Here is a 117,595-nt window from a genome sequence, read left to right on the forward strand (position 1 = left end):
ATATTCGCATCTTTTTGGCAGAGGAAATGTCTCGCTGCTGACAGGAGGATTTTAGAAACACTGAGGTCAAGAGTCTAAAGTCCACTAAGGCAACCCCACCCTTCCTAAGGAATTCTATAAAATTCTTCAAAATACTATTTTTCACATTTAACATCTATGTTTTTAGCTTTTAAAAATATATTTTTGGCAAATCTGTCCCTATGATTAGGCCACATAAATTCTGTTTCAAAGCCTTCCTCTCAGGAATATAATTACAGAACACCAAATCCTGTTATTGTAATGGATTGAAGTCAAATTTTACGGATTTTCTCTGTTTAAAAAACTCACTGTGTGACATTTAAACCCCCAAATTCCCTGAAATAATAGCAATGACATGCCCTCGGTGTCCCCAGTAGTAGCAATACAGGCCCTGGGGACACATTAACAAGCAAGTCTATCCAGAGTGTGTGATTTTTCGAAATATTGTTAATGCATAAAAACATTAGTAGTCATGCCTGCTTGAATTTAAAACATCCTTCAGCATGTGGAGTCACAAAAACACAGCATCAAATTATCTCAAAGTGAAGACAAAGGAATTCATTTTTCAAAAAGAAACCATTGATTACATTTTTAAAAGGATACTCCAGTCATATTATTACTGGATTTCCATAATATTGGGGGACTCTCGAGAGACATTTTGTACAACTTGATAAGTATCACTTTCTAAAGGCTTTCTAAGTTGTTGGCAATTAATTAAAATAACTTTGTGTTTGCCAAGTTGTGAAAAATCCCTTTTGCATGACGCTTTTTAGCTCTCAGCTGTCTTCTTTTTACAATTTAATTCATCAGTAAAATGGATTATTGTAAAACCCTTTTTAATGACTTATTAACAATTAAAACTCGATGGCTTATATTAGAGAATTTGAAGCCCTTATCAGCATTTATTAATGGATTTTCAGCATTTCTAACTGCATTATTGCTAAATAGAAAGCCAAAGCCAAAGGGATTTTTATCAACCCGGCAACCAAAACCCAAAACATGGGTTATTAGTGTATTATAAATGATCCATAAAACTAAATTATTAATTAACCATTATTTATTACTTATACAGTAAGTCCTATATAAAGGGTGCCTTATAACACAATGGTTATGACCGACATTAAAAAAAAGAATGAAGGTCAAGGTCAAAATTTGTGCTGCAACGGCCGAGATATCCTGACTTTTAGTCTTGAGTATGGATCAGGCTCCAGAGAGGCTTAATACTACATTTCCCACAATGCAACCAATATTAATTTCACCCTCTCTGTCATCCTTGCAGTCTTTCAAACCCCAAGTCCTCAGCATCTAACAAACTTTATGTTATACACCTATAATCTCCAAACCCAAGATTAGATAATGATAAGGGTTATTTCCTCACTTGACAAAGCTCCTCCAGAGCTCCAAGATGTTATACAAATATTTTCACAGGCTGAGAAGTATGAGTTAACCAACCTTTATGTGTAAAAAAAAAAAGTGGAGTGTCCCTTCAATCTACTGTCTACATCATGTAGCCTTTTCCCATACCTTGAACCACCTGTGAACCAGAGACCTACACACCTACAAGTGCACTGATAAACAAACATTATTCATGCTATTTCAGCTTCAGTGGATCGTATAATAACTACAAGGGAGATAAAGTGGTTTTCTGGTCCGTTGCCAGCAGTGACGTGTCTGAGTGTTCGCCCCCTCTTCATCTTCACTGTCACTTTAATGGAGCTGAGGCCCACACAGCCCTAAATGACCCCACCTGAGAGACAAGTGTAAGATGGCATATGGGCGGGAGGAAAACAGCAGTAAGTGCAGGCTGTCATCTGTTGATGCTGCTCACAATTAGTATGTAATCTCACAGCCGACACAGTGCTTTTAGTGTGGGTCAGTGCCTCTGTCCTGATATTTACAATAACATACAGACAGTTGACACTACAACACATGTCTGGTGTCTCTCTCTGAGCTACTTTGCACAATCACTATCTTTTCTCAGCACTTGACAGTCGGTCTCAGGTTACTGTGTCTGTCAAGACTGCACGGCCACCTGAAATCTGATGACACTGAGCCTGTGTTTAACCACAGCTCGGTTACTATACCTTGATAAGATCAATAATTCTATGAAAGAAATCAGGAAAGACATGAAGCAAAAATTGCAGTGTCAGAACCTGCTGATTACATGCACAAGGGAGCAATCAATCAACATATGTGCATTGCTAAAAGTTAAACTATTTTCATTATCGATTAACCTGCCAATTATATTCTCGATGAATTGTTTTGTCTATAAAATGTCAGAAAAGAGAAGAGAAAAATACCTGTTATAATTTCTGAGATCCTATCATGACGTCTTCAAATGCTGTGTTTTGTCTGATCAAAAGTCTAAAATCCAAAGAAATTCAGTTTTCTATCATATATGACACAGAAAAGCTTCAGATCTTCCCATTTTAGAAGCTGCGACCGGCAAATGTTTGGCATTGTTGCTGAAGAAAATGACTGAGAACGATTGTGAAACTAGTTGCTGATTAATTTTCTGTCGATTAACTTATCTATTAATCAACAGCTCTAGTTATTATTAATAATGATAATAACAATCAGACTGGTTAATAAATAATTTACAATACCTCATGAATCTGATGTAAGCCTTCCATAACATTTGGGTTGCCAGATTGTGGAAAATCCCTCTTTGTTTGGTGTTTATTGGTGTTTAGTCTTTCTATTTGGTTGTTATAAATGTTGGTAATCATCTTTTCTAATAGACCATCAAATCTGGTGTTAATATGAATGGTTTTTGGTCCACTTTCTCTGCAGCTTAGATGGTCCTCATGATTCATTTACAGAGCTAAAAACACAAGTGTCCAGCAGGGGGACAAACACTTGCCCGACGTTTTTTTTTTTTCTTTTCACAACCTGGCAACCCAAAAGATGCTCTTATTAATGCCATATAAGTGATTTATTAACCATTAATAAAGCGATTTTCAAACCCTTAATGAGGAGTGACTCATCAGATAGTGGTACCACGATGACTAGAATTACACTGTCTCTAATTATATGATTTTTTTTTAATACTGTAAGTATTTTTTTTTTGTTAATCATTGTGTAAATATTACATGACATTGCTAATGCTCTCAGTTGATCTCTTGCCTGCAAAATGTTACATCAAGGTTGGTTATATATTAAAAACATTCGGACTAATGAAACCCTGAAGGAGCAGCTAATAGCAAAGATGTCTAGTTACAGAATGAATGGTTGTCGTGTGGTTGTTAGACTGAGCGCAGCACTCAAGAGCCTATTTGAGGACACAGATAATCTCTCTTTGAAAAATTACAGCTGCAGGGCACAAACACTTGCTCGCCCTCTTGTTGGCAAAGGGAGTGGCAAGTGTCATAAGGATAAAGAAATATCCACACATACTGGACCAACAGCACCTTAAGACATGAGATCAAACAGCGGAGCATTCACATCTTGATCATCAACATGAAACATTGGACTCTGACATTTATGTCTGAGGGATCTGTGTGGCACAGGCCTGGAGCCATGCATTTCTGTTGATGAATAATTGAAATGAATATGGTTTTGATATTAACTTTGATAGGACACAGATGATCTTTCTCACTATCTTCAAGTACATCTGCTGGTGTGCTGTCAGACTGCGGGGTCCTTGAATGTTTTATGAATGTGGGTGTAGTTCAGTAAGGAATTGGAATCACATCATCTCTCTCTCTCTACATGAGCCCCTTTCACTTGTTTTTTTCCTCAAGCTTCAAGGTCCTCCCCACATAAACAATGACATAGTGAGGCTTGTAAAGGGTAGATAGTTTGATGTCCAGACATCCTGCAATGTGAGGCAGTAAATTTATAACAAAATGCTTTTTTTACTGTTTAAAGAAGTAAAAATGCTTTCCAAATGACATGCTGTTGTTGAGCTGTGCGCACTATATCCTTGGTATTAGGGAGTGTTCATGAACTAGGAGAAGTAGCGTGATAAACACCTTGAATCTCTGTTTCAAACACAAATTAAAGGACAGAAACATAAATTCATATAAAAGCAAAATGACATTAAAATATAGGGAATAAAGTAAAGACAATATGTGCTCACTTTTCCTCATACAGGCTGATATCTAGGTGGTACAAATACCCCATAATACATGCCAATGTATGCCAATCTTACAGTATCATACAGTACAAAAATGCAATCTTTTACAGCTTAAAATAATATAACTAAAAAATTCAACGAAAAATACCCTCATGTCACTATTTTTACAAAATGGTCAATACAACATTGTAATTAGGTATTTTCTGCTTATGTATCTGTAGAATGTGTTTCTATACAATCATTAGTTTGCCTTTGGTACCACCTTGTGGAGAAGATCCAAACTGGCCATAGGGGCTATTTTCAATCATGCTTTTTACAATGTGGACGTATTTAGAGATGTTATGTAACATACAGTATGTACGGGTATAATATCTCCCAAAGGACTTGCGGCAAGTCGTCTGCTGCTCATGTCAAAATCCTCACTCCACCCCCTCAAGGAAGCACATTTCGAGCCCGAGTTTTTATTGTGTGTTTGTCTCTAGAGTTTGGGTGTTGGGGTGGTGATCGGGGCTTGAAATGTACTTTTTTCAGTGTAGCAGAGAGAAAATTTTGATGGAAGCAGATGACAGAGTTGCAAGTCCTTGTGGGGACAGAATTGACAGTAACAGGTTTTTGGAATTGCACCTGAACAAGATAGATGTGACGAATGGATAATACTTCCTCTACCACTTGGGATGCTAATGATTTATTTTTAAGTCTCTTTTATTTTCCATTTTATTCCTCTCATTCTTTAGAAGTAAATGGGCTACACAGAACCCTTACATGCATCCATTCATTAAACACGGTTCTGTTTGTATATAAAAACAGCATTGCTAAATCTAAGACCATCAAACTTAGAGATCAAAAAATGCTCAGCAAAAAACATCAGTTCAGTTGAATTTGACACAGAATGAGTGAAACTGATCGGTCAACAATCCAACATGACCACTTGAGCTCAAGGCTGTTTACTGTCAAGCGGCACACAACAGACTCCAGCATGCTGGTTTTGACAGAGCAGGAACTGACTGAAACGACCTTGAGAAAACAGCCTTCATCAATCAAATGTCAGGAGATCTTTCTATCAATGAAGGGGTATTAAAATGATTGAAACAGTAAAGGTCACATCTTGTCATTCCTCTGCACAATTAGTTTTAATAAGGCTGAGTTGATGAGATTTGAGCCCTGGGGATTCATGAAGTGTCTGGGATTTATCTTCTGGGAGGAATGATCGACTCCTTGTTTTTACAACAGCAAAGGAGGAATGTGACACAGAAGATATCACAGGATTTACCACTCTGGATTCAATGATATCCAAGGATTTATGTTTAGTCCGTATTAAATCTGTTTCCATACTTGCCTGTGTTCTCTCTAATTCAAACATCATAACACTCTGGAGGAACAAGGAGGATCTGCACAGATGCACATCGTCCTTTATTCCTTACCAGCGTTGAAGGAGCGACTTAAGAAGTATGTTTTTCAACACTAAAGCCATCTTGCGATCAATGACTAAAGGGACTTTTAAGCTCATCATCTATGGAAAAACTAACATTTGCATTAAAGACTTTGAAAAGATGTGGGCACCTTTTATTGATTTCCTGAAAATGAGCCCCATGGAGGATTTTCAGTTGTTGAGACTTAAAGGGAAACTTTGATATTTTTCATTTTTCAACCTGGACCCTATTTTCCCATCTTTTTGTGTCAAAGTGACTAATGGGGGACAACAACTTTTGAAATTGGTCCAGTATTGAGCGAGAGCGCTTTAGCTAGCAGCCGCAAAACGGGCTGCAATGTAATCCTTTGGGGCAATGTACGTCCACTAAAAGTGCTTATTTTTACCACTGACAGGCTCAGATTGTTTGACAACATTATAGAAGGGACCATACAGAGAAATAAAACGTTTTTCTTAACCCTTTCACTTGATCCGGTTTCAAGCTAAATATTTAACCATAACTTTGAAAATCTTTTAGATAACACTAAGCTACACTTCCTGTACTCCAACACAACAAAGTCCATCCGGGACTCCTCTCTCCAACTCTGTCATGGCTGAATATTTAGCTAATTTTGATAACAACTCAACTCTTGTGAGATTTCAGAACCAGACATCTGAGTGAGACTTGGTCAGGCACAATAACAAACAGACTGGATCAAGCGAAAGGTAAAAACAAAAATATTTTATTTATCAGTAGGGTCCTTTCCATAATGTTGTCAGACACTTATAATAACAATCTGAGCCTGTCAGCGGCAAAAATAAGAACATTTAGTGGGCGTACATTGATGGGGCACTTTTGCCCCAAAGGATTACATTGCAGCCCATTTTGCGGCTGCCGGCTGCAGCACTCTCATTCAATACTGGACCAATGTCAAAAATTGTTGTCCCCATTAGTCACTTAGACACAAAAAGATGGGTAGATAGGGTCCAGAAATACCAAAGTTTCCCTTTAAATTTGACCAAACTGTACACCATTAGTACTTTTCTAATTTTCCTTTGTTTTTTGTTTCTTTTCTTGCTTTTCTTTTCTTTTTGATTATTGCATTTTGTATGTTTGACATATATGTTTAAAGCAGAATACATGTTTTTTTAAACCATAGTATCACTGTAGTATAAGTATCTGACAGTAGTATGTCATAATTTTGAGTTACCGTGGATATTTTTATTTTTATATTTATTTATAATGTAAAATCTTTTTTTTTTTCTTTTTCAGGCAGCAATAGGCCTCCATACAAATATGGCTCATTGTGATGGATTACAGAAAAACCCACATGAAAATGGTATTTATCTTTTTAATTTTAATTTTAATTTTAATTTTAATTTTAATTTTAATTTTAATTTTTATTTTTAGCTTAGGTTACCATGTTTGACGAATCTGCCGACACATGCGCGTAGCGAAAGTGTCTTCCCGGAGCGTCAGCTGCGTTTACTTATTTCCAGAGATTTCATCATTCTCCTCTCCTCACATTACGGCGGTCCATGCTTCTTCGTAGCGCAGCATCGGCACTGCTGAGGACCAGCGCTGACGTTTCCTCCCTCTGTCCGGTGTCCACGGTCCGGTTTGTTCGGCAGTCGCTCCGCTCCCCGCCCCGACCCAGACCGTTTTCAACATCGGTCTGCTTGTGCAGGAAGAACAAGAAGAAAAGTCTGTGGCTGCAGCTGACGGCGGAAGGACAAACCATGGACGGCAACATTGAGGAGATTCTCGCCCCTTTGAGGCTTGCAGTCAAAGAACAGGTAGCGCTGAATTATCTCACAATCTCACTTGATACGACTTTAATCTGTGTGTTTAGGATTAGATATAATTTTATGGCCTCACACACCGTAACAATGGGTGTAGCTTGCCAAGCTAACCGGCTGCTAATGAAGCTGTCAATGAATGACGAGCTATAAGTTAGCTGCTAACGCTTTGCCACGTTTCAGTGTGCCGCTGCTACTGCTGCAGACGTCTGCGATCAGGGTGGGGTTAAAGAGAAGAAGCCAAGTTAATGCTGCTACTGATAAACAATCCAACAATCATCAGCTGATTGCTTAGTAAACATGCCCAGATTTAGTCGTTGTAGCCGGCTCATGGCTTTTCTCTCTGATTTAGGGGGACCTGGTGCGCCAAATGAAACAGGATGGCGCTCCTGATGTGGATGTCACAAAGGCTGTGGCTGAACTGAAAGCAAGGAAGAGAACTCTGGAGGCCAAGGTGAGTCAATGTATTCTTAGTTAATGTTAAGTCCAAATAACTGAGGCTGAATTCAGTCATTAAATCTGTTTTTAAATGCCCTGCCAAGCCTTTTATGTAACACAAACAAGAACAGAAGCTTTTCTCAACTGTGACACGTAGACCAGGCTGCTCTGCAGTTATTCTGGGTTTCCAATGAGCTGAAATAATTGGTAGATTATACGATCAGAATCAGATTTATTTACCAAGTAGCAAGTACAATGAGGTCCAGATGTCAACAGAAAAAGCAATAAACATAAACATGAACATTAAACAATGAATGTAAACACAAACATAACAGTGTAACACAGAGACAGTAATTTACATGTCTGTGTAGTGTGGGTGGACTATGTGTTTGCATACTGACATGATAAAAACTATGTGCACAAAAGCAATATAAATATGAATACCAATCTAGATATAAATATCAATCTGAGTGTAAATAAACTATATGTTTATTAACAATATATATGTACAGTTAACAATTAAAAATTAAATCTATATACATCTACACAGTGCAGGACAGACAAAGACATATTATACATAATATGAACAATATTGTATCACATTACAATATCAACTATTAAAATTAACTAATTGAGCAGTGAGTCAAGTCGAGCAAAAATCCCAAACACTGCCTAGTTCTGGCTTCTCATTAGTGAGGATTTACTGCTTATGTGATAATAAACTGAATATCTTTGGGTTTTGGATTTATTGTCAGACAAAATGACCAGTTTGAAGATGTTACACTGGGCTTTAGGGAATTGTTATATACATTCTGTTGTCTGACAATTTATTGACCAAACAACTAATCGATGAAGTAAACTGAAATAATAATCAGTTGCAGCCCTGGTTTCTCAATGTTTTATATCAGACCACATCTGTTATCCTCATAGAAAATATGCACTTTAACAGTATAAAACATTTAAACAAAAAGAGCAGAGGTGTTATTGCACACAGAAAGACTGATATATTTGAGTATCTCTTACAACCTCTGCTATTTAATTTCCTTGAGAGTCCCTGATATTTATGTATCATCGATTTTAATTTGGGGACTGTGCCCTGCTTTGGATCACTTCTATCAAACCGCTATGTTGACAAGCAGGCTGAGAGGTGGGTTCTGGCAGAAGATGTTGGTGTGAACATCATCGGGGGATTTGTTCAATTTAGACGCTACAAATGTATTATTTTGCAAAGTTGGAAGTAATTTCAAAATTGATCCTTAAATGGACCTCCGTGCCTTCTTCAATAGAGCTACATTGTACCTTGATAGCAGTATTAAAATGTCTTAAATATAATTCTCATCGCAGGAGCTGTCACTACAACCCAAAGATGACATCGTTGACAGAACTAAGATGGAGGATACCCTGAAGAGGCGATTCTTCTACGACCAGGCCTTTGCCATCTATGGAGGTGAGATTAAGATCATAAATAAGGGGAATTAAGGTTTTTCGGTTAGTGAATAAACCACCGTACACATAGTCTTTAAGCACTCTGTTACCATGCAGTAATGCTCCTCAGGGGTGAGCGGCCTGTATGACTTCGGCCCTGTGGGCTGTGCCCTGAAGAATAACATCCTGCAGGCCTGGAGGCAGCACTTCATCCAGGAGGAGCAGATCCTGGAGATTGACTGCACCATGCTGACCCCCGAGCCTGTCCTCAAGTAGGTGCACTGATGCTTTTTTTTCCAGCTGTGTCAGTCATGATATAAATGTCGTTACATGTCTTCTACAGGTGTTACACAGGTTGTAGTTATGTTTATCTATACTTAATTAAGAGCAATGTCAGTAGAGAGCGCCTGGTGGTTCCCAAAGTCAGCCCCAAAGTGCTGAACTGTGGGTTTTGATTGACAGGCGCACATTGATTCTGCGATTTTATGCATGGGAGCTGTCACTATAGCAGCCTTCCATAGCCCGGTTGCAGATACATTGTTGTTTTGTGTGGATGGAATTAAATATTTATAACTTTTTCCTTTAAGAAAACTTGACAAATTTGATGTATTGTTTCCTTATTTTTAATCAGGACGTCAGGACATGTGGAAAAATTTGCTGACTACATGGTGAAAGACGTCAAGAACGGCGAATGCTTCAGGGCGGACCACCTCCTCAAAGGTACATCGGCTTGTTTGTCTTGGAGACTTTGCTTCCCCTGCTGAGTAAACTAAAGATTAGTTATCCTAAACAAAGGTTTTTGTGAGTTTTTCATCTGTATCATTCATGGGTTTCTGCAGAGAGAGAGAGGGATGGATGGACACAGTCCAGACTTGTGTTGTCAGTGGCTGCTGCTGTTTGGCTAAGCTTGAAGTATCACTGTTGTGCCTGAGGGAGAATGGAAGTGGCCGGACCAGCAGAAATCACACAGGGCTTTCATAGCAATACAAGCTGCTTGGGTCAGAGGCTGGAGCTGTGCCAAAAGCTGGCAGAAAAATGTCAGGAGAAGATGTCATTCCCTGCAAGACTTACAGAGTAATGAGCCCAGAATGCCAAAAAGAAATGACATAACGAAACATGAAAGTGTTACGCAATAGCTGAAATATGTCAAGTAATGTTAAGTATGATCTGAGATATATCCAAAGGCTTTTTGACAGCACAGATCTGGTCAAAAACAACATGTATTTTGTCTAAAGTTCCCCCTGCAGGTAGAATACAATCAATGTGACATGATTACTGTGCTGTCTGTCAAGTATTATCACAACAGTTTGTAAAAGGATTCTTTTCATGTTTCTGTGTCTTATAGCTCATCTCCAGAAGTTGATGTCTGATAAGAAGTGTACAGCAGAGAAGAAAGCTGAGATGGAGGAAGTCATCACTCAGGTCAGTGCTGATTGACAGTAAATGCTCTTTGGAGGGATTATGTGGAAAAGCTGTTTCTGAAAAAAAAGCCTCTAAATGTTGTTGTTTTTTTTGTTTGTAATATTATTTTCAGATGGACAACTTCACCCAGCAAGAACTGACCGATCTCTTTGTGAAATACAATGTCAAGTCACCCACCACGGGAAATGACCTCACAGCACCCATCTCCTTCAACCTGATGTTTCAGACGTCCATTGGACCAGGGGGGAATATGCCAGGGTAAAAACTCAATAACGTTGTGTTCACGTTTTCCTCCATGCTGTCAAAGTTGTGTAATTGTTGGGTAATTGATTAAATCCATCTTAAATTTGCAGCTATCTGAGGCCTGAAACCGCTCAGGGAATCTTCCTCAACTTTAAGCGTCTATTGGAGTTTAACCAGGGAAAACTTCCCTTCGCTGCTGCTCAGATAGGAAACTCCTTCAGGAATGAAATCTCTCCTCGCTCTGGACTCATTCGCGTTAGGTGAGAGATCCTCTGGGTTACCTATTATTATTTTCCAAGCATTATGTATCTCTGCTTAAACAGGTATTTAACTGCACCACATTTCCCCGCAGAGAGTTCACCATGGCTGAGATCGAGCACTTTGTGGACCCAAATGAGAAGGTCCACCCTAAATTCTCCAGTGTAGCCGACGTGGATATCATGTTATACTCTTCTAAAGCCCAGACCAGTGGCCAGTCTGCACGGATCATGAGGCTGGGTGATGCTGTTGAGCAGGTAGGAATTATTTGTTTGACTTATTATTGTTTATTTTTCAGAGCATACAAAAACATCCTTTAATTTTGGATTATGTAGGACTGGGTTATATTGTTAAAATCTTGTATTACAAATGCACATTACATGACTGAAGCCTTGTAAAAATAACATCAATTGTTAACCTGAGTAAATGTGATCTCCACAATCGTTCTTTGTAAATAAAGAATGTAACTCTGAAACTCATTTCTTACTTGTTTCTTCTCATTTAGGGAGTGATCAATAACTCCGTCCTGGGATATTTTATCGGGAGGATCTACCTCTACCTTACTAAAGTCGGTATAGCCAAAGACAAGCTGCGTTTCCGTCAGCACATGGACAACGAGATGGCCCACTACGCCTGTGACTGCTGGGATGCTGAAACCAAAACTTCCTATGTATGTTCTACTGCAGTGTTTCTTCATGTTTTGCAAATGCGTCGCCATGTCAGTTAGGCTACATACAGTACTGTTTGCTTAATGTAGTGTTTGTCCCTTGCAGGGCTGGATCGAAATTGTGGGGTGTGCTGACCGGTCTTGCTTTGATCTGAAATGCCATGCACGAGCCACAAAGGTCCCTCTGGTTGCTGAGAAGCCTCTAAAAGAACCCATATCCTTAAACTGTAGTAGCTGCAGAATCCTTTGATCCATCAAACACCAAAAAAAAAAAAACGATGTGTAATCACACACCCATCAGTTTTAATCCTTAATTTCTTCACACAAAGTTGTGAATGTCGTCCAGTTTGAGCCCAACAAAGGAGCCATTGGGAAGGCGTATAAGAAGGATGCTAAGATAGTCATGGAGTATCTGTCTGTGTGTGATGAATGCTTCATTACAGAACAGGAGAAGCTGCTTAATGAGGCTGGGTGAGTGCTGTTAATGGGAGTCATGCAGAGCAGTTTGGACACCTGCTGAAAGGTTGGGGCTTCGTCATTTCCAGCACAGTCAGTATCTTTTTATTTTTACTCCACAGAGAGTTCACCGTTGAGACAGAAGGAAAGACGTTCAAACTCACAAAGGACATGGTCAGCGTGAAGCGATTCCAGAAGACTCTGCACGGTGAGATTCACTCACGAGAGGATGTGATGATGAAGATCGTGTTGGGATACTGAGAGCTGCATTGTTTTATCACAGTTAGAATTAAATCAAAAGTCATTACATGTCTTCTACAGGTGTTACACATGTTGTAGTTATGTTTATCTATATTTAATTGAGAGCAATGTTAGTAGAGAGCGCCTGGTGGTTCCCAAAGTCAGCCCCAAAGTGCTGAACTGTGGGTTTTGATTGACAGGCGCACATTGATTCTGCGATTTTATGCATGGAAGCTGTCACTATAGCAGCCTTCCATAGCCCGGTTGCAGATACATTGTTGTTGTTGTGTTGGGATACTGAGAGCTACAGCTCACCTGTCTGTGTTTGTCGTCCACAGTGGAGGAAGTTGTTCCAAACGTAATCGAGCCCTCCTTTGGCATTGGTAGGATCATGTACACCATCTTTGAGCACACATTCCATGTCAGAGAAGGTGATGAACAAAGAACGGTGAGTTGATTTTCGGAAGATGTGATATAATACACAGATTTAGATCATAACTCTGCAAAAATTTGCTTTAAGTTTGAGCGTAGTTGTGCTCCTACATTCTTACTGTTCATTTACTATCTATTTATGTTCTTACTATTAACTCTGCTCTGATTGGCTCCGGTCCGCAGCTGTTTCCCAGTAAATGCCCCACCGAGCTGCTAATAATTACCGCGCCACTAAACATAATTTAACGATTTTATCATTTTCAAGCAATTAGTGATAAGAGCTGTTTAAGGGTTTGTTTCCCTCATAACAGCAATATGAACGCTTTTTACTATCAAGCAGAATGCATTTAAATCCTCATTATCTCAGTGTTTGATTCATAGCCCAGCTAGCGGGTTCAACTTTGAGATGTCCTTGAGTACAGACATTTTAGAGTTTGAGTATGATGTGTGCTTTGTGTGTACGATTTGGCTTCATGATAACAAAACCTATTTGTGGCTGGTAACCATAATAGTATTTGTGCTGAAATTGAAGTAGCTCACAACTGGCACATAATCTTCAATGACTCAGATTACACAGTGTGTTACAGCAGCAAAAGATTAAAGGGGAAACTTTAGGATTTTTCAACCTGTGCCCTACTTTACCATCGCTTTCTGTGCAAGTGAATCATTGGGACAACAATTTTTGAAATTGGTCATGTATTGAGTGAGAGCGCTTCAGCCGGCAACCACGAAACACACGCCCCACCGGGTCAATAGCACCCCATCATCAACGTCCACTAAAAGTGCTGGTTTTTGCCACTGACAGGCTCAGATTGTTATAAGTGTCTGACAGCGTTTATGGAAAGGACCATACAGAGAAATAAAACGTTTCCCTTTACCTTTTGCTTGATCCAGGCTGTTTGTTGTTGTGTCTAACCAACAACTAACAAAGAGAGAAAATAGAGTCCAGGTTGAAAGAATATGAAGTTTCCCTTTAACACAAACAAAATTATGTCATTATTTGAAAGTATCAGCAAAATGCCTGCAGACAGTTTGCCTGTATTACTGGCTGCTTACTCCATACATATTTCAGTGATTTAAGTTTGCTGCTTCTCTGTAATGAGTGTTTCTGTTTTTTCCTTGCAGTACTTTAGCTTCCCTGCGACTGTAGCTCCATACAAATGCTCCGTCCTGCCTCTGAGTCAAAACCAGGAATTTGTGCCCTTCGTGAGGGAATTATGTAAGTGCCCACATAATGATAACCTATACTGTATGTCCTATTTTTGTCTGAAAATGAGAAACGCAATGCTTGTGCTGTTTTGACGAACACTGTGTCTTTCTCCTTTTCAGCTGAGGCGATGACCAAAAACGGCGTGTCTCACAAGGTGGACGACTCGTCAGGATCCATCGGGAGGCGCTACGCCAGGACAGATGAGATCGGGGTGGCCTTTGGCATCACCATCGACTTCGACACAGTGAACAAGACGCCTCACACGGCCACTCTGAGAGACCGTGACTCAATGAGGCAGATCAGGGCCGAGGTACAGCACAACTTCCCTTGTCTTTTTTCCCCCACATAAGGTTCAAGTTACGATTCCCCGAGTGGCTTTCTCCCTTCTAGCATTTCACTATGTAGTTTCATTTTGCATAATTGCTCTTGCAGCTGTAGAGGATGGTATAAATAAACTCCAACATAAGCAGTAAAAATCTATCGTCATGGTGATCCAACAGCTGTAGACTTACATTAATTTCTTGTTTCCCAGCAAATGCAAAACCAAAGCAATGGCATTGTGATACAAAATAGACGATATGCTCTCTTTAAATTGGTGCCTTACTGGTGACAATGAAATTTGTTCGCGTTACAAAGTACTCAACCGCTGATGTGTGCTGCTGGGTGACAGTAAGCATGGCGTTACAGCAGAACTTAAACCAGGTTAAACTTTTTTGCCAAACGATACTGCACCTATTTTCTATAACTTGGCTTACTGACATATTTTCTAGACACAGGCGAAGTAACGACTGGTGTTTCACTCATCCTATATGTGCGTAAATGTGACGCAATGCGTCGTATTATGCTTGAAGTCTATTTTCCTGTTTTTTGCATGTAACTACAGTGATTGTATGTGCTGCTGCTGTCACAGGTGTTGACATCAGAGCTTTGAAAACCTTATTTGTATTTAATACCCATTTTTTCACGCGATTGGATGATTATCCTGTTAAAAAATGAACACATACATTACTTCAAAACAAGAATTAAACACGACAGCATTTCAATTGTAATTGCACAATTTAACATGATCAATTAAACAATCTTTTCTCTCCATAGGTCAGTGAGTTGCCTGTTATTGTTCGGGATTTGGCCAACGGCACAATGACCTGGGCGGAAGTGGAGAGCAAGTACCCCATCTTTGAAGGACAGGAAACCAGCAAGAAGGACACAGTTGAAGAGTAAATCTCGCTCGTCTGCCTGTTACTCCATGAAAATCCACAGACTTGTTGCGTATGCATCACCAGGAAGAATATTGCAACTGTAATTGTGATAAGCTCTAGTGGTGCACTGAGCCCTCCTTGTGTTCTTCACCACTGCAATCACTTAAAATGTCATGTATTCATCATATCTAACAGTTGAGGAAAGCTTGCACAGGACTCTTGTTTCTTTGAGCAACACTTCATCCATGTTATGACCATGCCAATGTGTTTTAAAAGGGAGAAAAATGTAATCAGGTTGTTGAGTCTTCAGTGGAAGGAGGCTTCCACCATTCCGCTTTTCAGGCAGATTGGATTGAGATATTTAACAATTTCAATAAAAACAGCCAGCACTTACTGGACACTGCATATAACTGTAATGTTTTTTTATGATGTTTTTAAAGCTTCAGAGTGAGCCTGTGATCTCTGTTACAGTGGTCATCACTAAAATGAGAGTATCACATAACTTAATCAGCTAGAATATAGAACCAGTAGTCTCCGTATGAGCTCAAAAATCAACAACTGACACCAGCAAAAAATGGAGAGAATTAAGGGTTTTGAAATATGTCATGAAAGGGTTAAAAAATTTAATAATTTTAGTAGATTTTTCACCTGTTAATTGAGATAAATTTAAGAAATCTATGCGTAACTATGTGTAACTTGGTAAACCTGTCTGCATCTCATTATAGCTGCAGCTCTGTCATGGTGATTGTTAATTTTGGCCACTAGCTGGTGCCAAATGGTTCATCAATAATGGGAAGGCCTGATGGGAATCCCCTGGCACTTCAGCAAGACACTAAACCTTCACACGGCTGTAATAATACAAGAGAGGGTGTGTGTATGGATGAGGAAGAGAACATTTTGATTGTTGCTGGTGTGGGAAACATCCAGTATGATAGTTTTTTTTTTTTTGCAGTCAGTAGTTCTTAAAATCTCAAACATTATAAATAGACAAAAGATCTAATTCAATGTAGCTCATAGGCTGTATATAAATAGGGTAATAATTTATATACAGTCTATGTTGTAGCCAGGAAGTCTAATGACTGATATCATTGGCTAGACTGGATTGACTCTCTGAGTGATGAAGGTACACCATTGGTCGGCCGGCCCAGTGTTGGAGTTTTCCCATTGATTGTTGCTCCTTCAATTCAATGAACCGGTATGTACGTTTCAATCACGTCCTCAGTGGTCGTTTACAGTGGAGCCCTGAACACAGCCCCGAAATAAGTTTTAAAAACACACACTTACCAACTTAGGTGTCTCATACGGAGGCTCCAACACTGAGAAGAACACCAACCCACAGATACAAAGAGACTCTACAGATCCATTTTACCAGCCTGCACAGCGGCTAGAAGCTAGTTAGCATGGCTAGCATCAGAAGCATAGCCGTGCCGTGCTGTGTGTAGCCCATAGACTGTATAAAAATAAGGTGTAGCTGCGGTGTGTCCTGTTTAAAAGCATCGTGCTGGGCAGGTGACAGGTGTGTTTACTGTGTTTGTGTGAAAGACGTCATGGCCCGGATATAAAGCCACAGCTGATGGACTGTTAGCCTAGCATGCTAATCATACGTAAACATGGATGAGACCATATGTTTACAGACATCTGCAGATAGAAATAGATGAAAGAGCAGAGGGCATCAACATAATTAGAATAGTTATAATGAGTTCTCTTTAACATCAAACATCCCAATATATGAGTGGAAAGTATTGTTCTTGCATTGATTTATAACTTTTTTTTTTTTTTTTTTACTAAAACGTTGCTTAACCATGTGTGATATGGTACTTAAGTACATTTTAACAACAGATATTACTGGGACCACTACAGAAAATTGCAGATGAACATTTAATATTCAGGAATTCACATTATAGACACTACCACTGACTATCCTTGTAACAAACTGGCCACAATTTCGCATATTGACCATACATGGTACAGCCATACACAAGGTTTTGACCTAGTTTTGTTACAAAGTGAGAAGACAGGCTAAGTAACATGCAGCAGGCCACTGAATCAAATCAGTGCATCTGTAGGTGTACAACTGAATGCTAAACAGTCACAAACCACTGTTATCACCATTATCAACTGAAATCATAAGGGCATATGCCAAAATCTAATTTTATTACTTAAAAAATATATTGTTAACATTGTGCAAACATGGTGTAATTTCCTCCTAAATGGAATGGAAATGTTTAATCTAATAATGCTCCTGTATGTAGTGTGAACACACTGTGTAGTGTGGAAAATGCAAAACAGCTTGAAGTAGCCCAGGAGGCTCCCAGCAGGTTAATTTTCCCATGCCCAGGTCACTGTGGAGTTCATCTTTACTCTCCAGGTTGGAAAGGTATTTGGTATTTGTTCATTTTTATCATTATGGCAGAATGTGTGTAGTTTTTACTGAGCTTCCTGGATGATGCAACAGAGAGCCCTTGTTTCAGACCACACAACTTACAGGACTTTAGCCTACAGAAGCAAGTAGGCACCTCCCCCTTTCTTTTCCCTCAATTTGAAGAGAAGCTTGAAGAAAAAGTGAAAACAGTTTGGTCCAGAGCAGTTGGTTGCAAGTTGGTTTGTTGTGCAGGGAGCTGTTTTTACGTGTCAAGATGGAAGAAGTGCTGGCACCTTTGAGGGAGGCTGTGAGGAAGCAGGTGAGTTACTCTACCAGGTTACACACCTGCATAGAAAAGGTGGACACACACAAGCTTGTCCAGTTTATGGTGTTAAGCGTAATTTTTTTTTTGTCATAGTCTAAATGAAAAGAGCTGTTAAATGTTGATCTAAAGAAATGTTAATCTACTTTTAAAATGTAGATGTGTTAAAAATAGATTTATGTGTGTGGGTTCACATGTAGGATTTTTCTTTATATATATATGTATATAATACATATAAATTGACAAGAAATCATCAATCTGGCCCAGCCACATGGTGCAAAGTGAAACTAGAATTGGAGGCTACTATTTGACCCAAGGTACATAATGTACGCAAATTGGTCCATTTGTCACTTCAATGGCAAAGTGGATTTTTGGCACTTTATGTAAGTTTAAAACTGCTCTGTGCTCAATTTATTATTCTCTCTCTAGTTAATCTTAAGAATTCATCAATTCACACCAGCAGGTCATATCCCGCCAAAACCATCAAATCTCAGCATGTACAAACTACAGTTGCCGTCTTATAACAATATTCACTTTCATGAATTTACAGGTTTTGTGTGTGCATGTTTGAAATAATTTTTTTTTTTTTTTTTAAATTGTACTTTAATGACAGAAAGAATAAATGCAACTATAGAACGATTACATGGTAAAACTAGGTTGTTGTCTGAGGTTGTGTGTGAAAAGAAGGTAAAGCATGTAATTTTTCTGCAGGGTGACTTGGTGTATCAATTGAAAGAACAGGGCGCCTCAGAGCCGGAGCTGAGCAAAGCTGTCGCAGAGCTGAAAGCCAGGAAGAAGATTCTTGAAGCAAAGGTCAGACTCTCACAACTGCTGGTTTATCGTTTCCTGATTTCCTATCAGAATATTTACTTCAGAAAGAAGAATTTAATTCAAAGAATAATGGAACAATCAATCATGCACTCTCACTTGTAGGAGCTGGCCTTGCAGCCTAAAGATGACACAGTGGACAGAGCGAAGCTGGAGGATACCTTAAAGAGGAGATTCTTCTATGATCAGGCTTTTGCCATATATGGAGGTAAAAAAAAAACCCATAATGATTGTCACAATAGAAAGGAGAACCAAACCCAGTGTATGCACAGTTCCAGGAACTGAAACCATAAAATATACCACTGATCGGTTTCACTTTGTGTATCAGGGGTGAGCGGCCTATATGACTTCGGCCCCGTGGGCTGCGCCCTGAAAAACAACATCCTGCAGGTGTGGAGGCAGCACTTCATCCAGGAGGAGCAGATCCTGGAGATTGACTGCACCATGCTGACCCCCGAGCCTGTCCTCAAGTAGGTGCCCCTTTAAAGCATATTGTATTCAAACACAGGTGAACTCCTGACTGAGAAAATGTGGATTTAAGTGAGAAAATAATCTGTTCCTTCTTCCCAGGACGTCAGGTCATGTGGATAAATTTGCTGATTACATGGTGAAAGATGCCAAGACGGGAGAATGCTACCGTGCCGATCACCTCCTCAAAGGTGACTTACTTTCACCATCATTAAGTCATTTAGAGGATTAAAATAAGCTCCACCATGCCCAGTCGTCCCCTGAGCTTTCTCCCGCTTTGAACCTTATCACTCAACTGAACGGGCATTGTCAGTGGTTATCAGCTTCATATAGATATAGATAAGAAGGAGCCTACTGCACCTATAGAAATTTCAGAGGGGCGTTATCATCCATTGGTAAGGTGGAGGTCACCTTTGAGTTACAGATGCCGTCTAGCAACGGAAGTAATTATGACCCGGGAAAGTGACTCAGTTCAGATGACGTCAATAAAAGATGGCTAGTTGACTGATGCAATCTACAAGTTGCACTGACGACAGTTGGAGACCTCCGATGTTTAACCTGACACTTTTACCTCATTTTACTGCATTCATAACCAACAGTTGCCAAGTTTAACCACATTTCAAATGATCATTTTAACAGCAACCATTGTCATTTCCTAACCCTAACCAAATGGTTTTGTGCCTAAACCTAACCAGACCTTAAACATAAAACATCATTATTTTGTGTAACCTAACGTAGCAGCATGTTACCCACTGGTAGGTGCCACAGTCCTATTCCAGTGGGTTGATATGCTTCTACTAGTAGGTGTAGCAGGCCACTTCTAACCCATGTCTATGAGGCTGATAACCACTGATAACACCCATTCAATTGAGGAATAACATCCGAGACAGGTTCTTGCTACACGGTGTCAGATTTCACCCATAGAGAGACAAATGAGCTGTGAATGTCCAAATTACACTCACATGCAACGTGCATGTTTTAGATTTGAATGTCAGAATCTCAAAATATTACATCACAACAATCTGCAACTGCATTTACTAATATTTCCATTTTCTGGGTCGTTTTGTGCAGCGCAGGTTTTAACAGAGAATCTGTAAGGACAGGTTTTTACCTGCCTTACTGGACTATATAGTATCCTCAGGGGGGTTGTAGCTAGAGGTAGGCAGGGGTGGGGCTGGAGTTCGAGTGTCAAAGGCGACTGGTTTTTCAGGCATTTCTTAAAGGACTTAACATAAAGATAACAGGAAGCTTGTTTCTTGCAAAAAATGAAAATATTTATTAAAGGTTATTGTGTATATAATGCTAAAAACTATGATAAAATGTTTTAATTTTTTGCTTACAAGAGGTTATCTATGTCCAAGCTGCTGCACAGAAAAAAAATGTAATGATTATGTCTTCAGAGATTAAAAACGTGTGTTCATAGCACACTTGATGCAAAACAAACGCCTGCGATTTCTTTTAAAGCTAATGTTCAATGGACTCATAGTAACAGCTTCTAAATGAAATGTTTGTTCCCTCACAGCCCACTTGAAAAACCTGATGTCCGATGAGAAATGTTCAGCGGAGAAAGTGACCGAGATGGAGGATGTAATCACTCAGGTGTGTGCTCCAAAGACACATGCTCTGCAACACACTCTCATGCTCTCTTTCAAAGCAGATGTTGATGAAAATACTGACATCTGCTGGCCAGAGGGGAATAACTTTAACTCACTGCTGCTCTCACTCTGTTTCAGATGGACAACTACACTCAGCAGGAGTTGGCTGATCTGTTTGTGAAATACAACGTCAAGTCTCCCTCCACAGGGAATGACCTCACACCTCCCATCTCCTTCAACCTGATGTTTCAGACATCTATCGGGCCAGGAGGCAACACCCCCGGGTACAAATCAACAGGATGCAACATCTATGCACACTGCTGATACAAGTATCTTATGTGATTAAAATTTTCTTTATTAAATTTTGTCAATTTATTGCCACTTTGCAGCTATCTGAGGCCTGAAACAGCTCAGGGAATGTTCCTCAACTTCAAGCGTTTACTGGAGTTCAACCAGGGAAAACTTCCCTTTGGTGCTGCTCAGATTGGAAACTCTTTCAGGAATGAGATCTCTCCTCGCTCTGGACTCATTCGTGTGAGGTAGTATGAAAATCCTTAAAATGAATCATACGTAAATTATAATGAACATACACTGAGATCTAAACTTCTCCTGCTTGCAGGGAGTTCACCATGGCTGAGATTGAGCACTTCGTGGATCCAAACGACAAGGTCCATCCTAAATTCCACAATGTGGCCGACCTGGAGATCTTGTTGTTCTCCTCGAAGGCTCAGACCAGCGGCCAGTCTGCAAAGATCATGAGGCTGGGAGATGCTGTGGAGCAGGTGGGAAAAAGTTCATTAATTTAGAATCATGCTTGGTCTGATGTTGACATGCTTACTGATGGTCAAGAATTAGCTGCTAGATCATAAATTTGTCATTTTGATGTCTTTTTTTCCTGTCAGCATATTTTTATTGTATAAATAAAATCAATGCATCTTTCAAAAATGTATTAAATTAATGTTTAACAGCTGAACTTCAACATGCAACTACACTTTATTCACACATTTGCTTATAAACACTGGAAAAGTCGACCTTTTTGAATAGCTACTTGCCAATAAGACGGACTCAATGAAGTGATTTGCTAACTTAACACATAAATACATGCATAAATTGTAATGATGATAATGTGTTATTACATTTTACATTACATTGAGGGGAAATTATTGCATCAACAAAATTGATAACAATGTCAGTCAGATCTTTTAATCCTTGTTGCGTCTGCTGCAGGGAGTCATCAACAATTCTGTGCTGGGCTACTTCATTGGAAGAATCTACTTGTATCTAATTAAAGTGGGGCTGTCCAAAGATAAAGTGCGCTTCCGTCAGCACATGGAGAACGAGATGGCTCACTACGCATGTGACTGCTGGGATGCCGAGTCCAAAACTTCCTATGTAAATCTTTTCTCTTGTATTCTCACTCATAGACTCAACAGTTAGAAATACACATACACCTTTCTCACCTCATGATTGCTTTTTTTCCCCTCAGGGATGGATCGAGATCGTTGGCTGTGCCGACCGTTCCTGCTACGACCTCTCGTGTCACTCCAGAGCCACCAGGGTCCCTCTAGTGGCAGAAAAACCCCTGAAAGAACCCATATCCTTCTATTCTCTTAGACCCCCAAACACGACTATATTGTTATCTCAATCCTAAAAATGATTAGAGTTCTACATGCTTTATTCTAATTTTTACCATGGTTTTGAGTATGTGTGCCCACACTGGACAGACTATAACAACTTGTGTCCCTCTGCTTTATTCCTTAACTTCTTCTCACAAAGTCGTAAATGTCATCCAGTTCGAGCCCAACAAGGGTGCCATAGGCACAGCATTCAAGAAAGATGCCAAGTTGGTTTTGGAATATCTGGCTGTCTGTGATGAATGCTACATCAGTGATCAGGAAAAGCTTCTTAATGAAAACGGGTAACTTCTGACTGCCATTGATTACTACTGAAGAAATGTTTGTGTGTATTTATATGCCAAGTTAATTTGGTGATGTTGCTGTTGTGTTTATTTCTGCAGGGAGTTCAGCTTTCAGGCAGAGGGCAAAACACTCAGACTGACCAAAGACATGGTCAGTGTGAAGCGGTTCCAGAAGACTTTGCACGGTAAGAGGCGACACCGAACCCGGCGTCAGAGCTGTACAGTAGAAGAGTCTGTTGTTCTTGTGGGAAAACATCCGTCTCTGTTTTCCCACAGTGGAGGAGATTGTTCCCAATGTAATCGAGCCATCCTTTGGCATTGGCAGAATCATGTACTCCATCTTTGAGCACTCATTCCACACCCGGCAGGGGGATGAACAGAGGACGGTAGGATGGTTTCAAAGCAGGAATCAGAATCATGTGCTTGTTTTGATTGTAGTACTGTTTCTTTTAATTGAAGATGATTTATTTCTTGTCCAGTATTTCAGTTTTCCTGCCATTGTCGCTCCATACAAATGTTCCATCCTTCCTTTGAGCCCAAACCAGGAGTTTAAGCCATTTGTCCAGCAACTATGTGAGTATGACGCTAACTTAGATGTCAGTATATTTATGTGAATATTTGATTTTATACTCAATTCAAATCCTAAACTCCTCTTTGTCCTCTTTCTCCTTTCAGCTGAGGCGATGACCAAAAACAGCGTGTCTCACAAGGTGGACGACTCCTCAGGATCCATCGGGAGGCGTTACGCCAGATCGGATGAGATCGGAGTGGCCTTTGGCATCACTGTCGACTTCGACACCGTGAACAAGACGCCTCACACGGCCACTCTGAGAGACCGTGACTCAATGAGGCAGATCAGGGCCGAGGTAGAACACGAATAATTGCTTTAATTAACAAAATGTAAGGCTCGTACACATCTGTTGTCTTTTTTTGTACTAATTAAAAAAATTACACTGCAGGTCACTGAGTTGCCAGGGATGGTTCGAGATCTGGCTAACGGCAGCTTGACGTGGGCTGAGGTGGAGAGCAAGTACCCCATCTTTGAAGGACAAGAGTCCAGCAAGAAGGAGTAGCCAAACTGGGACTCCTCTACACACACGGACCAAATTGTCAATAAAGATTTCACTGTATTATTAGTTAACATGTTAGTATTCTATATGTTTACATACAGGAAAAAACCTGCATCTTTCATTGGGATTTGTTAAGGAGGATAAACATAGGCCTAACCATACCATGTATGTATAATTATGAAGGATATATTAATTCCAGGGATTGTGTCTTTATCTGTAGATCTGTTTAGATATAATATACATGTAAACTGTGCAACAGCAGCTGGAGATTTTAATGTGTCATATACTGTAAATTGAAGCAACATTACTCACAAACATGCTGCAGGGCTAACGCAGTCCTCTGTGGCCTCCTACCTGAAACCATATTATCATCACCTGAGCAACTTTCTTAACAACTCCCCGTGGATGTGTTGCACTGATACTGTGAGAGCAGACATCATAGATATTACATAGACTTGTGTTTCATACATTTTTAAATACTGTATGTCTTGACTGACTTTTTTAAAATAAACCACATTTGGTCCTTTTCTTTGTATCCCACATTTCTGGGGAGGGCTGCAGCCATGATGTTACCAACAGACTTCTCTGTATTGTATTTTGTGATGTTGTCAGTAGAAGGCACTGCATGTTGTTTCACAGCTCAGTGCGCATTGTAGAATGTGAGGCATGGACGCTTGGCTGCAGCTCAAAATTGCAACAGGCTTAGACCCTCCCAAAACAGATCTGGCAACCAGGAATATGGAAAATAGTGACAAGAGAAAAGAAGATAGAAGAGGCCTTTTAGTTTAAAAATGTAAAATAAATTCACAAAATCTAGAAAAGAAAAACAGGCAAACCCAGTCAATCACAATGCACACATAAACACATGTAACAATTACTCTAGACTGTAGTGTTGTTTTGGGGGTTTTGCATATAATTACAGCTAAATACAGCTTGATGTTTTATGTGATTTGCCTCATGATGAGACTCAGCACATAATAAACCTGTACCTGCATTGTTTTGTTTAGGCACCCTCTGCTGCATCATTCAGGAAAGTTGGCGTGTTATAACATGCCAAGATAGGAGACTCTATAGACTCTCAGTGTATGAGGTTTACAGCCTATTATACTGGTTTAGCAGCCCTCTTGTGCCGCCCCCTCTGTGTCAGTGGTCAAAGTATAAATACATCAAGTCACCTTTAACCGGTGGCAGCTCCCTCTCAGGGAGCCAGAGGGACCCGCAGCCCGCCTGCGCCCTGCAGATGCACAACAGATATACTAGTTTACATTAACTTACACGTTTTTGTTTTTTTTGTTTTTTTTTTTTAAATATGACATTTTAATCCGTATTTGAGAATTGAAAGCTTTTGTTTAGCAACTTCTTCCGACTCGCAACTGCTGCGTTCAAGGTCAGTATCACAACAGGTGCTGCGGAGGACGAACTGAAGTGCATGACCGTGTGGCATTTCAACAGCAGGCATCTTAGTCAGACAGTGTGAATAGAAAACTTTTAATGCGACTAAAAATATTTCACTCACAAGTGCTTGAATGGTTTTGTTTTTTACATTTCAAAAACATATATAAATATTTTTTGGGGGGGAACTCAGCACAGGAGAACATAAGAGCTTCTGAACAAATGCATCGCAGAGAGGTTGTTGGGGTAAAAATAGCAGGCAGCTGCACTTTGTTGATGTCTTTACCTCTCTGGATTCTAATCAGTGGAAACTTGCACCTTTGCCCTCCGCTGTTCTTTCCTTGATAAATAGGAAATTTGTCAAGAAACTCTGGCAGATAAAATTCCTTAATGATAGTGCTTGAACACAACCATTCGCAAAAGATTTGCACATCACAAGATACTAAATTATTCTGGATGGATCTGATATCTAATGAATGTTATAGATAAAAGGTTCTTATGTTACAGAGCAGAAAATAAAGCCACACAGCTGCACTGTGTCACTATTTGGCTTAAGCAGTATGTAGAAGCAGCAAAACTGCTTAAGTACAGATTTGAGGTATTTAATTTGAGTATTTCCATTTAATGTTACTTTAATTTTCTTCTCCATTGCATTTCATAGTGTACTTTTTACTCCACTACATTTATTTGACAGCCATAGTAACTAAGTGCTTTGCATTTTTTAAATAGAAAAACATATGATGAGCCTATAAAATGTTACTGTATAGATTAAACGGTAATCGTACACGGTACAGTATCCAGCAGTATAAGTAATTTAAATGAGTACTTTTACTTCTGATGCTTTGATTAGAATGTACTAATTAATGTGTACCATCTTCTAATTTGGAAAGCAGCACTTTTACTTGTAAGTATTTTTACAGGGAGGTATTGGTACATGTATTCAGGTACAAGATATCAATATTTAAAATGCTGCAATGTGAAAATACTAGTAAAACAAGCAAAATCAAATATAAAGTCTCACAGAAAGGAAATTTTACTCAAAAGCACTAATACTGGTCCTCACGTAAAGTACTTACAATACCACAGGAACTTAATGTTGTTTGTTACTTTCCCCTTTTGATAATCTGTCACAGCAAATACAGTTTCGTTCACACGTGATGCTGACCTGAATCAAAAATGACTGAGGAGTCGAGAAGTCTATCTTTAGTTACAGTTGAAACAGATGTCTCTCATTCAAACGCTTAAATAGCAACGCTGCACCTTCCTTCTACTTTCCAGTGTTACAGCCACTGGTTCAAGACTGTACTGTATGTTAATCACTATTTTGTGCCCTTCCTCCTCATGTAGTGAGTGTGATTGAAGAGGTCAGAATCAAACATATGATGAGACAAAGTGAGGAGGTGATGACCACTGAGTGAACCATCAGGATATGTTTCTTATTTGTAGGCGACGATAAGGAAGCCCTGAGGTGTCATATCAGAGGTAGAACCTGTTGTACAGATAAAGTGTTAACTGCTCTGGGGTTGTGTGTTCAGGAGCCTCCAGAGCTCTTCCTGTCACTGTCATCATGGGGATCAAAGCTGCACTTCCCAAGTATGAGATCTATTTCTACCACATGGTGCTGTGTCTGGCCATGTTCTGGGCCACCAGCTGGATCTTTGAGGTGTCCAGTTGTGAGTATGAGGAGTCACACACACATATACACATACACAAATAGGTTACAGGTGAGTAGTAGAATATCACACTCAAGTAGAGATTGTTAACTCTCAAACCAGTCTGACTAGTAAAAGTCTAATCACGTGTGTTGAAAACTACTGAAGTAAAAGAGATAAATCAAACCATTTTAAGACTACTTTCATTAAAGAACATTTCTGGTCATATTCTATATTTTTCTTACTTACAACAAATCCCATGGAAAGACCAAATAATGAACATGGACACAGTAGTTTACTATGAGTCAATTCCATATACATTGTCCTGCTGCAGTAAATACAATAGAGCACTAAATGTGTATTAATTTGCAGATGAAAATACTGTAATGACTCTAATAAAAATGTACCTATGTTTAAATAGTGTTTGCTAAAAACTACAATGCCCAGTGGTTTAAGGACATTATCTGGACTTTTTTTCTTTTTTGAGAAATGAAAGCACATATTTGGATTTCTAAGGATATTTGTCTTCTGTAGACAACAATGGTCTTGGGGCTGAAAGCTACAGACAGTTTGGAGGAGTCAGAAAGTATTGGTTTTGGTCTTTTTATGGGATTAGTAGTAGCAAAAGCCTTTAAATAATCCTTTAAAGGCTGTTTATTTAGCATTAAAATCCAACTGATACTGGATTTCTGAGGCTAGCACCAATATTGATATTTGAGCGTCCAACAGTTATGTATTATTTAATGTCTTTTTTAACACTTTTGATTTGGGTCCCTTAAATTTGGTTTGTTTGCACACTGACACAGGTGTGTTCAATTATTCTGGCTGATTGCCTAAGACTGCCTAACTTCAACCTGAGCACAGGTCATTTAAATAACGTGATGTCACCAAACTCCATAAACAAATACACACAGTGCAGCAAAACACTTGTGAAGGAGATGCAAATCAAGTACAGTCTGCACAAGAAATCTAGTCAGGAAATAAAGTGGAAATCCTGTGTGGGTGGACCGTATATATGTAGTGGCTTTATAGTATTGTGGTATTGTAGTAATCAGCTGGTGAACATGGTGTAGTGGAGCATTCAGCAGCTTAAGAGCCAGATATTTCCCTCAGGAGTTTGCAGAGAGGAAAACAGAACTAAAAGGGAAATGAATATTGTACTTAAATTAATCTGGTAGCCACTTTGACTCCACATAATTTTAATGTTGCATCATGTCTGCTGGATGTGTAAAAAGGCAACTGAGTGCTATAAATCTCCCATATCAAAGGTTATAATATATACATAAGTATGTGTTAAAAGTGTGTTTCTCCTCTTTGTGGCAAAAAAAAAGATATTGCAGATTTTATGTGACACTGTTCCTAAATTATCAGCATATCTCTGGCATAGATGATGATCTTCATCAGTTAAATCCTGATTGCACCATAACAGTGCAACTGTAGACAGCTCTGTAATGCTTTCTTTTCCAAAGGTACACAAGAGCAAAACTTCATCAAATCAATTTGAGTGAAAGTAGAATTACACAAAACAAACACTGAAGCTCTACTGGGATCCAGACTCATAAGATAAGTTATATCTTACGCCTCCTGTAGTGTAGTCACATACAGACGACACAATGTGCAGTATACATGTAGGGACAGTGTCACTGTGTGAGGGTGAAGAGTTGCAGCTATGCAGACCACGCAGAGGAGATCAAGTGTCAGTATTAATACCACAGAGCAGAGGAAGAAAATAGGCCCTGCATTTATTGTGAGTTTCAGTGTCACTTGTAACAAACTCTTTCACATCTGCTCTCAAGGACAAAGAAACAAATAGAATATGAACTAAAAACATATATAAACTGAAACCTTTGCTATTATATTAAATGTAAATGTATGTATGCTTATACTGATGTTGAACTCAGTAGTTACATCCAGATCTTTCATCCACATCTCACAGTTGTTGTCCTGACGATAGCTCACTTGCCATCACACCACCTTAGTATGGACATGGTCACGTGATAACAGGTGGTCGAATGTTTATGTCTTGTAAAGCTTTATTTTGCAGATGAGTTCGTGAAATTCATTTTGATATTTAAATCCGAAATAGATTTTCTTTCTCATCTTCTTTTATCCTTTCTTATTCCAGCCAATGTAAACCGAAAGACATTCAAAACCAACGTGAAGCCAGGATGGTACTACTTTGGGAGAAAAATGGTGAGACAACATTCATAGTTCTTTAAAAATCATATTGTTGTTGCATACATTTTTCTAATTTTAGTTTTTTTTTTTGCTCATTGATTTACAGGATACGACTGATTTTGAGTGGATGATGTGGTTTTCCACATTCAGAGAGCACATCCTGTTTGCTCTCTCTGGACATGTGCTGTTCGCCAAGATCTGCACCATGCTGGCTCCACAGGTGCTTCCACTGACTGATTCATTGATTAATTGACTGATTGAGCTCGGAAGAGTAATGTAAGATAAGATGCAAAGAAATGATGTAATATCCATCTACGGCTGTTATGATCTGTTGTGTGTCTATAATATGAAACAAGGTGGAAGAAACAATGAGGTTGTCTGCTGTGATGGATTTCTCTCTCTGTTCTGCTGTGAACTATGAATACTTAGTCATCTATTTTTACAACATTGCACAGTAGCTTTTTATATCATTAACCAAACAGCAGATGATGAATGATGAACCACACCAAGTGGAAAAAAAAAAGTCACAGAAGAGAATCAGATGGAGGGATGACTGCGCAGACGAAGAATGAACGAGCAACAAACAGAAATGCAGTTCTATATTTAGTCAGATCAGTTATGCCAGTTTGGTTTGGATAACATCATTGGACCGCATGTCATGTGTCAGCAGAGTCTCAGGGCAAAAGTCAACCCTTTAACTAAATGTGTTGCTTTGTGTGAAGTGTTGGTTGATGCTAGAATGCAATCATAAAGTCTGATGATAGACATTTTCTATCAATATGGCAAATTGTAAAGGTGTTTCTTTATAGTTTTGTTATTGTCTGCAGTATTGTGGAGTAATTTACATTCACAATCTACAAATCCAAAGCCAGACACAAATCTGAACCCCTCAGCTGCATCATTACAGTTGACTGAATGTTTGTATAGTGACCCTGTTCTTCTCTCCCACAGTACAGGTCCTTGGTGTACTTGGTGTACGGGCTCCTGGCTGTATGGACCAGTATGGGTTGGACCTACGTCACCCTCATCCTGTCACACTGTATTCTGCTCTACAGCATCTCCTTAGTGAAAATCCGCTGGCTTTGCTTTGCCACTGGTCTTTGTACTCTCGCTACATTCAAGTGTGAACCTTTCGTGTCCTGGCAGGTAAACTGATGGCTACATATTAGAGGAAGTAATTACACAAGGCCGGAGATTTTGGTGAAAATATATTTGGTGTGGATACATTTCTACTGTCAGAAAGCGACGAATGAAACAGCAGAATAAGTGGGTTAAAAAAAAAAGCATAACACATTGACTAGATTTCTTGATTACGAAGCAAGAAGAGATTTGTTGTAACCGATTTGCATCTGTCTCTGTTATTGTTTTTTTCTCTGTCTCTGCTCCGTGTAGGCAGGTTTTGTGGAGGGGGACTTTGAGCTGCGTCATATTCTGTTCTATGGAGGTTGTGGTTTTACCATCATGCGCTGTATGAGCTTTGCTCTGGAGAATTGTGAACGAAAAGATGGAAACTACAACATCCTGGAGCTGCTCAAGTACAACTTCTACCTCCCGTTCTTCTATTTCGGGCCCATCATGACCTTTGATAAATTCTATGTTCAAGTGAGTTAAACCAAATTCTTGCTATTATTTCCTGTCATGCGGCAGCACGAGGCATTGCTGGTTCTAAATTTAATGCACTGTGGGAGGTATTGTATTGTTAGAGAAGTGGTTCCCTGCCAACCAAAGGCTATCCCATTACCCTGCTTTTTTTTAGAGCAGCTGGATGTTTTCTCGTGGTTATTCATTGAAATAAATGAAAGAAATTTGACAATTTAGAAATAATGTGGGAATAAATTAGTGGAAAAATGCAGTTGAAGTTATCCTGACTGCTGTGCTTATGCAAAGGAAAGATTCAGTAGACATCAATGCTCAGTTTATTTCAGAATCTATGACAATATCAGTCTGATACTCGAGATGTGTCCAGTATGTGAAGATGTGCAGCAGAGAGGCAGTGTGGAGGTTACAGAGCTCTGACTGGTCTTGGTCATGTGTGTCTGCTGCCCTCTGCAGGCCAACAAGTCAGACCTGACCAGGAAAGAGCGGGAGATGTGGAACATCAGTCTGCAGGGCCTGATCCACCTGGGGATCATCATTGTGGTGGAGGGCCTCTTCCATTTCATGTACATCCTCGCCATCCCCACTGACATGAAGCTGCTGAAGCACCTCTCTGACTGGGCTCTAGGTCTGTACCACCACTCTGAAATTCCCCCTTCAGTATTTTGACTGTTAAAATAGATTTTGAATTACTTTCAAATGGGCTTAAGGCCACTACTGTTTTTCTCCAGCTCAAATCTGGAGACAGTATTTAGACTTGAGAGGATTATTATATCCATCTTATTGAGAAAAAAAAAACTCACAAAGAAGACTTAACAGCCAATGCTTTGGCTGCAGGGTTGCATAGAGATTAGATTAAGAGCCAATATCAACACTGCTGGTTGGTAACGTTCTCTGAAAAAATTTGTGTGTCATGTAATGATTATTTTCATTAGCAATTAATCTGTCAATTATTTTCATGATTAACTGATTAGTCAATCGTCTATGAAATGTCAGTAAATGGTGAAAAATGTCGACTACTGATTCCTAAGGCCCAATATGATGCCCTCTAATTACTTGTTTTGTCCCGACCAACAGTCCACAACTCAAAGATATTCAGTTTACTGTCATAGAAGAGCAAAGAAAACAGAAAATATTCACATTTGAGAGGCTGGAACCAGAGGTTTTGGACTTTTTTTCTTAAAACATTACTAAAAATGATTAATCGATTATCAAAATAGTTGACGATTAATTGATTGTTGCAGCTCTGGTATCATGCGACTGTTATTATTGCAGTTGATGAGTTAATTCAAATGAAAATAATTTAACTTCAGAACTACTGCATTGTTTCCAGTGGGTCTGGCTTACTTTAACCTGGTGTATGACTGGGTAAAAGCAGCTGCCATGTTTGGAGTTATCAATACAGTGTCCAGACTGGATCATTTGGACCCGCCCAAGCCACCAAAATGCATCACAATGCTCTATGTGTTTGCCGAAACGTGAGTTAACCCCAATCTCATGTGATAACTACCAGATGCACTATACTGTAAAACTAAACCTGCTCTTGATGTTTTTCTCCTTGCAGCCACTTTGACAGAGGAATCAACGACTGGTTGTGCAAGTGAGTGTGTCAGAAAGATCACTGAATTAAAATAGTTTTGTCAATGCTGAAAAATGTAGAAGTTGTGATCCTGTGTCCTTATCCACAGGTACGTGTATGATCACCTGGGTGGAAAGCATGAGAATGTGGTTAAGGAGCTGGTGGCCACGCTCTGCACCTTCGGCGTCACCATGCTCTGGCTGGGACCCTGCGAGGTGGTGCTGATCTGGGCTTTCTTTAACTGTTTCGGCCTCAACTTTGAGCTTTGGGCCGCCAAGTTCTTCTCCATGGAGCCTTTTGCTTCTTTTGAGGTTAGTTAGTGGAGGTTGTCTTCATGCTTTGGTTAGGATTTTGACACAAAATGGCACTTTGATGATTAAAAAAATTGTTTGTTTACAGATGGCGATGTCAGAAGCGATGTCCCGCCGGATCAGAGGCATCTTCAATACTTTCAACTTCTGGTGCATTGTGCTGTTCAACATCCTGGCCTTGAACAGTTTAGACTTTGCCAAGTTGGTTGCCAAACGACTGCTCCTCAAAGGTGATTGGTTTTTCACTTTGAAAACATGTACATTTGTTTAATGATTGTATTAACAGCGAAGTTATTGGTCTCCTTACCTCCCCAGGCTTCCCCATAACCACCATCATCGTCATGTTCGTGACCTACTGCCTGATCCAAGTGATCAAGGAGAGAGAGAGGAGACAGGCCCTTATCGATGACCCTGATCCTCTCCCTCCTGCACCCCCTCCGACCGCCGCCAGCAGCACAACCACCTCTGCACCTGCACCCGCTGCCGCTCAGCCTGTCGCAGATCCCAGCAAGGAAAAAGCAGAGTAGATATCAGCTGTAGGATATATGCAGCCAAAGTAGCGTTATCACAGTGTTATCACCAGTCTAGATTTTATAATGTGACTTTTGAATGGATGCTCTGTTTCTGCTGATGTATAAAACAGCATTAACTGTAAATAAAGTTTACCAACTGTTTACCAACCAAGAGAAAAAATAGACCTTAATGAAACACATTTACTCAAAACTACATTTTTTCTGAAACCTCTGTCATTAATGCAAAAAAATAAACTGCAAAGATTTGTTCAAACTTGTTCTGTGTCTTTAGGGAGAGTTTTTGACCTTTCAGATGTTTGAATTAGAGAGGGGCTTTTTACACCGTGTGAGTCAGTCAGTGTTGAGTCTTGTCATGAGGGCTGCAAGGTATTTCTGTAGCGTTACATCAGCAGTTCGCAGCTTAATTCCTGGTCGATGCCTCCTCACTGGAAACACTTTTAACTCTGTCCAGTGAACGGCTGCAGTCACACCTATGGTGAATCACCGCATGGACCTGAGCAGTGCGATAAAAGGTGTTTATTGATGTCAAAGAAGAAGTATTTTTCTCTTTTTTTGACACACTGGTGTGACAACTGTATGTCTACAAAGGACACTAGGGACATTTGTTTCATCAGAAGTTGTTTGGTTTTACTTGAATTCAAACAAGCCTCCATTAGATACCATATTAAAAGACCAAATCTAGTTCTTAGGATTTTACACATGCAGATCAGTTTACTCATCACTCAAAAACAGGAGCTTTGTCAGGTCTGAGTAAATAATCCAGATCAGGAGTTATCTTGGCTCGGGCTAGAGATTTCAGTTTTTATGGGAATAGTAATACATTTTGGGAAATATGCTAATTTGTTTTCTTGCTGAGAGTTAGATGAGAAAAATACACCTCTCTCATGTTTGTCTGTTCAATATTAAACTAGTCATAGACTTGAAATGGGGAAACAGCTAGCCGGGCTCTGTCCAAAGGTTAAAAAAAAAGGCTAAGCTAGCTGTTTCCCACTGTTTCCAGTCTTTATGCTAAGCTAAGCTAACAGGCCTGGCTTCATAGCATATTTTCCATAATCTCTTCATAAATGTCTATGTCTTTCATAAAAACTTTGCCTCTGACAGAAAGGACATGTTACAAACTGGGAGTGTGAAGTTTGAAGGACATGTTGTTTACCTGGCAGGGAGGGTCTAATGAAAAACACTATCGAGTTGGATAATGGAAATTGTAAGATCCATTATTTTTACAGCTTGACCCACAGCAGGGACTCCCTGAGTTTTATGGAAGTGCAAATCTAAATCACTGAAGCACTCCTTGAACTCGGACCCACCCTGAATGAAAAAAGTTAGATTCTAAATATCAATCTTTTTTTTACAGTGGTGACATTGCACTGAAGGTTATTTTACAATCACTCTTTGCAATGCAAAGTCAACACATCAAAATAGTGACAAGTAATGATAAGTGTTATGCTTTAATTTACAGTAAAATCCACCCCAAAACAAGACAATCCTTATGTTCCACAATTCACCCATTTTACGATAACAATCTGAGCTCAATGAGAACACTAGTAGTGTGTGTGTAGGGACAAAATTACAATGAAGTTACAATATTTTTTATATAAGCTCTTACAGGGGTGTGAATATAATGTAAATGTGGTAATATAACAAAATGACACTGTGACATTGTAGCTATGACGACTCTAAGGGGGCAGTCTCTTAACCAGTCTACTCTAGATTGACTCTGACTCAGGACGGACATATTTCCCATGAAGCAATGTGTCAGCTGTCTGAGAGTGGGTGGATGTAGCTGGGGACTGGGCAAGGAGTATAGGGGGTGGGTTTAGAGGTGGGGAAAGGGGATTGAAGTGTGGATATTGCATTTCATGTTCCAGAATGAAGCCCATAGCTCCACAGCAAGCACCCAGACTATAAATAACCTACCAGTTGGAGCTCAGTTGAAGGGTCAGGACAGCTGAGGAAGTGGGCTGTCCCGTGGGTACAGCTGGTGTGGGCTAATAGCAGACTGACTGTGCCTCTGCCTCCTCTTTCCAGGCTAGGAACAAGTACAACTTTACTGTAGAAAGAAGATCCATAAAGGAACAACTTTTGTTTGATTTGCAGCCCCAGGAAGGCTCTTCAAACTCCCCCTCCGCCAGGAACAATGGCTCTACCTATAAACCCCATGGACGAGCCCAGGATGTACCAGCAGACGCTGCTCCAGGACGGCCTGTGTGACCTGCTGGAGAATGAGAAGCTGGTCGACTGTGTGCTGAAGATCAAAGACAAGGAGTTCCCCTGCCACCGGCTGGTCCTGTGTGCCTGCAGCTCTTACTTCCGCTCCATCTTTCTGTCTGACCTGGAAGAGAGCAAGAAGAGAGAGATTGTCTTGGAAGATGTGGAGCCTGGTGTCATGGGGCTGATCCTGAAGTACCTGTACACCTCCAAAATCAATGTGACGGAGCAGAACGTTCAGGACATCTTTGCTGTGGCCAACATTTACCAGATTCCCTCTATTTTCACTGTATGTGTGTCTTTCCTACAGAAGCGTCTGAGCCTCAGCAACTGTCTGGCTGTCTTCAGGCTTGGCCTGATGCTGGACTGTCCCAGGTTGGCTGTTTCTGCCCGAAACTATGCCTGCGAGCACTTCCATCTCATCTCCAGAGATGAGGAGTTCCTCCAGCTGCTGCCCAGTGAGCTGGCAGCCATTTTATCAAACGACAATCTCAACATAGACACAGAGGAGGCAGTGTTTGAGGTTTTGATGAACTGGGTGTCCAGAGATACAGAGAGCAGAGAGAAGGAACTGCCAGGTTTGCTGGATTGCGTTCGTTTTCGTCTGCTCCCTGAGGATTACATGAAAGAAAAAGTGGAGAAACACAAATTCATCTGCTCCAATCCTGAGTTACAGCAGAAACTCCAGATGGTTAAGGATGCTCAGGCTGGGAAAATGCCAGAGGTTAAAAAAACCAAAAGCAAGAAGGAGGACGGTGGAGCACAGAAAGATGGCGAGAACGAAGATAAAGAGGAAGAGGAGGAAGGTTTACTTCCAGGAATTCTGAACGATAACCTGCGATTCGGCATGTTTGTCAGGGACCTGATCCTGATGGTGAATGACAAAGGTGCAGTGGCCTACGACCCAAAAGGAAATGACTGCTTTGTAGCGGCGCTCTCCACACAGATTCCCAAGAATCACATCAGCCTCGTAACCAAGGAGAATCAGATCTTTGTGGCTGGAGGATTATTCTTTGATGAACAGAATAAGGAAAACCCACTGTGCTCTTACTTCCTACAGGTAGGAGAGGTGCAGGATAAAACATTCAGAAAAGAGAAAAATTAGATCACAAAATTTGCTATGACACAAACTGATCTCAGCTCAGCCCATTCTTAAATTCTTAATTATTAAAAATGTACAGTTGTTGTTCTAAGTTGTTGTAAGTGCTGCAGCATCTTTGTGCAGGATCACAGTAATAAATATTTGTTTTACCTACATTGCTAAAAATTACAAAGTGATACAACCGTAACCCAACAATATAACCCACCAACTGCTTGGAAATGCTCAATATTTGCATTTAATTCTTTAAACTCTTAAACCCAGTGTCCCACTGGTGGGTCAGTCAGCATAAACTCTGCTCAAATCCACGGAGCTTCATTTTAAATTCTAGTGGAAAAGTTTCCAAAGATGCAACTATAAAAAACGTGAATATTTCAATCAGTATAAACATGAATGAAGTTGGAACAAGATGAAACATGTGATACTGTCAGACAGTGTGGAATAAGATGATTTTTTTCAACTTTATAGCTACTTGAGGGGAAATAAGAAGAAGAAAACTGGATGTTAATAGGTTTAGGCAGCATGTTGTGTTTGCACATCTACATGCGTGCATTTGCGTCAGTCTGCATGTACTACAGTATAATTAAGGTGGTGCAGACTTCACCCCTTCACAAACATTTGACTCCTGTGACCTCAGTATGACCCGATTAGCTCCGACTGGCTGGGGATGCCTCCTCTCCCGTCTCCCCGCTTCCTGTTCGGGCTGGCCGAGGCTGAGAACTCCATCTTCGTGATGGGAGGGAGGGAACTGAAGGACCAGGAGCACACACTGGACTCGGTTCTGGTCTATGACAGACAGTGAGTACAGGTCTAAATTCAGATATCAAATAAGAAAGAGAAACCTTTGATTGTGAGTGAAAGAATTCATCTGTTTTCTCACTCATAGATCTTTCAAATGGGGTGAGTCAGAGCCACTTCTTTACCCAGTCTATGGACATGCAACGATATCCCACAATGATATTGTTTATGTGATTGGAGGAAAAGGAGAAAACAAGTGAGTATATGGGGTGATAAATATTTATATTTATTTGTGGCATGTTCAAACTTTGATCAAGCATCATGTAAAGTTGATGATGCAGTAATGTATCAGCGCACTGCACATTTTCACTATTTACTTGATTAAAGTAAAGAGGACCACTGGGGAACAGCAGACCTCAAAGGTGTTATGTTCTGTCTGTCTGTTTTGCGTGAAAAGGAACTGTCAGAGGAGGATGTGTGCGTATGACGCCAAGAGATTTGAATGGAAGGAGCTGGCTCCTATGAAGACTGCACGTTCTTTATTTGGAGCCACTGTTCATAAAGACAAAATATACGTGGGAACAGGAGTCACCGACACCGGCCTGACAGCCTCTGTGGAGGTGTACGACATTGCAACCAACAAGTGAGTTCCTCAAATTATCGAAGAGTTTGAACAACAAAAGGACTGTTTAGATCCCTCTGGCCACAAGTGGCCTTAAATATTAAAATTACAAATTTGATTGCTTGTGCTATTTTTGTACTGAAAAAGGAAATCACACTAAAGAGAAATTTAATTTACTGGATTATTTTCTTTCAGTGGGTTTATGCACATTTGCACAACAGTCAGTTTTCTTAGGAAAACACAACATTAAAGTTACTACCTTGCTTAAAAAATGTATCTTATGAAGGTTTGAGGCAGCCATGAAAACATTATTTCCCCATCAAGTTACCTGAGGCCTCCTGGAGTGTATTCCTCTTTACTGAGCTGTATCTCTATATGTATGCATTTTTCAGGTGGTCAGACTTTGTAGCGTTTCCTCAGGAGCGTAGCTCTCTCAACCTGGTGTCTTTGCTGGGCTCGCTCTACGCTGTGGGAGGTTTCGCCATGATGCCTCTGGAGGATAGCGATGAGATTGTTCCCAAAGAGATGAATGACATCTGGAGGTGGGTCATAATCACACACTGTTCTTTCATTCACACGCTTTTATTGATTAGGGCTGGGCAACGTGGAAATATTCAGATAAAATATCTGCTAAATTGTGTTTGTAATTTTCATTGCTGCTTGTTGATAGAAAGTCTGCTTTTTAAATACTAATCCAATATGCCATTTGCTCAAAATTGTACATTGTAATTTGTGTTTAAAAATAATTCCAGTGCATATTTAATCAATTAGTAGTCAACCAGTGGATGCCCCAGTTTTACCTTTCATAACTTTCTGTATGTCTGTTCCCCTTTTCAGATACAATGAGGCGGAGAAGAAGTGGATCGGAGTCCTCAGAGAGATCCAGTATGCCTCAGGAGCCACTATTCTGGGGGTCCGACTCAACACCCTGCGTCTCACCAAGATGTAAAAACCCCCTCTGGTCCCTGTTTGTCATCAGAAATCTGCGCTTGTTAACCACTTCCAACACTAGTTCATATGAGTCCAAGGACGTCATGAATCATCTTGTTTGGTGTTCAGTTTGTTTTCTTTTACACTGTTCTAATTATATGTCTAATGGTGATTCTGGCTTGATAAGGAAGACTATTCTTTTTTGATTGAAGACATTTTTATATATGTGTGTTTCAGTGATTTTAAAACTATAAGCAATCTATAGCCCACTGACATTTTTTTGCACTGTATGGAATAAAATTTAAGTATTTAACACCAACAAAAATCCTCAATAATCACTGAGTATGTTGGCAGGATGTTGTGCATTTCCCAACAGGTGGCAGCAAAGTCTTAATGTAGAAGCCTTTGGAGAACAAGACAGCAACATGAAACAGTTTGAAAAACTTTCACTTTGTCTGCACAGAAACAAAAACACAGCACACTTCTCCATTTGCAATAATATATCTATATTGTTTAATATTGAAATGATTTCATTACGCTCTGCTGTGTTACAGACAGTAAACACTAGTCAATAATACAATAAAAGACAGAAAATACAGTCTAATGTTATTAGCACCTCTAGACACTATTGTCCTTGTACTGTTTTAGTATTTTAATATAGCTGAACTTGACAACTACGGCCTACACATGGTCTTTGTACACCAGGGTTAACTAAGACATAGTGTTTACATTATAAAGTAGAGAATCAGCAAACAGTACACATTATGATTTCTTTAACACAGCTGCAATATGAGTAAGTATGGGAAATGTAGAGGGTATGTGGATAATACATCTTTGAATTGACTATGGCATTGGTGCCTATGGTTATCATCACATATATCTTTGCCCAAAAAGGGGAAATGTCACCATCGAACAAATTTATTTTATTAGAACAGCTAGCCAAACCTTCACATGCAAAATAACCAACAACATGTTTTCCAATTTCATATTCTAGTTTTTACCCAAAACGAGGGCAAATACAAAAACAAAATTGCTCCTCCATTCTTAAAAAAAACAAAAACATTTTTACTTCTTCAACAGAACAACACATTTCTTTAATTACAACTAAAATATTCCCAACACTTTTACTCCAGCTGAAGGCCACAGAATCAAATCCTTTTGGATACACAACTTCGGCTCTAGCAGCTAGTCAACCCAAAAACTTGCAGTCCAAGTAGAGACCTCAACCTGGCAATCCCAGTTTCCATTCTTTCCATTCTCAATGCTTCATTATGTGACAAACATTTGCCTCGGTTGCAATGCAGAATGCACAGTCACTATGGCACCCACTTAATCTCTGACAAACCCTCATTTAAGGACAAGGGCAGGTCCACCTTTGCCTAATCTAATACAAGACTTTGGCTGCTAGCCTCAGTAAAGGAGAATTTGGCTAATTAAAAGACATAAAGCCTACCTGCCCAGAATATAAGACTCCTTAACACTGTGCAAACTGCCCTTTCTCTGTCACTAGAATCTCAGATTTACTGCTATTTAACTTTACACTTACAATTACACTTAAACAAAGATGATTTGTTATCGTCTTTTTCAGAATTTGGGTGCTGCCAGGCTCTGTGAAGTGTTGCTTTGACGATGTCGTCTTTGCAGTTGTATTTAGGGAAGACTTGTTCACAAAATAATCCAAGACAAATACAAATTCTGCTTTCTAGAGAGGATTTAGTCTTCATAGAGATAACTTTTTATACCTCCTTTAAATGCAAATATATATTTAATATAGCCTATAAAGTCCTTTAAAACAGATAATTTTGCTTTACATTAATTACCTTGTTTTTTTTTTTTTTTTTACTGTTTATCAATTAACAATTTATTAGATAAGTTATGGTAAATGATTCATTTGTATAGCAGTTTGTTAAATTATTATCAATGTATTAGATAAATTACAGTCTTTAAAAAAAATAATCTGCTCAGTGTCATTCATCTCCAACAAGATACTGTAGATATTATGCAGTTTTGATCGATACTACATTGTTTCTGTATCTCCTTACCCTAAAATTTTAATCTGATTTAGCAGGTCCTTACAGTAGAAATTTGCTGTTTTTCAACCAACATTTCTGATGTCCCTTGTGGTCTAAATGTTGTTTTACATGACTGAACACCTGGCAAAGACACATTTCTGGCGAAGTCTGCATTTTTGTGGTTTCCTATCATCTTCAATGTTTAAATAAAAAGAAAATTAAATCATCTGCCATCAACAACTTCCAATTCAAACAACTTTATCAGCCTTTAAACCATACTAGCTGAACTGGAGTATAAAGTGCTCACAATAATTCATATTTTCAATTAATCGATTTGGCAACTGACACTTTCCTTTACAATGTCTCATCGCATGATATATAACAGTCACATATTAGGCCCCATATGGAGCAAACCTAAAACTAATTTTTCTTGATTAATGTAGTGATCGGAATACAAACCAATCAGAAACAGCCGTATAGCCGTATGCACCCTCAGGAAAGCTCACAAATACTTGTTAAAGAGCGGCACAGTGCAAAACAGGCAGACTGAAAACACAGAAAACACCAGTTGAGCTGCAGGGTGACACGTCCGCCTCCTCACAGCTGAGTTATCCTCGGTGTGCACGCTGCCACACTGCAGCTAATGATCCATAAAGTTATTCTAGGAAACAAAACGCAGGTCAAGCTCAGCTCTGCCACTTACCAACCACAACTTCTGATCAAACTTGAACAAATAACACACAGAAACTGACTGAAACCGAGGATCAACATCCGCATTTCAATATTAAATACATGCCTTTGGATTTAGACTTTTCTGGAAATGTTGGAACTTGTGGAAATCATTTTTTACCAGGAGACATCTCTGCTTTTTATTATCACCTTGTTTCTGAATTCATGTCCCAAATTATGGGCTAGTGTGGCAATCAAATTCAAAGTGCATAAATCAGTAGTATTAACTACTATCCCCCCTCCTTTACCATCATCTACTATCAATATCCATAACAAAAAACATTCAAATCCCTCCAAGTATAAGGCAAATACAATTACGCATCACAAACTATAACCACAGTATATCAGAATTGTCTCTTGGGCTAGTGCTTTTCAAAACAGTAAGGTGGGAAAATACAGAGTATGTACATTTTTAGCCTTTTCTTGTGATCCCAAAGTACAATGGGGCTTCTTCAATGATAACCAGAGACACTTCACCTGCATTATAAAGGTGCAGGATTTTTAACAGAGTGCAGTTTAACAAGTTGCCACAAGAGAGCAACAGTCGTTTGTGTGACATTGACACGTTGCCTTTGTTCCTCTTTGTGTCAACAATCAGTCCCACATTAACCAATGACCACATTAAATGATGAGCTGGGTATAAAATGTTGGCAGTTACCTCCAAAAAACTGCACCAAATGTCTGATTCGTTTATGTTTGTCACCTGTAGCTCATTTCTTACTTACTTACTGTCCAGTAAGGCTAAATTGGATTTTTATCACAGCTTGAATATATTCAACAATTCAACAGCTGTAGACTTTACGTCTAAAGGGCAGTCTCAAACTGGACCCTGTACAAAAGCAGCAAATCAAAGTACAAAACATGTGTTTGACACATGAAGAAAAAAAAAAACGAAAACGTACCTTTATCAAATAACAGTTAATGTGGCCAAAAACATTTAACCATGGCAGTTTAAGAAATGTAACTGGGGGTGAGCTAAGACATAAGACTACACTAAGGTGCTTAATTTCGTCTTTTAAATAAAACAATAAAAACAGCTTATTACATTTACAAAAGCTTGTCCACAAATTCCAACTTTCGGTAGTACCAGCCAAGACACACGTGGGGGCACATTCAAAAGACTTTCTGAATGTAAACATGAGGAATTAATCACGAGGAAGAAACACAATATTTACAGGTTAATGCTACACTACAAGTAGGCTATCTATAGATAAAATGAGCGGGAGTGCATTGATAGTGCACAGACTCTTTCTGGATAAGAAACTGATTGAAATGTCAGATTTAAAAGGAATAGTTTAAGATTTTGGGAAATACTCGCATTGACTTTCTTGCTGAAAATTAGATGAGCAGATCGATTCCATTGTCTCAGTAACAAAAATTCCCCTTCTAAAGTTCATCAATTAACACAAAAGTATAAAATGACAATTTGTGTTTTTTGTTTTTTACAGTGAGTTAAAAAACTTCAGTTTTTGTTTAATGAGCTTTAGAGATGCTGGTGGTTGCATTTTGTTACCTTTGAACAGAGCTAAGCTAGCTGTTTCCGGTCTTTAGCTCACTAAATAATAACTGAAGAACTACCTGTAAAACCACAAATTGTCATTTTTACACGTTATTTTTTGTACGGATATAACATGTTAAATAGTGAGCTTTAGGTGCTGGAAGGTGGATTTTTTTTTGTGGGCCAGGCTAGCTGTTTCTAAGCTAAGCTAACCAGCTGCTAGTTGTAGCTTCATCCTTAACAGACAGATATGAGAGTGGAATCAAATTTCTCATCTAACTCTCGGCAAGACAATGAATAAGCATAATTCCCAAAAGGCTGACTTATAACTTTAAGAGATTTTAACTGACAGATATTTCATTATGATTTTTTTAGTTCTACTCCAGTAGATTTATGACAAACTATTGTCAAAAGTGCACATAGAGCCACAAGTTTTTGATGGGTATTATATACTGCATTTCATTAGCTTTATTCAGCTTCTACTCACCGTTTCAGCAAAGGTCCACTATCTTATAATAGTGATGTAATCGAAAGGAGCCCTTTTAGTGATGAGCTCTATTGTGCCAAAAGTAATCACTGTCAGCACTCTTTTAGAGATTTAGGCATTGGACTATAATGTAGTGTTTATCATTTTACACTATGGATCACATCAAGATGAAATGTGCACACTTAATTCAGCTACACAAGCGGGTTGTTGTGAATTTTTCTATTCCTACACTCTTGGTATTCTGCACAAATGACACAGATTGGGTTTAGCTGGGAAATGAGCTGTAACATTAACATTAGATTTAAACCTATAAATATGCTGTAGGTTTGAGTACATTAGGTTTTGCTAACAAGTCACAGAAAAGTGCCATAGCTTCTCAAAGCCAGATCTACAGGAGAGAGGCGCACTTGCTTAATGTAAGCAAAAGATGAGAGTCAACAAATTATTCCATCTCCTGACTTAAGGAAGCTCAAGCGTTGGTTGGCTGAGTGTAGATTTCATCTCCGACAGCACTTTTACTTGTCTCTGCTTCACATCTCTCTCAACCACACACGCGCACACACACACACACACACACACACACACAAACCGTCACAAACACCACACACTGCATTGCACGGCCGACTCTCAACATGTCACAACTTCTCTTTTGTCCTCACAAATGACGTTAACGTGCCACAAATTACACACGATCACAATTATAAAAATGGAGACAGTTAGGAGTACATTTTAAATATCACTAGAGTTAAATGTAAGGTGCAGGATTGATTATAAATGCTGTATAACATTACCTAACTATAGCAGGTGAGCTAACAGGATTTGGTTATTGGCAATGCCATATACATGTATATGCTCAAAGACAAATCAGCATTTGGTTATTGCTGGGTCAGACCAGAACCACTTGCTACATCTTGGCAGAGAATAAAAATAAAACTTTTTTTTTTTCATCATCGTGTGGTTCTCACTTGACAGATGACCCCCGTATGAGCGAAGATCTAGGAAACTCTTCCTCCCACTTATGCTACAATCAACGCATTGTGCAAGGCTCTGGAGAGATGCATGTGGTGTCGGAAAATCCCAAATAAAACCAGAACAGGGTTGTGAAAATCATGAGGAGAAGCGTGGTGACGACACGTCCTACTGGACTCTGAGGTTATCTATTGTATTCGACAGAGTAAAAAATAACTATTTCTTATTGTGGTACTGTAGGTGTATGTGTTTTTTTTTCCAAAATGAGGCCTTCATGTAGCCGTCATTCAGTTTTTTCCCCCCTCGGTGTAAATATCACTGAGGTGCATCGCACTTCCTCTGCAGGAGTCCTCTGAAAAGCTCAAAGAAAAATAATAAAACAAAAGTAACAAAGTGCTTTTGATGCTACAGAGATTTGTTAGTTGTTGGAGTTCATCCTACCGGCAGAGAACAGGGGAGGTGGAGGGGGTAAATGTGGGGTGGGAGGCAGCCCCCCCATGGAGTGCAGCAGGGGGAGAGACAGCTGGGTGCCATGAAGGGGGTGGGGGCTAGAGGCAGCAGCGGGTGTGGTCACAGACGGGGCGGCGGGGAGTGCCGTCCCCAGCTGGACCTGACCGGAAGAGTCCACGGTGGGCGAGGCCAGAGGCTGATCGAGACCGAGGGGGTCGTTGCCGTCAGTAACCATGGGGTTGCTGACGCGGAAGCATTTCTCCCTGTGGGCCTTGAGCATGTTGGAGAAACGGAAGCGCTGGCCGCACACCTCGCAGGGGTACGGCTTCTCCCCGGTGTGCGTGCGGCGGTGGCGCTTCATGTTGGGCCGGCTTGTGAAGCTTTTCCCACAGATCTCACAGATGTACGGCTTCTCTCCTGTAGACAGAGGGACACCAAGAGCTGAAAAACACACCTCTCTGATCAACCAACAACTTTTATATAAAAGTAACTTAATTGGTCTGCTAGGGAAATATCATATTTATGAATCAAGAACAACAAATGTTCCCAATTTCAGACTTTTTTTGCATTGATGTGGAAATGTTTTATATATCCCACGAGCACAATAAATGCAAATTCTTCTAGAAGACAGAATGAAGAACATGTTTTGTCAGCTCTTTGTTATTTCTTATTATAACTAATTTAATCTATTTTTTTACACTGCTCCAGCCTTTTGTTATAATACTAGAACTGCTATGTTGGTCGTCTGTGATTTAACGCAGACGCACCCCTGAAAATCATCAGGAGTTCTTCAGAAAGTGACTCACCAGTGTGTGTTTTCATGTGTTCGTCGAAGTACTGTTTCATATTGAAGTCCTTTCCGCACCACTGGCACATGAACTGCTTGTGTCCGATGTGGATGCTCATGTGGGAACGCAGCTGGTATTTATACTGGAAGCGCTCGCTACAGTTCTGAAATGACACAGGGTGAACATTTTTACACGTGTATAACATGATATCTGCTTTCAATGGGTTCTATTCCAATCGTTATATCCGACAGATGATATTCAGAAACAGGAGTCTCTCTTGTGACAGATTTAATCCAAATCTAAGCTGTGAGAAGCTTCTTCTGTAAAACAAATTGTGACAGATGACAGTCGTAAAATAAAATGCATTACCAGAACATTACTACTTATTTTTTTGTGTTTGCTGTGACATATGAGCTGTTTTATGGTTATTACACATGTTAGGTTATGCAACTTAAAATATGAGAAAGACCCCAAATCTTACAAGCAGGAAACCTCTTCAGAAAAGTTGTGTTTTACCTATCATGGTTTGAAAACGCAAGAAAATTTAAAAATCTTTGCTTTAAAGGAATAGTTTGACATTTTGTTAAATACACTTCTTTGCTTTCTTGCTGAGAGACGAGACAATTGATACCACACATGTTTGTATGCTAAATATGAAGTTACAGCCAGTAGTTTAAAGCATAAAGACTTGAAACATGGGGAAACAGCTAGCAAGGTGGATTTTTTTAAACTTTGGATGGGGCCAAGCCAACTGTTCCCCCCTGTTTCCAGTTTTTATGCTAGGCTAAGCTAACTGCTGGTTGTAGCTTCATATTTAACATGCAGGCATGAAGCTCTCAGCTTGCAGGTGTAGGGGGAGAAAGATGTCAGAAAAAACACTATAGGATTTCCTCTGCATATAATTCAAAAATTTGTTAATGATATTAATCAGAATTTTTCTGTTTGATCTGGAACATCTGCCTTATCCGGACTCCTGGACACTTAATATGAGTATTTTACAAGCAAACGTCTTAAAGAGATTCATAACTGCACTATTATGCACATCACATTCCAGACTCCATTCATTTAAACATTGACAGGTTTTGAAACTGTGGATATCTCAATTTTGGAATTAAACTGTTAATATGGATGAAGTGGAGAGCAGCAGCAGCAGCAGCATATAAAAGGAGCTCAAACCTCACACTTGAAGGGTTTCTCTCCTGAGTGCTGCAGAGAATGAACCTTCAGGGACATGCTGCGCTTGAACGACTTCCCGCACGTCTCACAGGTGAACGGCATGTCTTTCGTATGGGCTACACACACACACACACACACACACACACACACACACAAACAGTATAAGATTACTTAATGCTGTTCAATATTGAGGACAACTGATGTGTTTCATCCAACAGATAAGATATTTTCTCTGAAGTTTACACATCAAACTCTAAAGTCAGTGCTGCAGTAAAAAGGATAACTGCAACTCAATGAAATACAGCACTTCATACAAACATTTCTTTAGCTGTTGAAAGGCGGATGTGCACAGGGAGTGAGGGTAACCCGCCTGGGAAAAAGATGCTTATCTTACCAAAAAGTGGAAAAGGAAAGCAACACCCAAAACAAATCCTCAACAACAATCGGGTGTGGGACGTAGAAAAGGAAGCCTAAAGTAACACATGGGAACAAAGTGCCTAACCAGGATCATTGATTTTACTGGCACTTACCGACCATGTGCTTCCTGACATGAGCCATGGTGTAGAACTTCTTCTCACAGATCTCGCAGGAGAACTTCTTCTCAGCGTAGCCATGGACGATCTTGTTATGCTCGTGTAACGACCACAGCTTCTTGAAGGCCTTGCCACATGTTACACACTTGGAAAATAAAAAGAGAGGAAGGATAAAATATAGCGACAACTGAAATATTAATAAGGTCATTACCTGTAGCACTCTTTACAAATACATGCACATACCCAGGTGTGTGCTTAGACAGACACTTGAGCATGCACTGTAGCAAAAAAACAATTAGAGTCAGCAGATTGAAGTAGCAAATGATCTTCAAAACTACAGCAGGAGTCCAGCTGCTCACTGCAGAGGAGTAATGGTGGAGGTACTGAGGGATATCAGAATTTATTGTTACTGACTGCCGGTTGACTGACTCAATTTTATCATAATTACATGATTGTGATGTGTATGCACTTATTAGTAACTAAATAATTAGAATATATTGATTGGCTTTGTATTCCAGGTGTTCAAAGCAAACTTTTTAAGATGAAACTGCTTTGCATAGGTTTGGTGTCAGAAGTGACATACTGTAATAAGGGGCATTTATAGGTATTTAATGGACCAATTATGATGAAATTAGTAATTGTTCCTTCCATGATAATGACAGTCTAGCAAAACATTTAGAAATTCTGTGTTAATTCTTGTATTATTGATGCATTAACCCTACTACTCTAACTAACCGTACCCTTGACCTATTAATTTAGAGACCTTGTGTCAAGAGCACCGTCCTTTACTGGTTTAGCTTGGATTAATGCTTAAAGGACATGTTCACAATGTTTCAAGTCTGTCTTAAAACAACAGTCAGGAGCCCAAATGAACACTGAATCAGGTTTTTATTGCTGTAATCGTTCCTCCTGTTCATACTGGCCATCAAAATATCATTTCCAATGTGCTTACAATGTAAATGATGGGGGACAAAAACCACTGTTCTTATTTTGAGTAAAAAATTTATTCATTTTTTTTTCTGCTTATATGAGGCTTCAGTAGTTAGTCAATCAAGAGAATATCTTTCAAAGTTAAAGTCTTTTTAGTACAAAATTCCCTCTTTTTGTTACTATTCCTCCACTGCAGCTAAACAAGGAAACACTGTCCAGGGAAACAAAAAGGGGGATTTTTGCACTAAAAAGACTTGAACTTTGGAAGATACCCACTTAGTTTAGTTTATCTGAAACTTTTTCAGATAAACATTTTTGCACAAAACAGGGATCTACATTGAAAGCACATTATGAAGGGATCTTCTAATGGTCAGCATGAACAGGAAGAATGATTATGACAAGAAAAACCTGTTTCAATGTTCAAATGGATACCTGACTTTTGTTTTAAGACAGACTTAAAAAATTGTGAGCCTATCCTTTAATTTTAGCATCTTTTGTAAGAGAGAATTACAAACACATATTGTGACCTATCCTGTAAATAAAAACAGAAATTCAATGATCTACAACATGCATGCAGTAATTATTTTAGCCCTGTCAGCAGAGCCTCCTGTCAAGTAGGGCTGAGCAGATTGATACCTTAAGTGTCAATACTACTGATCCCAACTCTTGTTTTGAGTCTGGCGTCAATAGGATTGATACAAAAAAAACTGGATCCATCTCACGCTAGATCACGTTCTGGTCACATGGAAACACTTCTTATTGAAGTGCTTCTCTGTTGCTATTGTGTGCATATGCATCACAATCACCTTGTTAGTTCAGAGAATTAACATTATAAACATTTGTTATTTTTTCCATGGTAATTATTAACCATTAAAAACTGTCCTGAATTTAAACATGCATGTGATTCAGTAATTAACAAGGAATAGTAAATCAAAACCTTTGTAATGGAAATGTAGAAGAAGTAGCCTATTGATGACATATTCACCACATAAATCATGACACATCTCTCTTTCCTATGACAGTACATCAGCAGCTTTTAATAATAAAAAGGTTTTGGTATTGATATTGGCAATTCTTGCTCAGGTATTACTTGGTGCTGGATCAGAACCTACTGACAGCTCCACCAATCAGAGGTTTTGCCTGAGAGGCAAAGCACAGGGCAGAAAAAGTCCCCAAGTCATTCTCTCGCTTCTCTCATTGGGATTATGACAGTATGACGCTGTTTAGACAGATTTTAGTCACTTGTAATTGTTAAACTGTAAAAGTGAGGGAGACATCATCATCATCATCGTCATCATGGCTGAATCATACCTGGATGCTCTTCTCACAGTCGGTCTGTTGGTGCAGCAGCAGCTCGCTTTCCAGCAGGAAGCGTTTCCCACAGTTATTGCAGATCTGCATGCGATTGTGAGTGACGTTCATGTGTTTTTCCAGGTACCAGCGGTTGTTAAAGACGCGAGGGCATTTCTTACACGGGAAATGTTGCTTTTCCTCCAGCCTCACTTTCTGGCCCAGGCCCTCTGCGTCCAGCGTCCTCTTCCCACCCTGCCGCTGGTTGGCCAGCGTGGCCTCCGTGAGCGTCTGCCGCATGGAGGCAGTTGTACCCGCCATGGCCAACGCTCTGGTGCCCCGGCGAGGTCGATCCATCATGGCCGGCTGCTCCAAACCTGGAATGTTGAGGGTGTTCTCCTCCTCTTCCTCATCCTCCTCCTCATCTTCCTCTTCGCTGCTCTGCCCCAGTATATCCGCCCTCTTTAGGTCATCAACATCCTCTTCTCCAACTGTGTCATCATTCTCTGCCTCATTCTCATCATCATCCTCTGAATCTCTCTTGTTGTCACAGCAATGACCAAACATTGTGGCCGTCTCTGTGGCGGTTGCTGATTTGCCCTCTGACCCCTTTGACACATTGAGAGTCTGGTTGTTGAGGTTGACTTCCACGATGATCTGATCTCTGTTGAAGGAAGCATGGCCCTCTGTGGTCTTTGACTCCTCCCCGTTGCCCTCAACTTTGCACAAAGTGGCCACACCTGTGCCGGCCGAACCTCCGGACCCCTCCTCCTTCTGGTAGTATTGCTTCGGCTGGGAAGCCGCTTTGCCCGCCTCCTCCACTCTAACAGAAAACGGGCTGCTGCCCTCCCGTGTGTACACCCTTCCCAGTTCTGACTCCTGTTTGATCTCCCGGTACAGCTGGCTGGGGGGCATCGCCACAGCAGCTGGGTCACCGCTGCTAAGCCCATCCTGATTGGCCATATCTACGCAGGTGGTTCTCAGCGAGTGGCTGCTGATGAGGTCACGACAGGAAGCTGCGATGTCGCTCATCTGAAGCAGCGTAGCAGCGTTCAGCACGTCACGGACAGTGCGGCTGCTCACCAGCAGTTTGGAGGTGTAGATGAAGTTGAGGATTTGCTGCAGGCCCTGTGATGTCAGGGCGTCCAGCGACAGGTCCACCCGTCGCAGCTGTTTGCTTTGGGCGAAAAGGGAGTGGAAGAAAGGGCTGTAGGCCGCCAGCACGCCCTTGTGAGCTGGGAAGGTGCTGTGCTGACGCACCAGAACGATGTCAACGTCACACAGGTCAGGCTGGAAGAGGCGCTGCTCATTCAGCCTGTCCATCAAACAGGTGAAGTGCAGAGCCACATCCTCCACCAGAGAGAACTCAGCAGAGGGGAAGTCTGTGGTCTTCTCCACTATGAGCTGGAGACAAGGGAGGAGAAAGACAGAAGTAAAGGTTGAGACAGAAAGGCCTTTATTATTATTTATAGCATAGCATTTAAAATGTGGATTAGAAGCAGATCAGATCTCACCACTGCCATGCTTTTAAGAAACTAAATATGCTGTCTCTGTGGTTAAAAGCTCATTCTCAACCTTGGAAACACCAGCTGAGAAAACATTTTCACCACAAGGTCCACTTAGTAGATCATATCACATGCTCTTTGTAGATTCATGCCAACATAGACGAGAAGTCTTAAAGTCATAAAGTGTTCAGAAAATATGGAAAGTTGAACATCAACAGTTCCATGACAACTTGGCAAACTTCACCTACTGATGAAAATCATGTGATATGATTGAAAGCTCCAAAACAGCTATTAAATGGACCTTGTGGTCAGATTGTTTTCCAAACTAAGCATGCTAAGTTTTGATAATTTCATGAAATTTGCTAATATAAACCATCCAGAAATACCTATATTATCAGGGCTTTCTACCACATTTTATGGTCTTCATATGTGGATGGAGCTCTGGAAAAAGCTAGTAAGTGGACTTTGAGTGGACTATGTATTGCCAAGGTCAAGAATGAACTTCCAAATAAAAAATAATTTAAGAATGACTGATTTTAATCACATTACATTGTCATTGTTCTGTGACACTCACATGTAATATTCAAGTAAAAGCATAAACGACGCTGAACTAAAGTCTATTTAAATATATCCAGCATAAGTTATTCATATTGTGTGCTTTATGATTTGCAGTCTGCACAAAGTCACAGGCTCTGCGCTTGCTGCACTATGCGAGTCAGAGAAAAATCAAAAGGTGTAACACTCAACGCTCTGTGCAAGGTCCTCGACTTCCCAAGGTGGGTTTATTTTAGCACAGGAAGGGCAGGGTTTCGATCCAGACGGGATGTGAGTGGGGACAGAGCAGCACACAGAGCAAACACACACAAGTATACACACGCATATGAGATGTGCAACGATGCACAAAAAACACACAACTTACAAATGCACAAACACACACATACACACACACACAACAAACACAAACACATTGTCTGGTCTCTGCAAGGACTGACTGGTCTGTGCATTGGTATTCAGCGCCATCTCCCCCCATTAGCCGGCTCTCTCAGCACACCCACTCACTACACTGTCCCTGAGGAATCGCGAATTATGCAGAAGACAAAACACGTCCGGAGAAATAATTAGGGAAACCATGCCAAATAAATACTAACTAACCCTCCAAACAATTAATGGAATTTATCATTCAAGGCGTCTCTTTAGCAGCAGAATAGGAAGACTATTGATACTTTTTGGCTAACATGTTGCATAATTACATCTCTATATCTCCTATTTTTTAGTATTTACAGTTGCATGTGCAAGACCAAAGATGGGACATGTACAACAAAGAAAATTAATAATTCATTTATCTTAAGAAAAAAAATGGAAAAGAAAGAAAAATATGGCATCTATGTTGTACAATGAGTATGAATCACACTACAGTTAATTTTGCCTTTAAAAAAACAGAAGGCAACTTCATTTCCCTTCTGCCTATATTTTCTCTTTAAGATCAATGAAAATGACTTTTCGTTGTTCAAGCTGGAAAATGGATTTGCATTTGGGCCTAACCTTGAAAATCTGGCCTGTTTGAAGAATTCAATTAGGGAGTGTTAGATTTATTCATAGTTTTGAGCTGCTAAATTGGACTCTGAGCCAGAGATGAGTGAAGATCGGGTTATCTCTCCCTGTGCGAGGCTATAGACATCGCCCAAGGGCAAAACGCTGAAGCGATCAAATCAGATCAGATCAGATCAGATCAAATATAAGTTGCAGACTGGAAGTTATGCTCCTTTAGTGATAACGATCATCTTCTTCTTCTGGGATTCAAATAGGACAACGCAATCAAAGCTTAAACTCTACAGGATGAATATCAACAAATTCAAAACCTCAACAGCTCAACAACAATAATTCGAAAAGGTCTAATGTGCCGTGTATTTCTACAACACTTTACTTCATGTTGTAGATTTAGTTCAAATTCCTTTAACCAAAACATATGTGAGTGATCACCTTTATCCCTGTGATGGAAAATCTTCAGATAGGCAAATAAATCTTCAGGTCTCCCACATTTAAAACTAAAAAAAACTTATACTCCACCTTGCTCTTAACCAAATTCAGAAGTTTTCTACCATTATTTCTAAATTAATGACATAATTTAGTGACCTTGACACTTTGATCAATGATCCAAGTATGATTCATCTAGGAACCAGCGGTGTCTCAAACTTCCCTAACATTAAAATTAAAAATAGATCCTGTGGCCTTTAATCAAACATCATAAGCAAATAATCAAACCTCGATTCTTTAATAATTAACCCTCCTGTGTACTGTCTCTGCAATGACTGCATACTGTCTCTTATAATTAACCCTCCTGTGTACTGTCTCTTGTGCTGACACTGCCATGACTATTTACACAAGGGAAATTTCTCTTTCACATCCCTTTATCCCTTCTTCTTCATGATCACAATGTCCAGTCCATTACTACTGGGTCAGAAGTTGTTAACCTGAGAATTTTAATATTGGGATTTGAAATGCAAAATAATGATGTCTGCCATGTGCACGTATAACACAGGACCTCAAATGAGAGCCCCATTGATTCCACCATTGTCAGCACAAATCTTCATACTGTATGGCATTATACTTGCACCTCAATGTTTTTTTTTAATTATTTGATAGTCAAAAGCACAGAGAGACAGGAAACAAGGGTAGAGAAGTTCAGCAGAATCAAACCAAGGACATTATTTCCCAGTATCCAGAAGGATACTGGGAAACCCATTGTTCCTTTTGAGCACAGAAAAATACTTTTTGCATACATATAAGCTACATTTTGTGGAGAAACTATTATCAAGCAAAGAATAATTGGCTGTTTTGTCACCAGTCTGATCAATAGTTGGATTATTGGTTACTACGGAATTAGGGAAGCACTGGGAGAATAGTATGATGGTTGGCTAAATTGATGAGTTCAATTTTTCAAAACTACTTTAAAGCAATAGCTTTCTTGCCAAGAGTTAGATGATAAGATCATATCTATAAGGTTAATATGATGCTAGTGTGAGCAACCAGTTAGCTTTAGCATACATTAGCATAAAGACTGGAAACAAGGGGAAACAGCTAACGTTAGCCTAGCTCAGTCCGAAAGTAACCTGCCTACCAGCACATTAAAGTTCACTAATTAACAAATTAAATACTGACTGTTTAATCTGTACAAAAAAAGTGCAAAAATAGAGCAAAAATGTGTTTTTCCCAACTTATTATTCCTTCAATGATTATAATGCATTGTAGGTGTGTACCTGGGAGTTATCAAATAAGCAACTAATGTTAGCTTGATTAACTTATCTGGCAGAAGTTAGCTAGCTAGTTGTAAGCTAATAAAAACAATACAAACTACTTTTTTCAAAAATGTTCATAAAACTGGACAGTATGTTACTTAAACAGTACAAACTACATGTGACTATCGTGTTCCCAGTTACCATTTTCTCCCAGTGCTTTCCTACTTCTCTAGCAAATGACTCATACTAGCGATAGCATTGGAGACAAAAAAGCTAATCACAAATGACCTTCTCCAATTCACTTATTGTATTGTGGCACATTTTAACACCCTCAAGTTCAGAATGCAGGAAAATAGAGAGCAAAAGAGTAAGACTGAGTGAAACACTTCAATATTGTGCATTTATATGGAAAAAAACAGCAAACAATGCAAACCAATACACACAGACACATTTGTTTCCTCAAATTATTGTTTGTGTGATATTTTTGCTGCAAAATATAAATGATGTGCCTGCAAAAATCTGTTTTCACTGTCCAATTGCAAGCTCAGAATTGAGGCACAAATATAATTCCATAATGTTAGAGTTTCTAACAACAGACTGAACATACTGTAATGTATCTATCTATCTGCAGAAATAACATGCATATGCTTTAAGACTTCAAGTGTACACTGCTGAATGACAGGATTTCTATCAGTGAGGGATTACATTTTTTTTCATCCAGACTGATGCTTTAAAACGATGTAATCCAATAGAAAACAGTCATGCCACTGCTTTGTCAATATACAATAAAGACGAAGCCATCTTGTCACATTTCATCACATACTGTAGCCAAACAAATTGAGAGAGTACACTGGTTTGAAAGACCGCATCTAACTCCCTCAATCTGTGTCTGTCATTATCTCCCACAGCCCTTTTCTCTCTGCCACCCCCTCCTCACCTCTCCATGGAAATGTCAGAGAGAGAGTTTGTTTGCTGTCATTAGAGGAACGCCACCTTTAACCAGCCTCTCAGTCAGATGTCTCCCAATACATTATTCATATCTGGCCTGACCCGTGACAAACACGCAGCGGGGGGATTACTGACGCACCCAACAAGAGGTGTCATTTAAACAGGCTTCAATCAAAGAGCTGTTGTACACCCTTTCCAGGCAGATCATTTCATCATCTGCCAAACACAACAAAGTGAGGAGATCCTCTTGCGTTGTAGAGGCCTGAGAGAGCCTGTTTCACAAGGCTCCTCTCAACGTCTATATGCTTCAGTCAAATAACAATGTTATCTATTTTACTGTAGAGAAATTTGAATTCATCCAGTACTTAAAACATTTGCAAAACTAATGACACTCCCATAAACCTGCTCTGTACTTTGTATTTAGTAGTAATTAGCAAATGTTAGCATGCTAGCACAGAGAACATTAAACATTAAACCTGCTAAACATCAGCATATTAAAGGACGGGTTCACAATTCTTCAAGTCTGTCTTAAAACAACAGTCAGATGCCCAAATAACAATTTTATATGCGCTTATAATGAAGCTAATATAAGGAAGCAGTCTGAATTAGTCTTTTTAGTATAAAATTCCCTGTTTATTTTTCCCTGTTGAGCCTCAGCAGAAGCATCGTAACAAAAAGAAGGAAATTGGCACAAAAAGACTAACTTTGAAAGAGATGTACTTGATTTCACTGATTTGGACACTTCATATTAGTTTGAAATAAACTTTTAAATACATTTTAGCACAAAATGAGGACTGTGGATTTTGTAAACCTATCCTTTAACAATGTTATTGTGAGCCTGTTAGCATGCTGATGTTAGCATTTAGCTCAAAGCACCACTATGTTTAAACAAGTTCAGCCTTTACAGAGCTGCTAACATGGCTGTAGTCTTGTTTCACTGTCTTTTCCATTCAAACATTACACTAATTGGCTTGACAGAGGCTCTGTAATTATATGTTAGAATTTCAAACTATGAAAGTTGACAACTCATACAAAACCAAATCTAGATATCAAGTGTTTAAGTGGTCTAAAGGGGTGCTGCAATAAAGGAAAAAACTTTTCACCCGATGTATGAGACATCAAATTTGCCCCAATTTGAAAGTATGACGCACTCTGGGAAGATAATCAGATGTTTAAAAATATTTCCCTGATCAGCCTGATGACAATACTTTTATTAAAATCCAAATCCAATCAAAGCATGTGATAAAAAAGTAGATTTTTTTGAGTCGTTGGTGAATCCTCACCCAGCTCAGGCATGCCAGGGCTGGTGGTATGCACTTGGCAGCAGCCCGCCTCGTGGACCTCAGCCAGACAGAGCCGAGTCTGAGAATTTAGCAAGAGTGAAATCCCTCTTTCTAATTTGACTTTCACTGGTGAGAATGCCCTTTCTCTCCGACACCTTTGCACTGGACGCTCCGTGTAGATTTACTACTCTGTAAAGTCTGCATCTCCGTCACTGTGCAGCTATGCTACAGGCCATGCGTGTGCAGCGACCTCCACAGAGCTGCCATTTTAAAAGTGCCCCTGTCTGTTCACTGTAATGTAGTGGGCGCTTTAAAAATGACTCTGAGGCCTCATGTAAGGGCAGCGCACATAAATCTTAGACAGTAGCTGGTGTAAAATTGAACAATGTCTTAAATGTTCAGCCTTTTCCTTGTTTGCTCTTGTGTATGAATAAAGGTGCCCAGATGTTATTTCTCTGAAACATTATTTTGTTACTATTTTGTGCACACACCTTGTAGCATGGCAGATTTATGAGCAGGGAACTAAAGATCATCTACCTTGACTCTGTTGTTTGCTTGCTGACCGGTGAACAGACTGAGCCATTAGCAGGGGCCAATGTCAGAGCACAGCACAGAGTCATGGACACATCAATAGTGCGAGGGAGGGCAGGTTGTATTCAGGCAGGAGGGAGTCTCACGGGGGAAAACACTGCGGGGGGTTTAAAGCTTTCTCCCTGTCCTCTCAGTGTCCTCTTTCACATCTTAAACTGTTATGTCTGATTAGAGCTTGGCAACATAAACAAAATTAATATCACTAAATATTTTTATGCTCTGTTGTGAGCAGCTGGAGCTCCAATAGGCCAGCTGCTGTGCGTTGGCAGGAGTTTGACCAATCAGAGCTCCTACTGCTACTCCGTGGCTTGAAATTTATGTAGTTTTTCTGTGGCAACGCTCAACACATCTCTAAATTTAAGAGAGACGTCTATAAATTAGAGCGAAATGGAGACTGTGTGTGTTAAAACAGGAAACAGGCAGAAACATAATTATATTGATTACAAATGCCTTCTCATTTTGTGATTCCATTTTAAAGATACTTATCAAGTCATCATTTAAAGACAGAGTAAGGAAATAAAATAGTAAATTTAATGATTGTTTTATTATGTTTTATGTGTCATTTAAATGCTAATTTAACGAGTCATGTTATAATAGCCTTTTTTAATTGATCAATGTATTAATTGATCATAATTAAGCATAGTAAAAGTCTTATAAATCTTATTACTCTAGCGGCACACGTGAGGCTCCATATACTGTATATTTGCTGGGTGATTCTTGCAATGATACAATCTTGCCTATCAAATTTCTATCAATAACCATCGGCCATCTATCAAATGTCAAAAAACATTGTGATGTCTTCTTCTTTGTTTTGAGATTGAGTTTATAATGATGTAAACAGTAGCAGTTTCATTTCATTCTAGCACTGCAAATAATTATTTTCATTTTTGATTATTCTGGTGGTTATTTTCTCAATTAATCAGACTTTATAACATCAGAATAAAGAAAATAGTGAAAAATGTCCATTACATTTCTCCAGCCCAGAGCCCCAGTTGATGTTTTGTTTGGCCAACAGTCTAAAATCCAAAAATACTGAATTTATCTGTCATATAAAACACAGAAAACTAAAGTAAATCCTCACATGTGAGGAGTTGAAACAAGTGAATGTTTTTGCTCTTTTGGTTAAAAGAAGATTTAACTATTTATCAAATAGCAAAATTGTAGCCGGTTAACGTTGATTTTCTGTTGTTTCAGAACACATTTCCATAGATAACAGTTGCTTTTATCGTTAATTAAGACTAGATCTGAAATGTTCAGTTGACTAATCGATTAGCCGCTTAACAGAAAATTAATCCAAATCTAATTTAATAACTGATCGATCTTTACGGCATTTTTCAAGCAAGAAGGCCAAACATTTGCTGGCTCTAGCTTCTTAAATGTGAGGATGTGCTTGTGTTTCCTCGTCTTACATTACAGTAAACTGAATATCTTTGGGATTTAGGAGTGTTGTTCAATTGAAGACATCTCCTTAAGCTCCGCAAAAATTACAAACAATCAATTCATGAATCAAGAAAATAATCAGCTGATTGATCAATGATGAAAATCAGCTGCAGCACTACTTTAGACAATAGACACCGAATTACTCAATAGCTCTACATCTTATAGATCTCAATACAAATCTCTACTGTATTGCAGAGTAGTCCTCTCAAGACAAACTGACTTTTTTTCCACTTCTAAAACTCTTCCATTCAGGCCACAAAAATGCCCATTTAATATCTTTTTAAAGGTGCAACTTGCTACCAGTCCAATGTCAGAATGTCCATATGCACAGTGATGTCTCTGCACTTGGAAAGACCATCAGGGAACAAAAAGAGAGCACCAAACCATCCACAGACATGATGACAGCAATCCCATGAACTCATGCCCTGGCCCTCTTGTCACCCAGCTGGGAGGAAGGTGGGGGGGGGGGTTCTGCCACTTCCACCCACGGAGCACACAAGCTCCAGTAAAGAGCACACTCAGCAGCCCTCTTCACAGCGAGGCCTCCTGCTGAGGGGCCTGGCGCAGGGCTCGGCGTGACTGACACCCCGAGGAAGGAGAGTGGGCACCATGTCAGGCCTCATCTCACTCACTGGCATGGAGATGGTAGGAGAGCAGCACCCGCCCTCACACTCATCCAATCACACACACACACACACACACACACACTCGCACATATCCCTGAGTCATCATCAGTGCAGACGAGAGCGGAGCATGACAGGCCTGAATACAAAATCTCTACAACGAGATCACCCAGTTACAAGCAGCAAGTTTGGCCTCGCAGTAACGTCAGAGTGCTTTTACGTGGTCTGGAAAGGGGATCAGCTCACGCTCAAAAACACAACCAAACGGATCAGGACAAGGGCATGTCATTTCTGGCGGAGTCCAATCAGACCGCCATTAAAAAGTCATCAGGGTAATGACTGACACTGTGTCCTCTGTGTGCTCAGCAGACCTTCCCTGCTGCTGACGCCAAACAACAGACAGGTTTAGTCGTGCCAGAGGAGTGAATTCTGATTCTTTGGGTGAGAATCGTGGCACGGCTTAATCCTCGGGGTGTTATGTGGTCTAGGCTACCGGCTGGGCAAGACTGGCATGGTCGGAAAGCAGTCTGCCAAATTCTCTCCCTGCTTTCAGTCTTTGTGTCTGGTGGAAGATTTCTCCTCTGTCTGCAGTCTGCACTCCCTCTCCTCTCCTCTAAATCCAATCAGCACGGAGACCCGGCACTGACCTTGAGATAGAAAAAGCATATACAGTAGCACATCCACACACACATGCCTGCGCAGGCATACCTGCATTATAATCACACACTTGTGCCCGCATCAGTAAACAGGAAATAAAGAAATTTTGGCGTACGTGATGACACTGCTGATGCAAAGAGATGAAAAAGAGGATGTGAATGTGACTGGACTCCGGTTATCAAATATGTTGCAAATGGACAGATCAGCCAGATTGGTAATAGCACAAGTGACACAGCCTTGCTTTTAACAAGCCCCGCGGTGATCATTACAGTGCTATGATAAAAAAATGCTAATAAAAATCAATATTCAATGACTAAAAAAGGGGGAGCCATAGCGACAGGCGGCTAAGGTCACACACGGCGCAGTCACGTGCTCCGCCACATTAAAGTGGAGTTAAATACTTGCCGGGATGGCACTGTTTATCGGATATAATGGTGTTAGGGCTGATAGTTACACCTTGTGATATTAGGCTGTGGGATTACATAATCCCATAGACCAGTCGCGCATGTGATGCAGATTGGTGGAGGATCAACCATCATAAATCAGTGAAAAGCTGTATTATGACAGACTGTGTGAAATCTGAATTTAAGACTAAACACTTTACTAATCTGTTAAATACCGACTATACCTATTTAAGACTGGTTAAGTGCAATATTTAAAGTGCAACAGTCATAATGTTGAAGGAACACATTGGGTACCACTTTATTTTAAGTCCCCTCATTTAGCATTTGTAAACAGTATACAAACAATTATGGTTTATAAAACACCATAATGTAGTTGTTAGAAGATTGTTGTGTTCATTACTGTACTTGTCAGCACTTGTACTGGTGTATAAACAGATAATGAACAACAATAGTTGTAATAATATAAAATATTTCTTCATGAGAGATGTTAAGATTTCTGACAAATACTGTACATTAATAAACACTTAAAATGTCATATCTGCTTATAACTACATTATAATGTGTTATAAACCATTTATTAAATGTTTATATAATGCTCATACATGCAAAATAGTGGGAACTTGAAGTGAAGTGTTATCTAATTGGTTTAATAGTTTTTAAATTAAAAAAACTCTCAAACATTCTGTGGTTCAAGCCTCTGAAATATCTGTTTTATATCATTATACTGTGCATAAATTTGGGTTTTGGACTGTTGTTTGGACATAAATATATAATAACTGTAGAGTCTACCAGGTCATATTTGTTTTCAAATGAAAAAATTGTTTTTTGTTTTTTTTTAAACAATTAGAAATTCTGTGCATAGATGGATCAATTCACTTCAATGTTCTGATGAACTTTGTAATTGCTTTGGATTATTCAAAAATGCAAAAAATGTGGAAACTATGTAAATATATATACTCTCTCTCTATTTACATATTATATGGTGATTTGCTGATCACATGAATAATTGGTGAAATATATATAAGAGAAATGGAAGCGGCCTCAGGCAGCACCCTGATGAGGGCGAGATAGAGGAAAATGTTTGGTGAATAAAACATGGTGAACTGGAGAAGAGTTGTGCTACATGTTTAATGGTTGATGGACTAAACTAGACATCTAAGGATGACACCCTGGCCTTGGAGAAACTTTGATGGACATTTTTCACTATTTTCTGACACATATTGACTAAATGATATATCAGCTAAAGGGGCGCTCCAGTAGTTTTACACATTAAGATGAGAGGTACTACTCAGCCTGTGAAAACAGTTGTAAAAATATCTCCTGTGGCTCTACAGGACTTTTGTGAAGTCTGAGAAAATAATTAGTGATGTCATTTGGAGACTTCTTGCTTTAGGCTTGGACTACAAATTTATAGTGGAAAGTTTGCATTACAAAACTGGGCACATGAAGTTTGAAAGAGTGTTTATGAATCAGGGATGATCTAATGAATGGCATTAATAAAACTACATTATAGGAAATGTAGGATCCAGTGCTTTTTGGGTTTGATTCATATGTTAAAGGGGACAATTCCCCAAGTGGGACAATTCTGGAAAACCTGAAAATTCTGTGTCTGTGCATGGCAACTACAGCATGGTTAAGGTTAGGGAAAGATTATAGTTATGATTGAGGAAACTAAAACAGATGGTTGAGGTTATGGGGAGATTTTGGTTATAATTAATAAAAAGACAAACTCTCCTGCATGAAAGTCAGACGAACTACACTTCCACCAACCACCCCGACCTTGACACCCTCACGTTCCAGCTTGGCACAAAAAAGACACACTACTTCCTGCTTTGGCACCGAATTGCAGAATCGTCCAATATTGTATGAACGTTTTTCCTGGGGATATTAGGATATCAGGATGTCCTGACCTCTGCTTATCTATGTTGGCCATCGTTTTTTGAATCTTTTTTTAACAAATCCCCCAACTTCATGGAAGTGCATTACTAAATCATTATCATTAATCTAGAAAATAACCTTCTTATTAATCAATAATTCAAATAATCATTAAATGCAGACCTGATCCAGATGAATGCAATTCTTAAAAGGACAAAAAGTCAAATGAACTCTATATGACTCAAAAGAACTGCCTCAGCACATGAAAAGTAAATGAGATTTCAGGTAAAATGTACAGTGGAATAACTTCAGATACAGCAAAAGGCAAATCATAAATGTGCTGCTGGTTATTTTCTCTTTCCATCACTTTAGCTAATTATTTTATTCCCCTCAGCCTATTAAAACATTTAACTTTCTTAACCACAGCATTCACTGCTGGCTGCAATTAATAAAGACAATATTATCAGCGTGAGCGCCGCTCTAATCCCAGACATCCAATCTCCCCTCCATGCTGCAAAGACGAGGCTTTTCCCCTGTCCTAATCTAGCAGTTTGGACGTGCCCAGCCTTGCCCTGGTGGAGCTACACCAGCTTTCACCATTAGATTTAAATACATTTCCATCTATATGTTAATGCAACCACAGGTGACAAGCCAATCTACAACTGATACGCGTTTACCCGAGCATGAAATTGGGATGCACAAACAAAAATAAGGAAGAGAACGCAGCATGAGCAGCATCTTGGCGACATACAGTAAATTAAAATTTGACAGCGTGAGCGGGATTGCCTCAGCTGCATGATTTGCAAAGTCCTTTACCGGCTTGTCCTTTGAACAAACTGGATGACAGTGTGTTTTATCAGTTTGGTAGAGCTGGGGACAGTGTGTGTGTGTGTGTGTGTGTGTGTGTGTGTGTGTGTGTGTGTGTGTGTGTGTGTGTGTGTGTGTGTGTTGCCCAATCAGAAAAGATGCTGAAAGAAGACATCAACCGGCGGTTGTCTGGAGCTGAGATGACTATGACGAGCAGTTGGATAATCAAAGGAGCTGCCTGGAGGCGGGTGGGGGGGATGCGCAGCGATGAGGTTAGAGCGTCCGCACTGAAGCTCTGCCAGGAAGTTTGTGTCTGGGCCAATGAGCTGCGAGAGGAAGTGCTGAGTCAGGAAGCCTGGCCAAGAGAGGGGCCCGTGGTGCTGGCATCTCCTCCTCACACACACACGTTACAACGCTTCACACAACACCGCTCTGCTGGAGTCATAACACACTGTTCCCAATGCCAGCGCCGTGCACGCATGTGCACAACGCGGGCGCCTGCTGTGCACGCATTCACCAGTAAACACTGGCATGTGACGCCAAATACCTGTGGCACCATAAATTGTGGATTGTTGTGCAAACAGATATTTCTATTTGTAAAAGCCAAACACCAGCAAAAATCCAGTCAGTGAAATGACACATATATGACACAAAAAGTGAAAGATGCACCTTTGAAGGGATCTATTAGAGACAAAAGATCATCTGAATGTCTTGTAGCGAGCAGGTGCAGACATACCCGAGGGCTATTACACAGGCTGAAACTGTGATATCTTCATTATCCCTTTCATAGCATGACACAAAGAGAGAAGAGGCTAACACAAGACTCTAAAAGAGCCCCTTATCAGAGGAATCTCTCTGGTGTGGCAATACTCTTTCTGTGTGTGTGTGTGTGTGTGTGTGTGTGTATGTGTGTGTGTGTGTGTGTGTGTGCGCGGAAGCAGTTGATATGTTTGATGAGAAGGTCAGAGAGGACAAAGAGGAAGAAGAGGTAAAGGAGGAGCATCAGCTTGCTATAGCTGCAACCAATCAATGGACAATAGAGAAATGGTGAATGTGAGCTTAAAGGAATAGTTTGACATTTTGGGACATTTGGTTTATTCACTTTCTGGTTGAGAGTTGAACGAGAAGATTTATACCCCTCACGTATTTGCCTGTTAAATATATTTGGCAACAGCCAGTTAGCTTAGCTTAGTACAAAGACTGAAAACAGGGAAACAATTAGCCTGGCTTTTTCTAAAGAATAACAAAATCTGCCATTTACGGTTATTTACTGGCCTATTTATTGGCTGGGAGCAGTAACTTCCTGGAATCTTTGCCGATTGCCTAGCAACTGCTTAGAGCCAAAAAATAGTCCAACAAATAACCATAAAACCTGAATTGTTGTTTTTATACTTTGATTTTTGTACAGTTTAAACAAATGATATACAATGTGTTGATTAGAGAGCTTTACAGGTGTTAGTAGTAGGATTTTTTTTTACTTTAGATCAGAGCAAGGCTAGCTGTTTCCCCCTGTTTCCAGTCTTTGTGCTAAGCTAAGCTAACCGGCTGCTGGCTGTAGCCTCATATTTAACAGACAGACAGGAGAGTGATTTCAATTTTTTCATCTAACTTACGCAAGAAATTGAATAAGTGTATTTCCAAAATGTTATACTCCTTTAAAGGGTAAAAAATTTGAACTGAATAAATCCTATTTTGATACTGTGATGGATAAGGAGTATGATTTTCTAACTGATCTGTGCATATTTGTTCTGTAACGTCCTGCACAGATAGGGAGCTAAAAATGGATAAATAGAAGGCTGTATAAAACCAAAACATTAATCTGTGTGTATGAGTAAATGTCAAACAAATATTTGTGATGACTATCAGATCAAGGATCCCTACTTTCCCTGCTTAACAATTCTCTGAAAACAGCATGAAAACTCATTCCCATCTGCTTTAAAGCTCCTCCTAAGTCTCTCTCGCTGGCCTGAATTCAGCTAAAAGCTATAAGTACACTTTAGACGGTCCCCTTAAAAAAAAAAAAAAAAAAAAACCTCTAATATCTTCAAATGCCTGACAATGAAAGGCTAATAGAAATCCTCATATCAAGCTGTATGAAAAGAAAGAGCTGTTTGGCCTCTTTGATAACGGAGTTCAAAGTCATTTGAAAAAAGTGCCACAGGGGTTAAATTAGAGTAACTGTTTTCCACTGATGAAAAGACACCAATGCTGGCTGGCACTGCGCAGAAACAATTAAATTGTGAATTTATTCCAAGAGTAAAAACTTAGAGGCTACTTCAAACAAACTTGCGCCATTTGAACCAACAAGAACAAAAGAATCCTTACATAAGCCCAGAGAGTTTGACCTTGCTTGTCCACCGTTCTTAATCTCAGGGGCATAAATTAGCAGCACCTATGGTCTTAGTTTCCAAGGAGAGTGGCCTCCTACTGGGGGAGCGAAGATGTCAGTTGGAGTTTGTTGCCCAGCTCTGGAATGGCTGCACTTGTCACAAGGACTAAAGACAGTTCCTCACTCTGCACCCAGAGACAGTGAAGCCTCAAAGTCAAGGGTGGGCAGGAATGCCCTGAATAGGCAGTTACGTAAAACTCACAGCACCCTGTGAGGATAGAGAAGGAGCTACTCAGGACCTGACAATGCTGACTGAAATTAAACTGCATCAGAGGGCCCAAAACATGAAGCCAAGTGTCCCTTTATAGACGGCAAATAAAAGGAACAACAAATACAGTCTTTTCATTTAGTTCTAGCTTGTGGGATATACTGCAAAAATTCGCAGGGACTAATCCTCTTTTGATGTCAACAAAGTAATTGCAGAAATTATCTGCAGCATGTTGGTGTTTACCAACGTTCATAGTCAGACACACTATCCTCTGCATTCGCCAAGCACACTTTGCACTTTATCGCAGCTTACTCTCATGCATGCATGCATGCAGAAACAAACAAACAAACAAACAAAAAGAAGCAAACAGAAAAAAAAACCACACACAGCAATAACCAAACGTCTCTCTCCCTCTTCGCTCCCACCAGTCCAGCGAGCACCAGGGCTAACCCTGCTGACCTGACCCAGATATTAACCCAAGCCTCCAGATGTGAACGCGCGCTGGGATTACTCCACCACTGCATCAAGCTCCACATGCTTTCCTAATGAGGCATCCTAAAACGACCCTGGAGACAGAGCTGACTGTCTGCCTCACTCACCTCCATTCCCACAACTCTGCCTGCCTGTCTGTGCAGAGGCACCATCTTCATGTCTTCTCATGAAAAACGGAGTTAAAAAAAACAAACTGCACGGAGTCTAGTTGGAAATGCAACTCAGTCAGTAAAAGTGAATAAAAGAGCACTGACTTCATGCAGCAGACAAACATTAGTCAGTACAACATTGCTGTGAAGTGTTTTCTGCGGGTGCTGTGCTTTGACTATCAAAGCCTGGAATTAAATTTGCATTTATTTCTACTAGGCAGCTTCTTTACCATACTGAAGTTATTGAGACGTTAACAGTGACATGCACTTCTCTATTAAACCACACAGAGGAGATTATCTTAATTTATGCATGAATGTCAAACTTGTCCTGCCCTGGCTGCCTTAGTTTCACTCACCCTTGTCTACATACACACCAGTCACGACCTGAGAGCCCTTTTTCTTTTTGCAGAAGCGCCCTGATATGAAAGAATTTAACTCCTTCTCTGCATCAATGTAGCTATTGTAGCCATTGCATTCTTTCAGCAGCTTCAATTTCCAACTTGTGCCATGTCGGCAAGTTGCAAACTTCACTGCAGCGGAGACGAGGCACAAAACACACGTATGACAGCCAGTGGCACACAAACACAACGCTTCAGAAGTGTGGTAAGTTTGATCTGATCGGCCTGCTAAGTAGCTGAAATTTGCAAGAGATCAAGAAGGGACACACACACACACACACACGCACACATACAAAAAAAATAAACAAAAATGCAGCGCTCCTCTGTAGCCTACCATTTTGATCCAGCGTTTCGAGGCTCAAAGGAGTCCCAGAATAACTCCTTTCGCACCAGTTTTTCCTTCGCCATGAAAATGACCGTTGAATTTCTCACATTTCTCCAGTTTTTGCCTTATCCTCAATCTTTTCTCTTTCCCCCCCCCCGTGCTACTGTAGCATTCAGACAGACAAAAATGCAGAGGCTGCTTTTGCAGAAGGAATTGGTGATTGGAGCTCGGGGATCATATGGGCTTTTTGTCAGACGTTTTTAAAGGGACACGGTACTGTTTAACGTGGAGTTGAGAGACAGGCGCATTTCTTTGTACTGTACTTGGATTTTCTTTTTTTCGTTTGGCGTGAGGAGGAAGACTGGGAAGGGCATTTATAGACATATGGCGCAAACCGGGGTGCGCTTCCTCTCACTGTGCGCTCCTGCGACCGTGTGACGTCACACGAGCAGACAGCTGCGAAGGTTAGGGAGTTCATTCATTTCGCACATTGCAGAAGTCAATATAACTTCATTTTTTAGTCAACAAATAGTGTCTACCTGGAAACAAAGTGTCCCGTATCATCTCCTCATAACTTTTTCATGTCAAAACTCAAAAAAACAAAACAAATTTAGTTCCGATTTAGGGAGTGGCTATTAGTAAGGATTCCAAGTGTCAATCGTCCCTATATTGTTTAATTATTACGCATGCGCATTGTATTGATTGGCCAAGATCACATGATCAAATTAAAATAGTTTCGAAATGAAGTAATGTTTTTACTTCCAGTTGATACGCCAACCCTTCCCATGGTTTGGGTTTAAATAGTTATACTGAGGTACAAAAACCAATTGGTTGGGGTTAGGGAAAGGTCATGGTTTGGGTCCAAACAGTAAAATGCGGTAAAAATGTTCCAGTTAACAGCACTAAAATGTTCAACGTGACTGTAAGAAATGTCCGGTCTGTCGTCTCAAGAGGTCCAGCAATAAATTCTGGAAACCCAGTTTCCCAATAGAACAACCTACTATCAGCATGGAAAACCAGTCTGGACCAACATCCTGTGGACAAATTAGGAATGAATTTATTAGGAATGAACCACAAAAAGAGTGCAAAATCTCAAATTATTCTTCCTTTTATTATCCTCTCACACTTTAATAAAGGAAAACTCCTTCTCCAGGGCCGGGTCCACCTACTATGGGGCCCCAGGGCCAAAATGAGATGTGGGCCCCAGTTGATGCCCCAGTTCTCTCATTCTTTGTCACAATAAAGTCATGCAATCAGCACAGACTGCGCAACTGACATATTGGAGTACTTAAACTGCTGAAGTCGCTGTGAGCTTCAAAGCTCAGTGAAAAATGAAACATCTTGCTGGAAATCTGTCAGCAGCTCAACCTACAAACAGCAGCAGCAGCAATCACACGCATTTTCTTCAGGAAATGCAGATATTCTAGGTTTTATTAATATTTAGAAGCAAAATAAGTGGGTTGACATGGACAATAACTAGTATTTTTATATAATATACATATTATAGTCTTACTGTAAAGGTCAGTTTCTCCATACAGTTTATTTAATTGACAATTGCAGTCAAGTCGTCATTTTTAAATTCACAGTCCACTGTGTATGTATTAGGTAGTAATTCTAAGTAGTCTTTATAACTATGAAACATCTGAAAATAATGAAAAAAAGGTCACAATTACCCATCACAAGAGCCCATGGCAACATCTTCAGATAACGTTTTATTCAACCAACAGTCCAAACACCAAAGATATTCAATTTGCAATGATATAAAACAGAGAAAAGCAGCAAATCCTCACATTTGGAACCATCAAATATTTGACATTTCTGCTTGAAAAAATGACTACAACAAGTAACAAATTATTTTCTGCTCTAATTGCCACACTAAACCTGAAGCCTCCGGGCCCCCAGAGGGTCATGGGGCCCTGGGACAGGTCTGTAATTCAGCCTTGTCTTGCTCTCCCCTGATGTCCCCTCTGGACCACGCTGCCATTGCTCACTCCTGAGCAGCTGATATGGGACAGAAGTCGATATGCTCATAACAAGGTGGGAAAAAAATTCATCACAACCTGGAGCAGGTCCCATTTATTACCTTGTGTCAAGGACTCAGCTGAGGCCACAACATCAGTGTGGATATAGTCAAAGAGGCTGCCAAGTCAAGCCCAGACTGAACATTTATTGTCACAAAAATCTTTAAAAAACATAAAGCATTTAGTGATTTGTAATTAAAGCTACAGTATATGGAATTGTAAACAAAGTCATCATGTTGTTTGGATTGCTGTAGCCGTCAACAAGAGTTCAATATTTCAGATCTGATGTGGTTAAACATTTCAGACAAGGAAAAATTGAAGAGGAGAAACTCCTTCAAGTGAATAGTGAATCATCTATTTTCCAAAAAAGTGACAACAGGCTAATGATTTTTATCATGAAACCTCAGGCACTCAAGTGAAGCTTCCACATGGAAAAAAAAAATCAATTTTGAGCCAGTTACAGCACCTGCTGGTTAACATGGAGGGTGCCATAGGACATATTTTATAATGGGAACATGATATAGTCTCTGTAATTTATGATTTTTTTACACTAGTTGTTGTGACCTCTTCAGATAATGTCCACTTATGACCCATATGACCTCAGTGTGGACATCAGTTGTGATTAATTTAACTAAAGAGTGTTTTTTTGGAGGCCTGAAGAGGTGTAAGTACCCAAGATTTCATTAAAATGGAGAAACATCATAATCTTTTAATATAATTTTAACAGAGATTTACATATTTTCTTATGTTTTTAAATCTTGTAATGCATTAGGAACCAGTGCTTTAGTCTTTCCTGTAATTTGACAGGTTAAATATACACCATGTGAAATACTTTTAACAATAAAAAAAGGACCTGCTTCTCATTACCTCCATGTCAGCCTCATATTCATATATTTAGTCCCTGTGTGCAGCATTTTTATTGTATTTTAGTATAAAACTGCATGCATTTTGCTGGAGTTTTGTAAATCCAGATTTGATTTGTACTGAAAGTCGTCCATACAAAACAGGCCTGAATTGAACAGAACATATAAACACAAACTGCACAAGTCTTGGTCTGCAGCATGCAGCTCACAAAAGCTCCACACAAGAGAGACAGGAGCTCACACACCAGCGTAGCTTTAAGTGTATGCAAATATTAGCAAGGAGGAAACCAAATTTTCAATTAGTTCTGAGTACGATTAATAATTTAATGGAGTCGTCTCTCTTTTTAAAAAAAAAAAATCTTATTCCAGTGAAGCGCCCGGCTCTGGGAATGGAATTTTTAAGTCGTGCATTAATCTGATTCTTCTAATTGCAAGACATCTAATAGAAAAAAGATGACAGTGGAGCCTTTTAATCAGGAAATTGAAATCACTGTTTGACCACTGTAGCCCTTTATAGTGTTTGACATAAAGATAATACATACACTTAGATCTGCCAGGATGAAGACAATACCCTGCCTGCAGTTCTGAATTGAAAGGTAGATGGCGCCATTGGAGAGGTTCAAATCCCCTGGTCCATTTGAGGACATAGTCTTTGGTTACTACTCAACAGTACTATGATCTGCATCATGAGGAAAAAACAGAAACACAGGCTTAAGATCTGTTGGTATTTATTAAGTGTAAATATTAATAACTGTTCAAATAAAATCTAAATCAGACATACTATACTTTGAGTACAGTTTGCACAGTCATAATACAGTAACAAAACGAATACAACAGACAAATTACAGCTTGAGACAGATACAGAAACCAACAAGTTATTTTTCATTCAATGAGGACTTTGCCAGATAACAATCTTGTCTTTCTGACCCTGAATTTAAGGCATAACTTCAACCCAAACTCACTAACTCTTCACAGCTGTGAGAAGAGGATTAGACATTTATAATAAATGTACATTTAGTTGTTTCAGTGTATAAAAAGACAAAAGTAAAAAAAAAAAAAAAAAGAATACCCAAATATATAATAATAAAAATATTTACAGCTTACTTCATATTATTTGTAAGAAGTATAAACTTCACATAGAAAATATCTGTTAAGAGTGGCCATGTTGACGAGATTGAACCCAGTTGTTCTCAGCTGTGGTAGTCCCTAAAAGGGATCTGCCTTTGCGTAAGGTTGTAAAAGTGGTTTATTTATTCACGTTCAATAACATTCATTTCCTCAAAGACAGTTACATCAGCTTGTATACTGGTATCACCATGGAGGACGACATACAGTACAGTTTTAAAACAGTATACAAGATGGAGCTTTAGTTGCTGATGTGTGACGATAAAAGTAATTTGCTATTTGTGTGTACAGTGTCCAGACTTTGTTGTTCTGTTCCCTCTCAGTGGAAGTGAACCTGACAGCCTGCCTGAGGTGCGGCTCAACTGTACCGACTGCTGCGACTGTGACTTCTGCGCCTGGAAGAACTGCGACTGGAGGAGCGGTAAGACCTGCAGAAGATGGAGATACCAATTTAATACTTTCAGCCATGAGAGAGATTATCATAGCTAGAATTCAAGCAGTTCAATTAAATTTATGGCAAAAAATGTTGAACTAACCGATAACTACAACAAGTAAAAAACAAAATGTATTGATGTTACATTCTTTGGTAAAAAAAAAAAAAAGGCATGGACATGTTGTATTCCTTTTGCATTATTGGCTGCATGGCGAGTATGTCATGGTGTCAAACCACATTTTAATGTTCGCCCACTGGAACGAAGTAAGGGAGGGTGAAAAGGTTGAACTGAGACCTGCCACCTTGTTGAAGTCTGTTGAGGTTCAGCAGGGATGTATGTGTCTTACCGGGATCGGCGGTCTGAGCTCCTGTAGCTGTCACTTCGCCTGCGCCCTCGTCTCCTGCTCGCACTCCGACTCCGACTGGAATAGCTGTCAGAGGAATCTGACCTGCATTAACATACAGCCATGTGACAGCGGCGATATTATTTTGGGAATATCTCCAGAGTGGTGTTTGATTCATGCTGATCTGCTTAGCAGAGGTATATGATATGATGATGATGATGTTTAAAATCCATTACTGGCTTATTTACTTTTATTTAATACAGCACAAAGTGATTTTTCTGATAATCAAAATCCTATTAATCTGTCTGCATCCGTAGTGAAAAAAAGTATTGGTTATTCCTCATACTATAATTAATGACTTCAGACATTAATGATTGCTTCATATGATGCTACTTTTAGCTTGATGTGTATCCAGTTTATCAAATTCCAAGCCAACTTAACCAAACATATCACATTTTATACAAACTAACAATCTGAATATAGTAAATGAATAATTGTGTTTATATCTGGGCTTGAGGGCGTTCAGTGACCCTTTGCATAAACAATTTGAGAACATTTTTATTTCAGACTTAGTAAATTAAGGAGGCTCACAGACCTGGATCTCCTACGGCGATTGTATGAGCGACTTCTGGAATGACTTCTACTGTAAGTCCGACTGATAAGAAAAAAGAAACAGGATGTGAGGATCATACACCTGTTATATTAAACTACACAAAGGGAAAACACAATGGAAAGTCTTTTAAAAACATTAAAACATTTTTCAACATGAGAGCTTTTTGACTGTTATGTCTCCCCAGCTGCAAAGTAGAGTAAGATACTGAAACCCCGAGAAGCTCCAGGGTTTCTTCTCTATGTGGTTGACTCTGACTGAAAACAATTTCCTACTGGGATCCATTCGGTGCTACAACAGATTATTAAACCAGTGTTTAGAGGGTGTACCTATGACTTCTGTAACTTCGGTATGTGCTGCTGCGGGAGTGTGACCGTCCTCTCCCACGTCTCCGTCGACTCCTGCTCCGGCTCCTAAAAGAATTAGCTGCGTTATAAATTACATTTTCCCCACGCTAAAACAACAAGTCTATGTCACAGACACAGATTTGGCTTCTAGACTGAACACTAAATGCCCATCTATCAAGTTTATCACTTCACAACAATCTTGATCAACGTCCAAGAAGCCTATCCGGCATTTAAAAAAGATTTACTCATGCTCCCTTGTGCTCTTCATTAATCAAATAGCTTTTATTCTGACCTGGAGGAGTAGCTGGAGCTGCGGGATCTACTTCTGGATCTGCTGTAGGAGTGGGACCACCCTCTGGTGCGGGACCGGTGACTGGAAACGGAGTGGGACTTTCTGGTGGACTTCTTCGGGGACCGTGTGCGTGACTTCCCACGGGTCTTTCCCACAGAGGGGGATCTTTCCTCGCTGGAGCTCTCCTGGTTCCTCGGCCTCTGGTTGAGCCGTGCGGTCTTACGGACCTCGTCAAACAGCGATCCGGGTCGGACGCGGCTTTTACTTTTTATCTCCATTTTCACTCCTTGCGTGTTCTGGGTCTGGCTCTGTTGAAGTTGTGTGTTTTTCACGGTAACAGGTGGCACGTTCACATTCTGTGGTGCAGACATTCCTTTTAAAGGCCTCCATTTGAAATTTATTACATTACCAGTAGGTTTGCCAGTAGCTACCTCATCTTTCAGTCCTTCAGCTGTTGTTGTGGAGGTAACAGACGGCTGCTCTTTGCTGTGAAGCTGAGGTAAATCTTTACTGGCCAGATCTGAAAACTTTGAGGTAGTTTTTAGGGTTAATTCAGTGGCATTATTAAGAGAATCATGTGTAACTGAAGGTTCAACAATTGTTTCGGTTTCATGCTCTGGAGTACAAATGTCCATATCATCTAATGACTCCTGCTCCTCTTTGACGCTGGACAAGTTAGTATTGTTGGCACCATTCCTGTTGGATGACTGAAGATGAGATTCAGCTTGTTTTGGGTTTTTGTTACATTCTTTTGCCCTCTGCTGCCCCCTTTCTTCTTCTCTTGTAGGATTTTTGTTTAAGGAGGTTAAATTTTGGTCCGTTTTATTCATACAATCCACACCAGGCCTTTCTTTGACAACGCTACTTGGACTATGTTTCTCTCGTTTGGATTCATCTTCTTCCTCCTCCTCTCCGAACTCTAAAGGTGGCTGCCAGTGAAAAGTCTCTTTCAGCTTCTGATGTTTCCTCTTAGATCTCTTTGTCTTGTCCTTACTGCGATGGGAACCACTTTTGCTCTCCCCTCTCCTCTTGTGCTTGTGTTTACGTTTGGCCTTCTTCTTGCTCTTGTGCTTCTCTGGCTCTGCCGCCTTCTCAGGACTTTCCCCAGACTGACCAGAAGCAGCAGCAGTCTTGTGTGCCACAGTGACTGCTGCCTCCAATGTCTTTCTGGAAGTTTCGCAATCAGATTCTGAACTTGCCTCTCCTTCCTCTTTTTCGGATATGGCCAATGTCTTACTTGTTATGTTTTCTGGATCACTTTCAGAATTCCATCCAGTAAGAGCAGACAGCTTCTTGTCAAGAAGTTCACTGGACTGAATTCCTTGTTTCTGTTTTTTTAGGGTGGCGCTGTTGCTTTGGCTCACTTTATCACTGTCACTATCCCATTCAGACCTGCTATTAAAGCTCTCTGCTGGCACTGAACTGTAGTGTTTTGTCTCTTGATCCTGTGAGCCGCCTTTCTCTTTCATTTTCTCCAAAGAGCCACTGATATCAGTCTCGCTGCCTACTCTGTTCTCTGATTCTGAGTGAGCATCCTGGCTACCGGTAATTGAAATGTACTTATCTAAATGTTTTATCCTCTTCAGAGAACTGTAAAACTCTTTCCATTCTTTGTCTAATGAATTCTTCTTGTTGCTACTTGATTTCTGGGACTTTTCAGAGTCTGATCTGCTGTAAGATGAAGACCTGCTTTCATGAGGGGATCTGGACCTGGATTTACTGTAACTTCTACTCCTTGAGCGGCTGTATGAGCGGCTGTATGAACGGCTGTAAGAGCGGCTGTAGGACTTGCTTCTGGAGGACCTGCTGTGTGAGCGCCGCGCAGGTTTGTGTGCTTTGTCGCTTTCGTGGTCACCTGGCAGACACTTTGGTGTAACTGAGGTCTGAGCTTTCTCTGTAACGCTGTCACCTGTGGAGGAAATGTTGCTGGGAGTTACTTTAGCTTTGATTTCCTGAATATGGATGTAGGAGGGTTTCCAGGGCTTTTGACCAGGCTTCCAGCGTGACGGTGGAGGACTGTCGCTCAATGGGATCACAGGGACGCTTTCTGGGGCGGGGACAGCAGGTAGTCTGGAGACAGATGCGACTTTGCTCTCTGAGAGCTTCTCAGGTACGTGGATCATGGCATCTGAATCGGGCTTACTGGCTTTTCGCTTTCTTGGAGATCTTGATAAACTTCTCTTTCTAGATGGAGACCTGGATCTGTACCTGGATCTTGATCTTGACCTGGATCGAGAATAGGACTGAGATCTGGACCGGGATCGACTTCTAGACCTAGACAAGCTCCTGGACCTTGAATAAGACCGGGACCTCCCTCGAGATCTGGATCGACTGGATGTGTAGGATCTGGAGTAAGATCGTGAGTCTCTGTAAGACGCTGAGGATGGTCGTCTCCTCAGAGGCGACGAATGTCGTTGACTTGAAGAGGAACGAGATGGAGAGCGGGACATTCTGGACTTAGACCTTCTTCCTGAAGAAACTGATCTTTCATCCTCTGACAGGACACGCTCTTGAGCTTTGTTCTTGGAGCTTTTCTTCTTGCTATGTTTACGTTTTTTGGCCTTCTTCTTGTGTTTCGCTTTTTTCTTCTCTTTCTTCTGCTGCCGGCGCAGGCTGGACCTCTCAGAGCTGCGGTCTGAAGAGTGCTCTGCAGACCGGGACCATGCAGAGTCACTTCTGTCGTCCCATCTGCTTGAGGAATGTTCATTCAATCTGTTAAGTCAAAAGATGTATGTAAAATACATCTTTACAAAGTATATACAAAGTAAAATATGAAGTCATACTTGTCTCCTTTGCTCCATCTCTCGATACTTGGTGGTTGATAAACTTTGGTTCTCTTCATCTCTTCTTTCCAGTGTGGCGGCGTTTCACTGCTTCCACGCTCTTCCACAGATGCAGAACGGGATTTAGACCTTGTGGGAGTGTGATATCTCTGCAGAAAAAGAAAAAAAAAAAAAAAGGTTTTACATTTATGACTCAGGTGTGATTATCTTGACAATAATTTCAGAGTGCAGATTAGTGGCAAAAGGTTATTCAGGCAGAGATGAACAAAAAAATAATTAGTTCGTCTCTGTGGTCAATGAAATAGATATGGAGGTCAATTCTTAACAGCTGAGGTCCACAACAGTTTCAGCTTGTGACCCCTTAAATGAAGCAATGTCTAATTGCGACCCGTTGTCATACTTGTCTATTAGCTGATTCAGCCAAAGAATGACTTTTCTTGCTGTTTGAATATTTTTAGGAGTCCTGAAGAAGTAAAACTAATGTGAAAAAAAGTAAGCATAACCTTGGGCTACAGAAGTATGTTTTTCTGTTTTGAACCCTTAATTTATCAGTATTCAATTCTGTGACCAGTTTGTTAAAAATCAAATTCTGGTTAAAAGCGTGTTGGCCCTTAGGATTGGACAAAGTGGATCAGACTTGGAGGAAGACTAGAAAATTTTAAATACTTCATCACCAAATCTGAATGAGGTGACAAATCTCTGATCTTAGTTGAGGTGAGCATACCATTGTTCCTCTGCCTTTGATCTTCCGTCCAGACTTGGACACTGCTGGTTTTTGGTCAGTTGAAAGAGACGATTCTTCTTTCTCAACTCTGAAAAAAAAATCATATTTCAAAGTAAACAACCCACTGAAATTACCTCGGTATGTAAGCCCAGAAAAAGATACTAAGAATGACTTCCAACTGAAAACTGACATCTCTGTTTTATCTTCCTGAGATGGCATGTCCCTTCGCAGCAGGAAACGGTTCTCTGGCACAGGCGGGATTTCCTCCGGTCGAACTACGGGCTTTTCTCTCTTCCCGCCCTGTTCCTTCTCTCCTTCCAATTCAATCTCTCCCTCCAGCATCTCTCTTTCCACAGGACTGTGACAACACGACACGATGCAAAACAATATTTTGTTATGCAAAGAATCAACCCGTCTCTTAGCTCTTACAGCTGACAGTGACTCATGTCAGTAATTGTATTTATACGTGGATGTACAGCTTAAACTGGATCAGAAGTGTGATTATGTACGTTTGAGATATATGTGAGTAATTCTTTAAGCATGTTAAAGTGTGAAAATAAACAAGGATAAAAATTTACCTTTGCCTGGAGGGCAGAACATCAATGTTCTTCTCCCTCTTTGATTCCCTCCTTTTCTTTTTTGACCGTTTACTCTTTGAGCGTCTCTTGTGTTTGTGATGTTTGAGCTTTTCATCAGATTCACTTTCAGACTCTGCTGAAGAGGAGAACTGAGAGGACGAGTCATGGGAATTGAGGGACGAGTCAGCAGAATGGGAGGCTCTTTTCCTCTTCCCTTCAAGAACTAAAGTAAGAAATATAACAGCATTTATGTAATTTCGATAGAAAATCTGCTTATTTTTAAGGATAAAATAGGTCAAATTGTGTAAAAGTATAGAAGCGTTAAAAACAAAAATCTGCTTTCAACCGCCAAAGTTCCCAAAATCAATCTGAGAACTTGAGACCTGATCTGTTGACTTGACTCAAGATTTGGGACCTTGACTTGAAGTTTGATGATTAAAACTACAACACTGATATATTCAGTACAAGTAAAAGGATGATGGAAAGTTCAAATGCCAGGAGTCATTTTCAGGGTGGTATGACACCGCAACAACAAAGGCTTTGTTTTATTCTTCTCGGTATGTTGGAGGCCGTGTAAGCAGACCTGGCAGAGTCAGGTGGGTAGATGCCAACCGAACTCCACAGAGAGCCCCCTGACTGATCCTCATTAAAAGGAAGATCAGGTTACACGCCCCGTCCTAATACCAGTGAGGGGAAAACGCTGGCATCAAAATGCAAACCTCTTACAGAACGAGCTCAAAATATGACCCATGTACAACCATAAGACTATTCCACACAGGAGTCAAAAACAAAAGAGAGAAAACAAGAGGTCTAAGTTTATGTACAGTTGTTGTTGAAAACTAACTGATAATATCAGAACTGTATAAAAGAGTACTACACCAATTTTACAAATCAGTGTCAATTTAGTGGTCACATGGAGTACTACTCCAGTGAAAACAGCTGTATGATGTTTTCTGTGAGTTGGAGAAAATAAGCTCTGATGATATAATCAGAGTAATCTCAGGCTGGGCAACAACAACAAACAAATTGAGTCAAATTATTTCCAGCTGCATTATGGTAAATGAAGGATTTGGCGCTTTTGGAACCTGACTCATACTAGAGACTGAAAGTCAGGATATCTCAGCCCCTGCTTTTTTCAGTTCTTTAAAAAAAAAAAAAAAAAATCAGCCTCTTGTGAGTCTAATTCATGGAAGTGCAAAAATAAATCACCAAAATACACAAATAATACACACGTAATGTACAACTGACTGTAGCCTAACTGTCACACAAAGCCAAACATCACACACACTCAAGCTTAAATTGAATTACAGTGGTTAGGTGGCAATATATCAATGACAGAACTTACCATCATTAGCGGACTTGGTGATCAGCTGTCCACAGTCCATCACTCTCACATCAGCGTACGGTCTGCTAGCTGAATCAGTCTTCAGCCCCTCAATCTTCTTTATCACTTCAAAGCCGGAGATGACTAGACCGAAGACGACGTGGACTCTGCAGGCAGGCAGAAAAGATTGCTGCCTCATTCATACACAACTATACAGTGACTTGCGTACTATTATGGTATCTTTAAGGATACTGTTAAATGAAGTAAAATGAAAGACAATGCTGAAAATGCTGCTAAAATGTGACCAAGCGGTAGTAAAAATTTGGTCAAACTTACCCATCGAGATGAGGTGCCATCTTGGTTGTGCTGTTTGTGGAAAATCAAGCAATCAAGCCAGGAAGGGTCAACCAATGGCAGTGATTGGGTCATGAAAAAAGGAGAAAAAGGAGGAAAAGAATGAGAACAAGTAATTTCAACAAGATGTGGGTGCTACTGTACCATGGGAACAATCTCAAAAAAAGGTATGAAATTTGTAAGACCCTTTGCTCAATGATATTTGATTGTAAATCTATTCAGAAATCACTTGAAATTTTGGTTGTTGAATTAACAACAGTGACAAATAGGCAATGAAAACCCTCAGCAGAGTGTGGGTAATTACATTATCATATTTGGATCATACAAAAAAAAACAGTATATTTAAATTTCTTCCTTCATGTTTCATGAATTTTCATTCATGGAGGACTTTTAACTTATGGTGACAACCTGTTTTTGTGATAAAAGATAACGTGTCACCTCAAGCCATTTGTGAATACTGTTTAAACATTTCAACATTTAAACACTGTACTCTGCAATATGCTTGCAAATACAAACTACTGAATGATAAATACAGTCAGGAGAGAGAGAAACACAGCCTTGGAGACACATTACCTTGGAAGAGCAGGATGCTAGAGTTTCTGTAAATTTTACACAAAAACGGCAAGAGAAAAAATGTAACACATTTGTAGGTAAAAAAGATTGAATCCATGTTTCTCTGCACTTTGAATTCTAACTGCACACAGAGAGGGGATTGATCTCAAAACAGAAGACGTGACAGAAAGCAAAAACTCAAACAAAACTGACATTCATTCAAAAAAAGCAAATCAATAATGCAAGTGACCAGTCAGTTAAATGATATAGTTATTAAAAGGGTGCAGAGTGATTTGGTTTAATGAATGTCACTCACATGAAAAACTGTGAGCCGTTGGTGTCTTTCCCACGATTGGCCATCGACAACAGGAAGGCTCTGTCGTGTTTGAGAGTGAAGTTCTCATCTGTTGGGAGCAGAAAAACAGGGAACGAAGTCTCAAGAGCACATCCTCTAATCAGTGATATCAGGAAATATTTAGCGAAGAACAGGAAAAAAGAAAAATCAGCTTTTTAATCCATCAAACCTAATCATCGCCTCACCAACCTGCCCAACTACACATTTTGTTTGGTCCAATTTTACTTGATTTAGGCTTTTAACTACAAATCACATACATTTTACATTATTCTGACCATGTTACAAAGAACACCATATTGGTTTCAATTCATCTTGATATGCTACAGGGATCAAATTGGTAAGACTTGATACTTGCTTGAGATAAATTATCCATTCAAGTGAACACTTCATTGCCTTTTTTTCTCATCAAGGTTAATTATCATAAAGTGGGTTAACATTTTTGAGCAGGGACCACTTCAAAAATTTTGAATGATGACTTTGCTAATATTCATGAGCTGTGCTGTTAAAGGTAATGTTTTATTTTACCAGTCTATACTAATTTCCTGAGTATTTTACAGGTATTTAACCGTTGATTTTTAGGACATTTTACTGAGCGTGTTGCAATTTGGTACAAATTAAAAGAAAAAAGAGGTGGTAAGTTGGTTTAGTTGGGTTATACATAGTCGTTAATTTGCAAAAATTCTTCATAAATTAGACTTATCAATTCTGTAACTGACAGTTTTCAGTGTGTAGTTTTGTTTGTCAAACTATATATTAGCATATTGTTTGTTTCTTAAAAACTCTATTATGAGAACATTTCCTATGTACTACCGAGTGACATAACCCTGTCAAAGAAATGTCCTAAGAATTATTGGTTACACAGCAGCTACTTTTAGGAAATTATTGAAAAAACCTAATATGCTAATATATTGTTTGGCACACAAAAATACACACTGTAAAACTTAGTATTCTCTGTAAGTTAAATAATTGTTAAGAGTGTAATTTAATAAGATTTTTTAAAAAATCCAAATATAATGAATTGGCACTTACCACATAAACAATTTAACACTTTTTTCAGTTTTTCTTATAATTTGTACCTAATTGCACCACCCTCTCTATAAAATGCTCAAAGAATTAACTATTAAATACCTGCAAATTACTCAATTTTTTCCAGCAAATTAGTATAAAATGAAAGGACCTGCAAAATAAAGCATTACCAAAGTCAAACAATCAATACACAAATGTAATGGTCCCTGTTTACACGTAATGGGATGGATCATCTTTCTAAAGCATGTTTCAAGTCTCTGCAAGAGGAGTTTCATATCCTTCTAATATAAATAAAACATTTAATGATAAATCAATAGAAAACAACCTACAAACAAATGGAATTCTTTCGGAAAATGGCCTACAGTGATGTAGTCCTAAACAACTAAAACATGAAAATCCACCAGCATAATCTTTAAATATCAGACTGAAAACATTCTTGAACATATCTGAATAGTCAATAGTTACTACATACAGTGTAAAGGTCATGCTGAAGTGATTACAGTCAAGCATTAAAATATTTTTATCAAGCTATTCGCATAAATGAAACTTCAAATTTGGAAAACATGAAAAATAAAATGCCTCCCAGTGCCTAAACCTTTACTTAACTGTATCTTCATAATACTATATCCATGCTGCAAGGCTAAATTTCCACTGTAGTACTCTGAGCAAAGAAACCTGCAGTCTGTATGTGACTACGTGTCATGGCAGTCATGTTATAAGGGTACTGTAGCTATAAATATCACATGTAACATAAAAAGTAATCTGAGCAGCCTGAGGCTGTGGGGGGTCTAACAGGGAAGCTGTATGAATGGAAAATCCTGTCAGATCCCTTCAGTACAAATTTGCATCTGCGCCTTTGCAAACATTTGCACTGTTTTTACTGACTGAAGAAGGTGGCAGGTGGGGACAGTGTAGACATGGTGTTACTGAGCTGTGTACATCTCTTACCTTCTCATTTTGCAAAAGACCACTCTATAAATAAAAGAATATGTTGAAAATTTTAGGCAGGAAGATTGTAGCTTTCAATAAAGAGAATGCCTACTCTCCATGCTGATTTGATAAAGCCCACAACTAAATAGAAGACAGCACTATACAATGGAAAAGTGAAGGTCATACATAGGAAAATTCACAAGAAATCCATGATTACAACAATAGGCACACGCAATGTTACGCTCATGCAAAAGTAGCTCAGTTAGAGGTTGATAACTATTTAGATAAACATTTATGAGACATCAGAAATCTAGACTGATTATTAGAAAACTTGATCTTCAAATTACCTTCAAAGTAGCCACCGTATATGGACTCTCCTCCTCTTCCATTTCCTATAGAGATTAAAATAGTAAAATTGTTAAACCAAAAGTCAGACTAAATGTAACTGTGGCTCCTGGATTCCTACCATAAACATCCATAACAAAGTCATTGAGCTTGTTTACTGGCACTTTTAAAGGTTCAATCAACTTTTTACCCCGCTAAGGCTAATCTTAATAATTGTTAACTGCCTATATGCTGTGAAACAATGAATAATAACACTTCTTCAAAAACTGTTTTACTCAAAACAGCATATTTTCCAGCGCCCCAGTTGCTTTCAGTCATGTAAAACTGGCACCAGCAATTGGAAAATAGTGGAATAGCGTCAATGCAGCTAAAACCAACAGCCAAATTGGTTAAACCTGCCGTGAAACACACTTCCAGAGTTACACGTTAGACATCATTACCTTCGGTGAAGTCGCCTCCCTGGATCATAAAGTTCTTTACAACTCTGTGAAATGTGGAGCCTTTGTAGCACAGCTTTTTCCCTGTGATTTTGCCAGTTCCCTTTTCACCTGCAAACATACGTACATTAACTGAACTATCAATGATTACAAAATGCAAAACAGGCCTGCTACTGTACAAAGTGCCTCTGTGTATACCAGATGTCTTGAATGATGCCGCATGGGGTTTTTGTTTAAACAAGGGAATGAAACCTCAGTTGGGGGGGAGAGAGAGAATTAACTAGATGCCTTTATTCAGGCATCCTGTTGTTAATACTCCAGCGCAGGACTGCAGAATTCATTAAGAGATCTTCCACTGGGGTGATTGTGAAAGCTATTACCCCCTGGATTCCCCTTCCTTTGGGGTGAAAGGAGACGTGGAGAAATTTCATTAGATGTGTTGATGTGTTTAAGGGAGCTTTCAGAGGACAGAGGGCTGGCTGTTCAAATTGGCAGCTTTGGTTGCTAATCTTCTAGTATTTTGCTTCACTGGCTCGAGCATTGTTCCAAGGGGTTTGGTTTCCTATGGTGTGAGCTGATCCCCCATCTAAAAAGGACACATTTGAGACTTTGAGAAAGCCACAGCAAATTGGTGTATATTACCGTGTTATGTTATGTTGCCTGTGTGTGTACTTATGCTCAGGAAAAGGAACAGACTAACCAGCCATCTCCCACGTCTGCCCTTGCCAGCATCACATTCCCGTCGGCCAGGTGGGATGAAAAATGAGAGGGGAGGATCGATCTGCAGTCTGTTTGCAGATTTATGGCTATCTCTAGGCAGACCACCGCTACTACAGTACACTCTGTTCACTCTGCTCAGTGGAATGAAATATCTAGGAAGGCAGACCGGGACCCTGGATCCATCCAGAGACTCCATCTGTCACCAGACAATTTACACAATGGCCATACCTCCTTTCCTCATTGTATTACATGACCAGCAGGGGTAAGTATCAGGGTACTGGAGCTCTTGTTTTCACTTCAATTCAGTTATTTATTTATCTACACATTGTGATTATTTTCATGAAAAAGAACGATAAGAAGAAGAGATGTGAAACAAGAAAACAAAACCCAGAAAATTATTGTTATGTGGTATGAACCTTGGTGACTTAAGCTACCAGTTACCTCCCAATGTCTTTGCTTTTTATTAAAGGAATCAATGACCCAGTAAGCAGCTGTTTTTGAGACTGTGAAAATTGTGCGAAAAGAGTTATCGCTTGTCTTGTTCTGATGATTTGCTTTGGCTCTGAGAAACTAAAATATGCACTAAATATCTCAAAAGCATATTTGAGTAAAACATGTTTTACATTACTCACCAGTGCACAAACAGAGAAAGTTTTTGCTTGTCTTGGGACAAACATCCGAAAAAAGTTGAAAGACAATTCGCCCAACTACAAAACACAAGAGAAAAAGAAGAATCACTTCAGTTTTCTACTACTGATTATTCAAGATGTTAAGGCATCTTCAATATTAACTCAGCGTGATATGGAACAATGAACAATGGAGGCAGAAAAAAATAGGCCAAGGATACAATTAAGATTTACAAGTATCCCAAACGTTACTACACCTCACGCTTTTAATTGGCTCCCAGCATATAATTAAAAGAGTCCTGTGGTGAAGCTCAGACACTATAGAAACTTTTCCGTAGCTAAGCTATTCTTACGAGCGTGATGATGTGGTGTTTTGCCCCTCCCTATCCAAAAATGAGCCAATTACATATTTAAGCTTGAGGTCACTAAACTGGTCTGGTCTGTCCTTACTTACATTCATATCAGTTGCACATAGTTGCTGCTAGAAAAATACGTAATGCTCTAATGACTCACACCAGTATATCAAGCCAGTGCACTACTGAGTGTTCCACTTTCATTATTTTCAACTAAATGAAAATCAGTCAAAAGCTCCAAGGCTACAATAACAAACAACATGCATACAGTTTTAAACATCTGTATTGATGATATCAGTTCAAAGTAATCATCTATGAAAGTAAGGTGTGGCTGTTTATATGACTAACTAATCCTCATACCTCTGAACTAATTTTTCTTACCTGGCTCCCGGTTGAGCTCCACATCAAAGTAACACTGAGGGCGGTCTTTTACCCCCATTGTGATCAAAGTCCGGGTGACCTAAAATGTAGAAAGAGTACAAAAATGCTAAGCAGGAAAAATAATGATAGGTCTGTCTTTTTCTTAAAGCACCATTCTCTTTTTATCTGTCAATGTAAGCATACGAAGTACAGCATATTGAGAAGAGTGAGTTGGAAAACAATGTAGAGAGACCAAGACAGCGAGGGAGGAGGGAGACAGAGAGGGGAGGAGAGAGAGTGATGGAAGGAGAGGGAGAGAAGTCTGCGGGGAAATGTACTGGCTATGCAAATTCAAGCAGAGCACAGCACAGCCTGCTCGTTGTACACATTTAACTCTCTTTCCACGGTGTACTTAGATATCTATGTGTGACAAATTCTCGACAGAAAAAGTCACAAACTGCTGCTACCGGTCAGTGTCTTTATGGAAGTGGGAATGGACAGAAATGGCACAGATTTCAACCTGAGCAAGGTGAAAGTGAAACCAAAATACTGCACCATAAGACACGTTATGATCAGGTGGAGCTTGCTTCACAAATCCACATTAATACGGTCTTTGTCTCCTGTCACCAAGGCTTGTAGGATAAGACAATTTTACAAGCTTTTCTTATATTTAGATACTGGAGTTAAAGTAATTTGCTCTGCTTTTTCTTTTTTTGGGAATCAGTCAATAAGAAGATAAGAGCACTATCCAGAGCAAGGCAGTCAATATCAGTCACTCTGTTCTTTTGTTGTCCTTTGTCTGCTCAATTAGAGGAAATTACCCACAAAGAAATGCTTTTGTTTGGAAATTTTATAATTTTTGCCTGGACAGCAGACTTCATCCCACCTACAGTTTATATTCAAGGTGTGTTAGTGGTCTTTTGGTACCATGTTCGGTCAATGTCAGTGTTCTTCTACTGCAAACCAGACCAACTGAATGGCACAATATTTTTATTTTGTGCTCAAAAAGCTCATAAATCATCCTTAATTATAACCACAGAGTAACATTTGGTCTGTCAGCATTCACATATTAGACTACATGTAACACTGGTTGACTAGTCAAACATAGCTTTAGTAGTAAGGAGGGAAAGTGAAAGTTGTGTGTCAAATAATAGGCCTAATTTGGATTTCTAAAAGGGTTTCTTCTCATTATTTAAATAGATAGATAGATGATAGATAGACAGATAGATAGATAGAAAAAGTATATACAAAAAATACCATGGAATTAATAAAAATAGAATAGAGACGAGAGATATAACCATAACTATAACTATAATATCCTATTTGCTGAGTACAGTGTACATTAGTGCAAGTCAGGAGGATATTGGTATGGTAGTAAGTATTTTTATGATATAGGCAGCATATGGTTAAAAATATGTCAGTGTCACTGTGCTGACATGTAACAGTTAACACCTGTGGTGTGTTTGTTTGTGTTTTGCATAAACAGGAGTCTAACAAGGGGAACAGAGAGAAAGCATTACAGGATTTGACTTCATTTCAGGCCACTGACCAAGCTTTGAAGTCGGGGTACAAGGAAGAAGATTCTGCAACCTAATTTGGCCTGCACACCTGTTCATGTGCACCTGCTATGGTGCAGCCCCTCCTGCTACACTGATACAGTGTAGCTTTGTAACAAAATACAAGGCTTTTAGAATGAAGCACAAAAAATATATACCAGAAAAGTAAATCTGGGAAATATTTGGAGTGTGAAATAGAAGCAACTCCCCTTTTTTACAGAGTGCCCAAACAAATTTAAACCCTTTCTATTTGAATTGCAGATGTTTAATGTTGTCAACACTTCATCATATTTGACAGCTGGGGAGGGGCTGTGTGTCAACAGACTTTAATCTAGAGCAAATTAATGAACAGTACCTGAGGCAGTAGAGTACATAGTACCTTATTTCATTGCTGATGAATGCAGAAACTGGGACAGAGAAGCTAAATTAAACTGCCCTCACAAATCTCACCAATAAAAACTGGACGTGATTGTAAGCCTTAGATACAGCTCAAACCTAAAACAACACTGCATTGTACTAATGTCGAGACTTATATCATGTTACTAACCTTGACTGTGCATAGCCTTATCTAACTGTAAAACCTTCCTTCTAATTATAGACAACAATAAACACCCCCACCTTCAGAAGAACACACACTTAGAAGAGCCTTTTCAAGATTGAAATGTATTTTGGTTAGCAATGAATAAGAGAAATTATTAATTTATATGTATAAATTAATATACAAACATATGTACATAAACACATAACAAAGAGGCAGACACACGAATGCCACAGTTGGAAACAAAAGCACAATGTATAATAATAACAATGTTTCTATTGCACACCGTATAATAATAATCCTACTCTTATTTCATTTTCTTAATTATATTTCATTATACAGTATGTATATAAATAATCATTGCACAATGGATAATAACTATTTTATCTGTCTCACTACTCATTTTATTTGATTATATACTACGTATATAATTAATGCACAATGTATAATAAAACCTTTTCTATTTTACTATTTTATTTTAATCTATTATTGTGTGTGAGGTGTGCTGGACGGTGCTGTTGTGACGGGATTAATAAAGTATTTCTTATTCTTAATACTACAATTTAAATTGAAGATTTTTGCGGTGTACTGGTGTTAAATGCATTTCCATTAATGCCGACCACATTTACTTGATAGCTACTCAATAAGTTAATAAGCCTAATTAGCTATTTAAAAAGGAGGAAATACAGCTAACACGTAATGTAATGAACCACAATTTTAGTCAAACAGGCGAGTCAGCCAGGTGCTGCTGTTCATTTCACACACATTAACTGCCGCAAAATGTGCAAATTCACGACTATAACATTAACTAACAAACGCATTTTACTCATTAACTTTTGTCTAAAACCAAAGTTCAACATAAGCCGAGAGAAACAAACAAACAGGAAAAAGTTAACAGGCTATCGCTACATAGCTAACACACGGTTAGCACTTCTTGGATGGTTAAGCTAACAGCCACTTTACGTGTAAATGTCTCCCAGCTTCACATTTCACGTAACGATTAAAATCATACCACAAATCGTGTAAAGTATTAAATGACAAAACCAACCTCTGTGCAGCAGTTAGCTTGGTAATCAGCTAGTCACCGAGGGCCGACTGTCTGCTTGTGCCGCTAACTCGGAATGGTTAAAGAATAATTTTGTCCTTCTCGGCTTCCCGTATTCCGTAGAAGATTTGTTGTGGTTTTGTTGTTTCGAGGAAGAAGAATTGAAGTTAGCTTATTCGCTAATGTTAACGTAATTTACATAGCAGTTAGGACAGGTTATCCAGGTTTTCTGTATCAGTCGGGGATATTAAAAAGTATGCTACTGCACTTGTAAAGCGCATCTTGAAGCTGGGGCTTGTATTTCTCTGATATGATGTTGTAGTCAGCTAACCTACAGTAACTTAGCTAAGGTGCAGCATGAAACCCATGATAATGAGGTAAGGTGTAACACGGTTACAACTTAAGGTTTATAATTAAAATTAAGACTGTAATCTCATTGATTTCCAAATGGCACTGAAGTGGGGAAAAGTTTAAGATTTTAAAATCTACGCAGTTAATAATAAACACTCCACTTGTACACAAGCTAAAAGTAATGCAGCAACTCTGCAATAAATTCGACCTTTACCAAGGTGCTAATGTTCAGTTTTAACTTTGAGAGGTTAAAGGACGGGTTCACAATTTTTCAAGTCTGTCTTAAAACAATAGTCAGATGCTCAAATGAACATTAAAATAGGGTTTTCTTGCTGTAATCATTCCTATGTGTATAAATAATCATTGCAGCTGGATTACATTGCATTATACTGGGAGATGTTTTCATATTTAGTCTTTCCTGAGTGGCGCAAATGGGATGGACAAAATATTGGAAACAATTCTCAGTATTAAATCTATACCGTGTAACAGCACCACAACCTACAGCCTCTAAAAGGACATTTAAGTTAAATTCATATCTCTCTAACAGTTTCAGCGAAACTGAAAATACTTATGAGCTGTCAGACTATTTTCATTCTCACTAGGTGTACCTAATAAAATGGCAACTGAGTGTATTTTCAGTGTAGAGCTGAATTCACTTGACTGACAAGTAACCCCCAACTATTTGATAATGCATTAGTCATTTAAGATATGCTAAAGCATTCCTGAGTTCTAGCCTCTCAATTGGGGGAATTGGCTGCTTTACTTTGTCATTTGTGATAATAATCAGAATCCTTGTGTGTGATGGACTGTTGGTCAGACAAAACTAGATGTTTGAAGGTGTCAGCTTGGGCTTTAGGGACTTGTGATGGGCACTTTTCACTATTTTCTGACATTTTATAGACCGAAAATTTATTGAATAATTGATTTTTATAATTGGCAATGAAAACAATCTAGTTGCAGACCTAATATACTGATCTGAAATTGCTTTTTACCCTGTGTAGGCAGTGTGTTCTTCATGGACCCAGTGGATCATGTCTCTGATCCTGTTTGCCTTTGTGGTCCGGGTCAGGGATGGACTCCCCCTGTCAGCCTCCACAGACTTTGAACACAATCGAGAGCTCCAGGAGAGGAAGCAGCAGCTCAGGACCATCAGCAAGGCACTGGCCCTCTTCCCTGACAGAGGGACGGTCAAGGGCCAGAAACTCAACATATAGTAAGGATTCAGGAAACAGTTTCAGTCATGCTCTGTGTAACTGCACAAAGACACAATGCGTAGTGTGTATTTTCTTTAGTGATGCATAAGATAAACAGAATGTTGTCCACTTGATCACAGGGGCATCTATGTCAAGCTGCGTCAGGCTGTTTGTTTACTAAACACCTTTTCTCCTCTCACCTGTTCAGCTTCGTCTCTTCAGAGGGTGTATCCTACATGACCGTGTGCCACTGCAGCCTCCCTGTTGCTAAGGCCTTCTGCTTCCTGGAAGATCTGCGCTGGGAGTTCACCACATGCTACAATAGCACTGTTGTTGCCTTGGCAGCCAGGCCATATCCGTTTTTGGAATTTGGTGAGTAGGACAAGAAACAGTGTCTTTTAGGTTTGCTGTTGACATTTTGGGATTACTTTGAATTAAAATGTGGTGTGTTGAATAACATGCAAAGCTCCAGTCTTAAGTGGATTTATCCAAATATGTTTTGCTTGCTGACATTTGACAGACAGCACCATTCAGAAGCTAAAGCAGCAATACAACCAGAGTGGTGGTCCGGCCCTAGAAATCACATTGGCAGAGGTCCAGCAGGATCTGAACATCCACCCACCACAAGTCCTTACCTTGGAGGAGGTGGAGCTAACCAACGGCACCGCAAATGGGCATATGGAGCAAGCTCCTGGATCTGGTAAGCATTACACAGTACAGCATATACAGCACAATACAGAGCTCACTGCCTTTGACAGCACTGCAAACTGTATATAATAAATATATACATTACTTTTCAAGTAATCCAGAAGTGGGGAACAGCACTTGTTGCATTCACTGAGTTTTATAATCTCACAGAACTTATATGGTCACTTGCTTTTGTTTAACAGGTCAGAATGTAAGACTTGAACCAGTGACAGCACCAGGCATCCTCTCTCTGGTTCTCAATATCATGTGTGCATCTTTGAACATCATCCGTGGTGTGCACCTAATAGAGTACACATTCCAGGTATGGGCAGTTCCTGGATCTTATCACAAATACTACAAATAAATTATCGTCAAATTGCTTTTTTTTTAAAATCTATAAAGGTGTGTTGATGTGCCATAAATTGCCAGTATATTAAATGCTAGACTGTGGTTTTCTTCATTCATAAACAAAGCCATTTGTTGATTTACACTGAACTTAATTTGAGGATTTTGTGTGGAAATAGTTATGCGTAGGCTAGCATTAATTATAGATATGTTAAGCTGGCTGAGCTGGCTGCTGAGGATTAGCATTTTGCTGTGGAAGCAGAAGTCTGTCATATATAGAATATAATAATGATGAGGCGTGCACAAAACCGCACAGATTGTCACTCTTGTGTGAATTAGCTTATAATCTGTAATAAATGTCATTCATTTTAGATAAAGTGAACTTCCACCTGAATGACAAATCACAAGTTTGTTTAATTACATCTCTTTCTCTTGACACAGGATGATTATGAAGGAATATGGAATGTCGTGGCTTTTCTTCTGGCGTTTGTCTGCTGTGTTTTTCAGGTAAACGTAGTTCACATTTTTAACACAAACTGACGCCCACTCGTATCAAACTCTCTTTGACGCTCGTCCTCATATGAACGTCCTCTCTGTGCCCACAGTGCCACCTGTACCTGTTCCATTCATCTCTAAAGAAACCCAAGTCCTTCACTCTGTTGAGTGTGATCGTCCTATGCAACTTCTACCTGCTTGGCATGAGAAACATGTGGCAGCTGATCTTCCACATTTCTGTTGCCTCCCTCTCCACCGTCCTCATCCTCACCCGCAAACTCCAAGACAGAACCAATGACTGTGGGGTCTGACGGGCACACTTAGACACTCGTGTTGCACCTCTCCCACCTCTTTGTGACTCCGGTTTTGAGTGCAGGTAAGAAGAGCAAGGAAGAAAATGTAGTCTACATGAGTTATGAAGAAGTCATGTGGATTTTTAACAAAAAAAAATTTGTGTCATCATGGACAATATTCACTATTTTCTTGTATACAATACATACTTGCACTTTGTGTACATGGTTTCAAAGACTGTAAAGAGTTTACAGTGAAATGCAGTTCTTTCCAAATCCTCAAAATTATCAGATTTTAACGAAACAGCTTGGGATGTGGTTGAAGGAGTACGTCCAAAATGTTCTTGAAGAAGATAAAATGATTTTTTTTCAGTCAGAGTTGCTGATCAAAGTTTTTCATGTAGAAAAAGTAATGTTCTCAAAATTTCAGCTGGTTATGCTTGTGATTTTGTAACAAAGACACATTTCGGCAGGCGTTCAGCTCAGTATTATATCTGCTACCACAGGCCGTTGATTATCTTTCCTTAAAGTAATCAGTTTACAATGCTAGGTGACGGATAGTGATTGTAGCAGCCGTTAGATTTAATTTTACTTTTAACATAGGTTTACGTGGCTGATTAGCAGGTAATTAGTTCGTCCATCTCACATTGGTAACAGTGTGATACTTAAAGTTAATAATTTAGTGTAGTTTGATTAAAGATCGGTGAGAGTGAAGTAAAGTGAGCAATGCAGCTATTTTAATTTGTTTTCAATTACTTGCTCATTACTGGCCTGTAAGATACAGCAAAAATGTGCAAGTATGGGGTGGTTCCATGCCTTACTGTGTGACAATGCAAATGTTGTTGATTGTTTTAGTTTGTCTGTCTTATGTACAGATACACCGGCAAGTGCTCAGCTAGTCATCGCAAAGGTTCAAATCCAAGGGCTCCGTTATTAAAATGACTCAATAGAAATTACATTCTACACTCCGTTGGGCAGTTATGGCCATGTATGGCAAGATGTTGGATATTTATTTTAAGCTTCAAAACAGATTTTGGTCAGAGGAAAATGGCTTCATATCAAATCCAATTTAAACTTTTTTGTACGATCAAAGTAAATTTATATATTTTAGTTTGTCTGTTCCATCTTTGTCTACTGATCTCTGCATTGTCAAGATGTAAACTGCGGGTAAAAGTATGAAAGCACTGATATGATGGGTTGAATATAACTGAAATTTTGACTGCACTATTAGTTTGTAGATGTTTTATTTGTGTTTGGGATGGCAATTGTTCTTGAATGTTTTACATATCAGGTTCAGCTAAAAATTATATTTATATCCTGGTTCTTTTTTTTTCTTGTTTTGTTTGGTCTACAACACCACTCCCTAGCTGTAGTTCTTCTAGTTCTAGTTATAAACATAAATCATAAGGTTATAATTTATATTTTGGATATAGAATACTTTATATTAGCGCTGCTAAATTAATTGGCTAAGTAATGATGCTAAGTCTCCTATTAGTTAATTTTTTAAAAAACATTTTGTGTATTTAGCTTTTACGGTTTTCCATTTTTAATAGTTAAAAATTTGCAAGTGATATCCGTAAAGGGAAATGAATTATTAGTTTATAGTATTGTGGCTGCAGCGGAATTGTATATTATCCGTCCCTTTCATCTATCTATTCTACGAAGGAGGTTAGAGGCATTTTTATGGAAAGCAAAAGGGTAACATTTCATCCGACAATCCAAACATCCTTTACTGTAAAGAAGCAATAGTTTAGAAAAGCCACAAAGATTAAGGTTTTTCATTGGGAGTGTAAAATGAAGTGTAGCTGCAGATCAATACAATTGAGCCTTTCAATAGAAAATTGTGTTCTCAATTAGACTGCTATTCAGAAATTTGGTACAGTGCTGAAAGTTAGACTGGCTCAATAAACAGCTTATTGATGCTGTGTTTAACCATATGGTTAAGGCGTAAAATCTTGTTTAAATTGAGTTTCTTTTGACAGGGTTCACATTAATTTAATTTTTGGTGATTGAAAACCATAACTAAGTGTAACTGTGTTTTTATTTGTTTTGCTTCATGGTATTTTCAGTGCAGGATTTTGAATATTTTTGATACAAAGGAGGTTTTACTGACTCACTATTTCCACTGTAGACTACAAGATGTGCGTAACTACACAGTTGACCAAATGAATTGTAAAAGAAAATGATGCCATCGATGTTCTTGAGATGTAAAACCAAATAATGTGGACACTTGAATTAAAAATGAAGGATAATTATGCTCATCATGAAGGTTTAAAACATAGAGTAAAAATGCACTATACAACTGAAACCTTCTTCTATTGACATCCGAAGTCTTAACTCTAAACCTTGTGTCAGTTTCCAGGAGAGTTTCCTTCAGCAGAAATAAGTTATTTGTATCTAATTAGACTCACTTGAGGTTGAATCAGTGTTTTGTTTTTTTGTGGCTGCAAATTGTTTATAATGATGGAAAGTAACATAACAATGTCATTCATTGTAACTGCCAAATACACTGGTGATTACAGGGCTTTATTTTTTTCCTGCTGTGGTAAAACTGACATTTCATTAATAAACAGTGTCAATTTTTCCACTTGTTGATCTTTGGTTTGTGTGTCCAAGAAAACAGAGTTACCTCAATATTCAGCAGTTATCAGATAATAGAGACATAAAGAAGATCAAACTACCTTTTCTTGTGCAAAGAGAACACAATATGTGTATATTCAGATTAGAAGAATTTTAATGTTTGAACCTGCGTTAAGAAGCAAAACAGGATGGACACAAACGAAATAACAAAATGATTCCAAAAAAAAAAACCAATTGTAATTTTGCATCATTTCACTAGATGGAGCTCTTTCACCGGCTACCAATCTTCTATGTTCCTGTAAGTATATATATGTCTGCATCAACGGAAATTGTTGCTCTGCTTAGTTATATACAATTACAACTGAAATAAAATGTATTAATATAAACTTCATTACAGCTTAAGCCCCCTGTAAATGCAAATTATGCCAAAAAAATCCGTTAAAAGTGATTTGTAGCCTCAGAGATCTTCTCTGAGTTTAACAAGATTGGAAATACTGACTAATGAAGTTGAGACAGAATCAAGACTCACTGGAAAGGGCAGCAGAGGTTGGAAGAAAACACAGAATACTAAATTGTTTTGTTAGGTGACACATTTTAGCAATTGCAGCAATGGTCCAATTGGTCTTTGAGAACTGCTGACCCTCATTTAAATTGGCGACTCAGTGAAATTTAAAAAGCCGGAGCAATGACTGTAAAATGTCATACTCTGTCCACATCCTGAATCCTGACTTTGAGCTTTATGAGTTAATTTGATGCCTAGACAGATATCTGTGTTTTGATTTGACCAGTCATAGCTGTCTTGTTTGCTGCAGTTTTATTACAAGTTAGTTTAGGTTGTGCAGGATTTAAAAAATACTGCCTTGAAAGATTGACTTCATACTTTCTTTACATTCTGCTCACACTTTAATAAACATAGAAAGTTTCTCATATAGATAATGTTTGAAAAGGTTGTGTATATGAAAGACAAAGTGTATTTCATGCAGCTTTCTTTCTGGAAGATGACTTGTACATCAAAAGATTGACTTAAGCTTTGATAAAAGGGAGGCGTGATAAAGAAGGTAGCTTTTAAGTTGACAGAATGGTGTCGAACGTGGTCAGTCACTTAAGTGTGGCAGTACTTCATGGATTTATTTATTTAAAGGTCCACTTATGTTTTTCACATCATCAGAGGTTTTAATTAAATCTGTATTCTATAATAACAATTTATGACACCACCTTGAGGGCGATGGATAAAACTCCATTTCTATGAAAGTGAAAAAGTGCTTCATGTCTGTTCTTTTCTTTTTTCCAGGACTCTTTTTGCAGGTGTCTAAATCATAACATCATATCCAATCCTGGTTCAGACTTCATATTAGATCTTATACTGAGATATGCAGTGACCTGTCATGACCTTTGACCTAAACCTATATCACTGACTCCAGTTTCCAATAAACGTCACAAATAAGCTCCTGTTTAATTTCTGAAGATGCCCATAAATATCTGACTCCTTGCCTCTGTTTTATTTTTCTGCCACTAGTTTACAGACATTGACGTAGTTATGTCATTAGCTGCAAAGCATGTGGAATGTGTGTCAGCATTTTTATGCTTATTAAGGAAGGAAATCTTAGGTTGCAGCCTAGAAACAAATGGAGCATCTCCCCCTGTGCTCCTAGTGGCCTTATATACCCGTGCTGCCATTAGTCCAGCCACAGTGCATTTAAATTAAACAATCAGTTTCACATGTGATCCTCATTTGCAGGGATTAACTTCTTTTATCCTAATTGGCAGAAGCTGCTGCTGATGAGAAGCTGCCCTCTCTGCCTTAACAAATAGGCTTAACGGCATGGGTGATCCCGCTGAAATGTTTATAGCTTGCATTTCTTTCGCCCACAGACAAGAGCCTCCTCTGCTCCTACATGTTCACCGAATAGCAGCACTGTTGTTTCTCATAAATGTTTGCCTTATCAGCTCTGGGTAATAATAGATGGTGGCAAACAACTTTTACAAATTGTTTAATGCAGTGTTTGCAACCATGTTCATTGTATAGTAAAAGTGATATATGCTAATGTTTCTTAATAACCATCAAATAACGGTTACCCTGGGCTACCTCCTGTCTGTGTTATGTATTATTATTAACTGACAGTTGCTGACAGGCATTAAAGCTGCACCTGGATCAGTCACATATTTGACACTAAAGCTTACCTTTGCTTGTTTGAGTAAGAAAATAAGCTGTCAGTCTGACAGTCGAGGCCACTGTCTAATAACATTTACATAAGAGTCTAGATCAGAGACTTGTAGCCTACCCTTGGGGGCTCTGAAGTTGCCAGAGGGTACGTGGAAAGACTGTGGAGTAGCTCAACTAAAATATAGAAATCACAATTTGTTTTTAACACATTAAGTTGGATGTTCACTTGAAGACTTTTGAGAGCATGTGAAAACTATCTTGCAAGAGAGCAAATAAGTCCAAACTGTTAGCTAAAAGTAGTGCATCAATGGTTGAAATAGATAGCTAAAAGTAATGAGTAAATAGTTCAGATAGTTTGCTAAAAGTAATGAAAAAATGGTTGAAATATATCGCTAAAAGTAGCCTAATGGATAAATGGTTAAATAGGTAGCTAAAGTAATGGTGAAATAGTGAAAAAGCCAATGAATAAACAGGTGATGCTAGCATGCTTGGCTAAAAGAAAGGTTAAAATAGATAGATAAATTAATAGATAAACTGTTGAAGTAGTTAGCAAAAAGCAATATATACATAGTTGAATAGATCAATATAAAATGGTTGAAACATGCAGTTTCTGCTTCACTCCAAGTACTAAAAATTAAAATTTGACTCAACCAATAATAGTAATATTAATTTTAATATAATTGATGGTGAATAGCTTCAGCTAACAATTATTTTCATTATCAATGAATCTGCAAAATATTTTCTTGATTAGTTGTTTATAAAATGTCAGAATGTAGTCCAAAATCCAAAGACATTCAGTTTATCATCACAGAAGACAAAGAACACTATAAAGTCCTTACATGCGAGAAGTTGGAAAAAGCATGTTTGGCATTTTTGCTTAAAAAATTACTAAAACAATAATTTGATTATCTATGATCTAAACAGTTACAGATTCATTTTCTGTCGACCAACTAATTGATTAATTGACTAATCATTGCAGCTCTAAAAACATCTGGTTTAAAATCAATTCAAAATAACGCATTTGGAACATGTTAAATCATGTTGATGAAGGGGAACTTGAGTTTATGACAGGGCATCTGACGAGAAGGGTTGGGGACTGGTCTTGATGGTTTACCTGAATGACTGTGGCTGCAGCAAAACACTCACCCAACGTCCTCATTCAGAAGGTCATTGATATTTCAACGTAATGGCAGGAAGTCTTCATGACTACTCTTCAGGACTATGAAATAACTCTGAGCCATGGCAGATTTAATCAAGGTGAGTCACTCTGGCTCCCATTCTTATATTTAATCTTTGTCTCAGGTTCAATGCCCATGCCGCATGCTGGCGGCCTACACTTAAGCGTTTTCCATTAATTTCAAAGTCATTCATCTCTCTTTCCCATGGAGCCATGAGCGTGGCGGTCTCTCTGTGGAGGTCTCCAATATCAAAAAGTGGAGTGCAGAGTTTCCATCTCTGCTTCTGCAGCAGCACACTCAGTAGTCACATTTTAAGCTGCATTAACTGATTTTTTGGCCACTTGGGTGCAGTGGAGCCGTAAATGCAACATTTATGAGCTTTTATGTATTGCGGATTTGTGAACAGACAGTTTCTTATACCAGGGGTTGGCAACCTTTTGTAACTTAAGGCTCACTTCTGATTGTTAAAAAAATTTCTGAGGACCACTTTCCCAAATAAATGAGGAAAAAACCCATAATATGACAAAAAAAGGAGAAAAAATAAACTTGGCTGTAAATATATTATACCACCGTGAATGACCAAAATAAATATTCTGCTTGCCCTCAGTGAGACACTTGAGCTTGCTTCTGGGAAATGAGATCAACACAGTTTTCACAGCCACGTTCATGCATTTCTGGCAACATCTGCTTTGTTGCTAGACTTTCCCTGTGTAAGAAACAGTGCATCCACTTGGCGTCTGGTGCCCTGTACAAACACCTGTACAGTATTTCCATTCAAGACCTTTTTCAGTGAAGTAACCATCAAGTAGATTGTTGTAAAGATTACTGCAAAAACTAACAATAAAGTGGTATTGCTAACGTTAGTTGACTCGTCATGTATGGCAAAGTATGGACTTGCCTTATTTCCTCAAGTTAGCGTTCAATGTCGTCACTCATGTTAACAATTTTTCTGCTCATCTGCTCTGTGTCATTGGAGAGTGGTATTGGCTGAATTTTGGTTTCAGCTGCCACCCCCAGTAACTCTTGGCACATATCCACAGCGCATGGCAAAATAAATTCTTCAACAATTGTAAACGGTTTCTTGCTACGAGCTACACAAGCAGCAACCATATAGTTAGCTTTCAAAGTGGCTTTTGACTGAGTTGTTGATGTTGTGATGACTTTCTGTTGTGTCTGAAGTCTGTCCCTTTTCCTTACAAAATATTCTTTTGGCTTCCCAACACATCCCGGGTGCTTGTGTTTAGGTGTCTCTGGAGCTTTGATGGTTTTACTGCCTCATTTGTCAAGATTTCACCACATTCAACCATAGACTTTAAAAAAATAATGGACATAGCCACCATGAAGTCACCCATTGGTTTGTCCCCCAGGAACAGCGCCAGGCTTTGAGGCCAATTTGACATAGTGGCCAAACTGTGTAATTGCAACTTCCGTGTCTGTCACGTGATGCACACCAGCCCAAAAAGACTTTTTCCCATAGACTTACACTGTGAAATTGACATCGATGAATCAGTGGATACATTTTTTTGAGGTTCACAACCCCCATGAAATGACACTATCAGAATTTGATCCATTTGGTTCAATAACATTAGGAAAATCTAGATGAGTCGCACAATTGAATCATTTTAACCCCATTCAAGTTAAGCGAAGGGCTAAAGCATCAAGCTAAAAGCAACAAGGCCTCCAAATTAAACAACCAAATATGTCTGTTTGACCATGTGCACCCCAGAACAAAACAAAAGAGCATTTTCTAATCTGGTGCCTCTATCAGCAGTAATCGGCAGAACAACATAATTTGTCAGTGCTTTCCAAAACTATTACAAACCACTGTTAAATAAGACTAAGTCAAAACCCAGTATATGGCTGGACTGTGTATGAAATGCTAGAGGGCTCAGTCAGTGACTCAGTCAGTCATGGACGGAGGTAATAATTGTAGAAAAAAAACATGAAACTTGCCTATAGAAATTCATCATTTTTGATAAAAAACCAGACAATTGTAACATAGAGGAGAAATTTGGCTTCACAGAGAACACAATAAGGCTCAGAAATGTCCCAGTTTTGAACTGCCTCATTCACTCACTTTTGCTATTATAGCCTTCAAAAGAGGTTTCAACAACAGGCGTTTTTTCGCCCTACATTTATGAAATGATGAGAAAAGATGAGCTGTAGCTGTGGTGTATTTCATGGCAGTTTCTGTCCACTATAACACTGAAAGGCACTAGACATGCCTTGCACATGAAAGCAGTGGTCCTGTTGCACAGACAGCCCATCCTCTGGACAAAAGAGGACTCTGCTCCATCCTGTGGTTGGTCTAAAGTTGACAAAGGTGGCGGAGAGTTCGACTCTGTACCCCTACTATGGCTCTGGTCTCTTGGACTGCACACAGACATCATCAGCAATGCTGAAACACAAGTGAAAATGAAGATAATTATCTCACTAAAATTACAACTGTATACACGTAGTAGTTTGCTGAGGAGAGCTCACTAAATGCTAATACGAATGGCTTGAGGGGATGTACATTACTCTTAGTATTGCACTATTACATTAATATATGCTGAAACTGCTCTCACATGTATAAAATAAATGTATATCAATCAATCAAGTTTGTCACACATGTAAGGTACAATCACAGTGAAATGTAATCCCGCCAGTTTCTTCAATTTGTGCATTAAAAAGAGTTTAAATAGGAGTAGTAATAAATATATATATATGATTGGCAGGACACACACACACTGAAACAACTAAAACAATCTGAAAAGTGATGAAACCTATTTTTCCTTCTTCTATATACAATTAGCTCTCAAAATAAGTAGATAATTCATAATTTACTTACACATCCTGGACTCATGCACCTCCTGACTGCTTTGCAGAAACGTCTCCAGAGCGCATTCCAGTATCAACTTCTGTGCCATGGAGCTGGCATCTGATTTCCTTTTTTTGCTTTTGTTTTTTTACTGTTCTTCTGGGCAAACCAAGTTAATTGGTATTCCCTTGACCTCTCTTACATTGTGCGGTAGCTACAAACAAGCTGCCTGTAGGCTGCCATTGGCAGATTTTTTGAGATATCCTAAACTTCTTCTTGTGTATTTCTGGCAGGCTACTTTGCCACCTCTTGCAGGTCAGGATTATGTTGCTGTTTGGGGTATGTCTATTTTTTTGTGTAATCCTGTTGCAGATTACACAAGGAATGCTTTTGACTGGTTCTTGGTGGGATTAAGAAGGCTCCTAATTTTGACCGTCTATATTCCCATATGTGATAATGTAGTATATAACTATGCTCTTTGCTCTTCATACAGGCTGCATTTGACAAGTAGATGTTTAACAGTTTGTTGTTTTTGTTCCACATAGTCCATCCTCATGCTTGCCCATCATCACTAGATCCCATGTTAATCCATAGTGTCCTAGTCTTAGCCTGGTCATAATGACAGTGTGCCTTCTCATGTTGCCTAAATAGCAATGCTCTGTCCTTACACTCTTTTGTATTGAGAAATAATGATGCCTCTTCTTTTCATTTTCCCAATGTTTCTGCCAAACAGCTGTGATGTTTTCCTTGATGATAGATCGACATTCAGGTACCCGATGCCTACACTCAGATCAATGTCTCTTTTCAGTGCCATGTCTGCAGCCTCATTCCCTTCTACCCCAACATGGGCTGTCACCCAAAGAAAACCCATCGTGCCTCCCACCTGTTCAGTTTTATAAAACAGAACCAATAGCTCCACCACAACGTCTGGTCGGGCCCCTAACTTGTTTTCTTTCAGTGTCAATAGAACTGAGGCTGAGTCTGAGCATATGACTGCCCTCCTCATTCTGATTTCCTCTACCCACTGTAGTGCTAATATTATAGCTATTAGCTCTGTTGTATATACCAAACCCCCCTTAGACAGTCGTTTGAGCTATACAGTTTCAGAACAGTTACAGTATATTTTTTTAGCCTTTCCTTTAGCATGCCTGTATACGCAGTATTATCATGTTTTCTTATGCTTTCTGATATACTGAAGTCTATTTCTGGTGTGGGTAGAATCCATGGTGGTATAACTGACCAGTAGACCACTCCTACCTCTCCCAATCCCAGCTTCTCCACCTCTGTACTAATATTGAAAATGAAACACTCTTAAACACAACATATTCCCAGTGCCTGTATTACATCCAACCTTTTTAGATCTGATTTGGCTGCTGTTCAATAATATAAACAACCATAAAATAGTCTTGACCTTATCATTGCTCTGTAGATCACTGTGTATCCTGGCCAGCTCCCATGAATTTCCTTAGAGGTAATGCATTACATTTATCACCTTTTCACACTTAGTCACAACATCATCTGCTTTTTGTCTTTCATCAAAGTGCACACCCAAGAATTTGAATTCTTTTACCTCTCAGTTGCTTGTCCATACATTTAAATCCCGACATTCAGTTTACTTATTACCAAATATGACATATTTTGTTTTTTTCCACTGAAATCTTGAATCCCCACTTTTCACTCTAATTAGTTATTTTGTGTTACAAAGAGCAGAGCAGGTGCACCCAAATGTGGGAAACAGGAGGCAACAGAACTGAAGAATTAATCTTTATTTAGGACTCAGGAGTGCAGGCAAAGCAAAACTGAACAGGGATCCAACAAAGACTAAACTGAACAACAGGACTAAAATACAAACTGAACTGACAAGGGAATAGGGAACAAGTGACTAGACAGAATAACAGGGAAGGAGCTGATTGGCAAGGGGAAACACTAGCAGGGCAGGGCTGATGAGGCAGATGCAGAACAGGTGTGGAGGGAAAAGCAGGCTGGAGAGGAATACAGGAGGCTAGGGACTACAAGAAAATAACACAATAAAGACAGGAATGACAAGATAGTGACAGGATCGTATCATTTTGATTAGGGCTTCCTGCTTTCACTCAATTGTTTGTTAAATATTTCTTCCCAGATTGCTCCACCAACTGCAAACTGGCTGGCTGATTACTTCCCTGTTGTGTTCCATTACCAATATCTGTGCCATCAGAATAAGCAAACTCCAGGGCTGAAAAATGAAGCCAACATCAAAGTGCCAAAAACTGCAGTTCCTCCAATGGCCACTTGAGGCTGGTTCCAAAAGCAAGTCAATCCCCATAGACCCCATGTTAAAATGGCCAACTTTACAGCAGAAATAAATGTGTTTACAGTCTGGTACAAAAAACGGTTTTGGTCTCTGTCCCCGTCATGAGAACTGTATGGGGGATGAATTTTTATACAACTTATCTGTTTAAGTTTTATTAAGGCATGATATGCATAAGTAAGGGTGTGGCCGCTTTGAGTGACAGGTTGGTACCATCACAGGCAAATAGTGCTTTTTAGGTAACGAAACCTTTGTGTGACCCCTGATTCACAGAGTATAAGCATAGCCATTACTGTAGCTATTTCAGTGTGTTTTCAGTTCATGTTCAGTTCAAGTTAATTGTAACATTTTGGTTGCCTAAAAAAGTCTAGCTCAGCATTTGGGTGTACTGAAAGACTCCCTTAGGTGTTGGATGTTCAGTTTTTTCTGGCAAGTACATTTTGTTTTAATGGTTTTAAACCTGTTTTTCGCTAGTGAAAGTTAGCATTAGCATGATCAGAATTAACCACAGACTGTAAATGTACTGTGCTACCCAAACAAGCAGCTAGCGTTAGGGTCAGCTCCACCCTTTCGTCCAAATTAGGTTACTTCTGGCTCCAAAAATCCAAGATGGCAACAGTCAAACTCGAGGCTTCAAAATGGAGTCCACAAACCAATGAGTGAAATCATGGTGGCCACGTCCATTATGTTTTACAGTCTATTTTTCCAACCCTAACTTGAACTATCCTGTTCTTCAAGAAGTCCTGAATCCACTTGAGCACTTGCCCTTGTATTCCAGTCTCATACAGCTTTATAATTAGCCCCTCCTTCCATAGCATGTCTTATGTCTTCTTAATATAAAGAAACATTGCCATCATCCCTGTTTATTTACCATGGCTTTCTTTATCTCAGAGTGAAGTGAATCCATAGTGTTCCTCCCTCTACAAAAGCCACTTTGTATTGGTCTAAACCAACTCCCCTTCTCCAGTTTAATCTATCAGTGACCATTCTTTCCATTCATTTACCCAACACTGCTGTCAGTGCAATGGGCCTGTAAGACTCTGTCTGCAAAGCATCTTTCACAGATTTTAAGATCGGAACCACCACTGTTTGCTTCCAGGAGTTAGGAAGAGTTCCCTCTTTCCTCTTTCTTTCTCAGTTAATCAGTTAATCACCTAATCTCTTAAACATCTCAGGGGGAGCTGTTCTCCTCCCATTTAATAGTTCTGTGCAAATCTTCCAATGAGAAATAGAGATTACAAACATCAGTGTTATCTTCATTTACCTCAAGTTTGTATATGTGTTACCTTAGTGTCTCATTCCTTTTCCTCATATCTTCCTCAGCGATGTTTGCTCTGCTCAACAGCCTTAAACTTATTTTCACACAACTTTGCTTTTTCCAAATCACTTGTAGCAACCATGCCCTCTTCCTCTAATACTGGCATTTTATTCTTCCTTAAAATTCCTGACATACAGTGCACAGCCCACCATATCTCACCAATTGACATCTCTACACGTAGTTTTCCACAATATCCTGTCCAGCACTCTTTTTTGCAGACTTCATCACTCTCCTAGCCTTGGCTGTCAATCTTTTATACTCTATTTCTCTATTTTCTGTTGGACATTTTCTCAGTGTTCTGTTGGCATGATTCCTATCTCTGACTGCTTTATTGCATGCTTTGTTCCACCACGGTACACTAATTTTCCTTTTAGGATTTTTCTTTACAGGGACTCAGTCATATGCACTGCACATAATCATTTCACATAAGCTGTTACTCCATTCATCTATTGTTCCTTCCCCATTTAGCCCCTCAATAGCTTCATTATGCCTATCAGAGAACTGTTCTCAGTCTGCCTTACTGTAGTCAAAGTATTTTGGTCTTTTTAGGTTTTTCCAAATCTCAACTGTATTGGAAAGTGATCGCTATGTAAAGTCCCATTCTGCAACCCTTGCCAGTTCGCTGGATGCTAGCGCTTAGTCTATACATAAAACAGTACCTGTTCTAACATCAAACCTTGTTGGCCTGCTGTCATTCAAACATATTAACCCATACCTGTCCATAAATTCCTCTAAAATGGTCCCATTATTATCTTTTATGCTACTGCCCCAAAGGGTGTTGTGTGCATTGAAATCACCCACCCAAATGACTGGGGTCCCTATTTGCTCCATAACTCCCTCCAACTCACTGATGTTAATTTGCAAACAGGGATTGTGAAAGTTTACTATATTTACCCATCTGTGCTTTCCCCATACCCCTACTACTACACATTCTAGTTTAGACTTTCACCTTCCTGTACTGTACATCCAATCTTATAAATGTTACACAGCCTCCTCCAGTTTTTTTCATTTCAGTCATGTCTGACACTTTCATATCAACAAGTCTAAACATGGCTTGAGCCAAGTTTCCTGAAAGCTCAACACCTCTGGTTAATCTTTAAATACATCTACAAATCTCTTAAATTCCTGCCCATTTGTGACCAAACTCCTTGCATTCGATTGTAAAATGTAAAACATCAGCATCTTCATTTATTTATATGTTTCCTTCTTCAACGCAGTAAACCTCACTCCTGTCTGTACACTTCCTTTCTCTTCTCCCTCTCTCATACACTTCCAGCTACTGCCTCATGTACTTGTGCAGCTTCTCTAAGCCTAGGTATATCTCCTCAAGGAATCTCTCTGCAGCATCTACCACCACTTTAATGATGTCTGACCTTTTGGTTTGGTTTCTAGCTCCACAGAATGTCTGCCATAAATGCATGGAATGACTGTGTTTCTATTATCTGCCTTGCAGCCCCCTTAACCATAGGCAGTGAGGAGGGTGCATTTGTTACCACTGACCTGTAGGTTCCCCTAATCCCCTCACTTTCCTCAAGTCATCTGCATATGTCATTTTCCCCCAGGCTCTCATTTGTTCTACTTCCACAGCCCTTACGTGACGGCCCACACCCTCTGGAGGAAGACGTATGGTTTCCACCATAGTTACAGCACTTGATTTCCTCAGCCTGACATTGTGTTAAGTCGTGGTTCCTTCTTTATTTTCCACATCTTCTATTTCCCCTACATGCTGCTGCTACATGTCCAAAGGGCTGACACTTGTAACAACACACAGGGGGCCGTATGTATTGTCTCACTTGAAAGCTCATATATCCCAGACTAACTCTTGTTTGCATTGTTTCCTGTTTGAATGTTAGCAATGCAGCAGTGCCAGACTCTTTAAACCTGCAAGCAGCCTCAATCTCAGCTCCCTTTCAATTCTTCACAATGGCACTTTCTGTTATCTCAGGACTTATGTATATCACCTCTTTAGCATTTTGAGCTTGGCCAGGTATGAAGCATTCAAGGGACCTGTTAAGCAGATGGTGAACTTTAATGGCCTTCGATCTCTGGGCTTCGGATTTACAGAAGACAAGAATATTTCCATTCAGCATCATTTTCACACTTAGTATTCCCATTTTATCTTTAGCTCCACTGACAGCTTGAGGGGGTTTAAGGCCTTGTCACTTTTATCCTTAAACTTGACAACACACTTAAATCCACCTTCCTCTTCAAACTTTGACATTTTTTTCATGTCTTAAGCACCTTCACTCTCATTCCCATTCTCTGATCTGTCTCTTTTCTGACGTTTTTTGAGATTTTTTTGGCTACCCTTTACCCTCTCACTTTGACTCCCTCCCGGAGCCATAGTAAGCCCTTATGGAGAAGCGTGGCTGTCAATTCCAATAGTCCACAATCCAAACTCATAAATGTAAGGCCAAAAGAAGAAGAAGAGAAACAAACAAAAAACAAAAACTATTGTCAAACCCAACTACCGCTCTTGAATGTAGTCCATATCGTCAAAAGTGTTTTTCTAAAGATGTTTGAATTTCGCTCCCTTGCTGCTCACTCCATTCACCAAGCACTACTGTCCCATTGTTTCAGATTATGTGCTTTCTGTAGCTAGAACCGATATCCTGAACAAGCTGTGATTGGCTCATTTACCCCCGCTGGTCAAAGAAATGCTCTGATTGGTTGATAACGCTTGTGTGATGACATAGGAGTAATGAAGTTTTAAACAGAAACTATGCTGCTCACTGTGCACAGGAAAGTCTACGGATTCTGGAGTAAATAACAATATTATTCTAACCCAAAGTAAACGATTTCGGCGATGTTTTAAAATCATAAATGAGGAAAATGGGTCGTGGCTGTTCTGGTAGGGTCCAGAGGGTTAAAAGACAATGCAAGAACTGCTGGATGGGGTGTTAATTCTCTTTGAGTTTCTACCAGCAACAGTTCACATTTTTACTTTTTCATTTCATCCTTCGTCAATATAAAAAAATATGATAATAGCAGCGTTAAAGTCATTTAATTATCATAAATCTGCATAGAGGAGTTTCCTGTTGAGTGGATTGTTTCATTTTGATTCAGAAACCTTTACAGCTCTTCATTCTTGCACTTTTTAGAGGTATATTGTGTGCTGTCATAACTGTGGCAGAAATAGTGGTTAAGCTTTAACATTCACAGTGTGTTCCAGCAGTGATGTGTTGATTCCCAGTCTGGTACCCCGGACCTTAAGGCTACAGCATGTCCCTTATGCTTATTAGGATGTTCAACAATTCATAAACCCAGAGCCTTTGATGTTCCCTGCTCAGTGCCTCAACTGAACCAACGCATGAAATCACAAACCAAAGACAAATCAAATGATAAACTATACTTTACTTACAAGCTCCTCATGCTTTGAGCCCTCATTTTCCTTCCTCCAACTTGAGTTTCTGTTTGCAAGAATAATGTACATGATTCAAAGGGAAACCAGTTCAGACCATTTTTAAAATACATTTGATTAATATTTTAATAAACTTATGGGATTGATGGCTTTGAAGAATAGTTTGATATTTTGGGAAATTATTTGCTTTTCTTTTGAAGAGTTAGTTGAGAAGATCAATAAAACTCTTGTGTCTTTCTACTCAATATGATGCAAGAGCCAGCAGCCGAATAGTTTAGGTTAAAGACTGGAGGCGGGAAACAGCTAGCCATTTTTTCACTTCATGTTTACACTTTAGGTTTTGTACTGATTAAACGAGCTAGATATAATTTATTATTGAATTTTAGAGTTGCTGATAGGCAGATGTTGTTGCTGTTGGAAAGAGCGAGGCCAGCTGTTTCCCCCTGCTTCCAGTCTTCATGCTAAGCTAAGCTAACCATCTTCTGGCTGTAGCATCATATAGCATCATATTTAGCGATGTGAGAGCGGTATCAATCCTCTCATCTAACTTTCAGCAAGTAAGAAAATACTCATATTTCCCAAAATGTTGAACTACTCCTTTAAAGTTCTTCCATTTGAAACTGTTTGTATTCTTTGTGACGATTTGTAGCCTACTGTGTCTAAAGTAAATAAACTTCGACAGACTTTGATTTGAGCAAATATCTTTTCACGCTATGATGAGCTGCACTGTTTCATTTTCCTGTTCTGATGTTTTTATTTAATATTTGTTTAATCAGGCAGTCTAATTGAAATTAAGATCTATTTTCCAAGAGATACCTGAGAACAAGAAACATTCACAAGACAAGAACACAATCAGCAGGCAGAATCAACACAACCACACAATAAACGAGGAATTTAACAGTTACAAGGATCATAAAAAACATCAGATAATAAAGCTTTAAAATCTCCAAGAGGAATGTAAGACTCAAGATTGAGGGAGGGTTTGAGGGTTTGCAGTTCATTCTATTTAAAAGGTGCATGATTAAGTGTAATGTATTATACACAGGGTTTAACTGCTGAAGTGTTGATGGTGCAGCATGACAAAACAGAATATCTCGATAGTCAAGGACAGACATGAAGGTTGACTGCACAATAGTTTTACAGTTGGAAGAAGACAGACATCCTTTGATTCTATACAAGAAGCCTAGTTTGATTTTAAATTTTTGAGTCAAATGTTGAATATGAATCTTGAATGATAGTCTGTTGTCAAGCCAAATTCCTAAGTATTTATGACTCAGCAAGAGTAATAAGGGTGTCATTTAAAGTCGCAATAAATGATATTTAGCCATATTAGTTGTCAGAAAACAACTATTTGCTATATAGAAATATTGCGGAGTACTAGTATCCTTACCAGTGAATGAAGTCACACTCCATCTGTGTGTGTTGTTATCTGAGCTTCTCTGTTCTTTGTTTTGATAGCCGCGCCGGCCACACGTACATGTTAGTGCATGTGAGCATGTGTGTTAGTACATGTTAGTCCCTCTGTGTCCTCCCTCTGTGTCTGTTTCCAAGATGGTGGCCGTGTCACAAACTTTCTTAAATTACAGCTAAACAGTACACTAAAATATGTTTCTAAATGCATTTGAGATGAGAATTAGGCAATGCAGTAACAGAATCTTGATCCATATTTGACAATCTCTGCCTAGTTTGACAGTTTGATCTGAGTTTCCTGAGTTGTTGGTTTTCTATTCTTTTTTTTCTCCAACTTTATTGAGTAAACAACACACACATTTGTTTTGATGTTGGTGCTATAGTGCAACATCTTGTAGTGGAATGTTGTGTATTGCAACTTTAAAGTTTTAATGGCAGGATAGTTAGAGTCACTGGTGAAGGTGGAGAATACTTGGACTACTTGGTCTTTTCTGCATTTAAAACTAGTCTGTGGTAAGGAGTGATAATTGGAAAGCATCAAAGGCAGACTGAAGACGAGTCAGGGGCTAAGCTGGGGTGGAGCCTGGGGCATATAAAATTGTATAATTTGCAAAAAATGGACATTGAAGTATTATGTTTAATGTATTATTATTAGTATTATTTATGTGTAATGTAAACAGCAATGGACCAAGGATAGACCCCTGTGGCACCCCATTTCTGATGGTAAGATGGATTGACTGAGTAATATCAACAACAACAGTCTCTCTGGAGGGTAAGAGTGGAACCGATTAAGCATGGCTTCATCTAAATCTATAGACTGTTGTTTGTGGAGTAGGATTTTATGATTGATGGTATCAAATGCTTTTGAAAGGTCAATGAAGAGAGCAGCACAAAATTGTTTTTTATCCAGGGAGGAGACAATGTTATCAATGACTGAAACTGCTGCTGTTATTGTGCTGTGACCTGGGTGAAAATAAGACTGTTGCAGCTGTAGTAAATTCAGTGAATCAATAAAGATGCATAGTTATAAAATGACCAATGATTCTAGGATTTTTGCTGAGAAAGGAAGTTTACATATTGGATAGTAGTTGTTGAGATCGGAGACATCACCACTTTTGTGCAAGGGCACTACTATGTGGATGGATAAAGGGGGCACTAAAATGAAGAAGATATGCATCAAGATAATCTGCACAAGCGTTTTGCATGCTTTTAACCTAAGCAGAGCTTTGTAAACATCTGCACTCTTACCAAACTAAAAGAAATATAGGTAATTGTCTACAGTTGAATCTGCAGACATACTATTAAATAAAAGACCAGAGGAGAGGAAACGGTGATTAAAAGCTTCAACCACGGATGATCTATCAAAACTACCTGTGTGATTTGTGGTGGGAGATGTGACTGTGATGAATTCTTAAGAGATGCTATAGTGCTCTAAAATTTAGTGGAACTATCACAGGCAGAAAGAGTGATAATAATTTGATTTAATCTTCCCAATCATGTTGGTGCAGATGTTTCTTTGGTGCCTAAAGGTTAACCAGTCCTCAGGGATGCCACTGGATCCCTTGGACCAGGCTTTGTCTCTGTTGTGGATGGCATTGGAGAGATGTGGAGAGACCCAAGGACTGTATCTTTTTTAATTCTATGGTTTTTTTAGAGGGGGCATGTCTGTCAGCAATAACATTAAAAGATAGTGAAAAGTGTCAGGATCAGTAATAGAGAAAGTATTATCAATGTCAGAGATGGACAAATCATTTAAAAATCCTGAATATTTAAATGCTCATCATTTCTTGTGATGATAATTTGAGATTGAGATTTAGGGAGTTTGGTGTCTGACACCGGCGAAGGGACAGTGATCACTAACGTCAAGGGCAAAATCTACAGAAGCAGGGTGTTTGTGCAGTCTGTTAGTAAGTATGACATCAATTAATGTGGGGTTAAGAGGATTTTTGAAATTTGTTCTGGTGTGTTTGTCTATGAGCTGAAAAAGATTAGGTTCCAGGCACTGTTCTGTTAATCTGTTAGAAATGTCAGAAAGCCAGTCCAGGTTAAGATCCCCCATTATTATTAACTCAGAGGACTCAGTGACCAGAGCTTTGCAATGTTCTCCAAAGCATCAAAATGTGCTGAGGGGAGAGGAGGTGGTGGGGGGGCGGGCGTGTGCTTGTCCCTTCCAGAAAAGAGATCCAACACAATATATTCATATTTCTTGAGCTTTCAGCAGGAGGTGAGTTTGTGGACAGCGAGGCAGTCTTTAACATAGATCAACACTCCGCCTCCCTTACTTCTTTGTCACATCTAAAAACGTTGTATCCATCTATAGCAATGCTGTTATTTGGGATCTTAGGGGAAAGCCATGTTTCAGTCAGAACGAGGACGTCTTGGGACATTTCATTTATCAAAACGTGGATATAGTCAATTTTTGGGAGCAGCCGTCTGATGTTTAAATGCAACAGTCCGAGCCCATGGCGTTTTTTTAATGTTTAAAGTCAAAACTCAATATATCTTTAAAGAAAGCACTCCCATAATCCTCCACTCCTCTTATGAAATTCAGAGAACACAGAGATAGCCTGAAATTGACTCTGCTATCAGTCCAACACTAACCGCTCCTTTGAGAGCTATATATAAAGCTGCTGCACGGGAATATTAGAGAGGCAATCAGATGAGAGCAAGTCAAGGGTATTTTGTCTGGGTATAAGTCTGTTTAACGTCATTATTTTAGGGTTCAATCTGGTTTTTAAACAGATATTGTTTTCAGTGTCAAGTTCAATTATGTTAAGTGAGGTTCAAAGGATTCACTCGTATCAATTAGATTAATTACGATGCATTAATGTGGCACATATTGTACATAATGTTTCTGTTCTATGTATCAGCTGAAGCTATGCAAACTTGGATTTGACTCTGACATCAGAATGTGTACTGACAAAAGATGAAAAATAATGCAAACTTTATTTTTTCTATCATTGTTCTCCTAATGCATAGATGCCATATATAAATCAATAAACGGCTTCTTATATATTTGGCAATGATAAACGTAAAATGTAGGAAAAGTGGCTGAGAGAGCTCAACACACTGCTACTTAGTGCAGAAAACTGTTAGGCCATTAAATTAGTATTAGTTACAGGGTATTGGGGGTCATGTGAAAGGTTTTTGACCTGCACTGTGGGAAGGGATTAGCTTTTAGACATTTAGCTTTAACAGCAGAAGTGGCGAGACAGAGGCCATTAGCTCCATGTTGAGGCTGAAAGAGCAGTCACTAAGCTTTTCGCTTCTGTACAATACACACCACCAGCTCCCAAAACTCTCCCAGCCACACCAGCCCAGACCTAAACACAATGCAATCGCTTTACCCAGACAAAGTGGCACACTTTAAATACTACATGAGTCATGTTTTCCCCCTAACTAAATTATGTATTTATGTCAAAAGTGAGATCAAGCATCCTGTCATTGTATAAAAGTTTGGAACAGTTTCCTAAGCTTGTTTACACCCTGGTTAAACATGAATCAAAGCTTTAAAACAATTTCTTCCATAGTGTGTCTCAGTGATGACAAATTACTTTACATACTGTATATAAGTGTGTATGTTAGAAGAATGGCTGTCTGGTAAACTGTGGTGTGCATTAATCATAACAGAGTGTACCTTACGAGTCAAGATGAAAGAGTGGCACAACAACAATGCACGATTAGGACCAAGGAACTAAAGGAAAAAATAACTTCTCTTTGAAGCTGAATTAATAGATTTGTTTTCTTCCATATGGCAGCAAGAGAACAAGCTGAAAGCATAATATTGGTATTTCTTATGCACTTGTCTGCTTCCAGTCATTTCTTACTCATAATATATATATACAATTTATAACTATATAAAATAAAATAAATAGAAACCCTTTTGTCTTGCACTCCGTCTCATTGCATTTGTACCTAGTCAGCTACTTGAGAATTTGTACGATGGCTCTTTTGAGTCACTGTCCCCTAATTCTTGATTATCTTACCTTGCTTGTAAATTGCTTTGGATAAAAGCATCTGCCAAATGACAAAATGTGAAATGTAAATCTATAAAGCAAATGTGTTTGCAAACAGATATTTATTTATACATCCAACAGATATGGAAAAACATTAGAGACCAGTTTGTGCCCACCTGATGAATTTCAGTCCAATGATCAATTTTCTTTTAGCTCTGTTTGTCTCTTCAGTTGCAAAATGCTCCACTTTGTTCAACAGCTATTCAGCTATTCACTAACTTTCTCTGCCTGTGTTTAGGTGCTGTTTTCTTGTTGAAAACAGCTGTCTACCACTGCTTGAAACAGGATTGATGAGAGTAGAGAAAGTGAATCAAAACAGAGATGTCATGTGCCAGAAAACCAAAACAATGAGCTGAAAGATGCTAAAATGCTCTGTAAAGGTGAGGGGAACTGCTTAAAATAAGTTTGATCATTTGATAATATGAGACCTGAAGTCAGTGTCAGCACGTCTATATGCATGCAGTATATCACCACTAGATATATTCAAGCTATTGTTCTGACTTAATTTATGATATCAATTACATATAAGAGGAAAAAATGTTTTTTTATCATCCCAAACTTGTTGAGATATATAGTTTAGACCGTGAAAGAGATTTTTTTTTTCATTTCTTATTATGATTAATCTCAATTAATCAAGCTAAATATCTCTGCACAATCCTATTTTGTTACATTTTACCAAAGAATCCTCAGCATATCTCTAGTAATAGCCTACTGAAATGAGAAGCAGTAATGAATCTGGTACAGATAGCTGTGGGTCGGGTGTGGTGGGTCAGTCTTGGGTCATATTGTTCTTTAATACCGTTTGACATTGGATGGCAATACTGTTTTGCATGCCATTATGAGAAATGTTCATAATTTTCAAGGCAGTTTGGTTTGTTTTTCTATTCTGTTATATACAAATGAAAAGATCAGAGCCAAGTATCCTTCCCGTGAGTCTAGTGGAACAGAGAGTTGAAACATTTGTCATCATTCATTCATTCAAGTAGTCACTGTTGTGCATTACAACCAGGTACTCACCACAGAGGTCATAAGAACCTCCTCTGAAAAGTGGGAAAAGCTCTGATCAGATCAGATTTGGCAGACGACGTCTCTTTAAATCATGAGTCAGGTTTTCAGAGCCAGTGTGAGGACGGCAGAAGTGATCAAAGAAGCCTCGTAGCGGTTTGGACAGAGCTCACTTGTTTGTTCAATCACTTGCATTTCGCTTATTTGTCACATGAATATTTAACCGGTATCATGAATATTGAAAAATGCTTAAAGGCAAGACACCTGTCTCACATTTTAAGAGTCACCAGGAATCTGAAAATAACTTCATCCATCTTCTCTTTTCTGTCTGTCTGCATCCTACTGTCTTTTTTTGATGAATTCTGACAGCTGGTATCGTCTAAAACATAAGATACTCAACATACCCACTGAGTATAAATCCATACACAAATAATCAAATGCATCATCTGATGACATATTGTAATATACAGCGAAACATATTTGTAGGCAATTTCATGCAGCAACCTTCAACCCTGAAAATTCCTCTATTTACAATTATTACAATTCCCATGAATAGTTAATGATATTATATGCATGCTCATTTCCACCTCAAGGGTAGAGCTAATGAAACATTAGACCCATGAGCAGCAGATCTGAGAAACCAGGCATAGCAGGATGTGTTTGTTCATCTTTTAACGGCACACAGCGTCTGGCTTTGGCTGAATTCTCCCTTCTTCATGGTGCTGAGCACAGCATGAGGTCCGCAACGCTCAAAGACAGCAAGTGAACCAATAAACCTGAGGGACAACATACGGATTAACTCAAATAGCTTGAGTTTCATTACACCAAAGCAAACTCAGTGGGTCAGTCATACCTGTCAAATATTGTAAGTGAAGTGCAACTGGCAGTGGAAGGAATTGGAGCGAGAGTTGCTTTGATTTCTGACTAGAGCAGAATGACTGAATTATGATTCTTTACTCAGTGGTGGAAGAAGTACTGAGATCTTTTACTTCTTTTTTAAAAGAAGTACGTTTTATTAGATTCTATTTTGAAAAAAAAGATATACCCCAGAATAACAATACTACATTGTGAGTAAATGTCCTGCATTCAAAATGTTTACATATGTGAAAGTACATAAATATGAACTGCAAAATGTAGTCCCCCTCCACTCATAAATGTGTTTTTTTGTTATCTTCGCTCTTTATTCTGTCTTTCTTTTTTCTTCTGTGCATTTTTTGGTCGCTAACTACTTCTGCATACTCTCAGCTACAGAAACCATTCAAATATTATTTATTATTTAATCTTTATTTAATCCAGCAGTCTCATCGAGATTAAGATCTCTTTTCCAAGAGAGACCTGAGAACAATGAACATTCGTAAGACAAGAACACAGTCAGCAGCAGAAACAACACAACCACACAATAAACAAGGAATTAATAAAAAGTTACAAGAATCATACGAAATATCAGATAATAAAGCTTTAAAATCTCCTAAAGGAATGTGAGACTCAAGTTTGAGGGCAGTTTGCAGTTCACTCCATCTAAAAGATGCATGAAATCACTTCTGTCAACATTAGTGCGAACATGAGAGATGTCTGAGGTTAAATAGTTACTGGATTGTGCACTGTGGGTACGAGATTTAAATGAGAGAAGAGATGTGAGGTAGTTTGGAAGCTTTAACAGTAGAGATTTATATATAAATAACATGAGATGGTTAATTCTTCTTGTCTGTAAGGAAGTCAACCAACCTTGTGATACAGAGGACAATGATGAGTATGAAATGTGTCATTTGTGATGAAGCGTAATGTACTGTGATATGCAGGGTTTAACTGCTGAAGTGATGATGGGGCAGCATGACAATACAGAATATCTCCATAGTCAAGGACAGACATGAAGGCTGACTGCAGTGTTACGGTTGGAAGAAGACAGACAACCTTTAAATATCAAAATGTTCTGCTCTTTAAGGACAATACTGCTAGAATTCAGATTTTTTGTATTGTATTTTGTATTGTAATTTTTTGTAACTTTTATACTTTTTTAAGATATTAAGCTATTTAAGCTATAATAAGTAATTATTTACTACTGTAACTATTTTACTTTATAGACCTATGTTATATATTTTGTTGAGTTGTTTACTTGCATTATCCCAAATGTTGTCCATTTGGTCGCCTGCCAATGACCTCATCCCCCCTCTACCAAAGAGTATACATGCACAAGATGTATGTGTTGACGTTGTGGTTGTCCGCCGCAATGGCGTCTACCAAAGAGTATACGCATACAAGATAATACCTTGGTGTTATGGTTGCCTGCCATAAACTGTCATAAATGGACTTTTATTCAGTTTTAAGCCACATTTTTATGATAAATATTTTAACTAGCTCTGATGCACTACAAGGATCATAACTCTTCAATGCATAATTCGATTGCAACCAAATCTGGGAATTTAGTTCATACAGCCACACTGCAGAAGTGTGTAACATTTCATACAATTATATCCACAGGGGGTGCTACGGTACAATATAACAGGATATTTCTACAATTCTGTTGTCTTTAATAAAATGAAACTTGGTACACAAGTTCTCCAGGAGAATGTAGACGGCATATTGAAGCATGGCACCAGTAGCCCCACCTTGTGGTCATTAGTGAAACAACACCATACTACTTATTAATTGCCATATCTCTTTAATGTAATATTCCAGGGTAACTAAATTCAGCAGAGCTGCACAGATGGTCATGCTGAACAAGTCTAGCATTTTATACAATTTCACCTGTAGTTGGTGCCTAAAGATTTTTTAAAATGCTGTTGCTGGAGTAGCAGCTTGCAGCTGGAAGCAGCAGCTAACAGCTTCCAACCCTCACATGCATTTTCCTCAGAAAGTTCAAATATTCTAGTTCTTCTTGTTCCTTCGATTGGATGTTTGAGCTTCACTGTGCAGAATGATGTATGTGCAGAGTTTGACACCAGAAGGTTGTTTTCACATTTATCTGCAGAAGGAGGAAAGTTTATCTGTACTCACCAGAAATCTGAGTCAAAGGGGTGCACCTATGAGCAGGATTTGTGACATCACAACTACTTTGGAGCCAACTGGGGGCCAGTAAACAACTTACACAAATGTGATGTGGAAACTTGAAGCCTCCAGTGCACATACACTGATAATGGACTTTACAGTGAAGTTGGAGACATCTTGTGTCCAGGATTTTTATACATCCTAAAACATGTCTTGAGGGGACCTTTTTACTGGCCAATTCAGAATGTTATATTTATCATATATATTATAGGAATTTTATTACTGCTGCATTAATGTTTAAACAACATTTCACTGTTGTCAAGCTGGAACAAATTTTAACTACTATCACTACTGCTTGTTTTATTTTCACTGATCATATGCTTAAGATGTAAAATCCTAATCTGAAAGGTAGAAAAACTTAAAATAAACACAGTGGAGTAAAAAGTATAATATTTCCCTCTATGCTATGCATTTTTACTGTGGTATCTTGGATTGATTTTCAGGTTTTCAGTATGTGAGCACTGAAAACTAATTTAGTTACTGTCCATTGTTGATTTCTGACTGAATGTATGCAAAATATGTTAAATTAGTTACACTGACTTTGTTGAGGTGAAAATCTGACTTTGTGAAAACGTATTTCCTACTTTTTCAGCAGCTGTTGTCTTTTGAGAGCAACATGACCTGTAACAGCACACCGTGAAGTAAAAAAAGTACAATAATTCACTGTAATTATTCCGTTTTGTGAGCTGGAGAGAGTGTTTCCAGCTCCTTGAGCTTTTTCACACACATTGTTTCCTAAAGAACCTAATGTGCTGCTTTCAGGTGACATTAATATCAGGTAGAACATCATTGCATCACATCTGTTTGGTTAAAAGAAATACATTTCCAAAGCTAAACATCGACAGAGAAATATGAATATTTGAATAAAAATACCTGCACAGAGCTTGCTGAACATTATTTTTTCACTATCATAGATTAAGACATTTGCATGAACAACTTGAGTCTGAGGCTTAAGTGTGTATCTGTGGGAGTAAAATAAAAAATGAATCAACCTTGAGCCATGCTCTTGTCAAGTAGCAGAGAGCACTTATAAGAAACAAGCTTCAATTAGGCAAGAGCAAGTCACGGAGGAGAAAGTGTTCAAGGTGCAAAAAGTTTGACTTATGATGAGATCATTTCAACCTAAGAAAAGTTTACACTTAAAAACAAGAAAATTGCACCAAACTGTGACATGGAGTTCCCTGCATAGAGAAGTGAACTTCTTATTCTGGAGTATTTCTAAATAATTGATTTCATACAGTTTGAGTGAAACAATGTCAAAATTTAATGGCAAGTTAAATTTCCTGCCAAGAAAACACATTTTTACATCTACTGTACAACAAAATTAATAACAATATACAAAAAACTAAATATATATATATTTTTTTTAACTAAAAGCGACTTCATGTGTACACAAATGTGAACTTAAGCTAATAAATACTTACAGTACATTTGTAGCTTCACAATGGTATGCATTGCACCAATGTTACACACATGGCATCAACAACAATCCAAACAAATCAACTCTCTCAAATATACACAACACAATATCCAGTTTTA

General features: G+C 39.1%; 7 protein-coding genes and 2 non-coding genes across 19 annotated transcripts; 7 read left to right on the forward strand and 2 right to left on the reverse strand.

The window, feature by feature from the left end:
• The first annotated feature begins 7,004 nt into the window (after positions 1-7,004).
• LOC122972574 (glycine--tRNA ligase-like) lies at positions 7,005-15,699 on the forward strand. The gene is made up of 17 exons (XM_044339772.1): positions 7,005-7,301; positions 7,657-7,758; positions 9,087-9,189; positions 9,298-9,439; positions 9,799-9,887; positions 10,513-10,589; positions 10,702-10,847; positions 10,943-11,092; positions 11,185-11,347; positions 11,596-11,760; positions 11,864-11,971; positions 12,083-12,228; positions 12,336-12,421; positions 12,792-12,901; positions 14,011-14,104; positions 14,215-14,405; positions 15,191-15,699. Exons 1-17 carry the CDS (start codon positions 7,044-7,046, stop codon positions 15,314-15,316), a joined length of 2,256 nt encoding a protein of 751 aa, XP_044195707.1. The 5' UTR covers positions 7,005-7,043; the 3' UTR covers positions 15,317-15,699.
• On the forward strand, positions 9,573-9,707 carry LOC122973041. Its single transcript, XR_006399892.1, has one exon. It is a non-coding gene; the product is annotated as a small nucleolar RNA SNORA84 (small nucleolar RNA).
• Positions 12,597-12,731, forward strand: LOC122973040. The gene has a single exon (XR_006399891.1). It is a non-coding gene; the product is annotated as a small nucleolar RNA SNORA84 (small nucleolar RNA).
• Positions 15,700-16,127: 428 nt separating the features above from the next.
• LOC122972575 (glycine--tRNA ligase) lies at positions 16,128-24,384 on the forward strand. Of its 5 annotated transcripts, XM_044339776.1 has the most exons (19): positions 17,409-17,671; positions 17,766-17,802; positions 17,909-17,975; positions 18,690-18,791; positions 18,912-19,014; positions 19,135-19,276; positions 19,377-19,465; positions 20,797-20,873; positions 21,008-21,153; positions 21,259-21,408; positions 21,489-21,651; positions 22,097-22,261; positions 22,356-22,463; positions 22,642-22,787; positions 22,887-22,972; positions 23,064-23,173; positions 23,267-23,360; positions 23,463-23,653; positions 23,747-24,384. In XM_044339776.1, the coding sequence occupies exons 3-19, from the start codon at positions 17,931-17,933 to the stop codon at positions 23,858-23,860; spliced, it is 2,031 nt and encodes a 676-aa protein (XP_044195711.1). In that variant the 5' UTR covers positions 17,409-17,671; positions 17,766-17,802; positions 17,909-17,930; the 3' UTR covers positions 23,861-24,384. The 5 variants fall into 5 exon arrangements, with proteins under 5 accessions (XP_044195709.1, XP_044195712.1, XP_044195708.1 ...); XM_044339774.1 differs by lacking the exons at positions 17,409-17,671; positions 17,766-17,802 and adding an exon at positions 16,128-16,489; XM_044339777.1 differs by lacking the exons at positions 17,409-17,671; positions 17,766-17,802 and adding an exon at positions 16,711-16,810.
• A 658-nt stretch (positions 24,385-25,042) lies between these two features.
• hhatlb (hedgehog acyltransferase like, b) lies at positions 25,043-33,354 on the forward strand. Its single transcript, XM_044340226.1, has 12 exons — positions 25,043-25,244; positions 26,785-26,922; positions 29,027-29,094; positions 29,186-29,299; positions 30,031-30,225; positions 30,472-30,681; positions 31,132-31,303; positions 32,009-32,153; positions 32,240-32,275; positions 32,364-32,565; positions 32,654-32,795; positions 32,881-33,354. Exons 2-12 carry the CDS (start codon positions 26,817-26,819, stop codon positions 33,090-33,092), a joined length of 1,602 nt encoding a protein of 533 aa, XP_044196161.1. The 5' UTR covers positions 25,043-25,244; positions 26,785-26,816; the 3' UTR covers positions 33,093-33,354.
• Positions 33,355-34,976: 1,622 nt separating this feature from the next.
• klhl40b (kelch-like family member 40b) lies at positions 34,977-42,364 on the forward strand. The gene is made up of 6 exons (XM_044339537.1): positions 34,977-36,366; positions 37,043-37,203; positions 37,292-37,399; positions 37,601-37,786; positions 38,158-38,307; positions 38,603-42,364. Exons 1-6 carry the CDS (start codon positions 35,236-35,238, stop codon positions 38,712-38,714), a joined length of 1,848 nt encoding a protein of 615 aa, XP_044195472.1. The 5' UTR covers positions 34,977-35,235; the 3' UTR covers positions 38,715-42,364.
• Positions 42,365-42,958: 594 nt separating this feature from the next.
• Positions 42,959-67,215, reverse strand: zbtb47b (zinc finger and BTB domain containing 47b). Its single transcript, XM_044339536.1, has 6 exons — positions 66,897-67,215; positions 49,579-50,961; positions 47,335-47,482; positions 46,805-46,920; positions 45,647-45,791; positions 42,959-45,257 (listed from the first exon to the last, which is right to left on the reverse strand). The coding sequence occupies exons 1-6, from the start codon at positions 66,897-66,899 to the stop codon at positions 44,809-44,811; spliced, it is 2,244 nt and encodes a 747-aa protein (XP_044195471.1). The 5' UTR covers positions 66,900-67,215; the 3' UTR covers positions 42,959-44,808.
• A 3,267-nt stretch (positions 67,216-70,482) lies between these two features.
• On the reverse strand, positions 70,483-87,626 carry nktr (natural killer cell triggering receptor). 5 transcript variants are annotated; one of them, XM_044338826.1, is made up of 17 exons: positions 87,532-87,626; positions 84,411-84,489; positions 83,683-83,757; positions 82,334-82,441; positions 81,896-81,940; positions 79,554-79,641; positions 78,668-78,697; positions 78,353-78,498; positions 77,008-77,230; positions 76,620-76,787; positions 76,430-76,517; positions 75,706-75,854; positions 72,923-75,610; positions 72,613-72,696; positions 72,269-72,328; positions 71,677-71,778; positions 70,483-71,324 (listed from the first exon to the last, which is right to left on the reverse strand). In XM_044338826.1, exons 2-17 carry the CDS (start codon positions 84,466-84,468, stop codon positions 71,255-71,257), a joined length of 4,182 nt encoding a protein of 1,393 aa, XP_044194761.1. In that variant the 5' UTR covers positions 84,469-84,489; positions 87,532-87,626; the 3' UTR covers positions 70,483-71,254. The 5 variants fall into 5 exon arrangements, with proteins under 5 accessions (XP_044194761.1, XP_044194760.1, XP_044194759.1 ...); XM_044338825.1 differs by having other exon boundaries at positions 72,923-75,613; XM_044338824.1 differs by having other exon boundaries at positions 72,923-75,634.
• On the forward strand, positions 77,149-93,473 carry sec22c (SEC22 homolog C, vesicle trafficking protein). 3 transcript variants are annotated; one of them, XM_044338831.1, is made up of 8 exons: positions 77,149-77,235; positions 83,060-83,312; positions 88,881-89,092; positions 89,281-89,444; positions 89,593-89,772; positions 89,963-90,081; positions 90,546-90,611; positions 90,710-93,473. In XM_044338831.1, the coding sequence occupies exons 3-8, from the start codon at positions 88,911-88,913 to the stop codon at positions 90,908-90,910; spliced, it is 912 nt and encodes a 303-aa protein (XP_044194766.1). In that variant the 5' UTR covers positions 77,149-77,235; positions 83,060-83,312; positions 88,881-88,910; the 3' UTR covers positions 90,911-93,473. The 3 variants fall into 3 exon arrangements, with proteins under 3 accessions (XP_044194766.1, XP_044194765.1, XP_044194764.1); XM_044338830.1 differs by lacking the exon at positions 77,149-77,235 and having other exon boundaries at positions 82,448-83,312; XM_044338829.1 differs by lacking the exons at positions 77,149-77,235; positions 83,060-83,312 and adding an exon at positions 87,651-87,905.
• Positions 93,474-117,595: the final 24,122 nt, after the last annotated feature.

The sequence above is a fragment of the Thunnus albacares genome, chromosome 21, assembly GCF_914725855.1.
Source record: "Thunnus albacares chromosome 21, fThuAlb1.1, whole genome shotgun sequence".
NCBI lineage: Eukaryota > Metazoa > Chordata > Actinopteri > Scombriformes > Scombridae > Thunnus > Thunnus albacares.

Coding starts and splice junctions, on each gene's coding strand:
- LOC122972574 (XM_044339772.1), top strand. CDS start 7,044: ATGCTTCTTCGTAGCGCAGCATCGGCACTGCTGAGGACCAGCGCTGAC. Junction 7,759..9,086: donor AGAGAACTCTGGAGGCCAAG/GTGAGTCAATGT, acceptor TTCTCATCGCAG/GAGCTGTCACTACAACCCAA. Junction 11,093..11,184: donor TCTGGACTCATTCGCGTTAG/GTGAGAGATCCT, acceptor ATTTCCCCGCAG/AGAGTTCACCATGGCTGAGA.
- LOC122972575 (XM_044339773.1), top strand. CDS start 17,738: ATGATGCAACAGAGAGCCCTTGTTTCAGACCACACAACTTACAGGACT. Junction 19,277..19,376: donor ACCCCCGAGCCTGTCCTCAA/GTAGGTGCCCCT, acceptor CCTTCTTCCCAG/GACGTCAGGTCATGTGGATA. Junction 21,154..21,258: donor CCAGGAGGCAACACCCCCGG/GTACAAATCAAC, acceptor GCCACTTTGCAG/CTATCTGAGGCCTGAAACAG.
- hhatlb (XM_044340226.1), top strand. CDS start 26,817: ATGGGGATCAAAGCTGCACTTCCCAAGTATGAGATCTATTTCTACCAC. Junction 30,682..31,131: donor TTGATAAATTCTATGTTCAA/GTGAGTTAAACC, acceptor TGCCCTCTGCAG/GCCAACAAGTCAGACCTGAC. Junction 31,304..32,008: donor CCTCTCTGACTGGGCTCTAG/GTCTGTACCACC, acceptor CATTGTTTCCAG/TGGGTCTGGCTTACTTTAAC.
- klhl40b (XM_044339537.1), top strand. CDS start 35,236: ATGGCTCTACCTATAAACCCCATGGACGAGCCCAGGATGTACCAGCAG. Junction 37,204..37,291: donor GTTCTGGTCTATGACAGACA/GTGAGTACAGGT, acceptor TCTCACTCATAG/ATCTTTCAAATGGGGTGAGT. Junction 37,787..38,157: donor TACGACATTGCAACCAACAA/GTGAGTTCCTCA, acceptor TGCATTTTTCAG/GTGGTCAGACTTTGTAGCGT.
- zbtb47b (XM_044339536.1), bottom strand. Junction 47,483..49,578: donor ACTGTGAGAAGAGCATCCAG/GTATGATTCAGC, acceptor TTATTTTCCAAG/TGTGTAACATGTGGCAAGGC. Junction 45,258..45,646: donor ACACATGAAAACACACACTG/GTGAGTCACTTT, acceptor CTCTGTCTACAG/GAGAGAAGCCGTACATCTGT.
- nktr (XM_044338824.1), bottom strand. CDS start 84,468: ATGGGGGTAAAAGACCGCCCTCAGTGTTACTTTGATGTGGAGCTCAAC. Junction 76,788..77,007: donor GTTCTGCCCTCCAGGCAAAG/GTAAATTTTTAT, acceptor GTGTTGTCACAG/TCCTGTGGAAAGAGAGATGC. Junction 75,855..76,429: donor TCAAAGGCAGAGGAACAATG/GTATGCTCACCT, acceptor CTTTTTCTGCAG/AGATATCACACTCCCACAAG.
- sec22c (XM_044338831.1), top strand. CDS start 88,911: ATGTCTCTGATCCTGTTTGCCTTTGTGGTCCGGGTCAGGGATGGACTC. Junction 89,445..89,592: donor ATATCCGTTTTTGGAATTTG/GTGAGTAGGACA, acceptor GACATTTGACAG/ACAGCACCATTCAGAAGCTA. Junction 89,773..89,962: donor GGAGCAAGCTCCTGGATCTG/GTAAGCATTACA, acceptor TTTGTTTAACAG/GTCAGAATGTAAGACTTGAA.